A 104,185-nucleotide genomic window follows, 5' to 3' on the forward strand; every position below is an offset into this window, starting at 1 on the left:
ACAATATTTGGACGAGAGGTTGGAGTTTTAGAGGAGCGAGGGGTGGATCTGACTCTAAGACTGTAGTGACTCCCTGCAGACAGCCAATCACCCAGGCAGCCCTGCCCTTAAATATGCCTATCTTTTAGCCTTAATGACAATGTAAACACATGAGTTATATATAAATCCACCACCTATACAGTTTAAATCTTTAAATTACCTATAGACACCAAAACTGTTTTTAGTACCAGGCTGTAAACATGTTTATTTTACGGGGATTGAATTTTGGAGGCAGCCTCTAGTGGCCTGTGGAGGAACTGCAGTTTTTGGCACTTGGAATTTTGTTTTGTATGTATCGTGTAGTTTTTGTGCGTATTTTTACATGAGGGCATCATTTACGTCATTGTTTGATCCATTGTAGAGATTTTGATGAGAGTAGCAGAGGGATTTTATGTTGAAACAATTAAAGACATTTATACTTTACATTGATGCAAAAAAAAATTATATAAAAACAAATGCAGGAAATTAAGTGTTTTACATTCAAAATATTCTGGCGGAGCACCCCCAAACACCCTGTTTCATATGTGTGTGTGTCCCCCACCAATGTTGAAACACTCTTATGTATGCCATAACTATTATAAAAAGTTATTCACAGCAGTTAATCAAACTCTGGTCCACTTTTTTGTTCTGGTTCTCCTGTGAGGTTTGCCAAAATCTGCTTTACACCCATCTGGCTGCAGGCCATCAAAGCTGAAAGCTGTACTCCCTTTCTACCTCTTAAAAAGAACAGAGGACCCTAAAACCTCCATAATATTGACACAGATGTTGCATACAACTGAATTCCCCTGAAACTAAGGGAGGCTGGTAAGCTTCTGTCGGCCCCGGCTTGTATTCCCACAGTGGGAATCATTACAGTGGAGTGCATCTGACCATTGAAATACATCTTTGCCTGATCACAGTTGTTAATGTGTTCCCTTGGCAATAGCTGCAACAATAATGACCATGTTTACATTAAGTCCGCTTAATTTTGAATTACCTATTTGATGGTTATCTGCTTTCCTGTAGAGCTAGCCATTGTTCCAGCTGTTGACTTTACATATCCTGGGGCCACTTGTATACAGAGAAAAACATCCATAATGACTTAATAGAGTCAACGAGACAGTGGTGTTTGAGTTCCCTGTGGCGCTTGTACACAGTTTGACCATAGAATAAAGAGTTAAGAGTTCATGACCTTGGACAACATGGAATGTATATGTATATATAAGTAAAAGGAACATGACAAGAAAAATGGGAGTGATATGAGATACTGGAACTGCCGTGGCACAGTAGTATGGGAGAGGCATATCATTTGATTTGGCCCGTGACTTACTGGCATCTGCTCAGTATCACTGAAGGTCAACACTTGTGTTGCTCCCTGTGTTCAATAGAGAGCGTGCTGCCTGTACCGCCCTGCACCCAACAGTCTGACTGTGTCTGTTTCTAATTGTGCCGTACATATGCAGCTCATATGCAATGCACTGAAATGTGGTGCAGAGACGCTGATGTCACTGCTGCGTTTGCCAGTTGTGGTTTGGAGTCTGAGCGTTCGCCCGCTGTGGGCTGCTGAAGTTGCCGCTCCCCAATTCCCCAGAACTCTGGTGTAACATCTTGACTCTGTAGGTGTGTGTGGGTGTGTGTGTGTGTGTGTGTGTGGGGATGGTTCCGTGGTCTGGTGTGTCCTCGCCTCCTCTTGCTGGTTATGCTCAATGAATCTTAAAGTGACAGTTAACTTCCAAAAATCAAAAATATATATTTTTCCTCTTTCCTGTTGTGCTATTTATCAGTCTAGATTGTTTTGGTTAGTTGTCAAGTGTTGGAGATATCGGGCGTAGAGATGTCTTCCTTCTCTCTAATAAAATAGAGCTAAATGACACTCGGTTTGAGGTACTCAAAGCGCCAAAAAAGTACATTGGAAAAACTCAACAGCAAAGTCTCTGTCCAGATGTCATGACCTGGTTAATCAAAATAATTCACCAACCTTATTGTAAGCAGTTTCACGAAGGAACTATTTTCTTTCTACGGAACTACAACTGCCAGCTGTGCATCTACTCATGGATGATATACTCATGGCAGCGTGAGATATAAACATTAATGGTGTCCCTCTTGGCTGAGCTGAGACATTAGCTTGCTCAATGGTGCTATGTTAGCTAGCAGTGGATGGACGCCACCCTCTGAGCGGTATAATGGTTGACGAGTGCAGTTTAGTGAAAATAGTTCCTACATGAAACTGCTCACAACAAGGTCTGTGGATTATCTTGAGTAACTGGGTCATGATTTCTGGAAAGAGACATTGCTGTTAAGTTTTTCAGATGTACTTTTTGGGCGCTTTGAGCACCACAAGCCGAGTGCCATGTAGTTCAATTATACTATTATATTGGAGAGAAGGCAGACGTCTCTACGGCCGATATCTCCAACACTCAGCAACTCACACCAAAAGAATCCAGACTGTTAAACAGCACAACAAGAAAGAGGAAAAACATGTGCTTTTTATTTTGTTGTGAACTATTCCTTTAAGAGTGGTACTATATGGGATGGTAGCAGAATTTCTGACAGAGCAGGAAATTAGAAAAGCTGAATTCAAATAAATTTCAGTGACATTGTGATAAAGTTGCAGTCTATTTTGCACAAACTACATTAATATGTTTCAAAGCTTGAAAAACATCTTCGAAGTCCTTTGCATTTGTTTACATTTAGCTACTCTCCTCCCTAAAGAGATTTGTTTGTTTGCTTTCTTCCTTAAAGTTAGATTAGAAAATTTATGCAACTTTTGTACTTGTATTTAGCATTAAGACTGAAAAACAGCTAGCTTGACTTGTTCCAGGGATAAAAAATTTTAACTACTTAAGTCAGTAACTGCATTTGGACAGAAAATGGTCAAGCACATAACCTCCCATAAAACCACAACTTTTAATTTAAAATAATAAATTAGGGGAAATGTATTTTAATCTGTAAGTCTAATAATAAGCAGTCACATATAAAGATATTGAGTCTGAAAATACTGCAGGAAGTCTGCTAACATTCCCAAATTACATGAAAAAAGAAAACAGGACATTAACTCTGTGGCCTCATGTGTAACTACATCCCTGACTGAAAATACTACATGTCCCTATCATTAAGTCCAATCAGTGTACATGGTGTATTGTCAGAGCTACCTCTGCTGAGGTGAGGCTCACATCAAAGGTGGCTGTGGAGAGAGGCTTGCTACAGTAGCTTTAAATAGATCAGCAGGTAATGGGCTTTGGAAGGCTGTAATTGTAGCAATCCTAATGTAGCCAGTGTGGCCACCTTTTAAAGCTTGGCATGGGCCAGAAAGATTACCATCAGGGGGCTACGGTGCCACCTGGCAAACACGAGCCTTTCTGTGATCGGCCTAATTTACGGCCACCGGTCATGTAGGAGCTGGCTCACAGGCTCTCGTCTCAGCATTTGTTTTTAGTTCTCTTCTGACAAATAACTGATGGTGATTTAACCTTTTTTTTTTTTCTTGGCAACAAAAAAGAAAACTCGCCAGGCCATTTTTAAAAGATGCAGAGGTTGTGAAATCCAGACGGATTCTATTTAACGTCACGTCGATGGCTCGCTCTCAAAGAGAATGCCAGAGAATGATTTTACGCTGCTCCTGCTCTATCTAACAGATTCAAAAACTTGGATGCTTTTTCATACAGAAAGAATGTGCTAAACTTGGCTCGGCTATAATAACTGCGCATTTGTGGGCCTTGTGGACCAAAATTGTCCATTTCCCATCAGAATCCATCTGCAGACCTATAATTAGGATTATTTTAGGAACACCAGAGTATCCAGTGGTCACTGCATCCTCTGAATCTATCTGGCAGAGCCACAGGAGCTGCCCTGAACCCAAACAATTGCACCACAGTGTAACATAAACACAAATCTGATTCTGTGTTACATTCCTCAATCCATCACCACCGCCTCAGATGAAATTGTGAATCAACAGCAGGAAACCATTGTCAACATTTGGGGTATTGTTGGACTGTGCTTATGAACATGTGCTCCTTGTTTACTGCTCAGCAACACTGTTGTCTGTCTGCGACTTAAAGTCTGGATACAAAACTCATTTGAAAACAAAATGTGTTATTCAGCCATCACATGCCTCACACGTGATTACTTTTCAAATACGCTGAGAAAGAGTGAGCTCACTACATCATATCCTACACTGGTTATCTAATCTACTCAGTTTCTTCCTCCGCAGTGCTTTTGTTTTCCTAGGCTGTGATCCCACAGCAACGGTCAGCAACTCGCTGAAACAGCAGAGAGTAATTTGGGAAAGCAATGATATTCAAGGCATTAAAGGGATAGTTTGGGTTTTTTGAAGAGGGGTTTTTATGTAGTCGTAGTCAGCATATTGCATACAGCAGATGTCAGCTGGCACAACTCCAGTTTGATGAAACAGGCTGAAGTTTGACACAGAAGCTAAGCATTGTACTGCTGTGGAGGGGTCAGCAACAAAATTTATTTTAGTCACCTAAAGAAAGTCCTCAAAAAAAATCAATATCAGTTTCAGTGTAAGCTATACTGACAGTACTGCTTTAACTTTCCTTCAGACTGTCAATTTCAGCAAGAAAGCTGTTAATAGCTTCAAGTTCCCATCTATGCTCCCTTCAAAGCCAGACTCCACTGAGAAAAATAATAATTTTAACTCGCTGAACACAGGAGGTGCAGGTCTGCTGCTGCTGTGATCAGTTAGTTTATGTGATTGTGTGACTTTGGTGAATCTGAACTAACCACTTTAAATGCCAAAATCAAGCCTGTTATCACTCTGAAGTCGTCAAACTGCTGCTTTTGCAATGCTTTCGACGTAAGATCCCGACGGCAAAAGACAACTGTCATGACTACATAATTCATCGTAGGGCAGTGTCAGCTGAGAAAAGCCGGAGAGCAACGTGTGCTGTGTTTTTATACTTTGACCAGATAACACCTGCTTTGGCAGCATGACACACGGACTCGGTGTCAGCTGAGAACACAGCTGAACCTGTCATATGCGATAATATGCCGCCGGGTGACATCAGGCCGAAGCACTGCTGGTAATGGCATAATATGAGGAGAACAATGGTCCCTATGTGACGGGTGGATAGATCAAACAAACCACGAGACTTTCATGTGGGAGTCTGATGTTTGCTTTCCATCTGACTATGTTGCGTTGTTTTCACCTTACCATGTGCCCTTTTACTAAACCTAACCATCTGTGGCAGCATGTGCATTTGTTGACATCCTGGCGTTGGTTGCCATGTGCTCATGCTGTCTAAACATAACCACATGCAGCGTAATCCCACCATGTGCATTTGTTGACATCACAGTAGCTGCAATCCGGACTGTAAACAGCAGACACAGAAGGATACCTGGAACGTAATATATAGACATGGAAGTCCACTGCAAAGCGGCAGTATATGACGACTTGGGATGAGATCATGTTGCAAAGCTAACGAGCTAACTGAGGCAGCATTAGACCAGCAGCTCCTGTGTTCTGTGATGCTAAATCACTGTTTTTCTCATCTTCTGTACATAACACATTGACTACTGAGTACCTCATACAACCACAATTCAAAAATCTAAACTATCCCTTTAACAAACACATACAGTCCTTTGCTCTCACACACAGAAGTAAGGACTCTTTTCAAATATGATTTTAAGACCTCTTCCCACATAACACAGCCGCAATCAAGCCAGCTCTACACCAACTAAGCAAATCCCTAAACAGCTGGGTTTTGACGGAGTAAAGTGCCTACTGTAATTTAGGACAGATGTGGAGAGGGCCGGACTGTATGAGGTCTGAGCCTCCTTCATGGTATCACACCACCCACAGGCATCTGCTCAGGAGATCTGAGAGGCCGACCGGGGATTTTCTTTGTGTTTTGGTCCGGCCGTGGATTGTGGTTATTGTTGTAAGGTAAGAGATCTGTGGGGAAGAGGGCACACGGGCCACTCTCAACACATGAGGATCATGTAAAGCCCCCTCACCTCTGAACTCATGGTGTGAACAGCTGTCTTGTGTTGATGCAGAGATTCGCTTTGATCCACCTTGATCCAGATTCATGCGGACAACTGTGTTCATATTATGTAGGGGAGTCGCTTTTGGAAATTGCATGAAGTTACTCTACCCGTTTTTATGATCTACCTGTTTAGATTGAATGTTCTCCCACCAGGGCTGGATTAACCCACTGCTGGGCCCTTGGGGGAAAAAGTGAGTTATGGGCCCCCACCCTCTGCGTTTCCTGACTCATTTTGTTCAATTAATTAAACTACTTTTTTTATAAATATACACCATGTTAGCATATTATCAACTAAATAATTAAATGTTTTTTGAAAAAATAAAAGATTTTGACCTACAAAACTGTGAGATAAAAATGCACAAGTTGCCTAAAGGCCCTTCCCGTTTTAGTATATGCTAATCAGCACATGAAAATATCACACAGAGGATGGGGCCGGGGGAAGCTGCCAGATTTTCCCTGTTGGTACTAAGCCTTGTCACCCAAAGATACTAATACAATTCAATCACCAAATTGTGATGATCCATGCATTCCAGCAGTTATTTGGGAATTAAAAACTGCATTTCAGTTTCCTCACTTTCCCTATATCTGGCTACTTCTACTCATGACTTCTTACAGTTCCCAGAAAGCCTTATAACAATCCCCTTAAGCAGTAAGCAGTGATTAATAACCTGATCTTCAGAATACCCTGACACTGTATAATTGAAAAATGCATCTTGTAAGTGCTTTCTGGAAGACATATTATGCAATGGAGAGACTGTTTCCAGCAATGCATCTCACAGAAATATGTAAAATGACTACAAACTCTGAACATCACATTATGTGGTGGTGAGGTTTAGGTTCCAGAGCTACTTGGTTAAGTTTAGAGAATGATTGTGTTTTTTTAGATCATGTTTTGAGTTAAAATAACTGTTTATGACATAAGGGCAGCCCTTTCTCATTCTGAAGTCATCAAATACCGCCACTTTGACTGCTCTTGGCATACAATCCCAACGCCAAAAAGAAGCTTTCGCATCTGCATGATACCCAAATGGACAGCATCAGCTGAGAACACAGCCGGACAGAAACAGTCATAGTCTTACTACATGCTGCTGGACAACGGCGGCAGCCTGATACGCCGGCGGTCTCACTTAAGAACATGGCTGGACAGAACCTTTCATGTCTGCATGATATGCCACAGAATGGCATCAGGTTGAGATGCTGCTAGTAACCATGTAACACAAGGGGCGAGAGGGACTGTGCACGGGCCTAACAAACCCCATACTTTCACATGGGAGTCCAGTGTTCACTTCCCATCCCACTTTTTCTACACCATTGGCTCTAATAGCTGTCTCAATAGCCAATTCACCACCAGCTGTGATAACCTGACTAAAGAGAACACGCCTCTAACCAACACCTCAACACCTTGACAGTCAAGCATTTGTGTGAAAACTAGTTAGCAAGTTGAATCTAAAGGTAATGGACAAATGGGGCAAATGTCACAGTGAGAACGAGGAATAATGAGTATATTCTAGCTGGAGAAAAAAAGTGCAGTTTCATTACACTCTGGTCCAATATCTGCTTCTTGTGGTGCAGAAAGTCAAAGAATGCAGCGTACTGTATAAGCAATAGTGGATTATTATTTTTTTTTTATAAAACTTTTATTACAATGTTATTTGTCTTGAGAAATTCCATCAACCAGCCTTCTGTTAATGGATGGACCTTTGAGCATGGCTTGGGGAAAAAAGAGACTGCAGCGCACTGAGGAAGCAGTTTGCATCAATACAATCCTTGTAGTTAATTGCTTGTTTCAGTGGATCTCAGATATTTAGCCAAGGACTGCAAAATAGTGAGCCATCTGGCTGCGGACCTCATCAGCCTCTCCTCTTTGCTTTACTAAGATTTCATTTAATCTGCTTTAAGCTGCTTGTTTAAAAGTGGTGGAATAATTGGTAGGAGTGGAACCAATGAAGTAATGATACACCCATTCTCTCTTCGCGCTAATTGGTAAATGAAATTAATCCACTCCTGATTCTGCTGTTGCCAGCCTGAGAGGAGCCTGCAAGGTCACTAGACCCCACTTGGAGGAAACTTCTCGTTTTAATTAAGCCTTTTGCTGAGGCTCAACCATTTGGTACTCATAGGCACAACAGGATAAACACATCAAATCAAACCTGTAGCCCCCACTGAACTAACAGAGCACAGGGTACTTGTCTGCTATTCTCTGTGACAAGTCACAGTCAGTACGTTTAAATGATATTAGAAAATTCAAATTATTGTGTTAGTGTGACTGAAAATGGACTTTTTAAATACATGTAAAAATTTTATTCTGACTGAAATCATATATTAAAACGAATTTCGAAAGACGAAGACGAAAAGTCGGACTCACACACCCAAATAATAGGTTTGAGGGTCGATTCTGACCTGAACTGGCCCAGGAATTCTACACATGCTCCATAGACCCGGGGCTAGTCTTTGACCCAGAAGTCAAATCCGGGAAAAACAGAGGAAGAGGAAAGGAAGAAAGGAAAACAAGACAAAGTTATCAACAAAAAGTAGTACAAACGAAAAGCACAGCACCAGAAAAATTACCATGATTTCACCGTTTGACATGCAACTCATTTGCTGCTTGCTCAATTGTTTGTTATGTGACATAATAGGTCAACCAAAAACAGGTCCAATAGCAACTTGCTAAAGGGGGGCATAATGCCACCTACCGAGGACAAGTTGTACATACTTCTGTCAATAAACTAATTCTCCCCAGGTGCTGGTATACGGGGACAAGGACATTAGTCCAATTGGCCCAAATGGCCTAATCAAGCTATAACTGGAGCTTCACTTAACTGAGCATGTAAACTTAAAGAGTGTTTGAATGCATAAGTATGTCTTCCATTATCTAAATTAGATACAATATAGATGCTCTGTGAAGGCAGTACATGAGATGCCCATGGGCGAGATATTTGACCTCTGTTTGGTATATGAGTCACACAGATAAGTGCTTTCATGCGGACATCATAGCTAATTTGATATGTCCACATCAGAGTTTCTCATGCCAGAGATGACATCAGTACACTTCGCAAAGGGGCGATGCATGATATAGTCAGAGTGACTGATGGCTGTCGTCCTCTGTGCTTTTACAGATGAAATATCGGGGCTTAATGGCAGAGTCATGATGATCCAATTCGCATTAACCGTCTGCAGCCAGGATACTGAATCCCACTGCACAAAACAGTCCTTCAGAAATCATTAAGTTTAATTCATTTCCCCACATGTATCATTTGGATGACAGATCGACTCAGAGTATGTGCACTCACATGGATCACTCTTTCGGAAAATGCTTGCCAGACATGGAATACAACTGAGTGAGTCACTCTGTGTATTTTGCCATCCTGCTGTGTTGTTTGCACTCCCTGCCCCTCAAAGTATCACTGGGCTGTCATATGGCAAAACACACAATCCTAGTAACACACACACAGACGGAGCAATATAGGCTGTCCTCGATTTCTCATGGGATCTGACTGGAGTGCAGCAGACACACAGACAGCCCAGTGAGCCAGACATGGAAAAGAGAGGGAAGGAGGATGGAAGAGTGCCAGAGGGAAAATACAGGCTTATCGTGTAGACAGGCTTGTGTTTCCAATCTGCAAAAAGTTTTATAAGTTAGCAGTAATGTGTAATTACACCACAGCTAGCCTAATTACCAGTCTCACAATGCAGAGAAAGAGCATTCTTCCAGGGCTAAGTGGTGGATGATGTAAAGGTGACAGGCTGAGAGCTGCAGAGATTTTACAGGGCTACATTAGTAAGAAAAATATATATATATATTATATATATATATATATATATATATATATATATATTATTTTTTTTTTTTTCTTACATAACCTATAACTTTTATTTTGTATCTTTCCTATTTTATATGACTTATTCAAAAAGAATTTTTTGGCTAATGAGTCATTTTGGATAATCTACAGGACATAGTGTCAACAGTTTTCATTGGAACTATTACAGACATAGTTTCTAAAGAAATGGTTTATGTGTCCGAAAGTAACCGAGGCATTGTTTCTGGAAAAAACACGCTGCTATAAAGATTTTGAAATGTAATGTGTCAATGATTCAAGCACTATAAACCAAATGGAGTGCTGCAGGGATGATGCTTTTGTAGGCCAACATGGAAATTAGCTTTACAGTGGTTCCCTTCACCAAAAGCCAATGGGATTTCTATATTTATTTTTTCATTTTTAAGTTTTAATCTTATTTAAATGTATAGAAAATAAGCTCTAGAACAAAAATGTATGTTTCTAACATATTTTGTTCAAGAAGCTAATCTTCACAAATGAACACCACTTTGGTTTTTGGGGCCTAAATACAATTGCCAGAGGTAAAAAGCTGACATTAGGCCACAAACAAACTACAGCATGGTAGAATAACTTGACACTCGATAGTCTCATTTAGCCACTTGTTAACAGCTGTCTTTTTAAAGACACGCAACGGTGTTAAAATTTACGAGTGGGGTATTTACTGACATACTGGTGTAGATAAAACATGAAAGTCTCTTAAGCTTGTGTTAAACTACAGACCTTATTTTAGTCATTCTTTTGACTTTAAGTCAATGTGAACCAATAGAGCTAAAATGCTGATTGATTTCCAGGTTTTATGACTCATTCCTGCACCACTCCATTTACATTCATCTTTTAATTTTTTTTTTTAGAAAGTTGAAGGCTAGCTGCTGATCTACTTGCTTACAAAATCTCTCAAAGGTTTCTTTCAACTGTCTCTGAAAAACAATCCATATTCTAATTCTATAATCTTTCCAACTTTTTAAGTGTTATTTCAACATCTAAACCATTGAGCTTTCTGTTTTTACAGGCATGTCTCAATTTGTCTGCTCTGTGGAGGTGGTGAGATTCAACAGCCAAAGGTCTTGGGCTGGTTGGGAAATAGTGTTATGGTGTCTTAAAGGTGGGTCCTTATTTTACCAACCCCTTATGTTATGATCAGTATGCTGGGGAGGTGACGCAAGTCCTGCCCTGACCAGTACCAGGCACCCATTTCTACCCATCAACCCCCAGTTCACTTTCCTCCCCTCTCCATACACCCCAGCAGGGGGGTGATGATGATGAGCATGCTGGGTCACTGACATGGGATGAGATAACTCACATCTGGAGCCACAAACAGGGTCTCCGCTCAGATCTCACTGGAGACACTTAGACTGGAGAAAGGACAAAAAACTTGAGTCTACTGTAAAGCTTAGACTCTGAGAAAACCTCTCCATCCAGTCTGCTACACTGGGCCTCTCCTTATTCATTGTTCAGTGTGTGAGCAGAGCAGTGGTTCAGTTAACAAGAGGCAGAAAGGGAACATTGAAACTGACCAAAACCACAGGATTGCAGTATGTCTGTAAAGTCTTTCCTATCAAAACTAAAACGGAATTCCAAAATAGCTGAGGGTGATGATAACATGTTTATTCAACTAAAACCTGCTAAACATTTGTGCTGATGGCTCTGTACAGATGGTATGTATGCAAAAGTTATGATCGAGTCTGAGGTGCATGCCACAGAGTCTCCATTATCGCTCACTCACACACTTCAGCATGCACACAAACACACAGAACGACATCCATCCTTCCCAGAAGAGACATTAGCAGTATGATTCGCTCTGTGGGGGCCAACAGGCGTGAGAGATGGATGAGCGACAGCGGTTGATGGAGAGTATATGCACACATGCACACACACACACACACACACACAGTAGAAATGGTTGGGATTCCTCAGCAGGTTCCCTCCCTCTCTCGACATGTTGCTCAGGGATAAGGAACTCTCTTCCTCCACCCCGAGGACTCACAGCAGCCACTGTTAGCTTTCCACAGAACCCTTCCAGTGACTAATTATAGTGTCAGCCTATCTGCACCCAGTCCTACACCCAGCTGTTCCACATGTCTCTGGCCTTTGCCTATAGCGAAGAAAACTTTACTCTCACTGGATGCAGGAAACAAGGCAGAACTCATATTTCTTACATACTTCTTACTTTATTTTAATGGATGGGCTGTAGGAGAGGAGTGGGAGCCGATGGCATGAGAGGCACTTCCAAAAAATGTTACATAAATCCCACTGCACTTAAAAAGGCTTACCTGTGTGTCCGGCTAAGGGATATTTTTTGGAGCTTTTGTCAAATGTTTTTGGCAAATCTGAGAGAAACTTAGCCAAGAAAAATAAAATTGAGGACAAGATCTAATGGTAACCCTTTATTTTACAGTCCAGTAATTGCCTAGTATTTACTTGAAAAATAGTTGGTAACAAAATACAGCTATTTAGAGTAAAGAAGGAACTGGCTAGTACAAAATTATTGGTAAGTACATGAAAACCTACCAGAAAAATAGAAAATAAAAACATCTGGATATTAGTATATTACCCATGAGAAAAGGATCATAAGTGCTAAGTTAAACCTAGTCAGCAGATGGAATACTAGAAAACTAGATGGTAAAAATGTAATTAAGAAAGTGCCCAATGAACTTTATAGTAAATACTACACAAGTATATGAAAGCTTACCAGGAAACTAGGTGGTGTACAATCAAAGGATTAGTGAAGTACCCATAAGGGAATGATAGTAAGTGCTAAGTTATAACCTCATAAGTACTTAGACTAAGTACTATAGGTTGTAAATATATGATTATGAAAGTACCCAAAAAACGTGATAGCGAGGGCTAAATTATTAGACTAAGTTAGTACAAAAAACCTACCAGGAAACCATAATACAGTCTAGGTCAGGCTTTTCCAGTACATTCTCATTCAAAAGTTGTCAAATAACGTTGCTTTTGAAGCAATTTTGGCAAAAAATCCCGACTTTTCTTATGAGCACTAAGTGAGCACTTTTCTGTTAGGATTACCATGTATCTACCTTTGTACTTACTAGCCATTTTGTTTGGTATTTACTGGGAATAACCGTGTATCTGTATCTGCATCTGCATTCGTATCTGTGCAACCAACTAAATTATCTGTATCCGTATCTGTTCGTCAAAGGGGCAAGGTTTAAACTGGAAGTGGGCGGAGCATAAACTAGAATGGGTGGGACGGTATGGGTGGTACGTTATCAATATAGAGAATAATACATTATCTGTATCAGGTACTCTTCATCCGAGTATCCGGATCAACCCTACTAATAACTATATTTTCTTACTACTCTGGTAAATACCAGGATATTAACAGACTGTAAAATAAAGGGTTACAAAATAGGCAGAAAGAAACAGGGAGGTAGAGCATGGAGAAGTGGGAGAGGTGTGTCCTGAGTGTATCAAAACAAACCTACTCGCTATTTTCAAGCTCAATTGAACATTAAATCACTTTGGGCGAGGGAAATATGACACAGTGTTGTTTTTGCTGAGCTCCAATGCGAGCGCTCTTGAGAGGTAAAGACGGAGCATAGAAGTTGAGCCAAAAGGACTGAAAGCGTTTGTTGTTGTTCAGCATGTTGATCCTGAGTGGAATCTAAGCTCTCTGTGCTGTTCTGCGCAACGCTGGAGGTCTGCGGTGAAGAGTCGCTCAAGGATGAAGTTAAGGGCTCAATCCGCAACTCTCAAGGGCCCATCCGTGCCTCATTATATTTACTCCGGAGCTGCACACTGTGGGACGGAGCTGAGGAGGGTGTCACATTCATAATTCATGCATCTGGCCGACTGCTCCTCTCTCCAGCAGCTTGTGTACATGTAAACAACGTGACGGGGGACAGCAGGAAGCTTGGGGACTAAATCTGGATGCTCTATTGTGCTGCGCCCCACCCGATTAGGTCTGCTACCAATCAACAATGTGCAGACCTCCTACAACGCAGCTGCATGCGCACACAACGTTCAACACGTCCCACTGACTTCCAGCAACTCATTCACAAACATTATCAGCGATTGGCCAGTTCACTCTGAGTCCATCGGTGCAGACTGGAAGCAGCACACAGGGTCAAACTCAGTGCATCACCGCTGAATCATTCTTCCATAGTTTACTCTGAGCTACAAGGCCAAGGCTGCTGAATACAGATGTAGCTGAAGTGAATTACTGCTGCTCCAACCTGGAGCTGAACTCCTCACTTTCAGCTTTTTAAAGTGTAATCTATGCACAAATTAATTGGGAGGCGAGAAATTTGTGTTAAAATATGCCTATTCAGCTCAACAAAATATTATAGAGGCACTTGAGCGGCCGTCCTCGCTCTAACCACTATGATATATTAAACCCAACCTGTGATGCCAGGGGTCATTAATTCAGCAAATTAATGCAATTAGCACATATGTCCAAGTCAACACACCTCACATGACCGCTATTAATAAAAATGGATTTTCAAGCATTACAGGGACGTAGTGTTTCATTAGAATGCAAATGTATGTATCTAGGTGCTCCACTATCTAATCAGTTCATCTGCTCCATAGGGGGAACATGTAAGTATCAAGTCATTGCTAACATGTATTGTTTTTCAAAAGACACACACTGTGATTACATAATGCATCAAGGTGGGACATAATAGAGGTGGGCAGTGATGATGCAGGACAAATATATGACTTCACTGACTTCCACTAATTGCAATGCAGTCCATGTGCAGCAGCTGTATCTACATCCCACTGTCTCTGTATAGATTATGCTGTGTGCTCTGTTATTGGTACATTTGGCAGACTGTGCACATATTTTTTCACTTTCTCATTCTCCTGTCTTGTCCAAGTTGAAAATGTTGACTGGTTGCTTTGGGAATATCAGGTTGCAATAAACTGCGTTTCCTCTCCATTCATTTTAATTGCAAATGAGGTGCGGCGTTTTTGTGCTTTCAGTCACAAAATGACTTAGCGTCATTGCAAGGTTTAATCCAAGCAGTTTTAGCGAGGGTGAGGGATTGACCCTGCATTCAGAAAATAAAGGGGTTTTTCTTATATCCTTGTTCAAGTACATAACTACAAGACGAAACAATCTTGCCAGTTGTTTTAGGTGTACGCTCTTTTGTCTAAAAAAACCCAAAACATCTCCACTGTTTGGCCCTTCATGTCCTGCAGTTGTTTCAGGCATGTCTGGACAAGCCACAGCCAATCCAGACATGCCTGAGAAGAGGGGATGCTGCAGTAACAGTGTATGCCCACTATATGCGACCTATTTACTTCAATTCATGTCTGTCCTGCTGCACGGGTAGATTGTATCTATCCACTTTCCCCCGCCCCCTTTTCTACCAGAGAAAGTTTCACTATAGTATTTCCTTAATTTATACTGAGCTGTTCAGGACGTCACTGGAGCTGCAGCTTGAGTGGCCGCCGGCTGATAGAATGCAATCAAACTGACCAACAGTGAAGTCGAGACATTACTGAGCATGTACGCAACAGGCGAAATATGTGATTTTGACTTGTCAAAGAGGCAGGCCAGCTAGCGTCACTTCCGCATTCCTATTAGTAAACATAAACAGAAGAAAACCTTTTAAATGTAAGTAGCTCTTGGGAGAGCTCTTCAGTGAGCAGTTTCTCTCATACAGCACCCAAACCTGTTTGGTCAGAAAATGCCTTTTGTTTCACCAATAACTTAAACAACACTCTCTCTCCAACATGACCTACTGCACTGGTTATAACACATGTCTGCTACTGGTTTAAATTTCCACAAAATATCATAGCAATAATCATATTTTTGCTGACCTACAGTGGTTCAAATTGTCCCCAAACTGCAATGATGTACAGGTGTACTCCAGGGTGTGTCAGTACACCATGACATCACAGTTGGGTGCAGTTTTTAAATACAATATTACAGAAGATATTTCCCTCAAATCAACTTAACAGAAAAAAATATTTTTCACATACAATACATTTTATGGGTATTACAGATTTAGTGTTCTGCAAAAATCTGAGTGTGCTGATGAAAACATGCATGGAGCAGTTAGGAGCACGCTGATGTTGCAGGGCAGATCTGGGGCTGTCTGGCACGGCATGTTTAGCTCTGAGGTTTGTAATGCACACAACCTGTGATCTGAAGCCAGCAACCAACTATCCAAGCAGCCACCTCCACCTCCCTCCTCCTCTGTAAACAGCAGTTATCTGCAGTCCAGCTGCAGCTCAGGGACAGTGGTGGGAGTCAGGGACATGAGGAGGCAATGGAGCCTCGACACTGTAGCCAAAGGGGAAATGGGATCGTGTAGAATGTGGCTAATAATTAAAACAGCTACACAATCTGCCTGCACTTATTTAACATTACATTACATTAACCATTACATTGGCTTTCATATTGTTTTTAATTTCACTCAAAGTCATCCCACTACAGCTGGCCCTGTGTCAGTGCCTGCTTTACAATAGGATCCAGTGCCATCATTGTTCAACAGAAGAAGAATAGCCCTCCATACACATCAGGGTGCTTCTCCACATGCTATACATTACAGCATTCCACGTCTACTTGCCCTTTTTGCTATCCAAGAAAGAGCCAAGAGCACTGACTAGACTGTGCCATAAAATCTAAGGCGGGGAGGACCACCAACGTAGTGAAGCCCTTTGGAGGGCCCATTTAGTGGTCGTTTTCTACCGCCTCCCCACCCTCCCCCAGTTAGTGGGTATTACAGGGTTTAACCGTCCGGCCGCATCAACCTCGCTGATGTCTGTGGAAATAAGACAAGGTAAAAACAACTATGAAAACATTGATGCAAGAGGTTTGGCATAGAGGTCAGCAGGGAGGGAGATTTTGTGATAGGGCTGCTTCCTGGAGGATAATTTTGCCGTGTTTATGTGGGGCAGTGATGAATGCTTGGACACCTGCAGGTTAACAAGTGGATTCACAGAGAAACCCATCATTAAACACTTTGGTGCTATCACAAACAGCTGCTGGTGATGTAACATCCATGTCTGGGCCCATTCGTTTGTGTGGTTTTAATCTCATTAGCCATATATAAATCACTGTTTAACACCAAAGTTCAGTCATCGTAAATGGAGTAATCTGTTGTAGACGAAGTAGAAATCCCCACTGCTCAACCAGCTGTGATCTCAGTAAGCTAGAATGCGATGCACAACACATGTTTGGATCCAGTGTAACAACTCTAACCTGTGAAAACTCCACACACGGTATTTCTCTCCAGGAGACTCGGGATTTAGCATTTTTAGCTATTTACATTTTGCAATTTAAAGCTGCACTCATGTTTGTCGTGTAAAAGATGTCACCTATAGTGACAAACCTACAGGAAATTATAACGCATCTGCAGATCCTGTCAGCTGTGCAGAGCTTTAACATCTTTCTTCTCGTTTTGGCTTTACAGCTTGCAACTGAAGTATTGGTCAAGTCTCACCGCTGTGATTAACCCTGCTTTCAGCCAAAACCAACTGTTCACAGTATGCTACCTACACAGCACTAAAAAGCACAGTTACCCAGTGAACATAGTGGAACACATAGCATCTAAATAGCAAAATATTTTGCCCTGGAGCTTGTAGAGATCAAAAACAGAGCTAAAAGATAGTGAATATCAGACTGACATTCATCAGGTGGCCAGAAACAGAACTCCAAGTAAAGACAAATGTTTCCAAATGTCTGCTAGATGTATAAAAAGCCAGGCAAGTTTGTTAACAAGTCTGCTATAACAACTCTGTGAAAATATGTCAATAGCTGCGGTTACATGGACAATATTTCTTTTATGCCTCTGAAATCATTTTAATAAAAAATGTAACTGTTTTAGTAAAGGCTACACAAATTGACCCAGTTACAATACCTGTTTGCCTTCTGCCAGAAACATAACTTGAGAATTAATGCAGTTAACCCATTATGTATGTCAGTGTAACCCATATTATTTTGTATAGCTATCAATTACTGATGTCCCCCAGACACCTCATATACAGACTCAGCAGATGCTACAAATTAGCGATAGACAATTGTTATAACCATTTGGTTATGACCTGCGACTCCACAATTCAACCAGTTCCAATGTTACATAAGGCTACTGTTTAAAAATCAAACGATACATTTATTAATCAGAGTACTTACAAGTTAACATAGCCCCAGCAGAGCGCAAATTATATTTTCACGACCTGACTGTCAAAATCAGCAGATGGAGGTAAGTAAAAACAGCTGTTGTGTCGTGCCATGTGAAGCACGCAGCCCATGAGACGCAAACATGCCTACAAAGAATATATTTATCCCAACCACTGACAAACGATCAGATTAAGCGTTTATATCATTATTTTTATTATTTAGCATTTTCCCGCTGAATGGATAAGTTTTACACCTCTCTCTCTCAACCCAACCAAAAATCCCTTCCGAATGGACTGGATTGGAGCAGTCTTTTCTGACAGTGGTGGTTAGATGATGCATTTTTATTCTGATCGGGCTATTACTGATGATTATCAGAATAGTTTGTTCTATTGCCCCAAAGAGGCCAAGATATTAGTCAATGCAGCTTTAAAGATACACATAGCTCTCCTCTGAGGCTGATACCAATATTAGATCACATTAAGTATTATCCAATCTATCTTTTTTATACTGAAAAAATTAAACAAATAAAAACATTTCCTCACCAAAATTCTATTCCTGAAAAATAGAGGAGTACTCTTGAGTTTACAGTACAGAAAAGAATCTGTTCACATCTGGCTTTTTAATGCAATGGGAAAGTGCATGATTGACACTCATACACGGGTCAAAAGACTCTGCACTAGTCACAGGTTTTTATCACCTCCTGCTCTGATCAGCATTGACTGAAACACAACAGTCAAGTGAACACTAATTTTAACCAGCAAGATGCAATGAGGCACTGTCACCATGTACTGTACGTCTCCTTCTAAGCAGCACTAAAACACTAATCCAAATGACTGTGCACCGAGTTTAAAAAAAGAGAGACTGAAAAAGTAAGTAATAAAAAACACACACACACAGAAAGGCATAGTGTACACAGCTCTGCTCTACTGGCAATAAAAGCGGTCTATATCCTATTTTAGTGGGTTTACCTGTGTTTAGAAAAACGTGCATATTAAATTGCATGGGAAAGGGGTAAACAGCAGCTATATGAAATTCTGCACAACTGCTTTAAAGGTGCAGTGTGATGGATTTAGGGGGGTCTATTGGCAGATATGAAATATAATAATCATAACTATGTTTTAATTAATTTATAATCAGCTGATACTGAGAATTATAGTGTTTTTGTTACCTTAGATTGTTACCTTAGTTACCTTGTTTTGCTTTTAATTGCAAATCAGCCTATTGAAAAAAATTGAAGATTTTTTTGTGTTTTTCACTTTTGAAATAAAAACATTTATAAAGGTGGACAAATATGTGAGTCAGGCACATCAAAAGGTTCACAACAAGTGGCAATAACAGTAACTAAAAGCACACACTCACTCTCTTTCCCACTATCTTTCTCCCTCTCCTCTCTCTCTCCCACACACACACTCTTCACCTCACTTCAACTCAACACTTACCATGGAGGTAATGGAAAAGTGTTTAGGAAAAGGTGTCAGATGTATTTTTACAATTTCCCCACCGCCCACGACAGTTGCTTGCAGTTAGAGCATTGGTATTCCTACCATCGTGGCAACTTATGATTTTGAGTTATTGAGTGTCTTTTTTTCCTGGAATGCACTGAAAATCACAAACTGATGATAGTGTTTGAAGGTGGGATTTTCCTCCGTGTAATTCAATATATTAAACAATATTCCTTCCTTTCTGCAGTGACTCCTCTCTGCCTCCCCCGTCTTTACCTCACACCCTCACTGGAGTCAGTATCTAAATCCACACGTCAGAGCCACTTCTCGATTTCCAGGCAAACTGTGATTTCTGCAGTGTCCTCGCTTGCTCTGGACAGTGTCTCTGATGGGAGACACACCCATCCCGTCTCTGTGGGAACCCAGCCAATAGCGATTCACATTCCATGAGATAACAGCATGGGAAAACTGATAGCATGTCTTTGTGATAGCACTCCAAAACAAACCCGATAACACACTATAAATACAAAACTTCAAGACGGCTTGATTCCATCAATAAGTAGTTTTTGCCTGTGAGCGCTACACTGACAGCGCTGAAGAAGTACACTACCAAAAGGCATCTATCATAATTAGGGCATGAGCTTTTAAGTTTACACCCACATGCTGATTGTTTGTAGAGAGAAGACATTTCATTTGTCATGTCAGTTTAATAGGCTACCATGTAGGTCGGAGGAGGGAGCGTGTTGTTTCGGGCTCACGCAGTAATCAGCTCTCTTGGAATACATCTCCACACATTACTCACATTCAGACTAACTTCAGGAGTTCAAGCTAAATGTCCAAGTTGGCAACCGTAGTCTACAGCCAGCGCCCACATGAGGAAAAGAAAAGCATTTCCGTAAACAGCGCTCCCGTGCCTACAGGGCCCTAATGGTGTGTCTTATTTGAGGGAAAGTGGATCAGCTAAGTTATGAAATGAAGGGAGTTCGTCGTCCCAGAGGTGGAGAGGAAATTATACTAATAAATTGCTCTGGGACAAACAGTCATGTCTCAAACGCTGCAGCTCGAGCATGCTGGAGTAAACTTTAAAGTGCGTCTCAGGGTAGCAATCTGAAGTGTAATGTTTGGTCTAGGCTGAGCCCACACCGCTTTGAGTGTCTGACTGTGTGACGAGCAGCCGAGGAGTCTGTCATCTGAAAGGGCCTCTGTTGTCTCTCTGTGGGGGTTGGACGACAGTCAAATGTTAGTGAAGGTAGAGGTCAGGGGTTAATCTCAGAGGGCCGGGCGGTCACTTTCATGGGTCAGAGCTCAGAGGATCTCCAGGCCTCAGAGGTGGTGGTGGTGAGGACTGACTCAGAGGGATCAGGGTCACCGGTTTGCGTGCTTGCGCAATAGCACACTACACTAATCTGAGTATTAGAAAAACAAACAAACAGGTCGCTCGCAGAGAAATCCGCCTTTTGTACATTTTGTGTTCTACATGGAAATCAAATGAGATTTCTGGGAAGATCTTTCCCCCTGCAGATAAGAGACAAATAAACTCAGGTTTCAGACGTCAACTGCACTGTAAAATCTGACAAGTTGATCCCACTAATAAATCTTACTTGAAATAATTTTGGAAACAGAATGCCTTGAAAAAATAAAGTAAATATAACAACTGTTAAAGGTTAAAATTTACCTTTATTTACTTTATTATGTGAAGTTGTTGCAACTTAAAAATAAGTTTAATTACCTTGTGAGAGCCATTCATTCATCCATCCATCCAACTTTATTTGTGGAGCACTTTTTATACTTATAAATTGTAACACAAAGTGTTTCTCAGGATAAAATCTAAAATCATACATATATTCATACAGCCCCCTCCCCATAAAACCTATAGATAGATAGATAAAACATTTAATAAAATAACTAAATAATAGTAATGATAATAAATAAATAAGTAAAATACTCTGAACAGTAGATAAGAGCGAAATGAAAGGATAACAGCACAAAGTAAAATAAAAATAAATGTTAAAAATACTTTAATTAATTGTAATAAAAAAGATATACCAACTAATAAAACAGACTAAAATGTATAAACACGTCGTCCATTAATAAATAGATAATGTTCAATTAAAATCCAAACTAAACAGGAAGGTCTTGATTTCACTGTTAAAAATATTAACCCCCTCTGCTGACCTCAGCTCTTCAGCCTCAGCAGTGTTCAATAAACAAAGTTAGTCTGACTTAACTTGATCATGACAAAGAGGATTTTGCAAATGATGACATTAGGAGATCTATGAGTTCTATTTTGTGCCGAAGAAAACACAAATATGATTGACTGGTGCACAACCAGCAGAATAAAAATATAGAGCAGAGTAAACTTAGTTTACTTCAGTTGCTTAAACCTAGAAACAGGGCTGTCAAATGATTTCTTTTTTCAGTTGCGATTAATCGCAGAATTTCAATTGTTAATCACAATTAATCGCATTTTTTAATCACGTTTTCAATTTCATAATTTCAAAATAGTTTGGAAGTGCATGTTAACAAGGCAAAGCCATTTTTACCAGATTGTCTTGATAAGGAGTCAAATGACAGCAAAAAGCTGCATTGGACTAACGTAAAATAGGCATGTTGGCAAAGTAAAGAGACTCAAGAGTACCCACACAACCCATTTTCATTCAGATATTTTGAGGTCAGAGGTCAAGGGACTTCTGTGAAGTGACCATGCCATTTTTCCATCACCAAAATTTAGCCTACTTTGAAGCATTATTTTAAATCCTTTAGTTACATATATAGTTTCATATGATACCAGGATCATCACTCTAAGTTGAAACTTAGCCCGGTACAGTCTCTTCACGACAGCAGTGTCGGCTGACGATTAACGCAATTTTGTTTTTAAAAGCATTATGTACCAACTTTAATGGCATCGGGATTAATGTGTAACACTGACAGTCATACTTATAAAGACGTATTTAAGACTTATAGACTTATAAGACTTATTTAATTGAACTTGCCATATTTAAGTTGAAACAACTTCACAAAATAAGGTAAATATAACACATTGTTTAGTAAAATTAACAATTACATATAAATAAAAAATAAAGACCATTAGTTATACCCTTTATACTTACATTTTTCAAGGCAATTGGTTTCCTTGATATTTTCAAGTAAAATTGACTTGTCAGATTTTATAGTGTGGCAGCAGACTGCACCTTTAAACTGAAACCTCTTATCACCACGTGTCTGCTCAAAGCTAAATGCAGAGTGACATGGAAAGGTATGATTAAAACATGATTACACAGAGCAGGTATGGCAACCCCGACCCACCCTCACAAACACGCAGCAGCCCCAGCCTCCACACACACGCCCTCCTCCACTGGTCTGGCTCTACAGATTGCTCACACATGCTCCTGGCTCCTGGCTGCGTGCCACCCGCCACCCGCCTCCCGCGCTCACTCTCTTTCCCCGGCACAGGAAGTCCAGCAGGCAGGCGAACAGAGCAGCACGCTGAGGGTCTGGTGAGAAAGCCAGAGCACGGATCAGCAGGCCCAGTCTGGACTCAACCAGCGAGGTTCGCAGTGGGTATCTCCGCACCCCAAAAACAAAAACGAGGGCCTGCTCCTCACTGAACACGGCAGACTTCAGTCCAGGCCCTGAAACAGGTCACAGGCCAGATTCTGGATGGCAGCCACATGGCAGGATGAATGGTACGGTTCAGTGAGCCGGGGTGCCTAAAGACTCCATTTATAATTTGGGGTATGTTAGTTTTAGAAGCACCCAGCGATATTTGAGTTTTTAAGTGCCTCTCTGCCTGAAACACATGCTTTCACTAAATCCTGCAATTTCTGCTGGGTCTGTTCGACCTCTCAAATCCACCACTTTGTCCATCCACTGCTGTCCAAATGAACATTTAAAGGTTAAAGGTGGGCACACTGACAATTCTCCTTTTAGGAAAACAGTTTCATATTCCATGTATTTTTGTTTCTAATGGAGTAAGATGAAGCCAACAGACCCCAAGTAAAAATGTGCCCACCCTTTTTAGCCCATTGTTCCATGTTTAGGCTATTTAAAAAATAAGCACACTAGTGTTTAGGTGAATAAACATACTGTCATCTGAACTGCTATCTGATAAAAACATAAGAATGCTAGCACAAACCATGCTGCAAAGTAATGGACAAAAGTGAAATACATTAGTATCAGTACTACTGGTACATGGGAGGTTATTTCATATGATATATTTTGGTCCCTCGGCTAAATTTGTACATGGTAAAATCTGATGTGAAAGTAGGCCAGAAATAGCTTTGACTATATCTGATGTAATGCATGTGCCAAGCTCATTGTTTTTGGCTTTGACTGATTTTCACCAGAAATAAATTACCCAAAATTGGAAGCAGCACCAGCTGATACAAGCTCCATATTAACAATGAAACAAATGACTATGAGTAATGTGAAGGGTGTTGCTCTCAGTGATGAAGAAAGAGTTATCATTAACTGTGCAATTTCCCTCAGTACAATAGTGTTTTAGTGTTTTAGGTTATAACATGCAACCTGACTGCTGTGGCTCACTTTCACCACTCTCAGTGTACAACACCGTCAACCCAATCACAAGAATAAATGTTAGCATTGCACGTTGCTGCAAACCACACACGTAAGATTTGTACATTTCATACGTTTCAGACATAGTGAAACTACATTTCAATTTTAAATTTTATATTGTGATAACATTGGCATGTGAGGTTAGGTTTAGGCACAAATCCACTTAGTAAGTGTTAGGGAAACATCATGATTTGGCTTATAGTAATCAGTTTGGTCGGTACAAACACAGCAGAACACGTCCCAAACTCTCGTTAAAAAACACCTGCTTTTGTTGCTACAATCACAGCTGGATGCGTCCCAAACTGTTGTTATTTAACACCTGCTTTTGTCATTATAAACACGGTTTCACTTGTCCCAAATTCTTGTCGAAGCCACCCACTTTTGTCAGTAGAGACAAGGCTGGACATTTCCAAAACTGGGGTTTAAAAAAAAAACACTTTAGCCACAACAAAAAACACTCTTTTTTGGGCCGTGTGAAGTTGTTCGTTGCCTTCTCCCCATGTTTTTGAAAGAAATCAAACCAATATGCCCCAGTTTTAAATGGTTAAAGAGACTGATGGACAAGCTCGATGGCCAAAGCACCAGCCTTGATCACCAGTAAGACAAACACAGTGTATTTTACGTGCATGGCAAGCTACATAATAACTGATTCACCATACAAATGAAACACATCTAACGCTGTCTGTAAAGTCTAAAAAAAGAAACCATCCCAGTGAGGCTCCAAGGTCAAACACAAAACATTGCAGACTTATAAAATATGATGCAGACAGAAACAGCAAGGCTTTTTTCTTCTGATCCACCAAAGCTGCTTTAAGGATTTAATGTGACAGTGGTCCATAGTTTTTGTTCTCTAAAAGGTCTTTTCATCTTACTTTGGATAATATTTTTCACTGGACAAAACACCAAACGACCCTTCAGTGACAGATGGATGATTAAACCAGTTTGACCCCGCCATTAAACCTCCTCCTCACCACTTCACAAAAATAGAAAATTGCAGGTTTCACACCCGTTACCCATCCCACTAAGAGCATCCACTCCTTCCTCCTCACTTCCTCCTCTTCCGACGTCTGCTGCGGTTATTGATATTGACTGTTGGGAGGCAGACGGCAGTGTCACCTCCTTGTGTCTGAGTTCAGGGAGAGGACACAGACTCCCAATGAGACGCTCGTCGGCCCAGACAACCCGCTGCACAAACCTCTCTGTCTCCACTCTCAAATGCTTGTTCTTTCTTTGTGTCTCGTCTTTACTTTCTTCTTTTTCCTTTCTTAACCCTTTAAGACCTGGATCGACATCAGTTTTCAGATGTTGTCCACAATCATTTAAATCTCTGAAATCTGAGGAAACTTGTTTGATTTCTTTCAGAAACATGGGAAAAAACATTCAGAACAAGTTGCCGAAAAATGTTTCGTTAAATGCAAAAAAAAAAAGAAAAAAAAAAAAAAAAGTCAAACTCGACAAGAAAATTGTCTGAAAACAAGATGGGGGGGCGGTTATGAGATATTTTTTTTAAAAAAAACAAAAGAAAGATGGAAAGAAAGGTGTTGAACCTTGAGAAAATTGGCTGTATATTAAAAACAAATAAGAGGCAGTGAGCAACAACAGAAAAATTGACCCCAAAATTAGTTAAAAATGACATGAGTAATACCTGAAAAAGTTGTTTTGTTTTTTTTTTTAAATATATATTCATTCATTGTAAGTTAATTTTCTTGTAACTTTTTACCAAGTACTTGCAAATGTTTCTTGTTAGGTGAATCACCATCTTCCCATGTTTTTGAAAGAAATCAAGGTAATTTGCTCACGTTTCTTAATGCCATCTTAATCTCTAACTTGTATGTGGCTTGTCATCAGATTGCAATGAGTTTTTGGAAATCTCAGGATATCTTCAATAGCCAGATGAAAAAAAGAGATTTCAGAAAAAAAGGCAGCTATTTTGTCCTTCCTTTCCTCTTTCTGCGGCACACACCCATGTTTTCATTTGCAGTGCAGGGCGGAGAGCAGGAGTTGGCCAGACAGCAGGGGTGGGTGTCATGTAACTGAAACTGGTGCAAAGGCCTCACAGTCATCCTCTCCTCACTTCCTGATCATAGCTCATTGCAGCGCGGTCATACGTTTTCCCCACTACAGATGACGGAGAAGATGACCGACTGCCAAAGTGCTGCTACACCCTGAGGACCCCCTTCTTTCTTTTAATATATATCAGTTAAGACAGAATCTCTTTGCAGAACCAATGTACAGCGGTACCTGAAAGCCATACTTTAGTAAAAGTACAGATATTGTACCATAAAATGACTTTGGTAGAAGTTAAAGTCACATATTAGAACATTACTTCAGTAAAAGTCTTTAAGTATCTATTTACTGCACTTACAGTACTGTGCAAAAGTATTTGTATATATATAATTTATACTCATGACAACTTTGCTAAAACAACAAAGACTTTTACAAACACAAATACTGTTAGTATCAAGAGTAATAAATTATATTAAATTGAATTAATTATTGAATTAAGAAATTATTGAATTATTAATTTAAAAAAGCAACTCACTAGAATAGTCCCAATTTTAAATTTAATTCCTTTGCAACATACACTACCTAATAAAAATGAGTATGCAATACACTTGAAAAATTACGCCTTCTTCACAAATTAAAGGTTTTGAAGAACAAAACCCTTCCTAATTTTGTAGTAAGTGACTTAAATGCTTAGGGGTAATGTACTGCAGTAAAAGTGTATTTTTTTAGGAAGTGTATTGGAGTAAAAGTGAAAGTTGGCAGAAATATAAAATCTCAAGTAAAGTGTAGATACTCCCAAACGATTCTTAGGTACTGTAACGAAGTATTATTACTTTGTTACATCACACCACTGTCAATATATTTTGCTAGAGCAGGGCCTGAGCGTATTTGACACAATGCTGGTTAACAGAGTGGATTCTCTTTCTAGCCATGCAGCTGGTATTGTACCAGAGAGAGAAGAAGCTGGTCATTAGATTTGATATCAATTAGTGCTTGAAAAGGACGTTTCCTTTCACATTTTTGCGTGAGAGAAAAGCAGCGCACGTCTCTGAACTCCAGAATAAAGATCTTTTTTCAACATCAATGTGGTTATTATTCAAGAGAATGGGGATTTTTTTTCTCTCTATCGCAGCTCAGAGAATAGGAGGCTTGAACGCGTGCTCCCAGTATCCAAAATATCAAAGCGTTAGCATAATTGCTATTTCAAGTAGAAGAGACCCAACTGTTTCCTCACTCCTCTTCACGATTTCTCGTGGAAAACTTCAAAGGGCCCTCTGTCACTGTTCTTTTTATAACCCAGCTCTTTTTCTTCGGCGGTTAGACAAAAGGAGCAGAAACCGAACCGAGGACGTGAGTACAAAAGCAGGCCAGGCGGTCAAACGCAGAGCCATGGATCCGACATATCTGACAGATCCATCAGCGAGTCGGTGATTGGGTTACTTCCCAGAGGAGGACAAGAGAAGGGGAATTGTTTTGTGGGATGTAGAAAATGTTTCCATTTTTACGTAACAGTGGTCATTATTGTGGCGGGGGCTGGGGAGCCTATTAAAAGGCATGACTCAGTCGAGATTTGGCTCATCATGTGAGGGGTAATGGGCAAACATTTTCAGGACAAGTGAACGGCGGAAAGTGAGATAACGAGCAAGGGTCACCCGGGGTTAAGACGAATATTCTTTCACCCATCCTCCTGATTCATCCTCAGTCATTGTGGCCATTTTAGCTCAGAGAGTATTTATCCCTGCGTCACCTCTCACCTTCTCGTCGTTATCTCCCCATCCTGCCACTCTCACTCACACTCTGCGGTAAACACCGGCCTGAACATTTGCTTTCATTCAATCCAATAATACACCCCACTCTTTTTTTTTTTTGCTTAATTGCTTCTGGGCTCACGTCGGTCGGAGGCAAGAGTGGAAAATTCCACAGCGGCGAGATAACTTCACTCCTGAGCTGCCTTGCTCCAAATTAAAGGCATGTGTGGAATTTCATGCCGGAGCTCTGACACGGGAGAGAAGAGGATGGAGACGAGGGCGAAGGTGTCAGAGGGAATAGAGGAGAGGAGTCAGGGAGACAGGGCTCATGCACATTTTACCAATGAAATTCCATGACTTTTCCATGACTTTGAAGCAAATTTTCAAGACCATACACCAGGGATACTCCACATGCTTTGCTTGGGGGCCACTTTTGCAAAATGACAGAAGACTAGGGGCCAGTCGCAGCAGCTACATACATGTTTTAGGACATTTCTAGGATTTTAGGATGTTTCTGGGATTTTTTGACTTTTCTAGGATTTTAAGACGGTTCTAGATTTTAGGACAAGGATTTTAGGATTTGAGGTCAAGGGAACGTTCCTTTGATCATAGGATGTTTCTAGTATTTTAGGATGTTCCTATGAATTTAGAACGTTTCTAGTATTTTAAAATGTTTCTCGGATTTTAGGATGTTTCTTAGATTTCAGGATGTTTCTTAGATTTCAGGATGTTTCTAGGATTTTAGGACATTAGGGGCTTAGCCAGGATCTCCATCAGGGATGTGGGTGGTGCAGAAAGAGGGATGGGCATGTCAAATAATTTTTCAAGCACTAGGGGGGCATTTGGGGCATACTTCATACCTTTATTATTGGTTTATCTTGTATTTATTTTACTTTTAGTTTTTACAGAAAATATGCCTTCCTGTGGGTCTGGAAGGCATATTTTTACATTTAAATGTTTTTATTTTTTAAAAAAAATTATTTTTAACTATTTTTATTTTTTGGTGATTTTTGTTGATGTTTTTTTTTAATGTGGTGTTGTTGTTTTTAATGGCATGTTTATAAACATGCCATCCAAACCTGTGGGTTTGGGCAAATTTCTAACAGTCCATGTACTTATCATGTGTGATTATACAGGTTTATAAAACAAAATGCCATAACTTTTCCAAATTGCAAGGGTACATTTTGTTTTCAAAATCTTCTCCAGGCCTGTTAATTTCTATTTGCAAATTCCATGACATCTGCAGGTTTTATATAACCGTACAAACCCTAGAGAGAGAAAAAGACCACTTTTTTATTCTCTGCGGCTGTCCTTATCCGGCTCTTCTCTCACCTCGCCCTCCTCCTCTCCTTCCCCCCATCCCCGCCGAGGGCCCGGAGAATAAAAGCATTATAGAGGCTCAAGCCCGGCTGCACATGCCCCAAATGCCTATTTAATCAAAAGAAAATAAACTTGGCCAAATTCACATATTGGTGTCTGCGTAAGTGAACCTGCCTCGCTGCTGGAGAATTGAAACCTGCTGTTGGAGCGTGGAGGCTTCTGGCCCGTGTCTCTTCACCCCCACGCCTGCTACCTAAATACAGCGGAGGACGGCACGCCCTGCATCAGCTCATACATTATGTTGGAGAAAATATGTTGCTTCTTATCAAAGACAATTTTGAATTATACACGACTGCCTTTTTTCTATGCATGAGGAAGAATAATGAAACACGATAAGAAAAATCTATTTAAGGTGTTCCGTGCCGTGAAATAAGCAAATGTTTCTCTCGCTTTCAGCCACATTCAGAGATTAACTGCTTTCCAAGAGCTCCTATCTGCTTCCATATCAATTCATACGAACCCTCCATCCCCGACACAACAGCTTTTGGGGGCAACCACAACACAGCTCTTGTTACAGAGTATTTGAGGCTGGATTTTTGCGGAGAAGGGCCTCCGTCCAGGAAAAAAGCATCACGCTGCTCTCGGCCCTCGCCCGTGCGGCCTCTTCCTCTCCTCTTCCCTCCATTATCCCAGATGGGACTATCGTGTTACCATAATGAATCCCTTTAGAGGAAAGGGCCCGTCTCTGCCGGGCCCCCAGTCAGCCCCCCCCCCCCCCCCCCCCCCCCCCCCCCGTCCAAGGCTCCACTCTATCTGTCCCTCTTCTTCTTCAGCCTCTTTCCTCGAGAAGACCTCTAATGAACTCAGCAGCAGCGGAAATGCAAGACACACAACATCGGCTTCTTCTGAACTCCCACACAATGATGCTCTATTTCAGGGGCCCCTTCGCACGGATGATGGGATGCTTCCTCGTGCAAACGGCTCCCGGGCCAGAAGGTATTAGACATGCAAAACCTAAACATACCATAAAGCCGCGACTGAAATGAACAATAATAGGCTGGTTAATAGGTTTGCTTGACGTGAAAGCCTCAGGGAGTTTCGACCCTCGTAACCTTTCTCTACGTGACCTATTGGCTTTGCCCGAGGGGTGCATGCGAGGCCAAATAATGCGCAGGATTGATTGCTGCTATTAAATCTAACAGCGCATGAGTGAAAGGTAAAAGCAGTGTAGTATAGTGACATTACAGCCGAATTTAAAGGTTTACAGCGATAATACAGAGCACATAAAACACTGAGTGATTCATGGAGTGATTCATAGCTGAGGCATAATTTTTAAAGAGCAATGTTCCTGCAATAGCTTTCTCAACTGTTGCTTAGTGCAGCTTCAATCAGAAAAATTCAGCTTCCAAAAAAAAGTGCTACAACGTTCAACAGTTGCTAATCCGTCAAAAAGCCAGATGCTCATGTCTGCACTGTCCAGTGCTGAGTATGCAGACATGTTTAAAGTGATTGGCATGACTCTCACTTTTCCAGGACTGGAAAAAAGTGCATGCACTTACTGTGATATCAGCTCTGTCCTCCTCCATATGTACAACAACTCAAACGACTTTTTCATACTCATTTGTTGAAAACTACTCATGGAAACCGGAAAGTTAGAAAGTCACATTTTTCAAGGTCGACTAATCCTTTATGTGTCTTAAATTTTTAGCGCACTGCTCTCTCAAGGAGCACTGAAATCTGCTGCTTGCTTTGAAGGATTATTAATGCAAATGATGCTGAAGTTACTTTTTATTAACAAGTCTGTATATAGATTTTTTTTCTGTAATACAAAATATCACTTGGATTAAGATTTGAAGTAGCAACATGGGATTTGTGTTAAAAATCTATATCATCATGCATCTGAATGACTTGAAAAAAGCACTAAGTGTTGTTAAAATCCATCTGGGATTCTCAGACATTGTAAGAGAAACTGATGCTTTCTAATGATGATTCATGAGAGCCACAAACTGTTAAGTAACATGTCTGAATAACTAAAGGCTTACTGACAGTAAGGATTGTCCTTGTGTCAAAAGCAGGGCTATGCTCTAAGATGCAATCAGCAGGCCAGTTTTCTGCATACTGTAGTATGTTGCTTACTTAAAGCTTAAAGCTTAAAGCTCAAATCACAATGTGAAAGGGGTCCCTCATTGTGGCACGCATCACTTCATAGAATTATCACCCAACACTGCAGATACCTTCAGCTCTTTCTCCCAGAAAGCCCTTTCTGAAAGCAAACTATTAATTTTAATCCAAACTATGACTCTTCTATTTCTTCTCTTAACATTAACCAAGAAATACTTTTCTGGTGGGGAGCCATCTAGGAAAACTCAAAACTACATGATTTCACTGAAAAAGCTCTGATAAACCAAACTTGATCTCACATAAATTACTGACCACACAAATGCAAACAAGTGACAACAACTTCTTAACACCGCAGGTGTGTACTGCTTTGAAATTTTTTGCCGCACGGACACAGTGTCAACGTAAAGTCAATTCTCTGGTTCAGTTTTGTCACACAATGGGTGCTGGTTAATGTTACAACCCCACAGGTAGTAAAGAGAGCAAGAAAGTCTATGTAGAGAGAAGATTGGGGTGATGGATGGATCAACAAACACAGGACTTTCACTCAGATGAATGCTGTCTGTTTAAAAGTCGTTGTGGACTTATTTCAACTTCATGTTCTTATGTTCTTTACGTTGTTCTTTAACACGTCATGTAACTTGACATACTTGTGTCACTTTATGATTTATTTAAGTTCCATATGCAACAAACATAGTTATTTTGACCAAAAACACAATCTTTTTCACAATCTAACCAACTAGCTTTTGTGCCTTAAGAGGTTGTGGCTATTTCAAATATTCTGGTGGGATCAGGGCGGATAAACCCAGTGTACAACTGGACTCTCAATAGCCAGGCAGCTAGAAATTTGACTCCCCATGAAAGCGAATGTTGCTCTGTGTCTGCTGGATTTGTAAATGGGCAACTGGTTGCTAACAAGTTCGCCATATAAGCGTTATAAGTTGATTAAAAAAATTAACTAATGAAAGTTACATTTAAGAGGGTTAATGTCCATTTCCTATTGGTAGAGTCAACCCAGCTCCTCTGACCAAATTCAGTGGTGTTGTTTTAGGTTTTTCAACTAAGAATCTGTCATCAGAATGATTTTAAGAAGCTAGACTAAACTAAGGTTATACACAAGACCTTTAATGAAGTAAATCTCATTGTTGTGTTTGTGGATTTTTGACTGTCAGCCTGACGCGGTGTTTATTTTGGTCCATCCTTTGCTAGATCTCACTAAGAGAACCCAAAGTAAACAAAGCACACAGAGAGAAAATGGAAGCATTAAAAACACACAGGTCAATCAGTCTGGTCAGCCAGCCAGTCTATCAGCCAATCATCCAGTCTCCCATGTAAGTGGGCCGCTACAGATGCTCTCTAATGAGCCGGGAGCCTCTGATCCACAGGGCCTCGCCACATTCCACTAGCTCTAATAAGACCTTGTCCCGCTCTGTGAGCTGATAGCGGCTTCATTAACCACACTATGAACCTGCACAGGAAGCCGATAGGGGGTTTTATTAGGGTTTTATTACGCAAGAGGAACCTGGGCCAGTTAATTGGAGCCAACGAGGAAAGGTGGAAGATGTTAGGAGAGGGGGCGAGGCAGTGAGGAGAGGTGGTAAACTGCGTTTCATCTCTGCCTTCTCCACTATTCTCCCTGATCTCGAGAAAATCAGAGGTAGAGGCAAAGGGAGAGATGAATAGAAATGTGCCGCCGAAATAGGATAATACTCCCGAGGATGAGTTTATGTTTGTTCCCTTTCTCTCATTCCTGCACGGCTAACCCCAATCCTGTTGTGCCGATGGCAGGCATCAGGAGCTGTTTGAGGCGAGGAGTTGTGATATTTGACAGAAGCAGGCTTGGGAGGTATTTTCAGATGTTTTAGGAATATGGGTTGCTTCTAAGTATGGATACTTCCATAGTTAGTTCAGGGCCTATATTTATCCAACCTCTCAGTGTAGATTTTTCATGTCAGAGTGCAAGAGGTGATGCGAGATCTGCACTACCAATTTTAGCTGCAGAGATAAATGTGAGGTGTAGGCCTTGTTCTCTGACAACACACTCGTAGTGATGCGAGCAATACAGTACTATCACCCCTATTTTTGCATTTTCTTTGAATAAAAATAAGACTTCCCTCTCGTGATGCTCACTCAACACATCTGGATGAGTTCATGTGACACTGTGGGGGTGTGACTGAACACTGGGTCCCATGGACTATCCACGGACACAATACAGATCTATGTGTTGCTGCCAGCAGAGCCACATGGAGCTCAGGCTGAAACACAGAGCTGCCTTTGTGGCTTGCACCCTCACACCCATATTGTCCTCAACTGAGCCCACCATGTCAAGGGCTTGTTTCCGCCCTTCCCTTGTAGCATCTTCACCTTTCAGGCACTTCCAAAAAAAAAAAAGAACATTAATTCACAATCAGTAATAAAATGTTAAATCCAGACCTGATCTGCCATATGTATGTAAAAAAATAAACAAATTCCAAGATGGCAACCACCAAAATGCCAAACTCAAGGCTTCCAAACAGAAGTCCACAAACTAGTGAGAGTCATCACAGTGGATGCATTCATTATTTTGAAACAGTATATGTGCACTGCAGAAATTTCCATAATTTTTCCTTCTAGCTTCCTACTGTTATTGGACGAGCTAACATTTCGGTAATTGAGTTTGTTGTCCTATATAAATGAGATAGCGATATTTCTAAGATGGTAAATGAAAACAGCTTGTGGTCAAATTACTTAATATCATGTGTTATTATGTATTAGCTTGAAATGGTAATTATTAACAAATGGTAGATGGACACCTGAGAGAACTAGTTTTATTTGTGGATGTCGTCTGTCCTCAATAGTCCCAAATTATGACAAGTATTTTATTGTAGAATAATAAGTCAAAAAAGATCTGTAAAAAAGGCAATATGTTCTAACTTTTGTTTTTTACAGTTTAACCTTTCACCCCGAAAACATAAGCTGAAGTTACCGCTCTCTGCCATCTTGGGGCAGCATGGATATCTGTTTCACCAAGTTATTTGGGTACTTTAATCAAGATGAACGTAGCATTTGATGGTTATCCTTCCTCTCCCGGCTCCTAACAGCAGCCTAATGATAAGTTTGAATAAGCCCCTCTCTGTAGGGCACTGGCAGCACACGGCTTGTTTTCAGTCTGTCTCATTTCATTTCCGTCGCCCTTTCTTATGCATAGATCTCCAATTTGTACTTACTGGAATACAGTGTGGCGGAGGGAAAAAAAACACTCCAGCATTTCAGGAATTCACCAGCCACCTACAAGTGACATCTGAAATTAATTGTGCATGGAGGAGTAGAGGGAGAAAAATGTTTTCCATAGAAGTGAAACGAGTGGAGGTCACAGTCTATATTGCATGAGCAATACCGCTGAAAGAAAACAATCTTTTACGCTGAGGGGGAATGAAATACTGCGGCTTTGATTGGAAAAATAATAGAAAAAAAGAGGAGCCCCCACTTTCTGATTATAAAAACAGAGCCTCTGAATTGTATCTTTATGATTTCCTGGAATGAATGCCATTACGTCTGAATGGTTGGGAGCCAAAGGAACCCAAACACAGAAGACAGTCTGGCCTGAAGAGATGTTAAAGGGGTAGTACACCCATTTAACATAAACATGTATTATTTTTGTTCATTGTTTTGTTCACAGTTCAGTGTTTGAGAACTCGCAAGGAACAATTTAATTTCTAAATTATGGGCAGGCTGATCTTCCTATAGTTGACATATAGCTGCAAGGAGGCAAGGTCACAGTGGCCTTGACCTTTGACCACCAAATTCTTATCAATTTGTCTGAAAGGGGACATTTGTACCAAATTTGAAGAAATTCTCTCAATGCTTTTTTTTCAGATATTATGCTCAGGAGAATGTGAGTCACAATAACCTGGACAATAACGTCATAGTACGATCAGTTCATAGTTAAATCCAAGTGAACGTTTGTGTCAAATTTTGAAGAAATGTCCTTATGGTGTTATGAAATTGCAGTCACAAGAATGAGACAGATGCAAAGTCACAATAACCTTGACCTTTAATCACCAGAATCTAATTTGTTCAACGCTGAATTCTAGTGAATGTTTGTGCCAAATTTGAAGAAATTCTCTTAAAGTGTTCCTGAGATATCTCATTCATGAGAATGGGACCAACATCTATGGTTGTCAACCAGATGGAGAAGGAGGCATAAATATATATATATATATTTATAATTATTGTTTCTTGTTCACCAAGTTACGTATTTGTGCTGATTTCTCATTAGCTTTCGGGGTTTTTTTGTGATAAATACAACAAACAGAGGATGCGGGGGAAGCTTTCCCAGGGCGCTGAAAGGTTCCACACTGATTCTGGGATATAAGATCAGGGGCCATAAGATGCTAAGATGTCACACAAATTCATTTTTATGGTCTAGCTTTATAAACAGATATGTAATAGTGCACCCTCATTTCAGTGCTGAGTCATACAAAAATCAAATTTTTCAAAGAATTAGGTGCCACATTTGTTGGTGTCCACAGAATCAGAAGCGTAGAGTTTTTTACTACTTTACTCCACTGGTAGAAATTGAACTAACTCTTTGATTGATCTGCTGATTGCTCGTAGACATATGCAACTGGTCACAGGCTAGGCATTTCTTCACTGTAAATAATCACAAGCCTAAACTAAGCAATCTAAAGCCGTTGTTTATTCTGCAGCCTTCATAACTGAATCTCCTCCTGCTGTAGTCATTTGAGGGCTGAGCATGAACTTGAACTAGCCTTGTGGCTGTGCATATGCGTGTCCATATGAGCGTGTATCTACTCAGCCAGGTCTGTCCAGTGAAGGGAGCCAAGGCTGGAGCTGACATGCAGGCTCTCACACAGCTGATAAGGCCTGCGCTGGCCGCGGTGCAGACTGTAGATTAAGCTCTTATAGAAAAGGGAGGAGAAATCTGGCTCATGAGGATGAGGAGGGAGTTAGTGATCAGCCCCCCAGCACAAGGCCGACATTATTATCTCTACAGCCCCAACACTGCACCCTCGGCCCTCTCTCCAGTCATACTGTCCTTGGAATAGCCTTGTCTATACTCTCCTTTAGGGGCCAGAGACGGCCAAACATTCTGGACACAGGCCTGGTGCTCAGTTCAGGGTCCATATCCTACAGTACACACTGGGATAAGTTGACTGAGGGTTATATATTATGAGGTCCCATATCCATTTGTTTCCATTACATGTTTTGCAAATGAAGGCACAAGATAAAAAATGAACTCCACATAGGTACATACTCTAACAGAATCCTGATTATAGTGAAAAGGGCCTTCAGAGTTTAAATACAGCAGATCAGTGTCACAACTACAACTTAATTTCACACAAATTTTTCGAATATTTTCCGAGCAATTCCTGGAAATTTCCCTGTAAAGAACTGTGTAATTTAGACCTTTTAATATACTCATTAAATAAAAGTAATCTATGCATACTTGTATAAATGATAAGTGATGAGTCTGTAGGTTACACTAAATTATTTGGAATTAATTCATAGTTTGTAGTGATCAGTGAAGTGATCAGTTTCTATTTTTTTTAATAATAAGTATACAACAGTGAACCATACATCCAATCTACTTAGCATTTGGCGGGTGTAATGTCGGAGGCCCAAGAATGTGCACTGTCTGTTTTTTTGGTGCAATTTGGACAAGCAAGCATCTTAAGTTTAGTGTTAATTAATTTTGAATGAACGAGCAAACAGTGGCCCCAGCAGAGGGGGCGTGGCTTCAGGGCTTTGCAAACTGAGTCGAGTAGCATATTTCACTGGTGTTTGACTGCGAGTAGCCGCAAATTGTGTTTGTTCTTCTTTGCCATTGTAATTCATTATATGTATATCTTCACCTATGATCATTGTGCATGTTTGCAGGAGATCGTTACCAAGCGATCGCTACCAAACGACAAACAGACCACTGTTTGTGACCAACAAAAAACAAAGGCGATTGCTCACTGGTAAGACATTAGGCCATTTCCTGCAGCATTTGTGTCATAAAATGCTGGATAGTTTAAACGTGCAGTGTCAAAGATTTAGGAGGATTTGTGGCATCGTGTGGTGAATTGTTGATTGCAACCAGCTAAAGGTTCTCCTGTCTAGAATTCCTTTCCATGTTCAATGTTCAGGAGGTTTTTACAAGGAGCTGAATTATCCCATTTTCTCCATAACAAATTTACCACATGACTAAAACTGCTAAGAACACTAAATAAAGTAGTTTGACTTTACAAATGAGTGCATTTCCAATACTGTTTAGCATGTTGAGTACAGGCGGCTTGCCCACCACATGCTACTGTATACCGTTTTTCTCTGAGAAGTTAGTGCGTGCTTACCTTTCTCTTATCCAGATGTTCAGGAATTTCTCACTGGGAGGTGAATTATCCGCAGAGGTCTCTTCCTCTCCAAAACAGACAGACCAGGTGATTTAAACCTGTAAAAACAGTTTCAGGTTACAAATCATGTCTTCCTTTCAGGTTCATCTAACACATGCTAATGTGTGCTCACCTTTAGACTTGTGTGGTATCACAGTATTAAGATATACTAGGGTATTTAGAAAATCCCGAAGATATGTTTTTCAATACCGTCATATATACAGGCGCTCCTCTTTCTATTAAACTTATTGTATGTAGTGCACAGCATGCACCACCAGAGGTTAGTCTCTGGTCTCTACTGGTGGAAAAGGCAGCTGAGTTGAAAGACACAGAGACACCTAGTGGTGGAGGGAGAAGTTACAGAACTGTAAACAGATGACGGTGAGCAGTGGCATATCTAACTTGGGGTATGATGAGTCTATTAGGCAATGAAGCCTCATCAGTCGTCTGTGACTGAGAGACAGTTGACTTAAAAAGGTGTTCAATTGTGTTTCTGTTTAATGAGGAAAATAGGTGTGATTATTCTCTGATTATTATTTTTCTTGAGTATTAAGTAAGTAGTGCAGTGTTTTGCTCTGAAGTCAAAGAACATCGTAAGGACATTGACTTGCTTATTTTCCCAGGTGGTTTGGGGGCCTTTTGTGGGTTATTTCAGGATAAGAATAGCAACATAATTTAATGTTTTTCATATCTAAACATAAATCTATAGCTGTTAGGGGCCCAGGTGTGTTACTCAGGACCCGAGGAAGCGCAGTGTCAAGTATAAAGTTGTTTGTATGAGCAGTTCTTGAGAAAGCCATAGCAATACTGTACCACAGACCAAGCAATCAGCCCGTTCGTTTCCCACAGGCATTCCCCATATGACACTGTGCTAGTTATGTTTAATTCAAGGCAGAACTAAACTCTCAACTTCTATATATAGTATATATAAACACTGCGCATCAGACCAGTTTCAGCCTCTTCACGCCACAGTAGCTTTGATAAAACAACAAAGCACATGTGATGTCGCAATTGCGGTAGTCTGAGCTCTAGGGACTATATGAATCTCATCTATATATATACAGTATGTGACATCACACAAGCATTCTCCAGTCATAGGGTTAAGGGACCCAGGAGAGCTTGGTGGAGCTCTGTGGATGAGCGGGGTGCGTTTCCATGGACACCCGCCCATGACCAGTGGTACAATGGCCATGTGTGCTTGTGTGTACTGAAGCCATGTGACAGTTCATCTTCCATCACAGCATGCAGTCACTGTCTCAATGGGGCCCTGATCTGGCCAGTGCTGAATGGATGTAGCCTCTCTACTGTCCAGTGAGAGGAAGAATGTGCAAACCCACAACGGTGGCTTACACTCAGAGGCATTGGTTGCCAGTAATTCTGTGCCAGGCTCCAATTAGGCAGCCATGCGTCCTACACTGAAACAATGGTACTGTTGGTGGGTACAGTAAGTCCCGGGCATTCCCATACTGCACACATAGTGTAAATTATCGAGTTGGTTGCCAGTAGTTTGCCTCACTTTTCATTGTAGAGCAGTGATACTCAACTCACGGCCTATGAGCCAAATCTGGCCCCCAACAGGGTGCCATTTTCTAATTCACAATAAAAATTAAGTGATTCACAGTGGGAACTGTTTACATAAGGTGCTAAAGTGCATAAAACAGCATCAAAAATAGAGCTTGTTTATCAAACAAGTGCCAGTGAATGATCCCCCACACCCCTGAAAGAGGTCCTCACCACAGCCCCAATGTCCTTAAATCCAAGGAACATCCGAGAAATTTCCTGAAATCGCAGAAACATCCTAAAATCGTATAAACATCCTAAAATCCTTGAAATGTGCTTAAATCCTTGAAATGTCCTAAAATCTTAGATAAGTCCTAAAATTCTAAAAATGTCCTCAAATCCAAGAAAAGTCCAAAAATTAAAGAAACATGTATGGGGCTTCTGAGATTGGGCCCCTGACCTCCTTTCATTTTGCAAAAGTGGCAAAGCAAGTTGAGTGTCCCTGTCGTAGAGGGACAAGAAGTCACATTGCATCAGGCTGCCACATTTTGACTTAAATGCAGCTTTCAATAAGCACATTTTTTAGCCAGTCCACACTGCTGATGTTACACAGTAGAAACTGTGCGGCCAGAGATGCACACAGTGATAACCTCAGGGGGCCTCAGTGTGCTGCTAGTGCATTCCAGCGCTCCCTCTCGCAAAGCTAACTGTGATGTCGATGAGTGGGAAACCTGGGAGCGAGCAGGAGGTTGGCTTCCCCAGGGGCCGCAAAGACGCTTGTCCCTCAACCACGGAAACCAGCGTAATGACCTCTCACAATGTTGCGGGGACAATTCATGGAACTGTTGGGGGAAGTGCTTTGGAGATTGCTTTCTCCACACTGCTCTCAGGTCTCGGTGGAGGTAAGTGGAAGGAGTGGCATGGTGATCGGACGGCTTGATAAATGAACTTCTAAAAGGGCACCAACTGATAAGGCGTTTACATCAAACACCAAGTTCCCCAGAAGCAAAACCCTTTTCCTCGAATACTCTGTGAAACGAAGCTGCTCAGGACATTTTTAGGGGGCATTCTACCGCAAATGCATGCGAAGATCTTTTTCATATTTGGTTTGTTTTTCCTTCTTTTTCTTCCTTCACCGTGTTTCCTCAAACCCCCCCCCATGTTTTTCAAACCCTCCGGCCACCTTTTTACATTCTTTCTGGCTCTGAAGGCACATTAGGAGCCAAGAAAAATGCACAACATAAACTCTGGCCATCGCCTGCTGAACCTCTGGACTTCCTGAGAGAGGGCCAATTCATCTTGGACTTTTCGGCAGTTTTGCTAATAAATCAGAGCCGCCGGTGTGCCGCCTTAAAACACCTCTGAGGAAGATCACTGCCGTGCAGGTTAGCCAAACACAGCCTTGGTCTCTTTGTGGACTTAAGTGCTCTATCAGTAGGAGTCGGTCACACAAAACCTTGCCAATGTAATGGTTAAGATGAGCTAGGAAGAAAAAATATGATTAACCTTGACATTGGCCTGTGGCAACCTTTTGGCAAGTGGCCACAGTTTCTATCTATCCCTGTAATTACCCCATAAACCGTTCAATAAATGGGGAGAGTACCACCAGAAAGGGGACTATAAATTATAAAGAACAGCACAGCACATTCTAAACCACCAAACACGAATCAGAAGATCCACAGTGCTGACATCTAGCTCCTACAAATGAACCCTTTAACACCCAGCAGTCCTATTTCATCAAATTCTCCCGAGGCGTTGATTTCCCCACCCAATGCTTCCCTAACCACCGCGTTTCATAACCACTCTGTTGCTCCACCAGAGCACATCCATCAGTCAGAATCTCACTCGTGGAAATAAACAAACTCTGCAAACCTCAAAGAACTCTCTGAGAGGAAAGAGATGTCTGTGATAGAACGAGAGGCATGCTGCATTTGAAAGAAAAATGCAATCTGGAAGAGAGGCAGCAGGGACAGTGAGTGAAGTTCAAAACCAGGAGGGTCGCAAGGCGGTGAAGGGCTCTCTTCTGCCTTTCCTCCCATCTGTGTCCCCGTGGCAAAGGGTGGACGGGTGGTAGGAGGGGAGGTAGTTAAAAGTCTATCCTCTCACCCCCCTGACCTCCCACAGCAATGAGCGGAAAAACAGCTGTGGGCTGCACACTCCCTGCTCCTCAAACACTGTCCCATGGGTCTGAAACACTCATATACAAACACTCATAGGATGTGAACCTGCAGATGCACTCTTAACACATGCACCCTAAGGTCTTCTCTCTTTCTTTTATCTTATAAATACACTCAAGATGTGAATTACCTTTTTGGCATTTTAGCTGGATTTGGAGCAATTCGATTAGCGGGCACTGGAAACTAAATTTAAAAGTTAAAGTGGTTTGTCTCTTTTTGCATATTTAACATGACATATCAATCAGTGGGTTTTTCACAGAGGTCAATTGATTCAGCAGACTTTGCCACAAAGCTGGCCGACTTTAGTTCCAATGAGCTGGGTAACCAAGCTGATGGCCTGTCTCCTTCCATATAAATGTAACACACGCTAGCACCATTATGTCACTGTTTGAGATCATTTGCCGCTAAAAACTATAATCCAGATGTAACTTTTATGAAAATTGTGGTTGGAATGTTATTTGTGCTTAACAAAAGGCGGTAAAAGGTCATCAGACGAGTCAAAAGAATAAAGTGATTACATTAACAATACGAAAAGGTTCAAATATAAGTTTTTTCATTTAATCTAAGGTAATTTGGTTAAAATAATATCCTTAATTGATTTCCTCAACATCCAATAGCTTTAGAAAATACATTTAAACGTGGCCTATATACGGCTTTCCTTGAGAATCACTTCATATTTTAAACTGGGGCGTAAGACAATGTGGCTAGCCAGCTCACCTGAACACACTAAATACTCTAAGAAGCAGCCTTTTCATCTAGCTATTGTACCTAGCTGAAGCTACCTTACTCTTTCAAACCTGGATCAACATCAGTTTTCTTGTGCTGTGTTCACACACCTTTTAAAAGTCGTTTATCCCTTTAAAACCTAAGCATTGGTATGACTTCTTTCAAAAACATGGGGAAAAAGGCAGTGAGTAATTTCGCAGGAAATCTTCCACAATTTGCAAGAAATTAGTAGCTCTGAAATTTTATTTTTTTTAAAAAACTAGGGAAAAGATGTCCACAAAAGAGTATTTATAATTATCATATTTCTATATTAAAAATTACTTTAATGAATTACTATTATTTTGAGTGCCTTTTTTCAGGTCATTTACTTGTTCATTTATTTATTTATTTTTTTTCAAATTTTATTTATCTTTTTTTTTTAATTTCTGGTAAATTTCTCTTTATTTTTTAATTTGTTTTTTCTTTTTAAAGATTTTCTTAACTGTTAATGCAGCACAGAAACTGAAATTGCATTAGCTTGCTGCGTTACTACAAAGTTCAGCTCAGTAAAGCATTCCAAAAACTAGTGCGGCAGGTAATTAAAGACGGCGTTATAGAAATAAAAGTATAATTTCTGTGCATGGCTACTTAATATAATATTGAGGCTTGTTCCATTAGCTTGCCAGCTAAAATGCTTTAGCTACTGCTATAAAAGGTCCTACAGAAATGCTACCGCTGTATGTTTAGTATAGATCTGTGATAAAAGTTGCTTCAGCTAGGTAAAGGTGAAAATACTGGCGCTCAGCATAGCTCAGATCCCCAGGAACATCACTCTGTCTTGCTTTCCAATTTTTCCCCAGTACGCACTTGCAGTTTTGTAGCAGAAAAATCCAAACTTGCCACATAGTCATCTTGGTCCCCAAAAGCTAAAATGCACTTGTCAGATAAACAGAGGCATGAAAAACGACCGATTTAATTAATTTAACAAATAACAGGAAGTAGAAGAAAACAATAAAAGCTTTTCTACTTTTCTCCAGCAACAACTTCGAGACTGATGAATTGTTTCTTTTTCTTTTTTATAAATGCGATTTTGATCTAATAGTATTGATGTATTTAGTCATATTTTTATGAGTCAGAGATCCTTGTACTGCCTTCTGTCAGGTATGGGTCTCCAAAGTAATCAAATCCAGTGTTTTCAGTTTGCAATAAAGTCTGATTATTCCATCTATAAAATAAGCTTACTACAAAAAATGTATCCGTAGTGATTTTGTTGGAGGTGTAAACAAATACAAGTGATAATTGTAAATCATAAAATCCATGACCCAAAAGAAATTAATTAACCAGTGAATCCACTGTCTTAACTCCTAAAAAATGTCTGGTATGATTTGCAGTAGTTGACACAGTATGATCTTTAATTATAACTGAGTAGGCAAGTATACAGTAAAGTACACATCACTCCCTTACTCCATGTCCCAAACACATGCACACACAGGCCTCAGCGACACCCCCCGGTGTCCGTGTTTGGAACTACAGTCCAGCAGATGGATTCCTCTGCTTCAGCTGCTCCTCTCCTCCACCGGGAGGCATCTGAAAACACCACCAGAAGGTGTCCATCAATGTACAAGTTAAAGTGATAGTTAGAGGATGGAGCAGATTTCTGAGCGCTCCCAAAAGTCTTAGCTTTTCTTTTTGCCAATCGTCAAGGATTCCAGCAAGCTTTTGATCCTCTCATTGGCCGGCTCCGCCCTCCTTCTTTTAAGCCCTTTGATCGTTGCAACCTTGGAGGGCAGGAAGAGGGTGGCGAGTCCCCAAGGTGAGGGAGCGTTTTCATTACCAACTCTGGGTGTCTTGTTACTGTGATGGAGCAGCCAAGAGCTCTCCTGACACAGAGCCATGAAGCGCTCGAGCTGCGTGGCGCTGACGTTCTTGCTGACGTTCAGAGAGGTTTCGAACGGGTTCTGGATATGCAGCGGGACTACCTCCGGCTTGTTCTGCTCTTTGCCCTGGAGAGAAGGAAGGGGACAATGCTGGCAGATGAAAAAGCACACTCGTGAGCAGCAGCCATAAGCGCAGTCCTGTATGTGCTGCATGTTCTGGTCCATCTATCTTGTTGGTCATGGTTTTAGCTCTTTGCTGCTATGTACGAGGAACCTATAGCTAAATGGAACACCTCTCAGCAGGCTAGCAGATGGGAGAGGCCAAGACATGGCTCTGGAAGACATTTTGGCTTGAAAAATGATTCAAAAAGGGGAATCAAAAAAAAAATGACAGGAATGAGATCGACTGCTATGCACGCTGAACATGTTAGCAGCGGAAGCACATATGATCTGTGCCGCTGTCTAGCAGTCATGGCCATCACATGAACCGCCAATATGTGGGTCAGAGAGAAGTCAAGAACCTCCCGTGGTACTTTGCATGCTTTATCCGGCCTAAAGCATGACAGTAAAGGCCCTGGAAAGGATGAAGTGATGGAGCTGTGGGGGGGTGGGAGCGACAGAATATGGCAACATAAAGCCATCAGTCAGAGGAAGGGAGCGAACCGGAGAATTGTAGCACAGTAAAGGAGATTTATGGCTGTTGCTCCACTGGTGAAAGCCTATAGGCACGGGTCACGGCCACAGTCTACCTGCAGGCTTCCTCTGCTGTGTCAGACCTGATATTAGTCTCATATATTAGGATGCAGGGTCCCTCTTTCCCAGAGGCATCAATTCATTAAACTGAAAGCAAAGTCCCTGCATCTCATATAATGTGCTACCAAAGCATGAACACCCACTTTATCAACTAAGTTTCTAGGGATGAAATTGAGGTGCTTAATAGGATGTTATTTAACGTTAACTTTTTAAGATGTAAGTAAACTTTGAAACCTAAGAAAACTGGGTTAATTTCTGTATTAAAAAAACATGAGAGGAAGGCAATAAGCAACAAAAGAAGAAATTACCTAAAAAAAACTACAAGTAAGTGAAAAGCACAATAAAAATTATCTAAAATATATATTTAAAAAAAAAACAAATAAAAAATAAAGTAAAACAAAAAACAACATGGCCTGGAAAAGTGCTTAAAAATTAAGAGTAATTCTGTAAAATTATTTAAAGAATTTTAATCAAACCCATGTTCTCAGGTTTCAAGAGTTTAAATTCTTGTAAAAGGTATCGGAAAGCAGCACAAGAAAAGTGCTGGTGATCTAGGTTTCAAATGTACTTTCTAAAAGCTACAAATTAGTCTTGAACATTCTCCTGATATTACCATTCAGAAACGGTATGACTTGGAAACACTTTTCCAAGCCTTTTGTCTCGATCTTTCTATTTCATTTTCTTTACAAAAGTTCCACTGTGGACGCTCTTTCGGTGCCTCTAAAAAGTGCTCCACAGCAGGCTGAATATGGCTCTAAATAGAATAAATATGTGTTTGTTTACACTTAGCCTGATGGAGCTCCTAATTGGGATCGCAGCTCAAGGGCGCCGGGCCCTGTGGGGCTGGCATCAATCACACATGACAAGGACAGCTGTCATCTGTGTGTGTGGGAAGACGCCATGATCCACCAAACACTGCCTTTATTACCAACAGATTTCTCTGCAGGAGCTCAGCTCTGGGGCTGAGGGGGGGGATGTTGAAAGGAGGTTGAATTGGGTTTCCTTTGGTGCTGAAGTTCTTTCTGCATAGATTTGTCTTTGTGTTCTGGTTTCTCAGTAATGCAATTTTTGATTTACAAGTCACATTAGAGGCCATACAAGTAGCAGGATGGATTTTAGGATAGACGGACCATTTTTGCCTTAGTGGTAGTGGAATTTTACAGCCATTACCTGCAAGGTATATTTTAAGGTATCACAATCCATACAGATACAAAAATCTGATCTATGACCAATATCCACTTTTTAGCGTAAACATTTCTGAAAAAGATTCCTTAGATTTTCTTTTTATTTTTAATTAAAATTTTTATTTTATTTTTATTTACATTTTTAATTTAATGTATTTTTTAATTTTTAATTAAGTCATCACTCTCTAGTGGCCAAACAAAAATATTTCCTTTTTGTTTTTTGAGAATTCTGCTTCCTGTTTTAGAATTACAGCCCCAAATGAAGTATTGTATGGATCTATTTCTGTGTATGGATTTGGGGATGTATTTTATGTGTTTAATTGTGGTGTGTGATTGTGATTGTGATGTATCCTTGGGGATGTTTTTTTTTTTTTTTATTTGTGGGTGTATTTTTGTGTGTGGATTTACTGATGGTTTTTGTTGCTGTTTTCTGTGTATGTGCTTGTAGATGCATTTTCATTTCATTTTCATTTTCATTTTCAATTTCTTCCTTCTTTTTTGGAAAATTCATTCTGTGGACAGATTTTGCAAATTAGCATTTTGCTACAAACATCTGGTTCTTGGGCATAAAGGTACATTTCTAATGCTACTGTGATGTCCAAATCAAACAACCTATAACTTGAACTGTAACTATAACTATACAGAGGAAATGTGTTGTTTGACCAATGTGTTGCTTGTGGACTTTCGACATTAGTCGAAATGCAGCTGTTGCTTGAGCTTTGGACTTTTTTTTTTTTTTTTTTACAATTCCCCCTCTCAATGGTGCACAAACACTGAGTGACAGGATGTTAAGCTGTGACTCTCATTTAATTTCCCATTTGCAGAAGTAGGGAAGGAATATACTTTACTATGTACTGAATCTCATCGAGAACTTAAAATTAGGTCAATCATACTGTTTCCTCTGTTATTAAATATTTCTGTGTGCATAAGAGATTATGCGAAAGTGCTGCAATTATTATAGTACTCAGAATAGGTAAAGGTGATGTGTTTTTGCATCTTTGAAAGGGGACTTTAGGGCTACAGTTGGAAACTTTCATGAAACAAACTTAGCATCATACTTCCTAAAACAGTCTATATTCTGATAGAAGTAAATAAAACAGATAATCTGTGAAAAAAAATCAGGTTCCCCTTCCTCTGTGTACTGTTTCTAAGAACAGTAACAAGAATTTGCCGTGGCACACCAGAAATAACAAATCTGGGTCTAACGCAGCTGTCAGTAACTGCTCATGAACTGTGCTCAAACTGTCAAACTAGGCAGCTTCTCAAATGTTTTTAGAAACAGATTGTAGTGTACTGTTTAGCTGTAAAATGAGAATATTGCTCTGGGTGGTAGGTGGTGCTTGGTACTCCTGTTTAATTTGTCTCCAACATTGGGGCTGAGTCACAGCCACCCTCAATTTAAAGCTCAACAATACACTAAAATCTGCTTATGGAAACATCTGAGGTGAGAATAGGCAATGCAGTAACAGAATCACGATCGATTGCTCAGAACTGACTAGATTAAGGGAAGTTCAGTTTCATTTACATTCAGTAAGGCAACAGAGGAGTATTATCTGTATAGATTAGTGCTTTGTGAACAAAGTTATGTTATCTCTTATAAAAGTTACCTGCTGTAGCTTTGAACCTGTAATAACTGAACACAGCATTCACATGTTTTAACGTTGTTACTTTGACTTGACACACTTGTTAGCAAATAGTTGCTTATTTAAAAATCCAGCAGTTACAAAGCAGCATTATTATTCATTTGGAGTGGTGTCCACCTGATGAATGAAAGTCCAATTTTCACTCTCTTCTCTGTTTATAGTTTCTACCAACTCCTGAAGGAAATATTGGTCCCTTTAATTGCTATATATGTTCAAAACATTTACTCTCTACCTATATCTGTGTGCTGTTTGGTGCTGAGCAGGTGGTGTTCAGTGGGTTTTTAGAATTCTTTTCACTGACAATAGTTACTTAACACTACTGGAAACTACATTATGAGAGCTGAATCAAAGCAGTAAAGTTGCAGCCGGACAGCCTAACAATGAACTGAAACTTTATAAAGCTCAGTAAAGCTGAAAAAGCTGCAGACTAAGCTGATAATTCTGTAGGTTTATCACAATTAGTGACCTGTTTCATGTTGTCATGTGGTCAAAAGAAAAAGCTGCTTTAATATTAGTTAAATAATACAAAAGTAATATAAACTGTCATTATTGGGCAAGTTATTTGGGTTATGCTTGTATAATCATACATACCTTTCTGATATTTATGGACATCTTGCTGAATGGAAAGGTGGAATAGAAGTCAAAGAATTCACGCAGCAGTCGCTCTGAGAAAAAGCATGAAAAGTCAAGTAAGCGGCTAACAGAAACATCGGTATCAATCAAACTGAGTTGTAGCCCTATAGCTCTGTTTCTACGCTCTCGTGCTCACCGGGTGTTTCTGTGTTGCTCTGGAGATGGATCTTGCTGAAGTCGCTGACAAACGTGCAATCGTTCCCCTCAATCACGCTCTTGTCCGCGGGACCTTGTGGGACGAGTGCGGGGATACAAGGTAAATGACTGCCTTTACACGCCTATGATGGCCATAAACAAGACACAGACAGATGGTGGTGGTGCTTTCATGGACAGGATTCAGAAAGACACGGAGGGAAGGAGAGACAGCAGCTGCATGTATGTGTGTGTGTGACAGTGGTCAAAGAAAGGGAAAAAAAAGCATGGATCATGTCCTTGTTTGACTGCTTTGCTTCTGCAGCAATGCCCTTGTTACCAGTCTCCTTCAATTCAATGATTCTGCTGGTGGTGTGTGTGTGTGTGTGTGTGTGTGTGTCCGTCTGTGTGATACACCGCTGTTTAAATAACTGCCTGTATGCGAGTGTCCGGAGGAGGCGGGGTCATCGACCTTCCCAGAATGATGGGCCTTTTATTGGCCCGTAAGCACTCTGTGTGATAGAGTCTGAGCTAAACGGAGCTGAGGAGGAGGAGGGAGCACCGGTGCAGGGTGGTGGTGGTGGTGGTGGTGGTGGAGGTGGAGGGGTAGATTGCTTTTGGAAGGCAATTATCTGGCAGCCAAGGTGACTGGGAGGGAGAGATGGAGGAACTACAGCAAACCCGCAGACAGACTGGTATGCTGGTGGTTAAATGACCACAGGACACATTGATTACTGATGTATACATGATAAGAAGACGGTGTGCTCTTAAGTTATCTACAGAGCCAAAATGGGAACCAATTGGATAAAATAAAACAACAGCAGACACTCTGCAGGTGTTGATGAAGGACAATTAGCATGTCAGAGCAGAGATGCTCCAGCTATGGGGTTTCTGACCTGCTTAATAGGACAGGAAAGCAGAAAAACATATTTTTGCTACATCTTATGTTTGGACTTTCCTCCTTTTTTTCCTTTGCTTTCTCTGATTTATTCTTGAATAACCTACATAATAAAAGTAAAATGTAATTGATAAACTGATAGAACCTAGGAATGCATCATTAGGGAGAAACACATATGAAGAGGTCTGTATTGTTTTGTTGTAAAAGCTAACAAACAAAAATCCACTATTTTTTGCACTGAACTGGGGGAAGAAACCTTCTCTTACATCACTCCTGGTACCTGGATGATCTACAGAGTGAACTACATTTTAGTAATCAAGTCCCATCTGGTTTGGTTTTCAGTCATGATAAAAGTACCTGTAACCGAGAAATGCAACTGTTTAATTTGAACTGGATTTGGCCTTTTCTTTGTTTGTTTGAGAATTTCTATTTCTTTTTAAACTGTAAGCGGTGTGCTGTCTTGGCCGGGTCTCCCTCTGAAAAAAAAATCCCATCTCAAGGGACTTCCTGATTAAATAATGGTTAACTTCAAATGAAAACAAACAAAAGACAATGAAAACAATATCATTAGTCACTGTACTAATAAATGCAAACTCTTAAATGAAATTCAACCCCAAGAAATTAATTTATTTAACTCACGATGTGAATGTGAATGACCTAATTGGTTCTTGGGGCTTTTAGAGGCTGGTATCTTCCTTTACCCCTTATTGAGTTATTGCTTCTGACTGATGGCTCTTTGGCATTATTAAATCCACAACAGCATCGGTTATCTGCTGTTTGATTGCAGCTGTGCTATGTGATGAGAAACCTCATATGCTTTGTGTACTTTTCTTAACATACTTTCTGTGGAAACATCAATAAGTTGAATGTATAGTAACAAAAAACACCACATGATTGTACTTCTGACTTCTACAGTTGTCTAAAAAAAAGTATTAAAAAGGCTGATCACAAAAAAACAAAAAAAGCAGTGCTAAGGAGACTCAAAGTAATATCTACAGAGTGAGAGATGGTGCTGGGTGGTACCTGCAAGGTCTCTGAGTTGGTCCAGGGTGGGGATGATGGGAGGGCTCCTCCTCTGCAAGAAGAACAGCACCATGACGGTGAGGGAGAAGTTGGTGATCCAGGCTCCGGGGATGCTGCTGGTGATGGTGTGAGCTCGGGCCCAGCAGCGCACGGTGAACACCAGAGAACGAACCCGCGGGTCCAGCTCTCCGTACAGGTAAAGCAGCTCTGTGCTCTTCAACGCCACCCTGTGGGGGACACCAAGAATTACTAATACTGTCTTAACTGCATGTTTGAAGAGGCTATTCATTTCAGTGTGGGAGTGTATTTTTCTGTAAAAGTTACTTTACTTTTTTTTTTCTTTACTTGTTGTTCTTCTTGTTTGTGTTTTTATTTCTTCTACTTTTTTGTTTGATGCATTTAAATTGATGGGGGGGTCCGTTTGTATAAGCCTCTGGCTTCTTGACCTCTTCTGACACTTTTCTTATCTAATGTATTTTTATGTAGTTTTGTATATTACGACTCAATTCTTGGCAGGTTCTATGGTACTGCTAGAAAATTACTGGATTTGTCTGCAGGCTACCTTCAGATTATTAAATGTTTTGGTATGCCTGTCATTATTTTTATGTTAATGGCTTGTGTTAACTCTCTGAAACCTGTTAGTTTTTTTGTGCTGCGATCAGACACTTTCACAATCATTTAAACTTCCAAATCTGAGCAAACTGGTTTGCTTTCTTTTGAAAACAAATTCTCCAATTTCTGGGCCATTTCTTTCCTTAGTTGCTTATTGTCATTTTCCCATGTTTTTGACAGAAATAGATCCAATTTGCTGAGGTTTCAAAGAGTTAACCATGTCATATGTAAGAGAATATTCTTAATGTTCTTTACAAATAGCATTACACTATTGTTTTATATAGTAGACATTTGGCAGATTTCTAACATCTCTCTGATCCCAATGTTTCCTGAGTTAGGAAATAAAATACTGTATGTCTCAGGGGTCGCTGAAACTAAAATAAAAAATCTGCCACTAGAGTGCAGCCTTCAGCTTATCACAGTGACTCAGTCAGACTTCAGTTTTCTGTGACACAAACACACACCCCTCAGGCAGGAAAGTGCTGCGCTTCAAAGATCTCAGCACGATTTGAGAAAAGTCCCCCTCACATCCACCCACACTCGGTGGTTCAACTCCATTTCCTTAGAAACTGCAGAGTGGTTTTCTGTACGTTAGCAAGTATGTACGTGTTTGTGCTACCATCGGCAAAGACCGCATTATCTTTAAGGTTGGAAGGGAAGAAGTGAAACACAAACAAGCCCCCTCTTTGGCCCCCATGTTGAGTTTCACTGTGGCAGGCATGCAACTCTACCATCGCAGCACTTCCTGCCAGAGTCAGGTTTCTGTTTGGGGCTTTTGCAACGCCAGTGTGGCCAAAACAAGATTCAGGGTGAGAGAAAACTAGCAGTTCCTGTGAAGCAAGAGGCCTATGACCAACTCTAATTGACATTTTAAGACATGACCCTTCCATTGGATGAAACTGACCCCTTCTCTAATGAACTACTGCAACACCAGAGTCACGACAAAAAGCTGTTCATGCTGTTTATGTATGGGAAGTAGGTCATGGCATTCAAATATATGTGCTCAGGGTGAATACCTGTTGTTGTTGGCTGTGAGGTCACACTGAAAACCAGAGGGCTGGTGCGCAAAACGGACCAGGGGACATCGAGCGTTGAGAATCTTCTGCACCCCCACACACCCAGGCCCAAACTGGTCCACACACTCCCCGATGACAGACAGGATGTTCTGCGTGACGGCCCGCTCCGACGTGGTCCTCTTCATTTGGTACTCCAGGAACAGACCTGATTTCGGCTGCACAAAGAGAGTTTAGAGATGTTTAATGATCTTAAATCCCTCCCTGTAAAGTATATTTAATATAGTTATAGTATAGTTAATTTTCATTAACATCATCTTATTTGGATTTCCACACTCTCAGTGCACTATATTGTGCCATTCAAAGTTCCCATCATGAAGTGGTGTCTTTCGCAAAAACAAAAGTCTTTGCTTAAAATCCCACAATGTTGCTTTGTCTTTGATAGACATGAAATCACAACAGAACACACCAATCAACAATAACATGGTGATGATTCATAAGTGTTTAAAATCTCAATTTACTGCTTACTACAAGGTAAGAGCGAGCTACCATGCACAGTGATGGCTTGACCATTCGGAGTAATTTGGGTTCAGTGTCTTGCAGACTTGGACACTTAAATATTTGCAATACAATATTGTGCAATATTTCAATCATAGAAATCCTAGGCGCAATTATTCAAATGTGCAATATTCTTCCAACACTGAATGGAGGCTATATTTATCATGTGACCAATATTGCATAAATAGTTATTGTTATTCCTACTTGTGTATTTCTCTGTTATTCATTGTAGCATTGCACACATATTTCTATTTTGATATTTTGAACATAAATACTAGATTTATACATTGCATTCTAGCATAAGGCACAGTTTCATATTTTAGAGACTTCACACACTCAGCACATTATCCATATAATAATCTAAATATTCACATACTAGTGCTAATTGTTTATTACTGTCTATTATTTCTTTACATTTATACTTTTAGACTTTACATACTTAGCATAATATGTACTTTTATTTTTTAATATTTACATCCTGGTGCTAACTGTTAACTATTAATGTATTTCCATTTTATATTTTTCTATAATTGTGCTGGTATTTATTTCTGCTTGCGATAATTCTCTATGCTGGCATCAGAGCGACTGTTAAGAACCACAATTTCCCCCCTGAGATCAATTAAGTATTTCTAATTCTGATTCCGATTCTGACGACACTAAACACTAATTGAGTCTGCATGAGATGGCAAAAAACAAATCTTGTACATTTCGGATGCCATGTTATTATATTCCCTGACAGTGTCCTGCATTTTAACATAATTTTCAACCTGATTTATAATTTGGCCCTCAATACTTTTGAAAAGTGTTGCATGACAGAAATGTAACAGTCACGTGTCATTTTCTATTAATGCTGCAGCAATGTTTTAAATCGCCTCAATGGCAGCCATGCATTGTTTTCATATTTTTGTTGTGTTTAGTGAAACGTAATTTACAAAAACAGCTACACAAATATCCCATTTTATGTGTGCTTCTAACTTATTAACCATATCTACATTGATTGATCAGCTCCCGGTCTGGGCATCACATTCCCTTCACTCGCTGAGCTGGGAAATAAAATCTATGAATCAATAAATACAAACACTGTTTTATTTTTCTTCCATGTTGCTGGCATGAAAAATATTCTGGTCCAGTAAATATCTGCCATCAGTCAGCCAGATGAGGGCAGTTTGGCCTGCTTCTGTCATCTCAAAAATGCATTTTTGTCAAGCGGCACTAAAAAGTGGTGAGCGCCTTACCACAAATCAGGTTTTAGTTTATTATTGTGGTAACACTTCACCCTAACCACCCTTTTTGTCTTTATGAGCAGTATACAAACATTTATTAAATGATTAATAACACACTATGATGTAGCTGCATGCAGATATACAGACATTTCTGAGAGTTAACTATTGTAAAGTATTTGTTAACATTCTTACTTTTACAACTATGTTTTGAAATATTCACGATTCCCACACATTTTCATGAACAAAATTTAGAACTTTTTCATGACTTTTCCAAGACCCATAATATTTCTTTAAGTTGTCCAGCTCAATGTGCGCTGAATCAGTATTACCAAGTACCAAAATACTTTCATATTTTTTCGTTGCAGATGTGCTATTTGCAGGATTTTATGTATACGATTCTTATATCCAGCCCAACTTTCTATTTTATAAACAGAAAATGTTACATCTGGCAATATTAATGTAATCAATCCCTGTCAGCTGGTGGCTTTTGTCTCACAAATTAACCTCATTTATTCTAGTGAAGGACTCCCTTTATTACCATCTTTGCATTTCTCCCACTGATGTCATCCAGGTCCAAGAACATGTCCAGGTCACAGCCCATCTTTCCAAAGCCGTTCACTGATGAGCCAAATGGTTTGATGGTGCATTCTGGGAAATAAGGAGCAACAACGTCTTTGAGCAGAGAGCAGACGAGGAAACGCAGTCGGCTGTTCTCCTCTGTAAGCTGATAGACATCCATCAGGGAGGACATCTGTTGGTCTATCTGAGGGGAAAGGAAGAGACAAGCCGTGGTTAACAAAATCATCGAAGCTTATAAGTGACTTTATTAAATCTGTTGAAATTAATGTATACATGTATCTTTCTTTTAAGTTAAATCCAGATCACTGGATTACTCATTTAATCTAAACAGTCACTCAAGGTGTTAAAACCCAATCACTTACACTCTCCTCTTTGGACAGTCTCTTTATGAGCTCGTTTATGGGAATGCTGCTTTGCTGTTGGCACTGCTGGCCTGACTGCTTGTTTGTTGACTCCACTGAGCCGGGGTTCCTCAGTGTCAGCAGTCTCGATTTCAAAGGCACCACAGGTTCGTGGCTGATGTTGGGGATGGCTGCCTCTTCAAGTAATGAGGCAACACTTTCTCGGTTTGCAAATTCCACCACAGCATACAGACCCTAGAAAATAACAGCAAGACACACAATTTCATCACCCAGCTAAATCCTAAGATGACAGTGAAGTTTGTCAGATACATTAAAAAACAAGTTGGAAAACATGACTTATTTATCTGGGAAGCTTGGTCATTGACTTACGTAGCTTTCATAATAGAAGTATTTCTGGATGTCTCCATGTTTTGATAAATACTTTAGGAACTTTTTCTCACTGGTCCTGGATTGGCAGCTAATGAGAACTGATCGTTCTGCTTGTTCTTGTCTCTCCGCCTGGACAGCATACAAAGATTTGCGTCCGTTCTTTTCCTCTGAAAAACAAAACAACAGAGTGATAAGCAATTACATGAATAATTTTAGGTTGTTTTTCAAGGTACAGTTACTGGAAAAAGAATATGTGATTAACCTACAGTTACTGATTATAAAGGGGTTAAATATGAAAAAAAATTCAGCAAAAAGTTTATTTGTTGAATAAATTCATTTTGATGCTTTACATATTTTTGCCATGCAGGAATGCCTTCTTTTGGAATATTTTTTGGACAATGCAGGTCAACAAAGCAGCTGGGACAAATTTGAGCATAACTTTTATGCACTTATGTTTTCAGGACTTTTCAAGCATTTGTTAGAAAAGTAATCAAAAAAGTAATCAAATGTAATAAGTTACAATACCTTGATGAAATACTTAAAATAGTTACTTTATTTATTCCATTTTTAAAGGGTAACTCGTAATCTGTAAACCATTACATTTCAAAAGTAACCTTCCCAACACTGGGTATAAGCATGCTGTTGTTCTAAGACATATTTTGCAGCATTATACACAGCTATTGTCTTAAAAAGCCCCTCAACACAACGCCAAACTTCAGACAAAAACTGACGATTTTACAACGTATGGCTCTGTTAAGCCAATGAAAGCATGCTACAAATCACACACACAAGTTCCATAAGATACATAATATGTCCTATAAACTCTTAGAAACAACTCTTAAAATCGGCATAGATGCCATCTACAAAGCGGCGTTTATCGGAATTTAATTTTGTGAAAATGACGTATGAGTGTTGAAAATGTTAACTTATTAAACTGGGACTACTTTGTAGACGAAAAATACCGAATTTTGCCGACACAGTAATGATTTCTTGTATCTTCCTTTAGCGATTAAATAAGTTACACATTTACGATCATAGTCACAGCTACCGAAAACACTTAGATTTCTGAATTACGTTTGGCATGACTGTTGCTGTATGGGGACAGGGCTAGCACGAAGGCTAACGTGTTTTGTCTGACAGCTTGATATAACGTCACTAACCAGATTCGTCTTTTTGAAGTGCTTCACCTTGCGCGGCAACAGCGTTTGTACCAATATTCCTGTGAAGAAATGTGTCGACCCTCTGTAGGCACGTCGCCAGGCTGCCCCTTCCCCTCATATGTAACCTGCACACGGCTAAGGGGGACGCCATTATTGCTTTGAGAGAAGCTTGGAGGCGCATGCGCAAGGCTCTGTCTACGGCAACTGAGCAGTACCAAATAGCAAACTTGTGGCAATAAAGATATGGGTGATAAATACATGTATTGATTACACTGAATGTATTGATTACTTGTTATTCCGAAACAGCTATACAGCTATAGCTTAAATTTGAATTTTGTCTTTTGATTTGTTCTATGTCTAATAAACCTAAACGCTCTAATATGTTACGCTTCTATTTTGACCTCTATTTATAAAACAAGCAGCAAAACACATTTTCCCACAGGAAATCACCCCGCGGTTCTGTGGAAGATGATGCCCTACATTTCAGCAGTCAAGCCACATGAAATTTGTTTTTCATCTGAGAAAACAGAAGAAAGGGAAAACGAAACCTACGCGGAGTAACGCGCTGGCACCTGACATTAAAGCCTACGCCACCCACACGCTGATAGACGGCACTTCCTGTGTTTACTTCCTACTAAACACAGCCCGACCTCTTTCAAGCAGTCAGTCACTGCTGGACGCTGGAGACAAACCATGAGGACAAGAGAGTCGCGTTAAGCTCCTGACTCAATGATTACGGTTAGTACGGCGTGTTTTTTTTTTTTTTTTACATTACTACATCTCATCTGATGTGGTGGAATATATCATGTATAATCTGTTGATATAAAAAAGAGCAGCTAAATATTTTAGAGTGGTTGTTACGTATATACAACATGCCGAGTTATTGCTTATTACAATTCATTTTTATCAGTAGCATCAGTTTAACACTAGGTATAACGAGTTTGCACTTATTGTGATGTAGAAATGTAATTTTGTGGCTTATTTGTTCCATTTTTAACACGGGGTTTGGTGGGCTCTACAAAACAAGACAGAAAAAAAGAATCTAGCAGATGAGAAAGATTTGCATGCAGTAACATTTGTATGAGCTCGATTTACATTCACAGCCCAAAGACTATAAGTTATAAATGTAAGTAGTTGTTGTTTAATAGATGTAAAATGGGGTCCAAGCTTTCCCAGGGGCTTCCCGGCTTCACTGTGAAACTCCCTCATTTGCTTGGAAAACAGTCTTTTAAGCCCCTCCCAGCTGCGTGCCCAGCCAGCTGAATCAAAGCCTCAGAGCTTCAGTGGAGTGTAACTGTGCATCCTGTGCTTTTTAAAGTCATTCACAGACTGATCACTGATGAAGTCTGAACTGAACAGAAAAATGTCCACAAACTGACCTCCTGATGTTTCATTTCAGGGTGAGCAGCACAAGACAAGCATCAAAATGGATTATAAATATGATAATGGAATAGAACTGCTGTTGGCTCACATGAATATAGAAGATATTATCAACGCTGCAGAGACTCTGTATCAGCTTGAGGAAGAGGAGGAAGGAGGCTCGTCATTCGAGGAGGAAGGTCTCTCCCAAGAGGATATGGATGAGAACGAAGAGGCTGGGGACTTAGTGAGGAGTCAGCAGAAGGACTATGTGGACGGGGTTGGTGGTGTTCGATATGGAACAGCGACAGACCTCCTGGCCTTCGTCAACCTTCTCTCCAACATGAAGGCAGAAGCTGTGCAGCACCTGCCTGAGGAGATGGGCGTCCTGCTGAACAAGGTGAGAGGATGTTTTTTAATTAATATTTTTTGCATCATGGGCCTAAAAATTAGTCTTTAATTGTGTTTAAATGTTATGGTTTTTAACTTACCTTTTTTTTGCAGAAGGAAATGACTGTAAAGAAAGGCCGCTACCAGATCAACATGGATGTGCTCCTGTTTCCATGGAAGCTGACCTACAAGAATCATGGCTCTGGCCTCGTGCCCAAGGGCTCATTCGGGAAAGTCCACTTGGCTCAGGACACCACCACCAGGAAGAGAATGGCTTGCAAACTGGTGAGTCCTGCTGAGCAACAGCTGGAATCCAGCCTGTGCTGACTTCTCGAAACTCTTACCCTCTGTGCCAACTATTTCACCTGCCAAGTACCATTTGTTCACAGGACTCCTGTGTTTGTGTGATGAATGTTAAAGTCAACATGACATCTGACATGATTTCCCTTAAAGTAAAACAGGAACTCTGTTATTACATTAAAGAAGAACCAGGGTATTTTTGGAACAAACTTACAAAATGGGTCAAGACTAACGCAAGAGTGGAAACTGAACAGCTGTCCACGTCTCGTCTGGATGTTTGTGACAAAGTGAAATGCATGATAAATCAATAAATCTGCATGCTGTGATTTCCCCCAAGTTCCTGACACACTTTTTACATCACATTCTGTTATTTTCTTATCTGTCTGATGTAACACGCCTCACCTGAGGGAATTTGTTTTCTCTTTTCCTTTCCTGTGTGGTGTTATTATCAGAATGCTGAGTTGACACAGTTTATTGTACACACTGTTAAATACACACAAGGCTTACTGGCACCAGTTGTGCTTGGTGTCTGAGTTACAAGATTTCCCGTACAGACCTGTGACGATGCATATGTTTACGTCTCATCATCATCCTCACAGATCCCCATGGAGAACTTTAAAGCAGCGGACGTGGAGTTCCAGGCCCGGTTCCGCCATGAAAACATCGCTGAGCTGTACGGTGCTGTGCTCTGGGACCAGAGTGTCCACCTGTTCATGGAGGCCGGGGAGGGCGGCTCTGTATTGGAGAAGCTGGACAGCTGTGGTCCCATGAGAGAGTTTGAGATCATCTGGGTGACCAAGCAAGTCCTGCGGGGCCTGGAGTACCTGCACTCGCACAACGTCATCCACCACGACATCAAACGTAAGAGCAGAAGAACAAGAAGTTTTCTTGGGTATTGTTGGTGTTACGCACTGCATTTTAGTAAGCTAACATGGTTCAGGAAATGGTGTAATATCAGTTTTAACCTTGTTTACGTCAAAGTCAAGCCACAGACAAATACACTCGTCAAGTCTTAAGTTGCAAGGAGGAAAGAGGTGAATCAGTTCAGCCACAAACCAAACAAACCACATTCATACACATTTTGATTGTTGAGTATTATATAATTTCTTCCTCTGAAGGTCTGATAAACACTCTTTGAGGAAGTGCAGTCACACTGTCTGGTAGCTAATGACTTAGATTACAAGAAAATATGCTAGTTACAGTAGGTGGGGCTCAGCTGAGGTTAGATGTGAGGTAGTTTCATGTTGGTTGAGTGTCACTGGTGCTGAGGGGATCAAAGCGTTCTCCACAGCCGTTTGTCAGCCTCATGGCCTGAAGGCTGTTTGGTGTCTGGAAATTCCAGCCTGCTTCTCATGCACTCTCAGGGTTAAATGCAGGGTCTGGGGAAGCAAATGACTTACGACAATGGCCAGCCGGGCCCTCTGACATGTCGCTGTGGCTCTAAGTGTTTCCTGCCTGCGATCAAAATATGTAATTATACCTTGGTGAGGTTTTAAAGTGCAATGATGAGACTTTTCACAAAAGGCTTGCCCTCAAATTATCTCTTAAATTCCTCTGTTAAAAGCACGTGACATGTTGACTTCTTCTTGGGAGGTTTCAGAGGCCTTTTGTTATTTGAGATCATTGCATACAGTCAGTACGTTTCCATGATGTTAGAAAAAAGTCTAATTATTGCATTAGTCCCACTAAAACTGGTCTTTTAAAATAGAAGTAAACATGTTAGTCAAACTGAAGTCATACTAAGTCTCGAAGTCAGACTAACACACCTACATACTGCAGCTGTTGGTTGTTTTACTCTTTCATGCATACGCCTCAATTGGACCTGAAATGGCCTTGGCATTCTGTGCATGTTTAGTAGTCCCCACACTGGACTTTGACCCACAAGTTGAACAGCATGGATTTGTAGAAGAAAGCCAGAAAAAACAAAAAAATAAAATAAAGAAAGAAATGAAAGAAAAGGAAAAAAAACAAGATGAAGGTATCAACATGTAAAGTAAATTGTAGAGTACATACAAAATGTACAATGCCGAAAGGTTATCCATGTTTTCATTCATCCTATTTGCAGTATGCTAACTTGTTTGGTACGTGACCTAATAGGTCAATTGGAAGAAGGTCCAGTAGCAACTAACTAAAAGGGGGCATATCGCCACCATTTGTGGCAGAGTGGGACATACTTCCATCAATAAGTCGATCCTCCCCTAGTGCTTGTGTACTGGGACAAGGACAGTAGTTCAATTAAATCAAGCTCTAACTGTAGCTTGAATTAACTGTGCTGAAATTGTACTGAGTGCAAGCCAGTTTAATATGTGTGTTTAAAAAAATACTAGTCATAACCTCAAATGGCAGCCTGCAAAGCAAAGCATAAACACTGAAAGTACTGTACACAACAGCCTCTTACAGACGGTGACAGCTATTATTTTCTCTGTTTCCTATAGCCAGTAACATTGTCCTGATGTCAGACAAGGCTGTGTTGGTGGACTTTGGTCTGACGGTGCAGATGACAGAGGATACATACATTCCCAGAGACCTGAGAGGAACAGAGGTAGGAAAATAACACCTTAACTGATCTCATAAACCCAATGTCTTCTGTGTTGTTTTAAGTGCCTAGTTCAAATCATTACTTTTTTTTCACCTCTGAGCTTAAGTGTGTGTTTTTACCAAAAAAAAACAGCACTCTTTTCATGGCTCATGGCTCAGGCTAGACTTTCTCAGGGTTTTAAAGAGTCTTTTGACTTGTCAGCACTCGTCTCTGCCTTTTCCGACCTGATTGAACAGCAGTGATTGGCAAGCACTGTTGCAGAGCAGTTAGTACACTCATTGACCTCACTGATGTTAATAATAGTTTGCTTATGCTTAGGGCTTTCAGTTTGGATATAATTAGCACTTTGGGAAATTTTAGGATTAATCCAAGACAGTTCTCATGTGCCTTTCTCTCCCATCATCCATCTGCCTAATTTTTTCCCATGTTTTGACCTATGTGTGTGTGTGTGTCAGTCTATATCGGTCTCTGCACATGCACCCTGGGCCTCTCAAGGCTTGGCTTGTGGAAAGTCCCAAGGCAGACACCCAGCAGTAATAATAAAAGAGACAGAGCTAGCAAATACACTGGGCTGCTCAGGCTTACATTAACATGGGAGAGCAGGCTGGAATTTCCAGCAGAGAAAGAGATGAACTCTCTTAGTATGTTTACTTTTCACACTCCAAAGGCCAATGTGCTTCTGCACTGCCCTTACCTTGACATACATGGCGCTGGTCTAAAGGTTATCTAGTTAGTTGAGACAGAAAAACCCTTTTACTGCAACAGGTTTTTAAGCACTGATACATACATTTGAATGGGAAACCAATAAATAATAAACTGCTTTTTCTGTCTTTATCCTCCTCAGCCCTTTTTATTAAATTCAACTTATGTTGCTCTCCTTTTTATTTAGATGTACATGAGTCCTGAGGTGGTTCTGTGTCGAGGACATAATACCAAGACAGACATCTACAGCCTGGGAACCACCATCATTCACATGCAGACTGGGAGCCCTCCATGGGTCCAGAGATACCCACGCACTGCCTACCCATCCTACCTCTACATTGTAAGTATTTACTACTTACTACTTATTACTAATTTTTTATGAGCCATGCTTTTACCGTTGTGTTGGTCGGTTGGTCTACCCCTTTGTCAAGAGGGGAATACTCTTAGTATTGGTTTGACTGCAAAGAAATTTTTTCACAGACATTCATGATTCTCACAGAACAGACTTTGATGATCTGAACTGACTTTTCCTCTGTCAACACCAATTTAGAGATTTGATATTTTTTGGTTGTATAGTAAAAATGTCTTAAAAACACACACACATTTATTGGACACTGTAACACTGTATTGAAAAAAGGGTACAGTATGTCATTTAGGAGCTATACTATATCTATTTGCAGCAAAGCGCTAGACATTTTTTACATTTTTACATTTTTAGAATTATTTTCCAACACCTTCTCTCTGGTCAATTATTACATGTACTTCAACACAACAACAAAATATTAAAAGGAAGTTTTATCCATCTCACAGTTTGTTTTGTTTTTCAAGTAGCATCACGTCTGCTCAGAGCTAGTAGAATAACCATTAACTCATAATTACATGCCACAAGATAAATACTATCTTGTATCTTGCTGTGTTTTAAAAGTGACACACTTTTCCATGACCTTGTTCAGGGCTTCCACAGCCTACAGTGTCATGAGATTAAAAGAAGGTTTAACGTGACTGATTGCAGTGTGTGACCTATAGCCCAATTAGTCAGACACTACCTCTGTTTCTTTTGAAAGGTTTTCCATTACATGGGCTCTTGGCTTTCAAGAAGTCCTGTTTCTGTTTTTGAAATGGTTATCAGCCCTTTTGATTTACTCACTTCCTCATGAAACTGCTGGCATGGAGAAGTAATGCTGCGTGGTTAAGTCGCTGCTACAGGCTGAGCTTTGCTACTTTTCCTTGTTCCTTTTTACTACAAACAAACTTCATTTACAATCCACTACTCACAATGACAAGACAACTGGGTCACAGCTTCTGGATGAGTTCTGTGTGGCCTGCTGGCTTTTTTGGTTTTTTTGGAAACATAAACTGTCTTTGTAACTTTTTTTTTCTCTCATGCTTCAGTTTTGTCATGCCAGTTTTGACTTATCTCTCTCCCAACAGATCCACAAGCAGGCCCCGCCTTTGGAGGACATAGCAGAGGACTGCAGCCCGACCATGCGCTCCTTCCTGGAGCGAGCCCTGGAGAGGAACCCTGCTCTGCGGAGCTCAGCATCCGAGCTGCTGAAGGATGAGGCCATCAACCCGCCCAGGGAGGATCAGCCGCGCTGCTGGAGCCTTGACTCAGCCATGGAGGAGGCCAACCACATCATACTACGGCAGCAGAGCCAGCATCACGACACCACACAGGGTAAGCACCTACATGTTGAGGTCAACTCGGTTCCAGCAATTCATAATAATATACTTGCCCTTTGTAAACATGTACTTCTTTCTCTTTCCTGCAGATTCTTCTCTGTACTCTGAGGACTCTGGCCACATGAGGAGGAAGGGCTCCTTGTACATTGACCTGGGGGCCTTGTCAGGTTATTGTAAACTGGTAACAGGCCCCCCCACCTCAGAATATGGCTAGCGACAGACCAAGGCTCTGCCTTTATGTGGCTGAACTGAATCAAAGCCAACTGATCATTTACTTTTAAGCCTTTTTTAAAAACATATGGCTTAACTGTTGAAGATGATGAATACTTCAGACAGGTGGACAGCCCATTGATGAACTGCAATTGCTTACAAGACTCAATATGACTTGTAATGAATGGAATAGCTCAACCTTGATGCTGAAATTAGCTGATGTGACGCAACAACACTGCAGGACAGTGCCTGAAAGAACTGTATTGTGTATTATTAAAAATTAACCGTCAGCTATTGGTATTACTTCTCAGAGCTCCCTATGTTCTATATTTCAGTGTAGTAGTCAACACAGTAATTAAATGTATGCTGAGTTTTTTCTCATGAAAGAATGTCCAATGGTTGAAAAAGAAACTGTCACTAAAAATATGTAAGCTATCTGTTAAAGTATGTGTGCACTATGCAAACATGTATATGTAGTTCTTAATGGACTTCCTCTTGTTAATTCCTGTGGAATATTAATAGCATCATGATGCTATGTAAATGAGGCTTCTGTTGAATGCATATGATATCTATTTTGTGTTTTGTACATCCTGTGAGATGAGGCCTGCTATGCTATTTAGAGAAAAAAACAATTGTGTTACATCTGTTTTCCTTAGTACTAAGCATAGAAATTGCCCAAAGATTGAAAATGTGTCATTATGCAATAAATGCAATAACATGATAATCCTATAATGTCTGTGATATTTCAGTTCTACTTTAAGTAGTAATTTAGAAAGATTTGAAACTTCACAACTGAGAGAAATTCCTGTGAAATTAAAATATTCACTATGTCAGAATGTTTCACATTCAGTCTTTAGATCACCTCAACTTTCTTTTTCTAACTTCACGTTCTGACTGTCATACAGCTATGTTGGAATATATTACACAATCACTAGGCAACAAGGGGGGGTTGATTTGATATTTGATAGAAGTGACATTCTTGATCACTGACTATTCAGGGGGAGGGCAGAGTTTTATTCATTTGTTAGGAAAAAATGGTTCCATGGTGAGGGAGCAGAGCACACTTATGTTCCTCTCTCTCTGTTTACTGTTGAAGTAAATACAGAAATCAAACCCAGCCTACTGGAAAGTGCAGCCTCTGCACTTAATGCACCCACATAGACTCTGGCATGGGACTATCAAGTCTGATGATTCAGTCATGCTATCTGCTCTGTGAGGCTGTACTTAAGCACCGTGGTGCTTTGAGCTGAATCCTAATGTCACCATGCTCAAAATAACATTCTAAAACAAGCTTGTTTTTATGATGGGACTGTCATTAGTTTTGCAGATATTTGGTCATAAACTAAAATATTGGTAACATGGCAAGTCCTCCAACAGTTGTAGAACATTTCAGTGAAAACCACAAATGTCAACCTTGTTGTGGCACGAGAGGAAAGGTCAGGGGATCCCGAAAGTCAGTTGGATTCATACTGCGACACCATGAATGACTGTTCTAAATGTCATGACGATAAATCCAACGGATGTTAAAATGTATTATCCAGACCAAAATGGTGGATCAATCAAAAGTGACATGGAGTCAGGTTGTAAGCATGGATAAAACAGAGAAATCACAAACCATTCAAGAGACCATTTTTGGTGTTGTTCAAATGTTTCACTTTCACATCTTTTTTTTGGATTCTCTGCGCGACTGTCGGCTCCTTAAGTACAGTTTTTAAGTACTTGTACTTGTATTTCTATTGAATGCTACTTTAAACTTCCTACTACTTCATATTGTTTAAACTACTTTGTACAAAGTATAAAGTGCATGATAGCTTTAGTCACAGGCTACTTTGTCTATTTTGCAAAAAATATAATATAAATATAATATCAACTTCAGGTGAAAAATTCAGAGAAGCATTTCCATTTTTTCATGTATTTGTCTAGGATTAGTTGTTTAAGTCATATTTTGTCAAAAAAAAGTGCAGTTGACAGTGTGCAGTTTCAACAATTGCAAATAAACTTGTTTGGGTTTTTTTTTTCTTTTGTTTAAATCTTTTTAGGTTTCTTTAAGGATAGACATGTCTTTATAAAAATTAGCTTTTCAAAGGTAAATTGGCCCAAACTTTATATTTTAGTTAACAACAACAAAAACATGCATGAGTTTAAATAATCCTATAATATATATAACTGGGAAAGCATGAGGCAAAATACATACTTCAATATAGATTTCAGGTAATACTTAATGAATTAATAATGTGGTATGTTTCCATTGCTGTACACAAGTACTTTGCACAAGTTTAACAATCTGAATTAAAATAAATGTGGCTTAGTTGTTACTTAATTTTTGAAGTAGCTGACAAATACTTCTTGCCCCAGAAAAAGCAAAACTGCATGACTACAAATGTTCCAGCTACAGTATGTCAGCAAGAAAGAGCAATAAATCGTTGAAAAATCCCAAACAAACATTTCATTGGAAACTGATCAATGTGGGCTTTCCTGGATTCCCCATCCAACAGCTAAATGAGGTGTCAATCAAGTTTACCGAAGCCCTCTACTATATTCCTTTTAATTGTTCTCATTTAGTCATGGGCAGTATCTACTACTGATTTTGCATCAGGGAAACCCTACTGATTAAAATGTGTGAAGTGTCTTTCTCCTATTTGTGGCTCAGGCCCACTCTTCCTCTTTCTATAAGCGTCACATGTGAGTGGGTGTCAAGCTCTGCTGTGGAAGGGCTTGCCTCAAAGACATGTGAAAGCACAAGGTTTACAGCGAAATCCAGTGGTTTCCCAATAAATATGAAAGTCAAATACTACCATCTACTGGTAATAGTGAATACAACTTGCTGAATGAACTAATTTATCAGGGGGTAGGCTTCCTCATACAGTATTTTAGGTGAATCTCGATCTCTGGCTCTTCAACTTTATTCGGAGCCTATGTAAATTGCTATGTAAACTGACTAAAGTATTTTAGAGAAACTGTTCACATTTATTGGACACTGATATGCCTTCATACATCTGTAGGTAAGCACAGCCAATTTTATGAGTAAGTTACATCCAACTGGAGTCAGAACACTCTGCTTTGCTTATTTAAAGGAACCGTTTGGGTTTTTTTTTAACAAACAACCCAACAACAGATAAGTCTACTGTGTCCAAAAACCTGAAAACATGTCATAAGTTGACATTGTACAAGCTGTGAAATGCTTCTGCTGTACTTGGACCACTGTATTTCATCATGTGTGACAGAATGGCTGACATTTCCTTCCCAATATCATGTTATAAGCAAGTGATCCGGTGAAAAACAGCTAATATCAAATGTGGAATTAAATTAAAACCCACACCCCGAAGGGAGGACTTCAATCTGATGATCGCCCAGCCATCCTGTATCTGTCTGCAGCTTTGTTTCAAAGAGTAGTTTCAAACTCAAAAGCAGTGACTAGGAACAAAGGTTTATACACACTGCACAGAAGAAGAAAGACTACTTGATATGACACAATCTTTGTCAACTGAAGAGGAACTTAAGTGTGCTCTGCTCCCTCACCATGGAACATTTTTTTCCAAACAAATGAATAAAACTCTGCCCTCCCCCTGAATAGTCAGTGATCAAGAAAGTCACATCTATCCACATGTAGAGCCGGACCCAGCTCAGAATTATCCCAATCAAATCAGATTTGGCAGTACAGTACACATATTTGAGATTCCTTTTGTTTTCTACATGAAGTTTAACAAGGGGTCGGAAATGCACATCAACATTTTTTGCCCATGTTAAATATCACACGAAAGCCAGGAACGGTGTATCGTATTTAGTTGCTGTGAGTTGTGATGTAACCCCCCTCAAAGCAGAAGGTTTCTCCTCTCTCCTCCTCTGTGCTGCTGCCTGCATGTCTGCAGTTCTGTATCAAATAATGGTGCCAAAGTCAAGAGCAGTCATTGCACAGCAAAGTGTGGGGACCAGAGCGTCACTAAGAACGATAAGGCTACGTGCACAGGGTGACACTTCCAAAACGATGCTCCATGGCACGAGATTTGACTCGGATCGCTGGAGTGAGTGCAAACCATGTGTTGCTGTGACTTCTAACTTTCAAGGCGGAGCCCTGCTTCCGTGACACCTCGGGTTGGGATGAAGTGGGACGTGGAGATTGCATACTTTCCTTTCCTTAATCTCCTTAAAGACAGGTCCCACCGAGATTTGAACTCGGATCGCTGGATTCAGAGTCCAGAGTGCTAACCATTACACCATGGACCATGACACCTTGGTCTGCTCAAATCATATTGCCAGACATATTTTCTATACAGATGATGTGATACGGAGAGCATACAACACCACCAATGACAAAGAAGATAATGTGAAATAGAGACCCTCACTGGCTATCTCAATAAACCAAGTAAACTAATACTTAACAACGGATGTTTTGCACATCAAAGTAGTTTTGAAAGAAAGAAATGAGACAGACGCAAGGTCACAGTGACCTCTGACCACCATATCTAATGAGTTCAACTGCGATGTGTTATTGCAAATGGACGTCTTGGATCACATTCCACAGCTGGTTTGTGAGAAAACTGCTGACTTTGGCTTCCTAATATCAAGTTACAAGCACTGGCTCTAGCGAAAAAAACACCTACTGTCAGAAGTGGGATTCGAACCCACGCCTCCAGGGGAGACTGCGACCTGAACGCAGCGCCTTAGACTGCTCGGCCATCCTGACTCAAAAATATGAAAATCTGAAGGAAAAAAAAAATTTTTTTTCTTTTTTCCAATTAAAAATGACAGACGCTACAGGCATTGATAGCAATATTCTCGTCATTATTACTCTACATGAAAACTGTGACAGATAAGTCTTGTCTTTCATTACCTAAGGACAATTTCAGAGCTGCTTCAGGTGCAATGAAGCAGACATACATGTAGAGCTGGACCCAGCTCAGAATTATCCCAATCAAATCAGATTTGGCAGTACAGTACACATATTTGACGATTCATTTTGTTTTCTACATGAAGTTTAACGAGGGGTCGGAAATGCACATCAACACTTTTTGCCCACGTTAAATATCACACGAAAGCCAGGAACTGTATCGTATTTAGTTGCTGTGAGTTGTGATGTAACCCCCCTCGAAGCAGAAGGTTTCTCCTCTCTCCTCCTCTGTGCTGCTGCCTGCATGTCTGCAGTTCTGCATCAAATAGTGGTGCCAAAGTCAAGAGCAGTCATTGCACAGCAAAGTCTGGGGACCAGAGCGTCCTAAGAAGTACACTGCACAGGACACGAAAGGCTGCTTGACGTGACACGAGTGGTGATGTGGACTTCCAACATACATACTCTCCTTTCCTTAGTCTCCATAAAGGCAGATCGCACCGAGATTTGAACTCGGATCGCTGGATTCAGAGTCCAGAGTGCAAACCATCCATCGTATTTAGTTGCTGTGAGTTGTTAGGAGAGAACTTTCAAGGCGGAGCCCTGCTTCCGTGACACCTCGGTTGGGATGAAGTGGGACGTGGAGATTGCATACTTTCCTTTCCTTAATCTCCTTAAAGACAGGTCCCACCGAGATTTGAACTCGGATCGCTGGATTCAGAGTCCAGAGTGCTAACCATTACACCATGGAACCATGACACCTTGGTCTGCTCAAATCATATTGCCAGACATATTTTCTATACAGATGATGTGATACGGAGAGCATACAACACCACCAATGACAAAGAAGATAATGTGAAATAGAGACCCTCACTGGCTATCTCAATAAACCAAGTAAACTAATACTTAACAACGGATGTTTTGCACATCAAAGTAGTTTTGAAAGAAAGAAATGAGACAGACGCAAGGTCACAGTGACCTCTGACCACCATATCTAATGAGTTCAACTGCGATGTGTTATTGCAAATGGACGTCTTGGATCACATTCCACAGCTGGTTTGTGAGAAAACTGCTGACTTTGGCTTCCTAATATCAAGTTACAAGCACTGGCTCTAGCGAAAAAACCTACTGTCAGAAGTGGGATTCGAACCCACGCCTCCAGGGGAGACTGCGACCTGAACGCAGCGCCTTAGACCGCTCGGCCATCCTGACTCAAAAATATGAAAATCTGAAGGAAAAAAAATTTTTTTTTTTTTTTTTTCCAATTAAAAAATGACAGACGCTACAGGCATTGATAGCAATATTCTCGTCATTATTACTCTACATGAAAACTGTGACAGATAAGTCTTGTCTTTTCATTACCTAAGGACAATTTCAGAGCTGCTTCAGGTGCAATGAAGCAGACATACATGTAGAGCTGGACCCAGCTCAGAATTATCCCAATCAAATCAGATTTGGCAGTACAGTACACATATTTGACGATTCATTTTGTTTTCTACATGAAGTTTAACGAGGGGTCGGAAATGCACATCAACACTTTTTGCCCACGTTAAATATCACACGAAAGCCAGGAACTGTATCGTATTTAGTTGCTGTGAGTTGTGATGTAACCCCCCTCGAAGCAGAAGGTTTCTCCTCTCTCCTCCTCTGTGCTGCTGCCTGCATGTCTGCAGTTCTGCATCAAATAGTGGTGCCAAAGTCAAGAGCAGTCATTGCACAGCAAAGTCTGGGGACCAGAGCGTCCTAAGAAGTACACTGCACAGGACACGAAAGGCTGCTTGACGTGACACGAGTGGTGATGTGGACTTCCAACATACATACTCTCCTTTCCTTAGTCTCCATAAAGGCAGATCGCACCGAGATTTGAACTCGGATCGCTGGATTCAGAGTCCAGAGTGCAAACCATCCATCGTATTTAGTTGCTGTGAGTTGTTAGGAGAGAACTTTCAAGGCGGAGCCCTGCTTCCGTGACACCTCGGGTTGGGATGAAGTGGGACGTGGAGATTGCATACTTTCCTTTCCTTAATCTCCTTAAAGACAGGTCCCACCGAGATTTGAACTCGGATCGCTGGATTCAGAGTCCAGAGTGCTAACCATTACACCATGGAACCATGACACCTTGGTCTGCTCAAATCATATTGCCAGACATATTTTCTATACAGATGATGTGATACGGAGAGCATACAACACCACCAATGACAAAGAAGATAATGTGAAATAGAGACCCTCACTGGCTATCTCAATAAACCAAGTAAACTAATACTTAACAACGGATGTTTTGCACATCAAAGTAGTTTTGAAAGAAAGAAATGAGACAGACGCAAGGTCACAGTGACCTCTGACCACCATATCTAATGAGTTCAACTGCGATGTGTTATTGCAAATGGACGTCTTGGATCACATTCCACAGCTGGTTTGTGAGAAAACTGCTGACTTTGGCTTCCTAATATCAAGTTACAAGCACTGGCTCTAGCGAAAAAAAAACCTACTGTCAGAAGTGGGATTCGAACCCACGCCTCCAGGGGAGACTGCGACCTGAACGCAGCGCCTTAGACCGCTCGGCCATCCTGACTCAAAAATATGAAAATCTGAAGGAAAAAAAATTTTTTTTTTTTTCTTTTTTCCAATTAAAAAATGACAGACGCTACAGGCATTGATAGCAATATTCTCGTCATTATTACTCTACATGAAAACTGTGACAGATAAGTCTTGTCTTTCATTACCTAAGACAATTTCAGAGCTGCTTCAGGTGCAATGAAGCAGACATACATGTAGAGCTGGACCCAGCTCAGAATTATCCCATCAAATCAGATTTGGCAGTACAGTACACATATTTGACGATTCATTTTGTTTTCTACATGAAGTTTAACGAGGGGTCGGAAATGCACATCAACACTTTTTGCCCACGTTAAATATCACACGAAAGCCAGGAACTGTATCGTATTTAGTTGCTGTGAGTTGTGATGTAACCCCCCTCGAAGCAGAAGGTTTCTCCTCTCTCCTCCTCTGTGCTGCTGCCTGCATGTCTGCAGTTTCTGCATCAAATAGTGGTGCCAAAGTCAAGAGCAGTCATTGCACAGCAAAGTCTGGGGACCAGAGCGTCCTAAGAAGTACACTGCACAGGACACGAAAGGCTGCTTGACGTGACACGAGTGGTGATGTGGACTTCCAACATACATACTCTCCTTTCCTTAGTCTCCATAAAGGCAGATCGCACCGAGATTTGAACTCGGATCGCTGGATTCAGAGTCCAGAGTGCAAACCATCCATCGTATTTAGTTGCTGTGAGTTGTTAGGAGAGAACTTTCAAGGCGGAGCCCTGCTTCCGTGACACCTCGGGTTGGGATGAAGTGGGACGTGGAGATTGCATACTTTCCTTTCCTTAATCTCCTTAAAGACAGGTCCCACCGAGATTTGAACTCGGATCGCTGGATTCAGAGTCCAGAGTGCTAACCATTACACCATGGAACCATGACCTTGGTCTGCTCAAATCATATTGCCAGACATATTTTCTATACAGATGATGTGATACGGAGAGCATACAACACCACCAATGACAAAGAAGATAATGTGAAATAGAGACCCTCACTGGCTATCTCAATAAACCAAGTAAACTAATACTTAACAACGGATGTTTTGCACATCAAAGTAGTTTTGAAAGAAAGAAATGAGACAGACGCAAGGTCACAGTGACCTCTGACCACCATATCTAATGAGTTCAACTGCGATGTGTTATTGCAAATGGACGTCTTGGATCACATTCCACAGCTGGTTTGTGAGAAAACTGCTGACTTTGGCTTCCTAATATCAAGTTACAAGCACTGGCTCTAGCGAAAAAACCTACTGTCAGAAGTGGGATTCGAACCCACCCACGCCTCCAGGGGAGACTGCGACCTGAACGCAGCGCCTTAGACCGCTCGGCCATCCTGACTCAAAAATATGAAAATCTGAAGGAAAAAAAATTTTTTTTTCTTTTTTCCAATTAAAGAATGACAGACGCTACAGGCATTGATAGCAATATTCTCGTCATTATTACTCTACATGAAAACTGTGACAGATAAGTCTTGTCTTTCATTACCTAAGGACAATTTCAGAGCTGCTTCAGGTGCAATGAAGCAGACATACATGTAGAGCTGGACCCAGCTCAGAATTATCCCAATCAAATCAGATTTGGCAGTACAGTACACATATTTGACGATTCATTTTGTTTTCTACATGAAGTTTAACGAGGGGTCGGAAATGCACATCAACACTTTTTGCCCACGTTAAATATCACACGAAAGCCAGGACTGTATCGTATTTAGTTGCTGTGAGTTGTGATGTGATGTAACCCCCCTCGAAGCAGAAGGTTTCTCCTCTCTCCTCCTCTGTGCTGCTGCCTGCATGTCTGCAGTTCTGCATCAAATAGTGGTGCCAAAGTCAAGAGCAGTCATTGCACAGCAAAGTCTGGGGACCAGAGCGTCCTAAGAAGTACACTGCACAGGACACGAAAGGCTGCTTGACGTGACACGAGTGGTGATGTGGACTTCCAACATACATACTCTCCTTTCCTTAGTCTCCATAAAGGCAGATCGCACCGAGATTTGAACTCGGATCGCTGGATTCAGAGTCCAGAGTGCAAACCATCCATCGTATTTAGTTGCTGTGAGTTGTTAGGAGAGAACTTTCAAGGCGGAGCCCTGCTTCCGTGACACCTCGGGTTGGGATGAAGTGGGACGTGGAGATTGCATACTTTCCTTTCCTTAATCTCCTTAAAGACAGGTCCCACCGAGATTTGAACTCGGATCGCTGGATTCAGAGTCCAGAGTGCTAACCATTACACCATGGAACCATGACACCTTGGTCTGCTCAAATCATATTGCCAGACATATTTTCTATACAGATGATGTGATACGGAGAGCATACAACACCACCAATGACAAAGAAGATAATGTGAAATAGAGACCCTCACTGGCTATCTCAATAAACCAAGTAAACTAATACTTAACAACGGATGTTTTGCACATCAAAGTAGTTTTGAAAGAAAGAAATGAGACAGACGCAAGGTCACAGTGACCTCTGACCACCATATCTAATGAGTTCAACTGCGATGTGTTATTGCAAATGGACGTCTTGGATCACATTCCACAGCTGGTTTGTGAGAAAACTGCTGACTTTGGCTTCCTAATATCAAGTTACAAGCACTGGCTCTAGCGAAAAACACCTACTGTCAGAAGTGGGATTCGAACCCACGCCTCCAGGGGAGACTGCGACGACCTGAACGCAGCGCCTTAGACCGCTCGGCCATCCTGACTCAAAAATATGAAAATCTGAAGGAAAAAAAAAATTTTTTTTCTTTTTTCCAATTAAAAAATGACAGACGCTACAGGCATTGATAGCAATATTCTCGTCATTATTACTCTACATGAAAACTGTGACAGATAAGTCTTGTCTTTCATTACCTAAGGACAATTTCAGAGCTGCTTCAGGTGCAATGAAGCAGACATACATGTAGAGCTGGACCCAGCTCAGAATTATCCCAATCAAATCAGATTTGGCAGTACAGTACACATATTTGACGATTCATTTTGTTTTCTACATGAAGTTTAACGAGGGGTCGGAAATGCACATCAACACTTTTTGCCCACGTTAAATATCACACGAAAGCCAGGAACTGTATCGTATTTAGTTGCTGTGAGTTGTGATGTAACCCCCCTCGAAGCAGAAGGTTTCTCCTCTCTCCTCCTCTGTGCTGCTGCCTGCATGTCTGCAGTTCTGCATCAAATAGTGGTGCCAAAGTCAAGAGCAGTCATTGCACAGCAAAGTCTGGGGACCAGAGCGTCCTAAGAAGTACACTGCACAGGACACGAAAGGCTGCTTGACGTGACACGAGTGGTGATGTGGACTTCCAACATACATACTCTCCTTTCCTTAGTCTCCATAAAGGCAGATCGCACCGAGATTTGAACTCGGATCGCTGGATTCAGAGTCCAGAGTGCAAACCATCCATCGTATTTAGTTGCTGTGAGTTGTTAGGAGAGAACTTTCAAGGCGGAGCCCTGCTTCCGTGACACCTCGGGTTGGGATGAAGTGGGACGTGGAGATTGCATACTTTCCTTTCCTTAATCTCCTTAAAGACAGGTCCCACCGAGATTTGAACTCGGATCGCTGGATTCAGAGTCCAGAGTGCTAACCATTACACCATGGAACCATGACACCTTGGTCTGCTCAAATCATATTGCCAGACATATTTTCTATACAGATGATGTGATACGGAGAGCATACAACACCACCAATGACAAAGAAGATAATGTGAAATAGAGACCCTCACTGGCTATCTCAATAAACCAAGTAAACTAATACTTAACAACGGATGTTTTGCACATCAAAGTAGTTTTGAAAGAAAGAAATGAGACAGACGCAAGGTCACAGTGACCTCTGACCACCATATCTAATGAGTTCAACTGCGATGTGTTATTGCAAATGGACGTCTTGGATCACATTCCACAGCTGGTTTGTGAGAAAACTGCTGACTTTGGCTTCCTAATATCAAGTTACAAGCACTGGCTCTAGCGAAAAACACCTACTGTCAGAAGTGGGATTCGAACCCACGCCTCCAGGGGAGACTGCGACCTGAACGCAGCGCTTAGACCGCTCGGCCATCCTGACTCAAAAATATGAAAATCTGAAGGAAAAAAAATTTTTTTTTTTTTTTTTCCAATTAAAAAATGACAGACGCTACAGGCATTGATAGCAATATTCTCGTCATTATTACTCTACATGAAAACTGTGACAGATAAGTCTTGTCTTTCATTACCTAAGGACAATTTCAGAGCTGCTTCAGGTGCAATGAAGCAGACATACATGTAGAGCTGGACCCAGCTCAGAATTATCCCAATCAAATCAGATTTGGCAGTACAGTACACATATTTGACGATTCATTTTGTTTTCTACATGAAGTTTAACGAGGGGTCGGAAATGCACATCAACACTTTTTGCCCACGTTAAATATCACACGAAAGCCAGGAACTGTATCGTATTTAGTTGCTGTGAGTTGTGATGTAACCCCCCTCGAAGCAGAAGGTTTCTCCTCTCTCCTCCTCTGTGCTGCTGCCTGCATGTCTGCAGTTCTGCATCAAATAGTGGTGCCAAAGTCAAGAGCAGTCATTGCACAGCAAAGTCTGGGGACCAGAGCGTCCTAAGAAGTACACTGCACAGGACACGAAAGGCTGCTTGACGTGACACGAGTGGTGATGTGGACTTCCAACATACATACTCTCCTTTCCTTAGTCTCCATAAAGGCAGATCGCACCGAGATTTGAACTCGGATCGCTGGATTCAGAGTCCAGAGTGCAAACCATCCATCGTATTTAGTTGCTGTGAGTTGTTAGGAGAGAACTTTCAAGGCGGAGCCCTGCTTCCGTGACACCTCGGGTTGGGATGAAGTGGGACGTGGAGATTGCATACTTTCCTTTCCTTAATCTCCTTAAAGACAGGTCCCACCGAGATTTGAACTCGGATCGCTGGATTCAGAGTCCAGAGTGCTAACCATTACACCATGGAACCATGACACCTTGGTCTGCTCAAATCATATTGCCAGACATATTTTCTATACAGATGATGTGATACGGAGAGCATACAACACCACCAATGACAAAGAAGATAATGTGAAATAGAGACCCTCACTGGCTATCTCAATAAACCAAGTAAACTAATACTTAACAACGGATGTTTTGCACATCAAAGTAGTTTTGAAAGAAAGAAATGAGACAGACGCAAGGTCACAGTGACCTCTGACCACCATATCTAATGAGTTCAACTGCGATGTGTTATTGCAAATGGACGTCTTGGATCACATTCCACAGCTGGTTTGTGAGAAAACTGCTGACTTTGGCTTCCTAATATCAAGTTACAAGCACTGGCTCTAGCGAAAAACACCTACTGTCAGAAGTGGGATTCGAACCCACGCCTCCAGGGGAGACTGCGACCTGAACGCAGCGCCTTAGACCGCTCGGCCATCCTGACTCAAAAATATGAAAATCTGAAGGAAAAAAAATTTTTTTTTTTCTTTTTTCCAATTAAAAAATGACAGACGCTACAGGCATTGATAGCAATATTCTCGTCATTATTACTCTACATGAAAACTGTGACAGATAAGTCTTGTCTTTCATTACCTAAGGACAATTTCAGAGCTGCTTCAGGTGCAATGAAGCAGACATACATGTAGAGCTGGACCCAGCTCAGAATTATCCCAATCAAATCAGATTTGGCAGTACAGTACACATATTTGACGATTCATTTTGTTTTCTACATGAAGTTTAACGAGGGGTCGGAAATGCACATCAACACTTTTTGCCCACGTTAAATATCACACGAAAGCCAGGAACTGTATCGTATTTAGTTGCTGTGAGTTGTGATGTAACCCCCCTCGAAGCAGAAGGTTTCTCCTCTCTCCTCCTCTGTGCTGCTGCCTGCATGTCTGCAGTTCTGCATCAAATAGTGGTGCCAAAGTCAAGAGCAGTCATTGCACAGCAAAGTCTGGGGACCAGAGCGTCCTAAGAAGTACACTGCACAGGACACGAAAGGCTGCTTGACGTGACACGAGTGGTGATGTGGACTTCCAACATACATACTCTCCTTTCCTTAGTCTCCATAAAGGCAGATCGCACCGAGATTTGAACTCGGATCGCTGGATTCAGAGTCCAGAGTGCAAACCATCCATCGTATTTAGTTGCTGTGAGTTGTTAGGAGAGAACTTTCAAGGCGGAGCCCTGCTTCCGTGACACCTCGGGTTGGGATGAAGTGGGACGTGGAGATTGCATACTTTCCTTTCCTTAATCTCCTTAAAGACAGGTCCCACCGAGATTTGAACTCGGATCGCTGGATTCAGAGTCCAGAGTGCTAACCATTACACCATGGAACCATGACGCCTTGGTCTGCTCAAATCATATTGCCAGACATATTTTCTATACAGATGATGTGATACGGAGAGCATACAACACCACCAATGACAAAGAAGATAATGTGAAATAGAGACCCTCACTGGCTATCTCAATAAACCAAGTAAACTAATACTTAACAACGGATGTTTTGCACATCAAAGTAGTTTTGAAAGAAAGAAATGAGACAGACGCAAGGTCACAGTGACCTCTGACCACCATATCTAATGAGTTCAACTGCGATGTGTTATTGCAAATGGACGTCTTGGATCACATTCCACAGCAGCTGGTTTGTGAGAAAACTGCTGACTTTGGCTTCCTAATATCAAGTTACAAGCACTGGCTCTAGCGAAAAACACCTACTGTCAGAAGTGGGATTCGAACCCACGCCTCCAGGGGAGACTGCGACCTGAACGCAGCGCCTAGAGACCGCTCGGCCATCCTGACTCAAAAATATGAAAATCTGAAGGAAAAAAAATTTTTTTTTTCTTTTTTCCAATTAAAAAATGACAGACGCTACAGGCATTGATAGCAATATTCTCGTCATTATTACTCTACATGAAAACTGTGACAGATAAGTCTTGTCTTTCATTACCTAAGGACAATTTCAGAGCTGCTTCAGGTGCAATGAAGCAGACATACATGTAGAGCTGGACCCAGCTCAGAATTATCCCAATCAAATCAGATTTGGCAGTACAGTACACATATTTGACGATTCATTTTGTTTTCTACATGAAGTTTAACGAGGGGTCGGAAATGCACATCAACACTTTTTGCCCACGTTAAATATCACACGAAAGCCAGGAACTGTATCGTATTTAGTTGCTGTGAGTTGTGATGTAACCCCCCTCGAAGCAGAAGGTTTCTCCTCTCTCCTCCTCTGTGCTGCTGCCTGCATGTCTGCAGTTCTGCATCAAATAGTGGTGCCAAAGTCAAGAGCAGTCATTGCACAGCAAAGTCTGGGGACCAGAGCGTCCTAAGAAGTACACTGCACAGGACACGAAAGGCTGCTTGACGTGACACGAGTGGTGATGTGGACTTCCAACATACATACTCTCCTTTCCTTAGTCTCCATAAAGGCAGATCGCACCGAGATTTGAACTCGGATCGCTGGATTCAGAGTCCAGAGTGCAAACCATCCATCGTATTTAGTTGCTGTGAGTTGTTAGGAGAGAACTTTCAAGGCGGAGCCCTGCTTCCGTGACACCTCGGGTTGGGATGAAGTGGGACGTGGAGATTGCATACTTTCCTTTCCTTAATCTCCTTAAAGACAGGTCCCACCGAGATTTGAACTCGGATCGCTGGATTCAGAGTCCAGAGTGCTAACCATTACACCATGGAACCATGACACCTTGGTCTGCTCAAATCATATTGCCAGACATATTTTCTATACAGATGATGTGATACGGAGAGCATACAACACCACCAATGACAAAGAAGATAATGTGAAATAGAGACCCTCACTGGCTATCTCAATAAACCAAGTAAACTAATACTTAACAACGGATGTTTTGCACATCAAAGTAGTTTTGAAAGAAAGAAATGAGACAGACGCAAGGTCACAGTGACCTCTGACCACCATATCTAATGAGTTCAACTGCGATGTGTTATTGCAAATGGACGTCTTGGATCACATTCCACAGCTGGTTTGTGAGAAAACTGCTGACTTTGGCTTCCTAATATCAAGTTACAAGCACTGGCTCTAGCGAAAAACACCTACTGTCAGAAGTGGGATTCGAACCCACGCCTCCAGGGGAGACTGCGACCTGAACGCAGCGCCTTAGACCGCTCGGCCATCCTGACTCAAAAAATATGAAAATCTGAAGGAAAAAAAATTTTTTTTTTTCTTTTTTCCAATTAAAAAATGACAGACGCTACAGGCATTGATAGCAATATTCTCGTCATTATTACTCTACATGAAAACTGTGACAGATAAGTCTTGTCTTTCATTACCTAAGGACAATTTCAGAGCTGCTTCAGGTGCAATGAAGCAGACATACATGTAGAGCTGGACCCAGCTCAGAATTATCCCAATCAAATCAGATTTGGCAGTACAGTACACATATTTGACGATTCATTTTGTTTTCTACATGAAGTTTAACGAGGGGTCGGAAATGCACATCAACACTTTTTGCCCACGTTAAATATCACACGAAAGCCAGGAACTGTATCGTATTTAGTTGCTGTGAGTTGTGATGTAACCCCCCTCGAAGCAGAAGGTTTCTCCTCTCTCCTCCTCTGTGCTGCTGCCTGCATGTCTGCAGTTCTGCATCAAATAGTGGTGCCAAAGTCAAGAGCAGTCATTGCACAGCAAAGTCTGGGGACCAGAGCGTCCTAAGAAGTACACTGCACAGGACACGAAAGGCTGCTTGACGTGACACGAGTGGTGATGTGGACTTCCAACACATACATACTCTCCTTTCCTTAGTCTCCATAAAGGCAGATCGCACCGAGATTTGAACTCGGATCGCTGGATTCAGAGTCCAGAGTGCAAACCATCCATCGTATTTAGTTGCTGTGAGTTGTTAGGAGAGAACTTTCAAGCGGGAGCCCTGCTTCCGTGACACCTCGGGTTGGGATGAAGTGGGACGTGGAGATTGCATACTTTCCTTTCCTTAATCTCCTTAAAGACAGGTCCCACCGAGATTTGAACTCGGATCGCTGGATTCAGAGTCCAGAGTGCTAACCATTACACCATGGAACCATGACACCTTGGTCTGCTCAAATCATATTGCCAGACATATTTTCTATACAGATGATGTGATACGGAGAGCATACAACACCACCAATGACAAAGAAGATAATGTGAAATAGAGACCCTCACTGGCTATCTCAATAAACCAAGTAAACTAAAATACTTAACAACGGATGTTTTGCACATCAAAGTAGTTTTGAAAGAAAGAAATGAGACAGACGCAAGGTCACAGTGACCTCTGACCACCATATCTAATGAGTTCAACTGCGATGTGTTATTGCAAATGGACGTCTTGGATCACATTCCACAGCTGGTTTGTGAGAAAACTGCTGACTTTGGCTTCCTAATATCAAGTTACAAGCACTGGCTCTAGCGAAAAACACCTACTGTCAGAAGTGGGATTCGAACCCACGCCTCCAGGGGAGACTGCGACCTGAACGCAGCGCCTTAGACCGCTCGGCCATCCTGACTCAAAAATATGAAAATCTGAAGGAAAAAAAATTTTTTTTTTTTTTTTTTTCCAATTAAAAAATGACAGACGCTACAGGCATTGATAGCAATATTCTCGTCATTATTACTCTACATGAAAACTGTGACAGATAAGTCTTGTCTTTCATTACCTAAGGACAATTTCAGAGCTGCTTCAGGTGCAATGAAGCAGACATACATGTAGAGCTGGACCCAGCTCAGAATTATCCCAATCAAATCAGATTTGGCAGTACAGTACATATTTGACGATTCATTTTGTTTTCTACATGAAGTTTAACGAGGGGTCGGAAATGCACATCAACACTTTTTGCCCACGTTAAATATCACACGAAAGCCAGGAACTGTATCGTATTTAGTTGCTGTGAGTTGTGATGTAACCCCCCTCGAAGCAGAAGGTTTCTCCTCTCTCCTCCTCTGTGCTGCTGCTGCCTGCATGTCTGCAGTTCTGCATCAAATAGTGGTGCCAAAGTCAAGAGCAGTCATTGCACAGCAAAGTCTGGGGACCAGAGCGTCCTAAGAAGTACACTGCACAGGACACGAAAAAGCTGCTTGACGTGACACGAGTGGTGATGTGGACTTCCAACATACATACTCTCCTTTCCTTAGTCTCCATAAAGGCAGATCGCACCGAGATTTGAACTCGGATCGCTGGATTCAGAGTCCAGAGTGCAAACCATCCATCGTATTTAGTTGCTGTGAGTTGTTAGGAGAGAACTTTCAAGGCGGAGCCCTGCTTCCGTGACACCTCGGGTTGGGATGAAGTGGGACGTGGAGATTGCATACTTTCCTTTCTTAATCTCCTTAAAGACAGGTCCCACCGAGATTTGAACTCGGATCGCTGGATTCAGAGTCCAGAGTGCTAACCATTACACCATGGAACCATGACACCTTGGTCTGCTCAAATCATATTGCCAGACATATTTTCTATACAGATGATGTGATACGGAGAGCATACAACACCACCAATGACAAAGAAGATAATGTGAAATAGAGACCCTCACTGGCTATCTCAAATAAACCAAGTAAACTAATACTTAACAACGGATGTTTTGCACATCAAAGTAGTTTTGAAAGAAAGAAATGAGACAGACGCAAGGTCACAGAAAATATGAAAATCTGAAGGAAAAAAAAAAAATTTTTTTTTCTTTTTTCCAATTAAAAAATGACAGACGCTACAGGCATTGATAGCAATATTCTCGTCATTATTACTCTACATGAAAACTGTGACAGATAAGTCTTGTCTTTCATTACCTAAGGACAATTTCAGAGCTGCTTCAGGTGCAATGAAGCAGACATACATGTAGAGCTGGACCCAGCTCAGAATTATCCCAATCAAATCAGATTTGGCAGTACAGTACACATATTTGACGATTCATTTTGTTTTCTACATGAAGTTTTTTTTTTTTTGTAAATATGTTTTATTGATTTTCTGAAATTTTTTACCCCACAGGAATACAGCACATGTACATGTTATTTCAATTTACACAGTCATCTTCAAAACACAGGGTGCACTGTTCTTCAGTTACATTAACCCATTGAGTTCACCCTATCTTTCTTATCCCACCCCTCCACCCATACACCCAACACCCCATTGGTCCCCACCCCTCACCCCCCCCACCCATAGGGCTAGAGGTTACAGAACACACTTAAGGAATTGGACCTTGGATAAACAAACAAATGAACTAAGAATTTAAGAAAATAAGAGAAAGAAATTAAAAAAATAAAAATAAATAAATAAAAAAAAATATATATATATATAGATATATATATATATATAAATATGTATACATACATACATACAAAATATAAATGAAATAAAATAAATAGATATATACAAATATGAAATAATGAGAGAGGGAGAATTCCGTCAATGCAAAAGGTCATGTATGTGTTCAAGCCTACTCATTATCAAGGGGTTCTTGTAAAGAGTCATAATAATCAAGAAAGGGCCTCCATACCTTGAGAAATGATTGGGAAGTTTCTTTAAGTGTGTACTTGATTTTTTCTAACTGTAAGAAGTACATAACAGACTCAGCGATACGTTCCCTGTGACACTGACATTCACGTGACAAAAAAACAAGCTAATTAAATAATTAAATAAAAATATTTTTGAAAGAAATGAGGCAGATGCAAGGTCAGAGTGAAAACTAATGCTGTCAGAAGTGGGATTCGAACCCACGCCTCCAGGGGAGACTGCGACCTGAACGCAGCGCCTTAGACCGCTCGGCCATCCTGACTGCTGATGGTGTGCTTTCATTTTGGAAAAAGAAAGACACTATGGGTATGTCCATGGTGATATTCTGCTTTCTCATGTCTTCAACAAAAAAAATTAACAGATCTGCCTTGTGGTTCATAATCTCAGAGCATTTTAAAACCATTCAACGTGCATCAAAGCAGATTTATATGTTGGAAATGTGCAACAGAGCATTGTGTGAAATTGTAAAATTGTTTTCATCTCTGGTTTAGAAGTAGTCAGTAAACATTGCTTTAAAACAAGGTATATGCAATGGCTGGATATCAAACCCAGGTTAACTCCATGAAAGGTAGCTATGCTTTCCATTACACTACCATCACACACTTAAATGGAATTTTCCACTGCACAATCAGCAGTCTCAAGAATTCAATTGGGAGGGATGGAAAAGAGGAGGAGGGGATTAGAGTAAGGGAAAAGTCTTGGCAAGAAAGAAAGCTCTTGTTAAATTAGCTTTTAGGAGAGAACCCATCATTACATTTCCACAACTAGTTTCTATGCCTTTTTGTTTTTTGCTATCTTTTACTTTTTGACATTTCCATTAACATGACTTCAAGGTCATGGTTAATGTTTTATGTGCCACATTACTACCTTAAAACCTGATGGATGAATCTTTAAGCAGTATCCTGTCCGAAAAAAAACCCAAAAACAAACACTGCAAGGCATTATGCGCACAGAACACTTAAAACCCAGACCAGCCAGACCACATCTGGAGGTGACGCAGCCACACATCTTGAACAGATAAACATAAAAACAAAACAAGCAGTGCTCCAACAAAAGGGTGAATGTACCAATTGCAGCAAACTCTGCTCCCAAGGAAACACCTGCGATGGCCGGGAATCGAACCCGGGTCAACTGCTTGGAAGGCAGCTATGCTTACCACTATACCACCATCGCTGATGAAAAGCATATATTCCACTGCTTACTCGGTCATTGGAGTCAGGAATTTGACTCAAAAGGAAAAAAGGGGAGGAATGGAGGAGGAAGGGGGGTCAGCAACATAGAAAGCTCTTACGATATATTTTTTAAGCCATCATTAGAATAAAATCAATTAGTCTCAAATCTTTTTCTTTTAGCGAATTAAGTTTGCTTTCTTTCGGATCAGTACAAGTGGATAATGAAAATATACGTTACACCAACTCAACTGAATAAATTTAACCCCATAACCCTGACTCGTGCTACAAATGTGGTAGAAAGGGGACATTATACCACTGCTTATGGGACTGTCCACAGATTCAGACATTTTGGAGTGAGGTGATGGATATGATTTCGCATGTTACAGGTATAAAAATAAAAATACACCCAAAAACCAACTTACAGTTAACACTTCGTAGCCTGAGCAAAGTGACTTGATTTCTTTAAAAAAAACTGGAAAGAAGGCAATGAGCAAGCCAAACACACTATAGCCAAATCTTGGAAATCCACTACCAGACCAAGTATTTGTGTCTGGCTTAGAGGACTATCAGATTCTTTGGCACTGGAAAAACTCACCTTCACATTAAAGGGTAAATACCCCATCTTTGACAGTATGTGGAGATCTTTTATGGTATTCTTAGAGGGGAGGAAAGCATTGGAGGCATGTTCCCCCTGTATGTAAACCTTCAACAAATGCAATTGCCATGTATTTACTGTACCTCTGTCTGTTTCCGCTCTGTTTTATTTGAAATGCTTTTCTCTAAGGTAAAGGATGATGTATCTTCTGCACTGTGCAAAATAATACATCTTAATGCCCTGTGATGTCTATCTTATTGAAGATGAGCCTTACTGTGATGGTTCTGTGTTGCACCTGTATTTTTTTTTTTTTTTCTTGTTGTAATGTGTTTACTCAACCTAAAAATTAATAAACACACTTGTTTAAAAAAAAAAGTTTGCTTTCTTTCCCTTTCCTCTTTAGAAAGAAAGAAAGTTAGTTTACTTGTAGGATAAACTCCCACAGAAGAAAACACCTGCGATGGCCGGGAATCGAACCCGGGTCAACTGCTTGGAAGGCAGCTATGCTTACCACTATACCACCATCGCTGCACAGACTTGCAAAATTCCACTGCACACTCACCGATTCATGTCAGGAATTCAACAAGGAAGAGAAAAAGGGAGGGAAGAAGACTGGAGGAGAGGAGACTGTCGTACATCACCAAAACCTCCACTTTTGTTTTGTTGTTTTTTGGCTTTTAAATTCAGAATTGTATATTCTTCAAAAACCAGCAGCATCTGTTCGAAGAAAACTGTGGAAAGACTCAGTGTTAGAGTGGGTGTTGCTTCCAGCTGACTGCAGTATAAAATTACCCAACAAAGCATATCACAAGGTAAAAAAAGGACAGAAACAAAGCTTTTCTGTATTCTGGAATCAAACTGCAACAGGAAATGAATGATGTTGTGTTGCTGCATCAGAAAATGACTGTACTATCACAGTATGTAAATTACACGCTCAATGCAGACACACAAAGAACTAGAGATATAAAAGGCCACACTGCCCCCTACATGTGTGAATAGAACATTACACATTCTTTCAGCTGAAAACCAGGCCACATATGATGTAATTATAGGGTCACTGTTGTCAGCTTACAATTTAAAGGATATGACACACCCCCAGTTTACCATTTGTATATTATTTACTTTCTCTGTGTTACACTGATTGAGTAAAACAAATTTTGTTTTTCTCGCATCCCTCCACAGGCACATGAAGAATCCAAAAACGGCCAACATTCCTTATGTATTGAAGTAATTTTTTTTCTGCTATTAACTGTCCCAAGCCTAATTGTAATCTATATCAGAGAACTTATAAACTACAGAAGTAAAATCCCCCCATGGGTGTTGGTTATAGTGTTTTTTTCTTGTTCCATTTTCTATGTCCTTTCTAATTGCTACTTATCTATTCAGGGTATTTCCAATATTGAGCTTCTACATACAAAGCAAAGGTATTATGTGTCTTGAATGTGAAGTACTTTCAACTAGGTAATTCAGCTAATTAGAAAATGTGTTGCTATCACTGCTTCGCAGTCAGTATCATAAAACTAGCTGGAGATGCCGGGGATTGAACCCGGGGCCTCATACATGCAAAGCATGCGCTCTACCACTGAGCTACATCCCCACATTCACACTGTGGTCACAAGCAGGAAACAGAAACTACATATTTAACATGATTTGACAAAGGAGCATTGTTTGACTTGTGAATAGGAGTATCAATGGCTATAGACCATTTTCAACAACTTAACAGAGTAGAGGTTTTTATTTAGTTTCTCAGCCACTCTGGGTTACAGAAAAATGATTCTAGAACTAGAAATACTGAGTCATGAGCACCTGGAGTCGCTGGGGTTTTTTGCAACTCATTGCTGTCGATTTTTTGTTGTTGCTTTTTTTTTATTATTGGATCCATCTAATTGACACTGAAAAAATGCCTGGGAAAGGAAATCATTTTTATACAATGCAAGTATATTAAGAGTAGCATATTTTCTGACTTTCTGTATACTTTCAGTCAACAAAACAGTATACTTTCACTGGAAGAAAAACTGCGATGGCCGGGAATCGAACCCGGGTCAACTGCTTGGAAGGCAGCTATGCTTACCACTATACCACCATCGCCACACACAGTACAATTCACTGAAAATTTCAGAGTGGGCCTGTAAAGATCCCGTGAAGGATAAACCATTAGCAAACCTTTTCTTCATCTACCAGAACAGGGGGTAGAGTGTGACCAAACGTGACAGTTTGTCAATACTTTCTCTGTCTGTAGAGGCTGCTTCAAAATCTATTGGTTGTTCAATCCCCCTCACATGACCATATCTCAGGCAGAAAGTTGCACATAAACACACCAAACACACAGCCAATCAGCACATGCATACTACACCTGGGTGAGAGTAAATACCCCTCTATACCAGCAGACAGCAATCATTTATAACAGCCATTCATAACGGAAAACCAGAAGACCATCATGACACTAATTAGCCAGTTAGTACATTAACAACACAATGCAGAACAAATAATATTTACTGTGTGGCAGTGGACAAAACAACACATGAGGGAATCTTTCTGTTGAGAGCTCAATGGTTCAAGAAAAACAATCTTTCCTTATGTATAAAGTTTGTTTCAACCTCACTCCCTCTTGACTTTAGGTGTTTCTTTACATTTCCCCCTGCCATTTCTTTTCCCGCGTACTAAGTGAGACACCCAATCACAGTGATTTCATTCACAGACAGGCTCCAAGACCAATGCTGCCAATTCCACGTGCTGAAATCAGCAGAAAAAAGCTGACTCACATTGACAAGCGTGAACTGTGAGGGAGACACAAGGGCTGCAGATGCTCACAGTAAGCCTGACACTGACCAACAGCCAAATGTTGTCTTTCTGTATCAAAGCCTTCACAGACTGATATTTCACCAAGCTACATCTGTGCATGCTGTAATCTGCTAATGTGGCATCCACTACTCAAAAGTGCTTTTCGTTGTCGGCAGGATTCGAACCTGCGCGGGGAGACCCCAATGGATTTCTAGTCCATCGCCTTAACCACTCGGCCACGACAACATACATGGTAACCACACTTTCCGTTTTATCTGTCTTAGTCAATGCTGACACACCAGGAATTTGTTCACAGTGGCTTTGAGATTTTGATAAAACACAAAAAACAGTCTGACTAATTAGTACACACCGTACTATGAGCACAACAGAGAAAGACCATTATCTCTGAACAATTACTAATCCAAAAACACAGACTGTTGAGCTCATTCTTGCTAAAACAAGAAGAATCTCCTCATAATAAACATTTTACATTTTTTAGCTGGAGAACAAACTGTAAAGTGAAAGTAAAACATTGCAACAATCTCTTACCTGTCCTCAAGCATGTGGATTTAATCTAAGCAAGTGTGTTGTGTATTGATTTATCTGAAATAAAGTTGAGTTTGGAATATGACTAAATTTTGTTCCTTCACTAACATTAACATAGGAAACTTGTCAAAAAATGTACACATCATTTTTAGTTCCATAACTTGACCACAAGATGGCAGCAGTTTACATTCTCCCATAAATCTACTTGAGTACACCCACTTGAGAAGTTCATGCATGCACTGTAAAACATGGAACAGATAAGGAACAGAGAGTAATGTGGGAGGAACTGCACCTTGCAAAGCTGTGGAATGGTCCAGTTGCATGGCTTCTGTAGACTGCATTAGTGTCAAAATCTCTCCTCTCAAATTCATTCAGTGCCATCCTTCAGAAGTCTCCCACTTACTGCCAGAAAATGAAAAAATGGCAAACTGTTTTTTTTTTTGTTGTTCTTTTTTGTTTCTTTAAAAAGTCACTGTAAATAAATTCAGTACCAATGTTACATTTTTTATGCAGACTTGATAGCTGTTCCTTAAGTTAAGTTAAGTTAAGTTAAGTTAATTTTATTTGATATGGACATCACAAGTACATTGAGACTGTCCCAGTGGACAGACCAGATGTCAATGCTTAGGTGTGTACAGCACACGTGCTAATTTTCAACACCAGTCCATAGGCGGCTTTTCTATATACACGATCACAACCGTGATATTAGTAACAATATTAAACTAAGTCCATATTTATACATGTGAACATTGTTGGTTTGCTTTTAACCATGCTTTTAGTCCTCTGTTAAAAGCATTTGTATCAGTCTCCAGTTTCAGGTGAGTGGGTAGAGTGTTCCATAGGTTAACACCTTTTACTGAGAAGGCAGATTGTCCAAATGATGTTGTACACCTGAGAACTATGCAGTCACCATTGTAACCATTGCAGTCACCTTATTACCACAACCATGCGTTTATGCCCTTCTACATCATGGTTACATTGATGTATTTGGGTGTTAAAACGAGGTATAACGTGTTGGTCATTTTAACTACGTTTACATACATTGTCGACTTTCAAATATACTGGACAGGCACGAATCGTACCTTGTTTTCTCTTGCAGCTTCCTCCCAAACGGTGATCCGGAGGCCCGTGTGAAACTGCAATGGAGGTCAGAGCTAAGCGAGAGCAAATGAGAAAACGGGCTAAAATTAGCACAAGCCTGCGTTCAAATAGCGTCGTGTTTAACGTGCTCAGAGAAACAGTTTTTGTAAACGGCCCCTATTGTGGTTTCCACAACTTCTTAAATTAAAATTCAGTGAGAACTCCGAGTTCAAGGCGTGTACGTGACCTATCATGTCGTAAACACCAGCTGCATTTGAGAGCAGCAGTTTTAGCTAGCCAGAGTTCAGCTAGTTTGTTGGCTTGCAAACGTTAACTCATATTTGCAGTGTTAAACGTTAGTGACCTGTGGAATGGCTCAGATTTACCTGAGAAATTGCGACAGTCAGCGGCCAGTCATCCGACATCTATTTTTGTCTGCTAACTCTTGTAATTATCAATTTCTTTGCGTTTCTTCGCCATTATTTTTCAGAATCCAACCAGACGATATTGTGACCGCTTGCAGTACTGAGTGGCAGAGGGCGCGGCCTCAAACCACGTCGTCTGACGTCAAAATGTTTTCATTGGCTGCTGATGGGGCTACTGTTGCGTTTTACAGCAGCATTTTATGTCAATTCACATGGGCCTTTCATTGTTTTATGTTTTCCCCAAGTTCTTCCGTGTCCTTGTATTGCATTAAGTAAGCCTACTTCACTTTTTGTTGTCAAAAAGGCATGAAATGGCATTATCAATACAGATTACAGTATAACATAAACAAGGCGAACTACAAGACAGAGATTATATATATATATATACATATATATGTATATATGTATATATAGACAGAGAGAGAGTCTTAACAATTTTACAGCATTTGACTTTTTGTATAGAATTATCTCATTTAGAAATGCAAGGAATATAGGGCACGTTTTTAAAAAAACAACACTCGTGAATTAAATATTTTGCCAAAATAATGATTTAATAAATACATTTATTAATTTCATTAATTAGGGAATGCATTAGTAATCCCATATAACAAATATGCAGTTATAAGCCTTTTTCACAACCGACATTTTGACCTGTTATGGCAGGCAAACCATAGATGTAATAACATTGACAATGTGTAAGAGTTAGGGGGATTTTGTGGATGAGGATTGCCGATAGCAACCAGCTTGGCCATCTCCCAGTTAGAATTCCATCAGCATTTGTTGTTCAGGAAGTTTTTACCAGGAGCTGAATTATCCACAGATAGCTCTTCTTTTCCAAAACGACTTGACCAAGGGATTTAAAATAGTAAAAAAAACTGAATGAAGTTGCTTCAATTTACAAATCAATGTTTCTCCAATTGCTGTTTGGCATGTTGAAGATGGGCAGCCTACCTGCCACATGTTAATGTGGACTCACCTTTTTTCTCTGATATCTTTATTTGTTTTTACTGGGAGACAAATTATCTGCAGGGGGGTAACAAAAACACAAGAACTCTTAGTTTCAGGTAATACTACACACAAAAAAACCCATGCTTTTTATATTATGTTCTTTTTCTGCCAGTGCACAAACGCTACACACTGGACCTTTCAGTGTTTAAATAAGCCAACACACATATTACCAGGGCTCTGCAACCGGCAGGCATAAAGGAAATGCAGCCATCATGATTTGTAATACTATTGATTTAACACTTTTTGCTTTTTCTGCCATTGCATGTTTCATTATTTGCAGTGAAAAATGACTTAGACAACTACAAATCGACAAAAAAACCACCCTATCTGCCAGATGCCAGTTAAGATTCCATGTTTAACAGTAGGAGGATTACAAAATGAGAGAGTCTGCTGATTATTTGTGTGTATGATAGGTGAGTGTTTGTTGAAAAGTCTGACAGATCTGAGAGGACAGGCTGTTGATGTGGCAAGAGATCTTGGTCAGACATTAGCTGTCTGACTGGGTGTGGAGTGTTTATAACAGGCTTTCCTGATCTTTTCTGGTGTCATGCAGCTCCTCTATCAAGAACAGCTGACCTGTGAATGCAAAGGACTCCACGAGCAAATGGCTTTTTAGCATGTTGATACCAGAGCCATACTGTAATCTGGCAAGAACTGCACTCTCTTATTTACATTTTGAGACCATCAAATGGTTGAAAACTTAGAAATTACCATAACCTCTCACCTTGGAGTGCAATCGAGCTTCAGTCTGCACAAAAGCAGCACAGTGTAAAATGTTTAAATGTTTATGTTAAAAAAGTCAGTGTCCAGGCTGCCCTGAAAGTTGATTGAATTTGAGAAGACAAGTTGAGATCATTTTGTAATGATTCAACTTGTCTTTTCAAATTCAGTTAATTTAAAATTGAAGGCAGTCTGGACACTACCTTTTTCAAAGTTGAAACAAACTGTTTATTTACTTCCCACAGTCATGGAAAAACTGGAAAAGTCATAGAATTTAAAAATTATTTTCACGGTCATGAATGTTCATGGCAATTCATCCAGCAGCCTGGACCAAGTGGTGGATCGATTGATAGAGAGGATATGTATATGTATATGCACGTCAAAGTTGTTTTTTTCCCAATGTGACAGCCCAAATGTTGCTTAAAAAATACATTTAACACTAACAAATCACCACTCACTTTATAAAGTACATCAGCATAAAGAGTGGTGCCACCATAACTATAGTGACTATTGCTACACACTTACAGCATCTCAGTATAAATATTATTTATTCACAAACTTAGTTAGAGCTATTTATAATCAATTTAATTAGCTCTGAATCCTTGGTTGTGGCAAGATTTTTTTTAATTATGGGTCCTTGAAAAGTCATAGAAAAGTTTTGAAATTTGGTCCATGAAAATGAGTAGCAACTCTAATTCATAAACATTGATGTCCTATCCTGAAACAATCCTCTGTGGTCCCCACCCACCTGCCCAAGCCAGTGTTGGCAGTATGTTTCCAGATGTAGACATGCATGTCATCTGAGGCTGAGAAACAGTTAAAATCAGTGATAATTGTGGTGAGAATACACTCTGACTGCCAAACACCTGGACAGCACACAGCTGGCTATAAGTCATGTTTTCATGAGGGAGTTCTGATGCTGAGGCCACTGCAGGAACATTGTATTTCTATTCATTAAACATGATATTTTCTCAGCCAGTAGCAGGATCCCTCCAGTGTCTACTGAAGCTGAGTCTCTGTGTTACACAATTGGTCTCTCTACACAATGTTTCAGGTCCAGTTTGTCAGCTGACCACATAGATCCAGCTGTTGTCAAACCACTGTGGTCTTTCCACTGAGGAATTTGACAGAATGTTTCCAGTATCTCAATAAAAAAAGGGTCAAGGCTTTGGGGAAGAGGCTATCCAACTCTTGCAACTGACATCAGTGTCCACCCTTCCTCTCACGCGTGGCCAAAAATTTAGAAAACTTGTTTTTGTTTGGTTTCCATCATGGCTAAGCAACGCGACATAGAGTCTCTTGCTCTTCTGTGAGAAGGGCTCAGAGTGAGCAGTAATTTGTTTTGTTTCTATCTTCTGGACACACTGAGCAGAGGAGAAAATGCAAAGAGAGGGCAACATCTGGCACGGATCAAACGAAGAAAACGTAGAGTTGTTTCATTTTTCTGGATTGAAAGCTTGCAAAACAACCCCACTTGAAATGACATTGCAAAATCATTTGCTCCGAGAGTTTTGGGACTGCAAAACATTACCTCACTTAGGGAAAGTACACCCAGATGAGCAACATGAATGCTTGGCCAGCTGAGAAACTTTATATAACATAGTGTGTACCAACACCAGCTGCCACATTCAACAAAACAGTATATGTTCTCTTCCAAGTCCTGCACAACCATCTACTATAGGAACCCTCCCCTTTGTATCTCCACCTGACTGATTATGTGAATTACAAAGGTACACTGTATGGAATTAGAGAGGAAACCTCTGTCTTTAATTATTCATCTTTGCGAACAGTGGGCCACAAACACTGAAAGGCCTTCCAGCCATCCTGCACAGGCTTAAGCATGAATTATGGATGAATTGGAAAGACCTTAGTGGCAGCAGACACTGTTTGGGGTGACGGACCTCTTAAATTTGTCCCATCAAAACTCTAGATTGCCTTTTTCGCCAAATTATAATCTGGATAAACTCAATTTACCCTGTTGATTTTGGACTTTCACACATCGGTTGTAGTTTTAGTGCATGCATATGTCACAGCTGAAGGAAATTCCCATTAAGAAAATACTGTGGTTTTCCAACACCATAAAATCATAGCTTTGTACATTAATGTATGCCATGTGTCATATTCAGCAAGCACAAATCCTATAGCAACAGCTGCCCATAAACACACTAAATCTTGACTTTCTCATATATTTTCATTAGTGTCATTCTGTGCTGTTACAACATATTTCACACTGTTTGGGTTTATTATAATGCCCAGGGTGATATGATGTCTGTATTTCTAGAGTTAGATGTACAGACACTAACAGGGAACAAGATGCAAACATCTCTGGACCTGTAGATGATCTTTAATGGTCAAAGAGCTTCAGAAAATTCTTATCTAATATCATACAACACTTTGATTTATATGTTAATGCTTTAAACTAATATGTGACAATGTTAAAAGTAGGGCCCGACCGATATGGATTTTTGGGGGCCGATGTTGATTCCGATATTACGGAATAAAAAATGTCAATAACCAATTTATTGGCCGATTAAGTTTTCACATCTTTCAATTTAAAAAAAAGACAAAAATATGACGTGTACACTCATGGCAGCTTCATTAGACTAAATCTATTACTTTTAAAATGTTGTTGACTGTAAGAAAGCTGATAATTCTTCTTCATGGTTATTATTGAGGTGGTAGCGGGTGTTGATGTGAGGAGCATCATACTGAGGTGTCTGATAGTTTGTCAACCCCTGCCTGTTAGACTGTCTCCTGATTTACCCTTGTCTCATCATCATCATCATCATCATCATTATTATTATTATTATTATTGTAGGGGCTAAGAGCGTTTATTCTAATACACGTGGCACTACCAATAACACAGAGCGATAGACACAGTAGGATTAGGCCAATCACAGTGCAGCTTGCTTCAGATGATGTGTGGTAAAGTAAGCGGATATACAGAGTCGCTCGGTCTTCCGATTGGACAAAAAGACCAAAACAAACCTCTGACCTCTCTCCAAAGGAACCATGGTAAACCAATATGGCGTTTAGTATCGATGCTAATATACTTTTGACAGAGCCAGTTTGCTTTGCTCTGCACAGCACACAGCCAATCACTTAACTCCCCTGTTTGTCTGAAAGGCATTCTGACGAAAAGTAGCAGTATGACATGCAAAAAATCTTCAGGAAAAAATCATATGTGCAGTGGTGTTGTCAAAAATAATCATACATGCTGATTCTGAATATTTAAAATTGGTTTAATACTCATTTTCTGCAGTATCGGTACACGGTACCAGCTGTTCTTTCTTGCTCTGTCCTATTGTTAATGTTTACAGTTTTCTACTACTGACCAAGAAAACAGAAGTCATTCATCAGCAATCTTATAAAACTAATAAATCATGTAAGGTCAGTGTGAAGATTTCCCCTCGCATTGAAAATTGTATTGAATATCAATATTTTTCAAGGTATTTTATCAAATCCTAGTATTGTGACAACACTGTTGTTAAAAAAATATTTTTTGTGAAAGGTGGCAGGATGAAATGCCAATTTATGATAATGAGCTGAACCCATATAATGTTGTAAATGTGTAAATTTAATTGCAGTATTATTTATTTTTTTGTTTGTTTGTACTTTCGTTCATTCATTCATGTATTTATTCAGTTCTTCATATCTGCTCTGTGTCTCAATGTTGACTCCGGCTGTTTTATTCTCTGGCACCAGAGAATGATATTTAGCTTGACCGCCCCCTGATTGACACCACAGCTCACTGCCCACTCAGAGCTACTTTCTGCTGCTACTTGGACACTGAATTCATTCAAATGAAAACATTTTTGTTCATACAGTAAATACAGCATGTACAGTAAGCCACTGTTGATGTGCATCGTGTGTCTGTGTGGGTTGTTTGCATAGGAAACTAAGCTGTACTGACCATGATGTGCCACAAGCATATTCCACCAGTTGTGGCAGTGTGGTAATTAAACTTGGACCTGACTTCTTTCCACATAACTGGCCAATAACTGGACAGACGGTCTGAGCCCTCCTCAGGTTGATCATATGACCTGTTCCTGTCTGCTGCACTCTCGAAACAACTCACAGAAAGCAGCGATGCTCAACAAACCTCCACTATGACCCTGTTTGATTTACCCTAACTGATTACCACAAATGTTGTTTTCTCTTGCTGTATACTGTCATCTGATGGCTCTCTAACTGGCTGGTGGAGTTTTCAAGTGTGCCTGTGTGTGGCCTCAATGAGTTGGCTAAATCACGATTAAGTTACCATGACAGCCGTGACCTCCTCCAGTGTCTTCTTAGCCAGAGAAACAGACAGCCACAAGTTTGTAAATGCTCCATAACCCCAAATCCTTTGACTTCCTTGAAACATTTTTTTGTGTTTTAGGGCTTTCCCACACAAGAATTATAGTCTTTACTGTATGGAGGGTTTAAAAGGCCCAAATAAAACCATATCAAACAAATAAGGAAAGTGATATACAATACACAAGTTTACATGTATTGCTTTTTTATGTATACATTTATTGTGTCATAATTCAATAAAAATCCATATGTTAGACGTGTAGGATTTAAGGGGGGAATATAATAAAAATTTTTTTAGTGTAAAGTCACTTAAAAAAAGGATTGCTGTGCTTTCCTTACCTTACAATAAGCCATTTATTTGTAGATAGATAGATAGATAGGTACTTTATTGATCCCGGGGGAAATTTATATAACCAGCAGCATATTAAACATACAGAATAGAATATAGACCAAATACATACATGTACATAGGAAGTGGGTCCCTTTATGGAGATTGCCATGTTTCTACAGTAGCCCAGAATGGATAAACCAAACACTGGCTCCAGATTCACATTTTTACTTTTTTTTTTTTTTTTTTGTTGCCATTTTTGTCTTTTTTTTTTAGTCTTTCTCGTTTTTTTTTTGTTTGTTTTGCCTATTTGCATCACCCACTGCAGTTAGCAGCTCCTCTGAATTGAGAGCATAGCAAAACCTCTGATTTTTTTTTTTTTTAGTTGTTGGAATTTTTTTATTTAGTGCTCTTACCATTTTAAATCACCGATCGGTTTGTTTTTGAGAGGAAGAGATCTTTGCAGTAAAAACCTCGTGAATGTCTGGATCAAAAATAAGGTGAGCATACATAAGCAAGTAATGGGCCAGTGTCCCGTCTGTGACATGCGAAACGTGTCGGAGAAACACCTATTTGTAATGTGAAACTGTTTTATTCAGTGTTTGTAGTGGTTTAAATCACCTGGACCATTTGTTTTGGAGAAAAAGAGACCTCTGCAGATAATTTGCCTCCTGGGGAAAAAAAACCTCCTGAACAATGAACAGTGAAGGAATTTAAGTCTAAATTCTTGCTTGTGTTGTACGTCGCTTTGGATAAAAGCGTCTGCTAAATGAAATTGTAGAATTGTAGAATTGTAGAATTGTAACTGGGAGAAGTTTCAGCTGGTTGCAATCTGCAAATCTGCCACTAGATATCACTAAGCCTCCCTTACACACAATCCCTTTAAAAGTACAATTATGTACTTATTATGTTATCTTGTAATTTAAGCATTTAAATCTTCCTTATTTCTATACTACAGCACTTACTACAGATTAAGTGTTAAGCAGAGGCAGCAGTTAGAGTGCACTACAAGTTTATGAAACCTTTTTTGGAGCCGTATATCAACATTTTGGCACATTATTTTCATTTGAGAGCCTGGACTTTTTTCATGTGTCTGCTGAGCATCTCATGCATACAGTATGCTTGACATTTATCACATGCAAAGAGAACATTTTATCTCCTCTTGAAGAGCCAGCTGCTCAGACATTTGTGGAAAGGGCATTTAGTCGACTGGCAGGAGCTGCAACAGAGAGGGATGAGAGGATGGATGGACAGAAGGAGGAGGGAAGGAGTGAGGTTCTGCTCCTAAATCTACATAATCCCCCTGACAACAAGGGCGGACAGGGCGGGATGAGTGTGGTGGTATGGACCACCCTGGATCTGGCATACCAACAGACAGAAAGTCAGCGACCAAACAGCCTGAGCTGCCGCAGTGTTGCTGACGAGATGTGACAGTGACAGAGCAGCTGTGGAGCCAGAGAGGTTGGACTTGTGTGGACCGTTGTCTGTTTGACAAACACACACTGTCATACACACACACACACACACACACGTATACAGACGGAGGGGACATAAACTAGCTCACACAAACAGAACAACTGAGACACTAATAGTCACGAGAATACAAATATTCACATACTGGAAAACTGGACTGCTGTCCACATCTGCTTTTTTTCCCCAGGGATTTAAAAAGGTCTGGTATTGTGCTTTTTATGGAAAAACAGTTGATTATTTGCACGTCAAGCAGACATGGAGCAACATCAGCAGCTGACAGAAAATTTTGACGCGTCAGCTGATACATGGCCACTTAAGGTTGACCAGTTAGCTTATTGCAAAACTTTCTCTGTCGCTCAGTGCTTGACAGTAAGATTAATCCCTACTTTTATGCTCAATTTGTAAAAAGGGGCTGATGAGAGCTGTGAAACTGAATTGAAACAGCGAAGTTTAAAAACACACTAAAACTTCACTTTACTTCGTATCATGTGCTATTGTGTGTATTATTTGTCTTGTGTGTGTCTTTTTTTCTCTTTATCTTGTGCAACCTTGTATTATCATGTCATCGTGCTGTGTGTTTGTCGTGGCTTGCAGAGCGACTGCAAATGCGAATTAGCTCTAAACTATAATCTGGTGCAGATGGGGGCCAGCAGGAAAACATGTTTTAGCCCCTATAATAGTCCTACCTGGAAAATTAAATAAACATTTTTCTTGAAAATATTTACACTGCATTACCTTTTTTTGCAGACAACCCTTTCTGACAGGGAGGACAAAAACAGTAATTTTAGTTCTCTGAACACAAGGGCTGCTGGTCTACCGCTGCTTCAATCAGTTAGTTGGTTTGCATTATTGTCTCACTTTGGTGAATCCAAACTATAGATCCTATGAACGCTGAAGTCACACAAAAACGCAAACCCACCAACTGATCGAGGGAATAGTAGACCAGAAGCTCATATTTTCAGTGATGTTAAATCACTGTATTTCTCAGTGGAGTCTGGCTTTAAAGAGACGAATATATAACAGCTTCAGTTGCCCTGTGCACAAATATGCAAAAGGCCCCACCACCTCTCCTACATAGGAGCATGACACATAGTTTTTTGGGTGATTTTGCTAATTTTTCATTGTTGTTGCATGTTTTTGTAGTCATTAGGAATCTTTTTGTAGGTTTGTGTCTCTTTTTGGGTTTTTTTCTGTGTCTTGTTAGGGTTGTTTTGCCTTATTTTTGGTTGATTTGTGTCTTTTTATAGTCATAATGTGTCTCTTTTGTGGTTGTTTTGTCTATTTTTTGTGTCTCTTTGCAGTTCATTTTCATCTCTGTCATCATTTTGAGTATTTTTAAGTGACATTTTGCAGGGCTATGCCATGGGCTTAGATTAGCACTTTGCTCCCCTGGGTTGGTTTGAGGAGTTTTCTTGGACATTTGTTGTCTAACCGCAACACTATAACCTTAACCCTCACCACTATGCACAAACTTAGCGTTTACCCCTAGAAAAAGTACTAAAAGAAAGTACAAAAAAGGCCTTACTTTTGATGATTAGTTGGCTCAGATTTGGTCCTCACATTTCTAGAAATACCAATAAACACACATGCACACACTGTTTTGATCATCAGCTCAGACAGCCATCTCTCACTCGTGTTTCCTCCCCTCTTTTCCTGTTCTCATCTTGTTATCCCCTCCATTCTTTCATGTTCTCTCTTGTCGTCTCCCTCTTGCGTGCAAAGCCTTCCATCAACACAAGTCTGACTTGTAAGCAACTAGAAGATTGTGTTCTGTTCCCTCTCTAATCTGCACAGCCCGCTGAGCTGTTGCATTATTTATGTTTGTCATTATTCCTCCTTTGAGCCGTGGAGGCACATGCTTTCCCAAATATTGTTAATTTTTCCATGTGACTGCTTTTGCAGGAGAGGAATGAGAGGCGTGGTGGGATAGAAATTGATACACCATGGCGTGCCTGCAGGGTCATGGAGGCTGAAAAGGTTGAGTATGATGAAGAAATGGCACAGTTAATTAATGCCATACACACAGTTACAGATCAGACCTAGATCAGACTGAAAGTATACCCAGCTGTGTCACATTAGTCTCCAAAATACAAAAAACAGCTCATTTCTTCTTGTATCATTTGATGCAGCCAGAGTACATTATTTGTATCCACCCTTCTTTATTTGTGAATGTTCCCAAATATATTAGTTTTAAAAATGGATTAACTGATGAAAGGTATGAACAGGTTTTCTACCATAATCACCGGCTAAAAGTCTATGATTATCCACGAACCATGACCTTATTGAAAATTACTGTGCGTTATGTCATCTGCACTGGCCCACATCCAAACCATCTCATATCATTTGTTATTACTCCACAATAATCAGTTGCAGATGGGCATGTCTCATAGGTTGGCCTCATCACAGGTTTAGTAATCTTAGAAAAACAGCACAGAAAGAAAGACATACAGTTTCCTTAATTCGATGGCACACAACTTTTGCACCTGTTTTTCATTTCTGCCTCCACTACAAGACGACTGTCTGACAAAACCATGTCACATGCTGAGGTCACATGGGGCTGTTTCTGATGTTATTGTGAAAATTCTAGTGTTTCCAAAACAACAACATGAGAAAATATCTGAATGGAACACAGTGACGATAAAATAAACATATAGATTATATTTCCACATCATAAAACACAATGGCAGACTATTTATTTATTTATTTGTTTATTTTGTGGCTATATAAAGGTGGAGCTAATCCATACATTGGTGGGGCTCAAATCAATGAATGCATGAGAATTAATACCGCCCTCTAAAGAACCACAGATAATACTGGAGTTGAGACAATAACTATGAGATGATTTTACTGACTCCTTTTTTACACACAACACCAAGCGCAACAGATGCACACACCAGCCCCTAAACCTTGCGCATTTTAAATCCTGTGTCACTCTTCACATATACACACACACATAGATAGAGAGAGAGAGAGATTTATAATTAAATTCAAATATATTTAAACTCACTTCTGGCAGGTGGAGAAAGCGGGCTCCTCCCTGTCCTGTTTCTCCTCAGATGCAGATAAAAAGTTAACCAACATGCTCGGCATATTTTCTGTCCGCGGGCGTTTGAAAATGAAACAGTCCATTTTGATATTTCAATTTCCCAACTTAAAGCCAGTTAGCTACTAGCTAGTTTTGAGGGCGGTAAATGTAAGCTGGTAAAGGCGCGACCACACGCAAGTGACGTCAGTGACACAACGTGTCTGAGCTTACCCACTGATCTCAAGTCGGTGATAACCGCACGAGTAGCCTACCAACCAGAAAATTGAATGAATGAAGGGCGATTCCACTTCTGAACTTGGATCAGTTTAATGTGTGAAACTGCTGCCATCACTGCACGACACTGCATTACGCTGTTAGGATGCAGAGGCGCTGTTGGACCTTGTCAGTGGGAGAGCACAGTGTTCAGGCAAACATATATGAAAATTAAAGGAGTTGATATGGTACTTTTCTTGATTGTTCAATGGTAGGTCTAAGGTGGGGCTAAGGCAATTTCTGGTAGGGCTGTAGCCCAACCAAGCCCTTAGCTGCTGTCGCCTGTGGATATCAAATGCCTTTTTAAAATCCCTGCCAACATTTGTATGTGGGGCCTATATGGGTAGTAAATATACCCAAAATGAGGCCTACATTGGATGGTGGACGGCTTCATATTGGCCCCATACCAATTGGCCTATCGCTAAGCCCCGCCTTCGAACACCACAAGCCAATCACATTTCGTGCAGCTGCACAATGCACTCAGACATCCTGCTAGTAGACCTAAAAGGAAAGCATCAGAAATCTTTATTGTCCTGCGATTTTATTTGAATTTATGCAGTTACAACTTAAAAAATGGTGAAGCGTTGTGCATAGGGTAAATGCTGATACGAGGTATCATGAGAAGCTAAAGAATGGACTATATTTCATCTATAAACATCACATTATCAGAGTAAAGTGTCTCCTCTGGATTAAGCAGCTCAACGTAAAGATTATGTCTTCATTTGTTCTAAGGTAAGGCAGCATAGTGTTAACAAATTTTGCTGCAAAGTGACAATTTTATATAACCTCATACATTGTGTCAGAAACATTGTGTATAACGTCACCTTGCAGCAAACTTTGCTAGGTAACGTTAGCTTAAGTTAGCTAATAGCTGCTAACGTTATGGTCAACTTCAGCTCTGTAACATTAGCTCGTCATGTCATCTGTTTAACTTAGTATTAGTATTTTTATTAGTATTTTTATTCTTTTTATTCATCAGCGTTAACAGTAACAAAAGGTTGTAGCTAAAGCCAACCCAGCTGAAAACCATTAAAGTTAGCTTATCTGTAACTTTACAAAACAAGCAAAGGCTAGCTAATGCTAACACCATGGCATTTTAAAGACCCTTTTTTGGGCTTCTTTCTCAAATAAGAAGTTTCTGTCCCCAAAAGTTCTGTATAGTGTCTTTGGATATGTCTTTTACAGTGACAGGTGATTGATAGTTTAGGCAGCGCTCAGAGGAGCTGACTGTTTGTCTGAGTGAGCTAAGGGGGCGCGGGTTAGCGATAGGTCAGTTGCCTACATGGGTGGGTCCACCCACATAGACAGACCCCACATGGGTTATGCAAGGGTTACCTGGGTACCCAATGGGTATGGAGGCAAAATGGACATCTTTTCTGGGGTCACTTTGGTAATCCTTACACTGTAACAAGTTGCTGTCAAAAATATGATCAAAATCTGGGGGCGCCCAGTGATTTAGTTGGTGGAGCTGGCGCCCCATGTGTGGAGGCTGTGTCCTTGCCACAGTGGCTGTGAGTTCGATTCCAGCCTCAGCCCTTTGCTGCATGTCATCCCCTCTCCCTCCCCCTTTCATGCTACAGCTGTCCTATCTCTAATAAAGGCAAAAGCAAAAAAAAAAAAACATATCTTAAAAAAAAGAGAACAAATAATAACAATAATAATAGTTTTTCCAAAAACAGTAAAACACTGTAAATGTTGATGCTTTTTCAAGCAGACTGTTCCAAACTTGTAAAATAGTGCTGCTTTGATGGTGCTTTTGGCGTAAAATAGCTATGCCAAATGCCATCTTTTGAGTCTGCACGAGTTATTATACACTGCCAGCCAGCCGGATGTCACCTGCCACATCCACATGATACAGGCCCGGACGACATCAGATGAGAATGCAGCCGGATGGAACCTATCTGATCTGCAAGATACACCACTAGATGGCATCAGGTTTAAACACTGCTAGTAATTATTTTATTCAAAGTAGCCCTAACAAAAGGACCAAAATCTGAGACAGTTTAGCTACAGTATTACACTGTTAACCTCAGATTCTACTGTAGAATACAGTAACAAATGTAACAGTAATTTACTTTGGAAGTAACTAGTGACACCATAAAATAACAGTATTATGCTGGCAACTACAGCTGCGAATAGATAACCATAATTTTATGGGAAAATGTTTGCATTGGCATGTGACCAGTATGGCACCCATGGACAATCCCATATGGTGCCCACTTTTCAGACCATTTACCTCCCACTTGGCCCCACATCCAAATATTGGCTGGGATTTTTCCTACCAAAAAAACATTTCACGCATTTCTGTTATGCATGTGAAGTGATGGCAAATATTGTGATATAAATTGACTTTCCATACAGTTTTACTGTGCAGTGTCACATGTCTCAAATGAAAAGGTTGATTTGCCATGGAAACAAGTCAAACAATCCCACTTTTGGACCTGAATGACAAAGTTAACATGAACATTTTCACAGTAGCACTTCAGCCAGAGCAGTTTCCAGTGGCCACTGAAAGCATGCACTTGTAATTAGCAAGGATTTAATACATTGAGGAAATTTATGGGGTCAGGCTGGAATTAAATTGTTCCAGGCAGGTTCACATCCATCCTGGAATAGGTCACCCCAGCCACACACACACACACACACAAACACACTTACGCCATTGGCCTTTTTACTGTGCCTTTCACCTCCAGTGAACATTACAGCATGGATACAGCCATTCAAAGCATCACAGTGCCAGTTTGTCATTTAAAGAAATACAGAGGATAAATTTTAAACATTTTGAAACCTTAAAACTTCTGGCATAGTACTTTAGCAAAGTAATTTTTTTAAAGCATTTGGATCACAAATGACGACCTTCATTTCTGATTACACATACAGTAGGGTGCCTTTTTAACGAGCAAGGTCGTACATTTTGAGTTAGCTCACCTTCAGCACATGTTTTACGGTTTAAAACACATTAAACTGTCTCATTTTAAAGATCTCATTTTCATGGTGTGAATCAAAGTGAGGCAAAGTTCACCTGGCTGAGTGTGTTTGTTCAAGGTCACACGACACTGCTCACATCCAACAGCTTCTCTCAGGGGTGTACGGGCCCCCAATGAGAGAATGGTATATGTCTGCGGTGGGAAACTAAATTCTGAAAAAGGAGCTTTCTTCTTCCTTTAAAAGAAAAAGTACCTTAGCTGGCCTTCACCACAGTGAGGAGGACAAAGTTCAAATCCCGCAAATGCGCTGTACAATCAAAGCTTTTCTGACGTCCAAAATTATACCCATTAGAGGACCCGTATTTGCCCTGAATACCATCTCATTTAGCTATCTTTGGCATCCACTGTAATTAAAACACAAGATATAGATTACTGTGGTTGAGGATTCTCTTGCGTTTAAATGCTGCATTGTTGACAACTCGCAATTTTCAGCTTTCAGAGTTTTTTTCATAGGTCATGTCCTGTTCTAAGGCCGATGGAGTCCATCATTAGGTGTGTGGGTGATAAAGACAGTTCTTCTGTTTCTCTCCTATGGCCATTATGAGCACTTGCTGTCATGCACGACATCTTTCTCATAAACAGAGACAAAAGAGAATGCCTCTCACAATCTATAATGATAATGCAATCGAAGGTAATGACAGGGAGAGATCTGAAATATCAGCTCTGCAGAAACAAACAAGGTTACAAGGTCCAGTTTAACCAGAGTTATAGAGAACAATGGGATAAAAGAGGGCTTGTTAGTGTATCCAGAGCTGCCAGGGTCCGCTGCTAGTTTGACCTCATTACTGGGGCTTATACTAGTCACAGAGCTGACGAGGGGCGGAGCGGCACAGTTAAATGCCCTCGACAGACACGACAACCCCATGCCAAGAATGCACACTCATTTGGCATGCAGCATGAGACTGACCCACGAAAACTTTTTGCTCGGAATCCTCACAACCATCAGTATGTTCATAAAAAAATGAAATATTACTAGCAGTGAGTAGAGCATGCAAGGGAGTATTTGCATTTCAGCAATGTAACTTTCTTGCAATAACCTTTTGTTAGAGCAGTATCATAGTGTGATTTGAAACAGAGCAATTCTGAAAAATCAGATGCATCAGGGAGAGTTTGCACAGGGTTGATGTAACCTCTGCAACATAATAGTTTTTGGGAAACAGGGTACATTTGTCCCTTTGAAACCAGAGTAAAACATTAAAACATTATAAACATTGGGAAAAGGGCAACGAGCAACTTGCCAAAAATGTCCCACAAATTGCCAGACATTAGTAAACTGTTACAAGAAAATGAGCTGAAAATTAGTTTTTATAAAGGGTAGGGGATGTTTTAGAAAATGATTTAAAAACTATGTAAAAATATTCAGAAAACTATAGCTGTAATTATTATAATTATATCTTTAAAATTATGTTACAGAAAAAAATGTATAAATAAATGGTTTTTAATTTTCAGCAA

General features: G+C 40.5%; 2 protein-coding genes and 27 non-coding genes across 29 annotated transcripts; 1 reads left to right on the plus strand and 28 right to left on the minus strand.

Moving 5' to 3' along the window:
• Positions 1–43,304: 43,304 nt before the first annotated feature.
• LOC121960920 (mitochondrial poly(A) polymerase) lies at positions 43,305–56,120 on the minus strand. The gene is made up of 9 exons (XM_042510817.1): positions 55,940–56,120; positions 54,780–54,946; positions 54,411–54,644; positions 54,008–54,232; positions 51,692–51,906; positions 50,064–50,290; positions 48,147–48,239; positions 47,969–48,042; positions 43,305–43,923 (listed from the first exon to the last, which is right to left on the minus strand). The coding sequence occupies exons 1-9, from the start codon at positions 56,118–56,120 to the stop codon at positions 43,597–43,599; spliced, it is 1,743 nt and encodes a 580-aa protein (XP_042366751.1). The 3' UTR covers positions 43,305–43,596.
• A 471-nt stretch (positions 56,121–56,591) lies between these two features.
• map3k8 (mitogen-activated protein kinase kinase kinase 8) lies at positions 56,592–63,846 on the plus strand. The gene is made up of 8 exons (XM_042510675.1): positions 56,592–56,677; positions 57,339–57,698; positions 57,803–57,973; positions 58,588–58,849; positions 60,424–60,530; positions 61,417–61,569; positions 62,661–62,907; positions 63,002–63,846. Exons 1-8 carry the CDS (start codon positions 56,669–56,671, stop codon positions 63,124–63,126), a joined length of 1,434 nt encoding a protein of 477 aa, XP_042366609.1. The 5' UTR covers positions 56,592–56,668; the 3' UTR covers positions 63,127–63,846.
• Positions 63,847–67,274: 3,428 nt separating this feature from the next.
• Positions 67,275–67,345, minus strand: trnaq-cug. Its single transcript has one exon. It is a non-coding gene; the product is annotated as a tRNA-Gln (tRNA).
• A 378-nt stretch (positions 67,346–67,723) lies between these two features.
• On the minus strand, positions 67,724–67,806 carry trnal-cag. Its single transcript has one exon. It is a non-coding gene; the product is annotated as a tRNA-Leu (tRNA).
• An 823-nt stretch (positions 67,807–68,629) lies between these two features.
• trnaq-cug lies at positions 68,630–68,701 on the minus strand. The gene has a single exon. It is a non-coding gene; the product is annotated as a tRNA-Gln (tRNA).
• Positions 68,702–69,076: 375 nt separating this feature from the next.
• trnal-cag lies at positions 69,077–69,159 on the minus strand. Its single transcript has one exon. It is a non-coding gene; the product is annotated as a tRNA-Leu (tRNA).
• Positions 69,160–69,986: 827 nt separating this feature from the next.
• Positions 69,987–70,058, minus strand: trnaq-cug. The gene has a single exon. It is a non-coding gene; the product is annotated as a tRNA-Gln (tRNA).
• A 378-nt stretch (positions 70,059–70,436) lies between these two features.
• Positions 70,437–70,519, minus strand: trnal-cag. The gene has a single exon. It is a non-coding gene; the product is annotated as a tRNA-Leu (tRNA).
• An 827-nt stretch (positions 70,520–71,346) lies between these two features.
• Positions 71,347–71,418, minus strand: trnaq-cug. Its single transcript has one exon. It is a non-coding gene; the product is annotated as a tRNA-Gln (tRNA).
• Positions 71,419–71,791: 373 nt separating this feature from the next.
• Positions 71,792–71,878, minus strand: trnal-cag. Its single transcript has one exon. It is a non-coding gene; the product is annotated as a tRNA-Leu (tRNA).
• Positions 71,879–72,706: 828 nt separating this feature from the next.
• Positions 72,707–72,778, minus strand: trnaq-cug. The gene has a single exon. It is a non-coding gene; the product is annotated as a tRNA-Gln (tRNA).
• Positions 72,779–73,154: 376 nt separating this feature from the next.
• On the minus strand, positions 73,155–73,240 carry trnal-cag. The gene is given in 2 exon segments: positions 73,155–73,199; positions 73,203–73,240. It is a non-coding gene; the product is annotated as a tRNA-Leu (tRNA).
• Positions 73,241–74,065: 825 nt separating this feature from the next.
• trnaq-cug lies at positions 74,066–74,137 on the minus strand. The gene has a single exon. It is a non-coding gene; the product is annotated as a tRNA-Gln (tRNA).
• A 376-nt stretch (positions 74,138–74,513) lies between these two features.
• Positions 74,514–74,595, minus strand: trnal-cag. The gene has a single exon. It is a non-coding gene; the product is annotated as a tRNA-Leu (tRNA).
• Positions 74,596–75,420: 825 nt separating this feature from the next.
• Positions 75,421–75,492, minus strand: trnaq-cug. Its single transcript has one exon. It is a non-coding gene; the product is annotated as a tRNA-Gln (tRNA).
• Positions 75,493–75,868: 376 nt separating this feature from the next.
• Positions 75,869–75,951, minus strand: trnal-cag. The gene has a single exon. It is a non-coding gene; the product is annotated as a tRNA-Leu (tRNA).
• Positions 75,952–76,777: 826 nt separating this feature from the next.
• trnaq-cug lies at positions 76,778–76,849 on the minus strand. Its single transcript has one exon. It is a non-coding gene; the product is annotated as a tRNA-Gln (tRNA).
• A 379-nt stretch (positions 76,850–77,228) lies between these two features.
• trnal-cag lies at positions 77,229–77,312 on the minus strand. Its single transcript has one exon. It is a non-coding gene; the product is annotated as a tRNA-Leu (tRNA).
• An 825-nt stretch (positions 77,313–78,137) lies between these two features.
• On the minus strand, positions 78,138–78,209 carry trnaq-cug. The gene has a single exon. It is a non-coding gene; the product is annotated as a tRNA-Gln (tRNA).
• A 376-nt stretch (positions 78,210–78,585) lies between these two features.
• On the minus strand, positions 78,586–78,668 carry trnal-cag. Its single transcript has one exon. It is a non-coding gene; the product is annotated as a tRNA-Leu (tRNA).
• Positions 78,669–79,497: 829 nt separating this feature from the next.
• trnaq-cug lies at positions 79,498–79,569 on the minus strand. Its single transcript has one exon. It is a non-coding gene; the product is annotated as a tRNA-Gln (tRNA).
• A 378-nt stretch (positions 79,570–79,947) lies between these two features.
• trnal-cag lies at positions 79,948–80,030 on the minus strand. Its single transcript has one exon. It is a non-coding gene; the product is annotated as a tRNA-Leu (tRNA).
• An 828-nt stretch (positions 80,031–80,858) lies between these two features.
• On the minus strand, positions 80,859–80,930 carry trnaq-cug. Its single transcript has one exon. It is a non-coding gene; the product is annotated as a tRNA-Gln (tRNA).
• Positions 80,931–82,203: 1,273 nt separating this feature from the next.
• Positions 82,204–82,286, minus strand: trnal-cag. Its single transcript has one exon. It is a non-coding gene; the product is annotated as a tRNA-Leu (tRNA).
• Positions 82,287–83,125: 839 nt separating this feature from the next.
• trnag-ucc lies at positions 83,126–83,197 on the minus strand. The gene has a single exon. It is a non-coding gene; the product is annotated as a tRNA-Gly (tRNA).
• Positions 83,198–84,247: 1,050 nt separating this feature from the next.
• trnag-ucc lies at positions 84,248–84,319 on the minus strand. The gene has a single exon. It is a non-coding gene; the product is annotated as a tRNA-Gly (tRNA).
• Positions 84,320–85,316: 997 nt separating this feature from the next.
• On the minus strand, positions 85,317–85,388 carry trnaa-ugc. Its single transcript has one exon. It is a non-coding gene; the product is annotated as a tRNA-Ala (tRNA).
• A 419-nt stretch (positions 85,389–85,807) lies between these two features.
• trnag-ucc lies at positions 85,808–85,879 on the minus strand. Its single transcript has one exon. It is a non-coding gene; the product is annotated as a tRNA-Gly (tRNA).
• Positions 85,880–86,736: 857 nt separating this feature from the next.
• On the minus strand, positions 86,737–86,818 carry trnas-aga. The gene has a single exon. It is a non-coding gene; the product is annotated as a tRNA-Ser (tRNA).
• Positions 86,819–104,185: the final 17,367 nt, after the last annotated feature.

This window comes from Plectropomus leopardus, chromosome 21 (genome assembly GCF_008729295.1).
Source record: "Plectropomus leopardus isolate mb chromosome 21, YSFRI_Pleo_2.0, whole genome shotgun sequence".
Classification (NCBI taxonomy): Eukaryota; Metazoa; Chordata; class Actinopteri; order Perciformes; family Serranidae; genus Plectropomus; species Plectropomus leopardus.

What these genes read in the sequence shown, in the direction of transcription:
- LOC121960920 (XM_042510817.1), bottom strand. Translation starts at nt 56,120, where the DNA reads ATGCGCCTCCAAGCTTCTCTCAAAGCAATAATGGCGTCCCCCTTAGCC. An exon ending in ACTTCTATTATGAAAGCTAC is followed by an intron (nt 54,645 to 54,779) that starts GTAAGTCAATGA and finishes GTTATTTTCTAG; the next exon opens with GGTCTGTATGCTGTGGTGGA. An exon ending in CTCACAGCCAACAACAACAG is followed by an intron (nt 50,291 to 51,691) that starts GTATTCACCCTG and finishes TGTCCCCCACAG; the next exon opens with GGTGGCGTTGAAGAGCACAG.
- map3k8 (XM_042510675.1), top strand. An exon ending in AGAGAATGGCTTGCAAACTG is followed by an intron (nt 57,974 to 58,587) that starts GTGAGTCCTGCT and finishes TCATCCTCACAG; the next exon opens with ATCCCCATGGAGAACTTTAA. An exon ending in GAGACCTGAGAGGAACAGAG is followed by an intron (nt 60,531 to 61,416) that starts GTAGGAAAATAA and finishes CTTTTTATTTAG; the next exon opens with ATGTACATGAGTCCTGAGGT.